This window comes from Neoarius graeffei, chromosome 3 (genome assembly GCF_027579695.1).
Source record: "Neoarius graeffei isolate fNeoGra1 chromosome 3, fNeoGra1.pri, whole genome shotgun sequence".
In the NCBI taxonomy this organism is placed as follows: domain Eukaryota; kingdom Metazoa; phylum Chordata; class Actinopteri; order Siluriformes; family Ariidae; genus Neoarius; species Neoarius graeffei.
Window position 1 is genome coordinate 19,342,233 of NC_083571.1, and position 144,179 is coordinate 19,486,411.

Here is a 144,179-nt window from a genome sequence, read left to right on the forward strand (position 1 = left end):
AAATGCTCGAAAACATGAAAATCCACGCTTAGAAAGTTGTTACATGTCACATATGCTCGACTGCACTCATTTCACTCAAAATCAATGTTCCTTGTCCAACGTTTGCTTTATGCTCTGAAAAGGCGTTAGAAACAGGCTGCAGACGCTCCTGCGCTTGGAACGCTGATTTCATGCACTCGGTGACGCAAAGGGTGTTTTCCCACTCTGCACAAGTGCGTATCACAATACTATGTTGAAAACTCGTTTCAGACGTGCTTTTACAGTTAAAATGACCAATATGATGAAAATGTGTTAAAAGCTCGAAAACATGAAAATCCACGCTTAGAAAGTTGTTACATGTCACATATGCTCGACTGCACTCATTTCACTCAAAATCAAGGCTACTTATAAAACGTTTGCTTTATGCGTGAAAAGGCGATAGAAACAGGCTGAAGGCGCTCCTTCTGAAGGAAAGCTGTTTTCATGCACTCAGTGACACAAAGTGTTGTTTTCCCACTCTGAACAAGTGCATATCACAATACTATGTTGAAAACTCGTTTCAGACGTGCTTTTACAGTTAAAATGACCAATATGATGAAAATGCGTTAAAAGCTCGAAAACATGAAAATCCATGCTTAGAAAGTTGTTTCATGTCACATATGCTCGACTGCACTCATTTCACTCAAAATCAATGTTCCTTGTCAAACGTTTGCTTTATGCGTGAAAAGGCGATAGAAACAGGCTGAAGGCGCTCCTTCTGAAGGAAAGCTGTTTTCATGCACTCAGTGACACAAAGTGTTGTTTTCCCACTCTGCACAAGTGCGTATCACAATACTATGTTGAAAACTCGTTTCAGACGTGCTTTTACAGTTAAAATGACCAATATGATGAAAATGTGTTAAAAGCTCGAAAACATGAAAATCCACGCTTAGAAAGTTGTTACATGTCACATATGCTCGACTGCACTCATTTCACTCAAAATCAAGGCTACTTATAAAACGTTTGCTTTATGCTCTGAAAAGGCGTTAGAAACAGGCTGCAGACGCTCCTGCGCTTGGAACGCTGATTTCATGCACTCGGTGACGCAAAGGGTGTTTTCCCACTCTGCACAAGTGCGTATCACAATACTATGTTGAAAACTCGTTTCAGACGTGCTTTTACAGTTAAAATGACCAATATGATGAAAATGTGTTAAAAGCTCGAAAACATGAAAATCCACGCTTAGAAAGTTGTTACATGTCAAATATGCTCGACTGCACTCATTTCACTCAAAATCAATGTTCCTTGTCAAACGTTTGCATTATGCGTGAAAAGGCCATAGAAACAGGCTGAAGGCGCTCTTTCTGAAGGAAAGCTGTTTTCATGCACTCAGTGACACAAAGTGTTGTTTTCCCACTCTGAACAAGTGCATATCACAATACTATGTTGAAAACTCGTTTCAGACGTGCTTTTACAGTTAAAATGACCAATATGATGAAAATGTGTTAAAAGCTCGAAAACATGAAAATCCACGCTTAGAAAGTTGTTACATGTCACATATGCTCGACTGCACTCATTTCACTCAAAATCAATGTTCCTTGTCCAACGTTTGCTTTATGCTCTGAAAAGGCGTTAGAAACAGGCTGCAGACGCTCCTGCGCTTGGAACGCTGATTTCATGCACTCGGTGACGCAAAGGGTGTTTTCCCACTCTGCACAAGTGCGTATCACAATACTATGTTGAAAACTCGTTTCAGACGTGCTTTTACAGTTAAAATGACCAATATGATGAAAATGTGTTAAAAGCTCGAAAACATGAAAATCCACGCTTAGAAAGTTGTTACATGTCACATATGCTCGACTGCACTCATTTCACTCAAAATCAAGGATACTTATAAAACGTTTGCTTTATGCTCTGAAAAGGCGTTAGAAACAGGCTGCAGACGCTCCTGCGCTTGGAACGCTGATTTCATGCACTCGGTGACTCAAAGGGTGTTTTCCCACTCTGCACAAGTGCGTATCACAATACTATGTTGAAAACTCGTTTCAGACGTGCTTTTACAGTTAAAATGACCAATATGATGAAAATGTGTTAAAAGCTCGAAAACATGAAAATCCACGCTTAGAAAGTTCTTACATGTCACATATGCTCGACTGCACTCATTTCACTCAAAATCAAGGCTACTTATAAAACGTTTGCTTTATGCGTGAAAAGGCGATAGAAACAGGCTGAAGGCGCTCCTTCTGAAGGAAAGCTGTTTTCATGCACTCAGTGACACAAAGTGTTGTTTTCCCACTCTGAACAAGTGCATATCACAATACTATGTTGAAAACTCGTTTCAGACGTGCTTTTACAGTTAAAATGACCAATATGATGAAAATGCGTTAAAAGCTCGAAAACATGAAAATCCATGCTTAGAAAGTTGTTTCATGTCACATATGCTCGACTGCACTCATTTCACTCAAAATCAATGTTCCTTGTCAAACGTTTGCTTTATGCGTGAAAAGGCGATAGAAACAGGCTGAAGGCGCTCCTTCTGAAGGAAAGCTGTTTTCATGCACTCAGTGACACAAAGTGTTGTTTTCCCACTCTGCACAAGTGCGTATCACAATACTATGTTGAAAACTTGTTTCAGACGTGCTTTTACAGTTAAAATGACCAATATGATGAAAATGTGTTAAAAGCTCGAAAACATGAAAATCCACGCTTAGAAAGTTGTTACATGTCACATATGCTCGACTGCACTCGTTTCACTCAAAATCAAGGCTACTTATAAAACGTTTGCTTTATGCTCTGAAAAGGCGTTAGAAACAGGCTGCAGACGCTCCTGCGCTTGGAACGCTGATTTCATGCACTCGGTGACGCAAAGGGTGTTTTCCCACTCTGCACAAGTGCGTATCACAATACTATGTTGAAAACTCGTTTCAGACGTGCTTTTACAGTTAAAATGACCAATATGATGAAAATGCGTTAAAAGCTCGAAAACATGAAAATCCATGCTTAGAAAGTTGTTTCATGTCACATATGCTCGACTGCACTCATTTCACTCAAAATCAATGTTCCTTGTCAAACGTTTGCTTTATGCGTGAAAAGGCGATAGAAACAGGCTGAAGGCGCTCCTTCTGAAGGAAAGCTGTTTTCATGCACTCAGTGACCCAAAGTGTTGTTTTCCCACTCTGCACAAGTGCGTATCACAATACTATGTTGAAAACTCGTTTCAGACGTGCTTTTACAGTTAAAATGACCAATATGATGAAAATGTGTTAAAAGCTCGAAAACATGAAAATCCACGCTTAGAAAGTTGTTACATGTCACATATGCTCGACTGCACTCATTTCACTCAAAATCAAGGCTACTTATAAAACGTTTGCTTTATGCTCTGAAAAGGCGTTAGAAACAGGCTGCAGACGCTCCTGCGCTTGGAACGCTGATTTCATGCACTCGGTGACGCAAAGGGTGTTTTCCCACTCTGCACAAGTGCGTATCACAATACTATGTTGAAAACTCGTTTCAGACGTGCTTTTACAGTTAAAATGACCAATATGATGAAAATGTGTTAAAAGCTCGAAAACATGAAAATCCACGCTTAGAAAGTTGTTACATGTCAAATATGCTCGACTGCACTCATTTCACTCAAAATCAATGTTCCTTGTCAAACGTTTGCATTATGCGTGAAAAGGCCATAGAAACAGGCTGAAGGCGCTCTTTCTGAAGGAAAGCTGTTTTCATGCACTCAGTGACACAAAGTGTTGTTTTCCCACTCTGAACAAGTGCATATCACAATACTATGTTGAAAACTCGTTTCAGACGTGCTTTTACAGTTAAAATGACCAATATGGTGAAAATGTGTTAAAAGCTCGAAAACATGAAAATCCACGCTTAGAAAGTTGTTACATGTCACATATGCTCGACTGCACTCATTTCACTCAAAATCAAGGCTACTTATAAAACGTTTGCTTTATGCGTGAAAAGGCGATAGAAACAGGCTGAAGGCGCTCCTTCTGAAGGAAAGCTGTTTTCATGCACTCAGTGACACAAAGTGTTGTTTTCCCACTCTGAACAAGTGCATATCACAATACTATGTTGAAAACTCGTTTCAGAAGTGCTTTTACAGTTAAAATGACCAATATGATGAAAATGCGTTAAAAGCTCGAAAACATGAAAATCCATGCTTAGAAAGTTGTTTCATGTCACATATGCTCGACTGCACTCATTTCACTCAAAATCAATGTTTATTGTCAAACGTTTGCTTTATGCGTGAAAAGGCGATAGAAACAGGTTGAAGGCGCTCCTTCTGAAGGAAAGCTGTTTTCATGCACTCAGTCACACAAAGTGTTGTTTTCCCACTCTGCACAAGCGCATATCACAATACTATGTTGAAAACTCGTTTCAGACGTGCTTTTACAGTTAAAATGACCAATATGATAAAAATGTGTTAAAAGCTCGAAAACATGAAAATCCACGCTTAGAAAGTTGTTACATGCCACATATGCTCGACTGCACTCATTTCACTCAAAATCAAGGCTACTTATAAAACGTTTGCTTTATGCTCTGAAAAGGCGTTAGAAACAGGCTGCAGACGCTCCTGCGCTTGGAACGCTGATTTCATGCACTCGTTGACGCAAAGGGTGTTTTCCCACTCTGCACAAGTGCGTATCACAATACTATGTTGAAAACTCGTTTCAGACGTGCTTTTACAGTTAAAATGACCAATATGATGAAAATGTGTTAAAAGCTCGAAAACATGAAAATCCACGCTTAGAAAGTTGTTACATGTCACATATGCTCGACTGCACTCATTTCACTCAAAATCAAGGCTACTTATAAAACGTTTGCTTTATGCGTGAAAAGGCGATAGAAACAGGCTGAAGGCGCTCCTTCTGAAGGAAAGCTGTTTTCATGCACTCAGTGACACAAAGTGTTGTTTTCCCACTCTGAACAAGTGCATATCACAATACTATGTTGAAAACTCGTTTCAGACGTGCTTTTACAGTTAAAATGACCAATATGATGAAAATGCGTTAAAAGCTCGAAAACATGAAAATCCATGCTTAGAAAGTTGTTTCATGTCACATATGCTCGACTGCACTCATTTCACTCAAAATCAATGTTTATTGTCAAACGTTTGCTTTATGCGTGAAAAGGCGATAGAAACAGGTTGAAGGCGCTCCTTCTGAAGGAAAGCTGTTTTCATGCACTCAGTCACACAAAGTGTTGTTTTCCCACTCTGCACAAGCGCATATCACAATACTATGTTGAAAACTCGTTTCAGACGTGCTTTAAACAGTTAAAATGACCAATATGATAAAAATGTGTTAAAAGCTCGAAAACATGAAAATCCACGCTTAGAAAGTTGTTACATGCCACATATGCTCGACTGCACTCATTTCACTCAAAATCAAGGCTACTTATAAAACGTTTGCTTTATGCTCTGAAAAGGCGTTAGAAACAGGCTGCAGACGCTCCTGCGCTTGGAACGCTGATTTCATGCACTCGTTGACGCAAAGGGTGTTTTCCCACTCTGCACAAGTGCGTATCACAATACTATGTTGAAAACTCGTTTCAGACGTGCTTTTACAGTTAAAATGACCAATATGATGAAAATGTGTTAAAAGCTCGAAAACATGAAAATCCACGCTTAGAAAGTTGTTACATGTCACATATGCTCGACTGCACTCATTTCACTCAAAATCAAGGCTACTTATAAAACGTTTGCTTTATGCTCTGAAAAGGCGTTAGAAACAGGCTGCAGACGCTCCTGCGCTTGGAACGCTGATTTCATGCACTCGGTGACGCAAAGGGTGTTTTCCCACTCTGCACAAGTGCGTATCACAATACTATGTTGAAAACTCGTTTCAGACGTGCTTTTACAGTTAAAATGACCAATATGATGAAAATGTGTTAAAAGCTCGAAAACATGAAAATCCACGCTTAGAAAGTTGTTACATGTCACATATGCTCGACTGCACTCATTTCACTCAAAATCAAGGCTACTTATAAAACGTTTGCTTTATGCGTGAAAAGGCAATAGAAACAGGCTGAAGGCGCTCCTTCTGAAGGAAAGCTGTTTTCATGCACTCAGTGACACAAAGTGTTGTTTTCCCACTCTGAACAAGTGCATATCACAATACTATGTTGAAAACTCGTTTCAGACGTGCTTTTACAGTTAAAATGACCAATATGATGAAAATGCGTTAAAAGCTCGAAAACATGAAAATCCACGCTTAGAAAGTTGTTACATGTCACATATGCTCGACTGCACTCATTTCACTCAAATTCAATGTTCCTTGTCCAACGTTTGCTTTATGCTCTGAAAAGGCGTTAGAAACAGGCTGCAGACGCTCCTGCGCTTGGAACGCTGATTTCATGCACTCGGTGACGCAAAGGGTGTTTTCCCACTCTGCACAAGTGCGTATCACAATACTATGTTGAAAACTCGTTTCAGACGTGCTTTTACAGTTAAAATGACCAATATGATGAAAATGTGTTAAAAGCTCGAAAACATGAAAATCCACGCTTAGAAAGTTGTTACATGTCACATATGCTCGACTGCACTCATTTCACTCAAAATCAAGGCTACTTATAAAACGTTTGCTTTATGCGTGAAAAGGCGATAGAAACAGGCTGAAGGCGCTCCTTCTGAAGGAAAGCTGTTTTCATGCACTCAGTGACACAAAGTGTTGTTTTCCCACTCTGAACAAGTGCATATCACAATACTATGTTGAAAACTCGTTTCAGACGTGCTTTTACAGTTAAAATGACCAATATGATGAAAATGCGTTAAAAGCTCGAAAACATGAAAATCCACGCTTAGAAAGTTGTTACATGTCACATATGCTCGACTGCACTCATTTCACTCAAATTCAATGTTCCTTGTCCAACGTTTGCTTTATGCTCTGAAAAGGCGTTAGAAACAGGCTGCAGACGCTCCTGCGCTTGGAACGCTGATTTCATGCACTCGGTGACGCAAAGGGTGTTTTCCCACTCTGCACAAGTGCGTATCACAATACTATGTTGAAAACTCGTTTCAGACGTGCTTTTACAGTTAAAATGACCAATATGATGAAAATGTGTTAAAAGCTCGAAAACATGAAAATCCACGCTTAGAAAGTTGTTACATGTCACATATGCTCGACTGCACTCATTTCACTCAAAATCAAGGCTACTTATAAAACGTTTGCTTTATGCGTGAAAAGGCGATAGAAACAGGCTGAAGGCGCTCCTTCTGAAGGAAAGCTGTTTTCATGCACTCAGTGACACAAAGTGTTGTTTTCCCACTCTGAACAAGTGCATATCACAATACTATGTTGAAAACTCGTTTCAGATGTGCTTTTACAGTTAAAATGACCAATATGATGAAAATGCGTTAAAAGCTCGAAAACATGAAAATCCATGCTTAGAAAGTTGTTTCATGTCACATATGCTCGACTGCACTCATTTCACTCAAAATCAATGTTTATTGTCAAACGTTTGCTTTATGCGTGAAAAGGCGATAGAAACAGGTTGAAGGCGCTCCTTCTGAAGGAAAGCTGTTTTCATGCACTCAGTGACACAACGTGTTGTTTTCCAAGTCTGAACAAGTGCATATCACAATACTATGTTGAAAACTCGTTTCAGACGTGCTTTTACAGTTAAAATGACCAATATGATGAAAATGTGTTAAAAGCTCGAAAACATGAAAATCCACGCTTAGAAAGTTGTTACATGTCACATATGCTCGACTGCACTCATTTCACTCAAAATCAATGTTCCTTGTCCAACGTTTGCTTTATGCTCTGAAAAGGCGTTAGAAACAGGCTGCAGACGCTCCTGCGCTTGGAACGCTGATTTCATGCACTCGGTGACGCAAAGGGTGTTTTCCCACTCTGCACAAGTGCGTATCACAATACTATGTTGAAAACTCGTTTCAGACGTGCTTTTACAGTTAAAATGACCAATATGATGAAAATGCGTTAAAAGCTCGAAAACATGAAAATCCATGCTTAGAAAGTTGTTTCATGTCACATATGCTCGACTGCACTCATTTCACTCAAAATCAATGTTCCATGTCAAACGTTTGCTTTATGCGTGAAAAGGCGATAGAAACAGGCTGAAGGCGCTCCTTCTGAAGGAAAGCTGTTTTCATGCACTCAGTGACCCAAAGTGTTGTTTTCCCACTCTGCACAAGTGCGTATCACAATACTATGTTGAAAACTCGTTTCAGACGTGCTTTTACAGTTAAAATGACCAATATGATGAAAATGTGTTAAAAGCTCGAAAACATGAAAATCCACGCTTAGAAAGTTGTTACATGTCACATATGCTCGACTGCACTCATTTCACTCAAAATCAATGTTCCTTGTCCAACGTTTGCTTTATGCTCTGAAAAGGCGTTAGAAACAGGCTGCAGACGCTCCTGCGCTTGGAACGCTGATTTCATGCACTCGGTGACGCAAAGGGTGTTTTCCCACTCTGCACAAGTGCGTATCACAATACTATGTTGAAAACTCGTTTCAGACGTGCTTTTACAGTTAAAATGACCAATATGATGAAAATGTGTTAAAAGCTCGAAAACATGAAAATCCACGCTTAGAAAGTTGTTACATGTCACATATGCTCGACTGCACTCATTTCACTCAAAATCAAGGATACTTATAAAACGTTTGCTTTATGCTCTGAAAAGGCGTTAGAAACAGGCTGCAGACGCTCCTGCGCTTGGAACGCTGATTTCATGCACTCGGTGACTCAAAGGGTGTTTTCCCACTCTGCACAAGTGCGTATCACAATACTATGTTGAAAACTCGTTTCAGACGTGCTTTTACAGTTAAAATGACCAATATGATGAAAATGTGTTAAAAGCTCGAAAACATGAAAATCCACGCTTAGAAAGTTGTTACATGTCACATATGCTCGACTGCACTCATTTCACTCAAAATCAAGGCTACTTATAAAACGTTTGCTTTATGCGTGAAAAGGCGATAGAAACAGGCTGAAGGCGCTCCTTCTGAAGGAAAGCTGTTTTCATGCACTCAGTGACACAAAGTGTTGTTTTCCCACTCTGAACAAGTGCATATCACAATACTATGTTGAAAACTCGTTTCAGACGTGCTTTTACAGTTAAAATGACCAATATGATGAAAATGCGTTAAAAGCTCGAAAACATGAAAATCCATGCTTAGAAAGTTGTTTCATGTCACATATGCTCGACTGCACTCATTTCACTCAAAATCAATGTTCCTTGTCAAACGTTTGCTTTATGCGTGAAAAGGCGATAGAAACAGGCTGAAGGCGCTCCTTCTGAAGGAAAGCTGTTTTCATGCACTCAGTGACACAAAGTGTTGTTTTCCCACTCTGCACAAGTGCGTATCACAATACTATGTTGAAAACTCGTTTCAGACGTGCTTTTACAGTTAAAATGACCAATATGATGAAAATGTGTTAAAAGCTCGAAAACATGAAAATCCACGCTTAGAAAGTTGTTACATGTCACATATGCTCGACTGCACTCATTTCACTCAAAATCAAGGCTACTTATAAAACGTTTGCTTTATGCTCTGAAAAGGCGTTAGAAACAGGCTGCAGACGCTCCTGCGCTTGGAACGCTGATTTCATGCACTCGGTGACGCAAAGGGTGTTTTCCCACTCTGCACAAGTGCGTATCACAATACTATGTTGAAAACTCGTTTCAGACGTGCTTTTACAGTTAAAATGACCAATATGATGAAAATGTGTTAAAAGCTCGAAAACATGAAAATCCACGCTTAGAAAGTTGTTACATGTCAAATATGCTCGACTGCACTCATTTCACTCAAAATCAATGTTCCTTGTCAAACGTTTGCATTATGCGTGAAAAGGCCATAGAAACAGGCTGAAGGCGCTCTTTCTGAAGGAAAGCTGTTTTCATGCACTCAGTGACACAAAGTGTTGTTTTCCCACTCTGAACAAGTGCATATCACAATACTATGTTGAAAACTCGTTTCAGACGTGCTTTTACAGTTAAAATGACCAATATGATGAAAATGTGTTAAAAGCTCGAAAACATGAAAATCCACGCTTAGAAAGTTGTTACATGTCACATATGCTCGACTGCACTCATTTCACTCAAAATCAATGTTCCTTGTCCAACGTTTGCTTTATGCTCTGAAAAGGCGTTAGAAACAGGCTGCAGACGCTCCTGCGCTTGGAACGCTGATTTCATGCACTCGGTGACGCAAAGGGTGTTTTCCCACTCTGCACAAGTGCGTATCACAATACTATGTTGAAAACTCGTTTCAGACGTGCTTTTACAGTTAAAATGACCAATATGATGAAAATGTGTTAAAAGCTCGAAAACATGAAAATCCACGCTTAGAAAGTTGTTACATGTCACATATGCTCGACTGCACTCATTTCACTCAAAATCAAGGATACTTATAAAACGTTTGCTTTATGCTCTGAAAAGGCGTTAGAAACAGGCTGCAGACGCTCCTGCGCTTGGAACGCTGATTTCATGCACTCGGTGACTCAAAGGGTGTTTTCCCACTCTGCACAAGTGCGTATCACAATACTATGTTGAAAACTCGTTTCAGACGTGCTTTTACAGTTAAAATGACCAATATGATGAAAATGTGTTAAAAGCTCGAAAACATGAAAATCCACGCTTAGAAAGTTGTTACATGTCACATATGCTCGACTGCACTCATTTCACTCAAAATCAAGGCTACTTATAAAACGTTTGCTTTATGCGTGAAAAGGCGATAGAAACAGGCTGAAGGCGCTCCTTCTGAAGGAAAGCTGTTTTCATGCACTCAGTGACACAAAGTGTTGTTTTCCCACTCTGAACAAGTGCATATCACAATACTATGTTGAAAACTCGTTTCAGACGTGCTTTTACAGTTAAAATGACCAATATGATGAAAATGCGTTAAAAGCTCGAAAACATGAAAATCCATGCTTAGAAAGTTGTTTCATGTCACATATGCTCGACTGCACTCATTTCACTCAAAATCAATGTTCCTTGTCAAACGTTTGCTTTATGCGTGAAAAGGCGATAGAAACAGGCTGAAGGCGCTCCTTCTGAAGGAAAGCTGTTTTCATGCACTCAGTGACACAAAGTGTTGTTTTCCCACTCTGCACAAGTGCGTATCACAATACTATGTTGAAAACTTGTTTCAGACGTGCTTTTACAGTTAAAATGACCAATATGATGAAAATGTGTTAAAAGCTCGAAAACATGAAAATCCACGCTTAGAAAGTTGTTACATGTCACATATGCTCGACTGCACTCGTTTCACTCAAAATCAAGGCTACTTATAAAACGTTTGCTTTATGCTCTGAAAAGGCGTTAGAAACAGGCTGCAGACGCTCCTGCGCTTGGAACGCTGATTTCATGCACTCGGTGACGCAAAGGGTGTTTTCCCACTCTGCACAAGTGCGTATCACAATACTATGTTGAAAACTCGTTTCAGACGTGCTTTTACAGTTAAAATGACCAATATGATGAAAATGCGTTAAAAGCTCGAAAACATGAAAATCCATGCTTAGAAAGTTGTTTCATGTCACATATGCTCGACTGCACTCATTTCACTCAAAATCAATGTTCCTTGTCAAACGTTTGCTTTATGCGTGAAAAGGCGATAGAAACAGGCTGAAGGCGCTCCTTCTGAAGGAAAGCTGTTTTCATGCACTCAGTGACCCAAAGTGTTGTTTTCCCACTCTGCACAAGTGCGTATCACAATACTATGTTGAAAACTCGTTTCAGACGTGCTTTTACAGTTAAAATGACCAATATGATGAAAATGTGTTAAAAGCTCGAAAACATGAAAATCCACGCTTAGAAAGTTGTTACATGTCACATATGCTCGACTGCACTCATTTCACTCAAAATCAAGGCTACTTATAAAACGTTTGCTTTATGCTCTGAAAAGGCGTTAGAAACAGGCTGCAGACGCTCCTGCGCTTGGAACGCTGATTTCATGCACTCGGTGACGCAAAGGGTGTTTTCCCACTCTGCACAAGTGCGTATCACAATACTATGTTGAAAACTCGTTTCAGACGTGCTTTTACAGTTAAAATGACCAATATGATGAAAATGTGTTAAAAGCTCGAAAACATGAAAATCCACGCTTAGAAAGTTGTTACATGTCAAATATGCTCGACTGCACTCATTTCACTCAAAATCAATGTTCCTTGTCAAACGTTTGCATTATGCGTGAAAAGGCCATAGAAACAGGCTGAAGGCGCTCTTTCTGAAGGAAAGCTGTTTTCATGCACTCAGTGACACAAAGTGTTGTTTTCCCACTCTGAACAAGTGCATATCACAATACTATGTTGAAAACTCGTTTCAGACGTGCTTTTACAGTTAAAATGACCAATGTGATGAAAATGTGTTAAAAGCTCGAAAACATGAAAATCCACGCTTAGAAAGTTGTTACATGTCACATATGCTCGACTGCACTCATTTCACTCAAAATCAAGGCTACTTATAAAACGTTTGCTTTATGCTCTGAAAAGGCGTTAGAAACAGGCTGCAGACGCTCCTGCGCTTGGAACGCTGATTTCATGCACTCGGTGACGCAAAGGGTGTTTTCCCACTCTGCACAAGTGCGTATCACAATACTATGTTGAAAACTCGTTTCAGACGTGCTTTTACAGTTAAAATGACCAATATGATGAAAATGTGTTAAAAGCTCGAAAACATGAAAATCCACGCTTAGAAAGTTGTTACATGTCACATATGCTCGACTGCACTCATTTCACTCAAAATCAAGGCTACTTATAAAACGTTTGCTTTATGCGTGAAAAGGCGATAGAAACAGGCTGAAGGCGCTCCTTCTGAAGGAAAGCTGTTTTCATGCACTCAGTGACACAAAGTGTTGTTTTCCCACTCTGAACAAGTGCATATCACAATACTATGTTGAAAACTCGTTTCAGAAGTGCTTTTACAGTTAAAATGACCAATATGATGAAAATGCGTTAAAAGCTCGAAAACATGAAAATCCATGCTTAGAAAGTTGTTTCATGTCACATATGCTCGACTGCACTCATTTCACTCAAAATCAATGTTTATTGTCAAACGTTTGCTTTATGCGTGAAAAGGCGATAGAAACAGGTTGAAGGCGCTCCTTCTGAAGGAAAGCTGTTTTCATGCACTCAGTCACACAAAGTGTTGTTTTCCCACTCTGCACAAGCGCATATCACAATACTATGTTGAAAACTCGTTTCAGACGTGCTTTTACAGTTAAAATGACCAATATGATAAAAATGTGTTAAAAGCTCGAAAACATGAAAATCCACGCTTAGAAAGTTGTTACATGCCACATATGCTCGACTGCACTCATTTCACTCAAAATCAAGGCTACTTATAAAACGTTTGCTTTATGCTCTGAAAAGGCGTTAGAAACAGGCTGCAGACGCTCCTGCGCTTGGAACGCTGATTTCATGCACTCGTTGACGCAAAGGGTGTTTTCCCACTCTGCACAAGTGCGTATCACAATACTATGTTGAAAACTCGTTTCAGACGTGCTTTTACAGTTAAAATGACCAATATGATGAAAATGTGTTAGGCGATAGAAACAGGCTGAAGGCGCTCCTTCTGAAGGAAAGCTGTTTTCATGCACTCAGTGACACAAAGTGTTGTTTTCCCACTCTGAACAAGTGCATATCACAATACTATGTTGAAAACTCGTTTCAGACGTGCTTTTACAGTTAAAATGACCAATATGATGAAAATGCGTTAAAAGCTCGAAAACATGAAAATCCATGCTTAGAAAGTTGTTTCATGTCACATATGCTCGACTGCACTCATTTCACTCAAAATCAATGTTTATTGTCAAACGTTTGCTTTATGCGTGAAAAGGCGATAGAAACAGGTTGAAGGCGCTCCTTCTGAAGGAAAGCTGTTTTCATGCACTCAGTCACACAAAGTGTTGTTTTCCCACTCTGCACAAGCGCATATCACAATACTATGTTGAAAACTCGTTTCAGACGTGCTTTTACAGTTAAAATGACCAATATGATAAAAATGTGTTAAAAGCTCGAAAACATGAAAATCCACGCTTAGAAAGTTGTTACATGCCACATATGCTCGACTGCACTCATTTCACTCAAAATCAAGGCTACTTATAAAACGTTTGCTTTATGCTCTGAAAAGGCGTTAGAAACAGGCTGCAGACGCTCCTGCGCTTGGAACGCTGATTTCATGCACTCGTTGACGCAAAGGGTGTTTTCCCACTCTGCACAAGTGCGTATCACAATACTATGTTGAAAACTCGTTTCAGACGTGCTTTTACAGTTAAAATGACCAATATGATGAAAATGTGTTAAAAGCTCGAAAACATGAAAATCCACGCTTAGAAAGTTGTTACATGTCACATATGCTCGACTGCACTCATTTCACTCAAAATCAAGGCTACTTATAAAACGTTTGCTTTATGCTCTGAAAAGGCGTTAGAAACAGGCTGCAGACGCTCCTGCGCTTGGAACGCTGATTTCATGCACTCGGTGACGCAAAGGGTGTTTTCCCACTCTGCACAAGTGCGTATCACAATACTATGTTGAAAACTCGTTTCAGACGTGCTTTTACAGTTAAAATGACCAATATGATGAAAATGTGTTAAAAGCTCGAAAACATGAAAATCCACGCTTAGAAAGTTGTTACATGTCACATATGCTCGACTGCACTCATTTCACTCAAAATCAAGGCTACTTATAAAACGTTTGCTTTATGCGTGAAAAGGCAATAGAAACAGGCTGAAGGCGCTCCTTCTGAAGGAAAGCTGTTTTCATGCACTCAGTGACACAAAGTGTTGTTTTCCCACTCTGAACAAGTGCATATCACAATACTATGTTGAAAACTCGTTTCAGACGTGCTTTTACAGTTAAAATGACCAATATGATGAAAATGCGTTAAAAGCTCGAAAACATGAAAATCCACGCTTAGAAAGTTGTTACATGTCACATATGCTCGACTGCACTCATTTCACTCAAATTCAATGTTCCTTGTCCAACGTTTGCTTTATGCTCTGAAAAGGCGTTAGAAACAGGCTGCAGACGCTCCTGCGCTTGGAACGCTGATTTCATGCACTCGGTGACGCAAAGGGTGTTTTCCCACTCTGCACAAGTGCGTATCACAATACTATGTTGAAAACTCGTTTCAGACGTGCTTTTACAGTTAAAATGACCAATATGATGAAAATGTGTTAAAAGCTCGAAAACATGAAAATCCACGCTTAGAAAGTTGTTACATGTCACATATGCTCGACTGCACTCATTTCACTCAAAATCAAGGCTACTTATAAAACGTTTGCTTTATGCGTGAAAAGGCGATAGAAACAGGCTGAAGGCGCTCCTTCTGAAGGAAAGCTGTTTTCATGCACTCAGTGACACAAAGTGTTGTTTTCCCACTCTGAACAAGTGCATATCACAATACTATGTTGAAAACTCGTTTCAGACGTGCTTTTACAGTTAAAATGACCAATATGATGAAAATGCGTTAAAAGCTCGAAAACATGAAAATCCACGCTTAGAAAGTTGTTACATGTCACATATGCTCGACTGCACTCATTTCACTCAAATTCAATGTTCCTTGTCCAACGTTTGCTTTATGCTCTGAAAAGGCGTTAGAAACAGGCTGCAGACGCTCCTGCGCTTGGAACGCTGATTTCATGCACTCGGTGACGCAAAGGGTGTTTTCCCACTCTGCACAAGTGCGTATCACAATACTATGTTGAAAACTCGTTTCAGACGTGCTTTTACAGTTAAAATGACCAATATGATGAAAATGTGTTAAAAGCTCGAAAACATGAAAATCCACGCTTAGAAAGTTGTTACATGTCACATATGCTCGACTGCACTCATTTCACTCAAAATCAAGGCTACTTATAAAACGTTTGCTTTATGCGTGAAAAGGCGATAGAAACAGGCTGAAGGCGCTCCTTCTGAAGGAAAGCTGTTTTCATGCACTCAGTGACCCAAAGTGTTGTTTTCCCACTCTGCACAAGTGCGTATCACAATACTATGTTGAAAACTCGTTTCAGACGTGCTTTTACAGTTAAAATGACCAATATGATGAAAATGTGTTAAAAGCTCGAAAACATGAAAATCCACGCTTAGAAAGTTGTTACATGTCACATATGCTCGACTGCACTCATTTCACTCAAAATCAATGTTCCTTGTCCAACGTTTGCTTTATGCTCTGAAAAGGCGTTAGAAACAGGCTGCAGACGCTCCTGCGCTTGGAACGCTGATTTCATGCACTCGGTGACGCAAAGGGTGTTTTCCCACTCTGCACAAGTGCGTATCACAATACTATGTTGAAAACTCGTTTCAGACGTGCTTTTACAGTTAAAATGACCAATATGATGAAAATGTGTTAAAAGCTCGAAAACATGAAAATCCACGCTTAGAAAGTTGTTACATGTCAAATATGCTCGACTGCACTCATTTCACTCAAAATCAATGTTCCTTGTCAAACGTTTGCATTATGCGTGAAAAGGCCATAGAAACAGGCTGAAGGCGCTCTTTCTGAAGGAAAGCTGTTTTCATGCACTCAGTGACACAAAGTGTTGTTTTCCCACTCTGAACAAGTGCATATCACAATACTATGTTGAAAACTCGTTTCAGACGTGCTTTTACAGTTAAAATGACCAATATGATGAAAATGTGTTAAAAGCTCGAAAACATGAAAATCCACGCTTAGAAAGTTGTTACATGTCACATATGCTCGACTGCACTCATTTCACTCAAAATCAAGGCTACTTATAAAACGTTTGCTTTATGCTCTGAAAAGGCGTTAGAAACAGGCTGCAGACGCTCCTGCGCTTGGAACGCTGATTTCATGCACTCGGTGACGCAAAGGGTGTTTTCCCACTCTGCACAAGTGCGTATCACAATACTATGTTGAAAACTCGTTTCAGACGTGCTTTTACAGTTAAAATGACCAATATGATGAAAATGTGTTAAAAGCTCGAAAACATGAAAATCCACGCTTAGAAAGTTGTTACATGTCACATATGCTCGACTGCACTCATTTCACTCAAAATCAAGGCTACTTATAAAACGTTTGCTTTATGCGTGAAAAGGCGATAGAAACAGGCTGAAGGCGCTCCTTCTGAAGGAAAGCTGTTTTCATGCACTCAGTGACACAAAGTGTTGTTTTCCCACTCTGAACAAGTGCATATCACAATACTATGTTGAAAACTCGTTTCAGAAGTGCTTTTACAGTTAAAATGACCAATATGATGAAAATGCGTTAAAAGCTCGAAAACATGAAAATCCATGCTTAGAAAGTTGTTTCATGTCACATATGCTCGACTGCACTCATTTCACTCAAAATCAATGTTTATTGTCAAACGTTTGCTTTATGCGTGAAAAGGCGATAGAAACAGGTTGAAGGCGCTCCTTCTGAAGGAAAGCTGTTTTCATGCACTCAGTCACACAAAGTGTTGTTTTCCCACTCTGCACAAGCGCATATCACAATACTATGTTGAAAACTTGTTTCAGACGTGCTTTTACAGTTAAAATGACCAATATGATAAAAATGTGTTAAAAGCTCGAAAACATGAAAATCCACGCTTAGAAAGTTGTTACATGCCACATATGCTCGACTGCACTCATTTCACTCAAAATCAAGGCTACTTATAAAACGTTTGCTTTATGCTCTGAAAAGGCGTTAGAAACAGGCTGCAGACGCTCCTGCGCTTGGAACGCTGATTTCATGCACTCGTTGACGCAAAGGGTGTTTTCCCACTCTGCACAAGTGCGTATCACAATACTATGTTGAAAACTCGTTTCAGACGTGCTTTTACAGTTAAAATGACCAATATGATGAAAATGTGTTAAAAGCTCGAAAACATGAAAATCCACGCTTAGAAAGTTGTTACATGTCACATATGCTCGACTGCACTCATTTCACTCAAAATCAAGGCTACTTATAAAACGTTTGCTTTATGCGTGAAAAGGCGATAGAAACAGGCTGAAGGCGCTCCGTCTGAAGGAAAGCTGTTTTCATGCACTCAGTGACACAAAGTGTTGTTTTCCCACTCTGAACAAGTGCATATCACAATACTATGTTGAAAACTCGTTTCAGACGTGCTTTTACAGTTAAAATGACCAATATGATGAAAATGCGTTAAAAGCTCGAAAACATGAAAATCCATGCTTAGAAAGTTGTTTCATGTCACATATGCTCGACTGCACTCATTTCACTCAAAATCAATGTTTATTGTCAAACGTTTGCTTTATGCGTGAAAAGGCGATAGAAACAGGTTGAAGGCGCTCCTTCTGAAGGAAAGCTGTTTTCATGCACTCAGTCACACAAAGTGTTGTTTTCCCACTCTGCACAAGCGCATATCACAATACTATGTTGAAAACTCGTTTCAGACGTGCTTTTACAGTTAAAATGACCAATATGATAAAAATGTGTTAAAAGCTCGAAAACATGAAAATCCACGCTTAGAAAGTTGTTACATGCCACATATGCTCGACTGCACTCATTTCACTCAAAATCAAGGCTACTTATAAAACGTTTGCTTTATGCTCTGAAAAGGCGTTAGAAACAGGCTGCAGACGCTCCTGCGCTTGGAACGCTGATTTCATGCACTCGTTGACGCAAAGGGTGTTTTCCCACTCTGCACAAGTGCGTATCACAATACTATGTTGAAAACTCGTTTCAGACGTGCTTTTACAGTTAAAATGACCAATATGATGAAAATGTGTTAAAAGCTCGAAAACATGAAAATCCATGCTTAGAAAGTTGTTTCATGTCACATATGCTCGACTGCACTCATTTCACTCAAAATCAATGTTCCTTGTCAAACGTTTGCTTTATGCGTGAAAAGGCGATAGAAACAGGCTGAAGGCGCTCCTTCTGAAGGAAAGCTGTTTTCATGCACTCAGTGACCCAAAGTGTTGTTTTCCCACTCTGCACAAGTGCGTATCACAATACTATGTTGAAAACTCGTTTCAGACGTGCTTTTACAGTTAAAATGACCAATATGATGAAAATGTGTTAAAAGCTCGAAAACATGAAAATCCACGCTTAGAAAGTTGTTACATGTCACATATGCTCGACTGCACTCATTTCACTCAAAATCAAGGCTACTTATAAAACGTTTGCTTTATGCGTGAAAAGGCAATAGAAACAGGCTGAAGGCGCTCCTTCTGAAGGAAAGCTGTTTTCATGCACTCAGTGACACAAAGTGTTGTTTTCCCACTCTGAACAAGTGCATATCACAATACTATGTTGAAAACTCGTTTCAGACGTGCTTTTACAGTTAAAATGACCAATATGATGAAAATGCGTTAAAAGCTCGAAAACATGAAAATCCACGCTTAGAAAGTTGTTACATGTCACATATGCTCGACTGCACTCATTTCACTCAAATTCAATGTTCCTTGTCCAACGTTTGCTTTATGCTCTGAAAAGGCGTTAGAAACAGGCTGCAGACGCTCCTGCGCTTGGAACGCTGATTTCATGCACTCGGTGACGCAAAGGGTGTTTTCCCACTCTGCACAAGTGCATATCACAATACTATGTTGAAAACTCGTTTCAGACGTGCTTTTACAGTTAAAATGACCAATATGATGAAAATGTGTTAAAAGCTCGAAAACATGAAAATCCACGCTTAGAAAGTTGTTACATGTCACATATGCTCGACTGCACTCATTTCACTCAAAATCAAGGCTACTTATAAAACGTTTGCTTTATGCGTGAAAAGGCGATAGAAACAGGCTGAAGGCGCTCCTTCTGAAGGAAAGCTGTTTTCATGCACTCAGTGACACAAAGTGTTGTTTTCCCACTCTGAACAAGTGCATATCACAATACTATGTTGAAAACTCGTTTCAGACGTGCTTTTACAGTTAAAATGACCAATATGATGAAAATGCGTTAAAAGCTCGAAAACATGAAAATCCACGCTTAGAAAGTTGTTACATGTCACATATGCTCGACTGCACTCATTTCACTCAAATTCAATGTTCCTTGTCCAACGTTTGCTTTATGCTCTGAAAAGGCGTTAGAAACAGGCTGCAGACGCTCCTGCGCTTGGAACGCTGATTTCATGCACTCGGTGACGCAAAGGGTGTTTTCCCACTCTGCACAAGTGCGTATCACAATACTATGTTGAAAACTCGTTTCAGACGTGCTTTTACAGTTAAAATGACCAATATGATGAAAATGTGTTAAAAGCTCGAAAACATGAAAATCCACGCTTAGAAAGTTGTTACATGTCACATATGCTCGACTGCACTCATTTCACTCAAAATCAAGGCTACTTATAAAACGTTTGCTTTATGCGTGAAAAGGCGATAGAAACAGGCTGAAGGCGCTCCTTCTGAAGGAAAGCTGTTTTCATGCACTCAGTGACCCAAAGTGTTGTTTTCCCACTCTGCACAAGTGCGTATCACAATACTATGTTGAAAACTCGTTTCAGACGTGCTTTTACAGTTAAAATGACCAATATGATGAAAATGTGTTAAAAGCTCGAAAACATGAAAATCCACGCTTAGAAAGTTGTTACATGTCACATATGCTCGACTGCACTCATTTCACTCAAAATCAAGGCTACTTATAAAACGTTTGCTTTATGCTCTGAAAAGGCGTTAGAAACAGGCTGCAGACGCTCCTGCGCTTGGAACGCTGATTTCATGCACTCGGTGACGCAAAGGGTGTTTTCCCACTCTGCACAAGTGCGTATCACAATACTATGTTGAAAACTCGTTTCAGACGTGCTTTTACAGTTAAAATGACCAATATGATGAAAATGTGTTAAAAGCTCGAAAACATGAAAATCCACGCTTAGAAAGTTGTTACATGTCAAATATGCTCGACTGCACTCATTTCACTCAAAATCAATGTTCCTTGTCAAACGTTTGCATTATGCGTGAAAAGGCCATAGAAACAGGCTGAAGGCGCTCTTTCTGAAGGAAAGCTGTTTTCATGCACTCAGTGACACAAAGTGTTGTTTTCCCACTCTGAACAAGTGCATATCACAATACTATGTTGAAAACTCGTTTCAGACGTGCTTTTACAGTTAAAATGACCAATATGATGAAAATGTGTTAAAAGCTCGAAAACATGAAAATCCACGCTTAGAAAGTTGTTACATGTCACATATGCTCGACTGCACTCATTTCACTCAAAATCAAGGCTACTTATAAAACGTTTGCTTTATGCTCTGAAAAGGCGTTAGAAACAGGCTGCAGACGCTCCTGCGCTTGGAACGCTGATTTCATGCACTCGGTGACGCAAAGGGTGTTTTCCCACTCTGCACAAGTGCGTATCACAATACTATGTTGAAAACTCGTTTCAGACGTGCTTTTACAGTTAAAATGACCAATATGATGAAAATGTGTTAAAAGCTCGAAAACATGAAAATCCACGCTTAGAAAGTTGTTACATGTCACATATGCTCGACTGCACTCATTTCACTCAAAATCAAGGCTACTTATAAAACGTTTGCTTTATGCGTGAAAAGGCGATAGAAACAGGCTGAAGGCGCTCCTTCTGAAGGAAAGCTGTTTTCATGCACTCAGTGACACAAAGTGTTGTTTTCCCACTCTGAACAAGTGCATATCACAATACTATGTTGAAAACTCGTTTCAGAAGTGCTTTTACAGTTAAAATGACCAATATGATGAAAATGCGTTAAAAGCTCGAAAACATGAAAATCCATGCTTAGAAAGTTGTTTCATGTCACATATGCTCGACTGCACTCATTTCACTCAAAATCAATGTTTATTGTCAAACGTTTGCTTTATGCGTGAAAAGGCGATAGAAACAGGTTGAAGGCGCTCCTTCTGAAGGAAAGCTGTTTTCATGCACTCAGTCACACAAAGTGTTGTTTTCCCACTCTGCACAAGCGCATATCACAATACTATGTTGAAAACTTGTTTCAGACGTGCTTTTACAGTTAAAATGACCAATATGATAAAAATGTGTTAAAAGCTCGAAAACATGAAAATCCACGCTTAGAAAGTTGTTACATGCCACATATGCTCGACTGCACTCATTTCACTCAAAATCAAGGCTACTTATAAAACGTTTGCTTTATGCTCTGAAAAGGCGTTAGAAACAGGCTGCAGACGCTCCTGCGCTTGGAACGCTGATTTCATGCACTCGTTGACGCAAAGGGTGTTTTCCCACTCTGCACAAGTGCGTATCACAATACTATGTTGAAAACTCGTTTCAGACGTGCTTTTACAGTTAAAATGACCAATATGATGAAAATGTGTTAAAAGCTCGAAAACATGAAAATCCACGCTTAGAAAGTTGTTACATGTCACATATGCTCGACTGCACTCATTTCACTCAAAATCAAGGCTACTTATAAAACGTTTGCTTTATGCGTGAAAAGGCGATAGAAACAGGCTGAAGGCGCTCCTTCTGAAGGAAAGCTGTTTTCATGCACTCAGTGACACAAAGTGTTGTTTTCCCACTCTGAACAAGTGCATATCACAATACTATGTTGAAAACTCGTTTCAGACGTGCTTTTACAGTTAAAATGACCAATATGATGAAAATGCGTTAAAAGCTCGAAAACATGAAAATCCATGCTTAGAAAGTTGTTTCATGTCACATATGCTCGACTGCACTCATTTCACTCAAAATCAATGTTTATTGTCAAACGTTTGCTTTATGCGTGAAAAGGCGATAGAAACAGGTTGAAGGCGCTCCTTCTGAAGGAAAGCTGTTTTCATGCACTCAGTCACACAAAGTGTTGTTTTCCCACTCTGCACAAGCGCATATCACAATACTATGTTGAAAACTCGTTTCAGACGTGCTTTTACAGTTAAAATGACCAATATGATAAAAATGTGTTAAAAGCTCGAAAACATGAAAATCCACGCTTAGAAAGTTGTTACATGCCACATATGCTCGACTGCACTCATTTCACTCAAAATCAAGGCTACTTATAAAACGTTTGCTTTATGCTCTGAAAAGGCGTTAGAAACAGGCTGCAGACGCTCCTGCGCTTGGAACGCTGATTTCATGCACTCGTTGACGCAAAGGGTGTTTTCCCACTCTGCACAAGTGCGTATCACAATACTATGTTGAAAACTCGTTTCAGACGTGCTTTTACAGTTAAAATGACCAATATGATGAAAATGTGTTAAAAGCTCGAAAACATGAAAATCCATGCTTAGAAAGTTGTTTCATGTCACATATGCTCGACTGCACTCATTTCACTCAAAATCAATGTTCCTTGTCAAACGTTTGCTTTATGCGTGAAAAGGCGATAGAAACAGGCTGAAGGCGCTCCTTCTGAAGGAAAGCTGTTTTCATGCACTCAGTGACCCAAAGTGTTGTTTTCCCACTCTGCACAAGTGCGTATCACAATACTATGTTGAAAACTCGTTTCAGACGTGCTTTTACAGTTAAAATGACCAATATGATGAAAATGTGTTAAAAGCTCGAAAACATGAAAATCCACGCTTAGAAAGTTGTTACATGTCACATATGCTCGACTGCACTCATTTCACTCAAAATCAATGTTCCTTGTCCAACGTTTGCTTTATGCTCTGAAAAGGCGTTAGAAACAGGCTGCAGACGCTCCTGCGCTTGGAACGCTGATTTCATGCACTCGGTGACGCAAAGGGTGTTTTCCCACTCTGCACAAGTGCGTATCACAATACTATGTTGAAAACTCGTTTCAGACGTGCTTTTACAGTTAAAATGACCAATATGATGAAAATGTGTTAAAAGCTCGAAAACATGAAAATCCACGCTTAGAAAGTTGTTACATGTCACATATGCTCGACTGCACTCATTTCACTCAAAATCAAGGATACTTATAAAACGTTTGCTTTATGCTCTGAAAAGGCGTTAGAAACAGGCTGCAGACGCTCCTGCGCTTGGAACGCTGATTTCATGCACTCGGTGACTCAAAGGGTGTTTTCCCACTCTGCACAAGTGCGTATCACAATACTATGTTGAAAACTCGTTTCAGACGTGCTTTTACAGTTAAAATGACCAATATGATGAAAATGTGTTAAAAGCTCGAAAACATGAAAATCCACGCTTAGAAAGTTGTTACATGTCACATATGCTCGACTGCACTCATTTCACTCAAAATCAAGGCTACTTATAAAACGTTTGCTTTATGCGTGAAAAGGCGATAGAAACAGGCTGAAGGCGCTCCTTCTGAAGGAAAGCTGTTTTCATGCACTCAGTGACACAAAGTGTTGTTTTCCCACTCTGAACAAGTGCATATCACAATACTATGTTGAAAACTCGTTTCAGACGTGCTTTTACAGTTAAAATGACCAATATGATGAAAATGCGTTAAAAGCTCGAAAACATGAAAATCCATGCTTAGAAAGTTGTTTCATGTCACATATGCTCGACTGCACTCATTTCACTCAAAATCAATGTTCCTTGTCAAACGTTTGCTTTATGCGTGAAAAGGCGATAGAAACAGGCTGAAGGCGCTCCTTCTGAAGGAAAGCTGTTTTCATGCACTCAGTGACCCAAAGTGTTGTTTTCCCACTCTGCACAAGTGCGTATCACAATACTATGTTGAAAACTCGTTTCAGACGTGCTTTTACAGTTAAAATGACCAATATGATGAAAATGTGTTAAAAGCTCGAAAACATGAAAATCCACGCTTAGAAAGTTGTTACATGTCACATATGCTCGACTGCACTCATTTCACTCAAATTCAATGTTCCTTGTCCAACGTTTGCTTTATGCTCTGAAAAGGCGTTAGAAACAGGCTGCAGACGCTCCTGCGCTTGGAACGCTGATTTCATGCACTCGGTGACGCAAAGGGTGTTTTCCCACTCTGCACAAGTGCGTATCACAATACTATGTTGAAAACTCGTTTCAGACGTGCTTTTACAGTTAAAATGACCAATATGATGAAAATGTGTTAAAAGCTCGAAAACATGAAAATCCACGCTTAGAAAGTTGTTACATGTCACATATGCTCGACTGCACTCATTTCACTCAAAATCAAGGCTACTTATAAAACGTTTGCTTTATGCGTGAAAAGGCGATAGAAACAGGCTGAAGGCGCTCCTTCTGAAGGAAAGCTGTTTTCATGCACTCAGTGACACAAAGTGTTGTTTTCCCACTCTGAACAAGTGCATATCACAATACTATGTTGAAAACTCGTTTCAGACGTGCTTTTACAGTTAAAATGACCAATATGATGAAAATGCGTTAAAAGCTCGAAAACATGAAAATCCACGCTTAGAAAGTTGTTACATGTCACATATGCTCGACTGCACTCATTTCACTCAAATTCAATGTTCCTTGTCCAACGTTTGCTTTATGCTCTGAAAAGGCGTTAGAAACAGGCTGCAGACGCTCCTGCGCTTGGAACGCTGATTTCATGCACTCGGTGACGCAAAGGGTGTTTTCCCACTCTGCACAAGTGCGTATCACAATACTATGTTGAAAACTCGTTTCATACGTGCTTTTACAGTTAAAATGACCAATATGATGAAAATGTATTAAAAGCTCGAAAACATGAAAATCCACGCTTAGAAAGTTGTTACATGTCACATATGCTCGACTGCACTCATTTCACTCAAAATCAATGTTCCTTGTCCAACGTTTGCTTTATGCTCTGAAAAGGCGTTAGAAACAGGCTGCAGACGCTCCTGCGCTTGGAACGCTGATTTCATGCACTAGGTGACGCAAAGGGTGTTTTCCCACTCTGCACAAGTGCGTATCACAATACTATGTTGAAGACTCGTTTCAGACGTGCTTTTACAGTTAAAATGACCAATATGATGAAAATGTGTTAAAAGCTCGAAAACATGAAAATCCACGCTTAGAAAGTTGTTACCTGTCACATATGCTCGACTGCACTCATTTCACTCAAAATCAATGTTCCTTGTCCAACGTTTGCTTTATGCTCTGAAAAGGCGTTAGAAACAGGCTGCAGACGCTCCTGCGCTTGGAACGCTGATTTCATGCACTCGGTGACGCAAAGGGTGTTTTCCCACTCTGCACAAGTGCGTATCACAATACTATGTTGAAAACTCGTTTCAGACGTGCTTTTACAGTTAAAATGACCAATATGATGAAAATGCGTTAAAAGCTCGAAAACATGAAAATCCATGCTTAGAAAGTTGTTTCATGTCACATATGCTCGACTGCACTCATTTCACTCAAAATCAAGGCTACTTATAAAACGTTTGCTTTATGCGTGAAAAGGCGATAGAAACAGGCTGAAGGCGCTCCTTCTGAAGGAAAGCTGTTTTCATGCACTCAGTGACACAACGTGTTGTTTTCCAAGTCTGAACAAGTGCATATCACAATACTATGTTGAAAACTCGTTTCAGACGTGCTTTTACAGTTAAAATGACCAATATGATGAAAATGTGTTAAAAGCTCGAAAACATGAAAATCCACGCTTAGAAAGTTGTTACATGTCACATATGCTCGACTGCACTCATTTCACTCAAAATCAATGTTCCTTGTCCAACGTTTGCTTTATGCTCTGAAAAGGCGTTAGAAACAGGCTGCAGACGCTCCTGCGCTTGGAATGCTGATTTCATGCACTCGGTGACGCAAAGGGTGTTTTCCCACTCTGCACAAGTGCGTATCACAATACTATGTTGAAAACTCGTTTCAGACGTGCTTTTACAGTTAAAATGACCAATATGATGAAAATGCGTTAAAAGCTCGAAACATGAAAATCCATGCTTAGAAAGTTGTTTCATGTCACATATGCTCGACTGCACTCATTTCACTCAAAATCAAGGCTACTTATAAAACGTTTGCTTTATGCTCTGAAAAGGCGTTAGAAACAGGCTGCAGACGCTCCTGCGCTTGGAACGCTGATTTCATGCACTCGGTGACGCAAAGGGTGTTTTCCCACTCTGCACAAGTGCGTATCACAATACTATGTTGAAAACTCGTTTCAGACGTGCTTTTACAGTTAAAATGACCAATATGATGAAAATGTGTTAAAAGCTCGAAAACATGAAAATCCACGCTTAGAAAGTTGTTACATGTCAAATATGCTCGACTGCACTCATTTCACTCAAATTCAATGTTCCTTGTCCAACGTTTGCTTTATGCTCTGAAAAGGCGTTAGAAACAGGCTGCAGACGCTCCTGCGCTTGGAACGCTGATTTCATGCACTCGGTGACGCAAAGGGTGTTTTCCCACTCTGCACAAGTGCGTATCACAATACTATGTTGAAAACTCGTTTCATACGTGCTTTTACAGTTAAAATGACCAATATGATGAAAATGTGTTAAAAGCTCGAAAACATGAAAATCCACGCTTAGAAAGTTGTTACATGTCACATATGCTCGACTGCACTCATTTCACTCAAAATCAATGTTCCTTGTCCAACGTTTGCTTTATGCTCTGAAAAGGCGTTAGAAACAGGCTGCAGACGCTCCTGCGCTTGGAACGCTGATTTCATGCACTCGGTGACGCAAAGGGTGTTTTCCCACTCTGCACAAGTGCGTATCACAATACTATGTTGAAAACTCGTTTCAGACGTGCTTTTACAGTTAAAATGACCAATATGATGAAAATGTGTTAAAAGCTCGAAAACATGAAAATCCACGCTTAGAAAGTTGTTACCTGTCACATATGCTCGACTGCACTCATTTCACTCAAAATCAAGGCTACTTATAAAACGTTTGCTTTATGCGTGAAAAGGCGATAGAAACAGGCTGAAGGCACTCCTTCTGAAGGAAAGCTGTTTTCATGCACTCAGTGACACAACGTGTTGTTTTCCAAGTCTGAACAAGTGCATATCACAATACTATGTTGAAAACTCGTTTCAGACGTGCTTTTACAGTTAAAATGACCAATATGATGAAAATGTGTTAAAAGCTCGAAAACATGAAAATCCACGCTTAGAAAGTTGTTACATGTCACATATGCTCGACTGCACTCATTTCACTCAAAATCAATGTTCCTTGTCCAACGTTTGCTTTATGCTCTGAAAAGGCGTTAGAAACAGGCTGCAGACGCTCCTGCGCTTGGAACGCTGATTTCATGCACTCGGTGACGCAAAGGGTGTTTTCCCACTCTGCACAAGTGCGTATCACAATACTATGTTGAAAACTCGTTTCAGACGTGCTTTTACAGTTAAAATGACCAATATGATGAAAATGTGTTAAAAGCTCGAAAACATGAAAATCCACGCTTAGAAAGTTGTTACATGTCACATATGCTCGACTGCACTCATTTCACTCAAAATCAAGGATACTTATAAAACGTTTGCTTTATGCTCTGAAAAGGCGTTAGAAACAGGCTGCAGACGCTCCTGCGCTTGGAACGCTGATTTCATGCACTCGGTGACTCAAAGGGTGTTTTCCCACTCTGCACAAGTGCGTATCACAATACTATGTTGAAAACTCGTTTCAGACGTGCTTTTACAGTTAAAATGACCAATATGATGAAAATGTGTTAAAAGCTCGAAAACATGAAAATCCACGCTTAGAAAGTTGTTACATGTCACATATGCTCGACTGCACTCATTTCACTCAAAATCAAGGCTACTTATAAAACGTTTGCTTTATGCGTGAAAAGGCGATAGAAACAGGCTGAAGGCGCTCCTTCTGAAGGAAAGCTGTTTTCATGCACTCAGTGACACAAAGTGTTGTTTTCCCACTCTGAACAAGTGCATATCACAATACTATGTTGAAAACTCGTTTCAGACGTGCTTTTACAGTTAAAATGACCAATATGATGAAAATGCGTTAAAAGCTCGAAAACATGAAAATCCATGCTTAGAAAGTTGTTTCATGTCACATATGCTCGACTGCACTCATTTCACTCAAAATCAATGTTCCTTGTCAAACGTTTGCTTTATGCGTGAAAAGGCGATAGAAACAGGCTGAAGGCGCTCCTTCTGAAGGAAAGCTGTTTTCATGCACTCAGTGACCCAAAGTGTTGTTTTCCCACTCTGCACAAGTGCGTATCACAATACTATGTTGAAAACTCGTTTCAGACGTGCTTTTACAGTTAAAATGACCAATATGATGAAAATGTGTTAAAAGCTCGAAAACATGAAAATCCACGCTTAGAAAGTTGTTACATGTCACATATGCTCGACTGCACTCATTTCACTCAAAATCAAGGCTACTTATAAAACGTTTGCTTTATGCTCTGAAAAGGCGTTAGAAACAGGCTGCAGACGCTCCTGCGCTTGGAACGCTGATTTCATGCACTCGGTGACGCAAAGGGTGTTTTCCCACTCTGCACAAGTGCGTATCACAATACTATGTTGAAAACTCGTTTCAGACGTGCTTTTACAGTTAAAATGACCAATATGATGAAAATGTGTTAAAAGCTCGAAAACATGAAAATCCACGCTTAGAAAGTTGTTACATGTCAAATATGCTCGACTGCACTCATTTCACTCAAAATCAATGTTCCTTGTCAAACGTTTGCATTATGCGTGAAAAGGCCATAGAAACAGGCTGAAGGCGCTCTTTCTGAAGGAAAGCTGTTTTCATGCACTCAGTGACACAAAGTGTTGTTTTCCCACTCTGAACAAGTGCATATCACAATACTATGTTGAAAACTCGTTTCAGACGTGCTTTTACAGTTAAAATGACCAATATGATGAAAATGTGTTAAAAGCTCGAAAACATGAAAATCCACGCTTAGAAAGTTGTTACATGTCACATATGCTCGACTGCACTCATTTCACTCAAAATCAATGTTCCTTGTCCAACGTTTGCTTTATGCTCTGAAAAGGCGTTAGAAACAGGCTGCAGACGCTCCTGCGCTTGGAACGCTGATTTCATGCACTCGGTGACGCAAAGGGTGTTTTCCCACTCTGCACAAGTGCGTATCACAATACTATGTTGAAAACTCGTTTCAGACGTGCTTTTACAGTTAAAATGACCAATATGATGAAAATGTGTTAAAAGCTCGAAAACATGAAAATCCACGCTTAGAAAGTTGTTACATGTCACATATGCTCGACTGCACTCATTTCACTCAAAATCAAGGATACTTATAAAACGTTTGCTTTATGCTCTGAAAAGGCGTTAGAAACAGGCTGCAGACGCTCCTGCGCTTGGAACGCTGATTTCATGCACTCGGTGACGCAAAGGGTGTTTTCCCACTCGGCACAAGTGCGTATCACAATACTATGTTGAAAACTCGTTTCAGACGTGCTTTTACAGTTAAAATGACCAATATGATGAAAATGCGTTAAAAGCTCGAAAACATGAAAATCCATGCTTAGAAAGTTGTTTCATGTCACATATGCTCGACTGCACTCATTTCACTCAAAATCAATGTTCCTTGTCAAACGTTTGCTTTATGCGTGAAAAGGCGATAGAAACAGGCTGAAGGCGCTCCTTCTGAAGGAAAGCTGTTTTCATGCACTCAGTGACCCAAAGTGTTGTTTTCCCACTCTGCACAAGTGCGTATCACAATACTATGTTGAAGACTCGTTTCAGACGTGCTTTTACAGTTAAAATGACCAATATGATGAAAATGTGTTAAAAGCTCGAAAACATGAAAATCCACGCTTAGAAAGTTGTTACCTGTCACATATGCTCGACTGCACTCATTTCACTCAAAATCAATGTTCCTTGTCCAACGTTTGCTTTATGCTCTGAAAAGGCGTTAGAAACAGGCTGCAGACGCTCCTGCGCTTGGAACGCTGATTTCATGCACTCGGTGACGCAAAGGGTGTTTTCCCACTCTGCACAAGTGCGTATCACAATACTATGTTGAAAACTCGTTTCAGACGTGCTTTTACAGTTAAAATGACCAATATGATGAAAATGCGTTAAAAGCTCAAAAACATGAAAATCCATGCTTAGAAAGTTGTTTCATGTCACATATGCTCGACTGCACTCATTTCACTCAAAATCAAGGCTACTTATAAAACGTTTGCTTTATGCGTGAAAAGGCGATAGAAACAGGCTGAAGGCGCTCCTTCTGAAGGAAAGCTGTTTTCATGCACTCAGTGACACAACGTGTTGTTTTCCAAGTCTGAACAAGTGCATATCACAATACTATGTTGAAAACTCGTTTCAGACGTGCTTTTACAGTTAAAATGACCAATATGATGAAAATGTGTTAAAAGCTCGAAAACATGAAAATCCACGCTTAGAAAGTTGTTACATGTCACATATGCTCGACTGCACTCATTTCACTCAAAATCAATGTTCCTTGTCCAACGTTTGCTTTATGCTCTGAAAAGGCGTTAGAAACAGGCTGCAGACGCTCCTGCGCTTGGAACGCTGATTTCATGCACTCGGTGACGCAAAGGGTGTTTTCCCACTCTGCACAAGTGCGTATCACAATACTATGTTGAAAACTCGTTTCAGACGTGCTTTTACAGTTAAAATGACCAATATGATGAAAATGCGTTAAAAGCTCGAAACATGAAAATCCATGCTTAGAAAGTTGTTTCATGTCACATATGCTCGACTGCACTCATTTCACTCAATATCAAGGCTACTTATAAAACGTTTGCTTTATGCTCTGAAAAGGCGTTAGAAACAGGCTGCAGACGCTCCTGCGCTTGGAACGCTGATTTCATGCACTCGGTGACGCAAAGGGTGTTTTCCCACTCTGCACAAGTGCGTATCACAATACTATGTTGAAAACTCGTTTCAGACGTGCTTTTACAGTTAAAATGACCAATATGATGAAAATGTGTTAAAAGCTCGAAAACATGAAAATCCACGCTTAGAAAGTTGTTACATGTCAAATATGCTCGACTGCACTCATTTCACTCAAATTCAATGTTCCTTGTCCAACGTTTGCTTTATGCTCTGAAAAGGCGTTAGAAACAGGCTGCAGACGCTCCTGCGCTTGGAACGCTGATTTCATGCACTCGGTGACGCAAAGGGTGTTTTCCCACTCTGCACAAGTGCGTATCACAATACTATGTTGAAAACTCGTTTCATACGTGCTTTTACAGTTAAAATGACCAATATGATGAAAATGTGTTAAAAGCTCGAAAACATGAAAATCCACGCTTAGAAAGTTGTTACATGTCACATATGCTCGACTGCACTCATTTCACTCAAAATCAATGTTCCTTGTCCAACGTTTGCTTTATGCTCTGAAAAGGCGTTAGAAACAGGCTGCAGACGCTCCTGCGCTTGGAACGCTGATTTCATGCACTCGGTGACGCAAAGGGTGTTTTCCCACTCTGCACAAGTGCGTATCACAATACTATGTTGAAAACTCGTTTCAGACGTGCTTTTACAGTTAAAATGACCAATATGATGAAAATGTGTTAAAAGCTCGAAAACATGAAAATCCACGCTTAGAAAGTTGTTACCTGTCACATATGCTCGACTGCACTCATTTCACTCAAAATCAAGGCTACTTATAAAACGTTTGCTTTATGCGTGAAAAGGCGATAGAAACAGGCTGAAGGCGCTCCTTCTGAAGGAAAGCTGTTTTCATGCACTCAGTGACACAACGTGTTGTTTTCCAAGTCTGAACAAGTGCATATCACAATACTATGTTGAAAACTCGTTTCAGACGTGCTTTTACAGTTAAAATGACCAATATGATGAAAATGTGTTAAAAGCTCGAAAACATGAAAATCCACGCTTAGAAAGTTGTTACATGTCACATATGCTCGACTGCACTCATTTCACTCAAAATCAATGTTCCTTGTCCAACGTTTGCTTTATGCTCTGAAAAGGCGTTAGAAACAGGCTGCAGACGCTCTTGCGCTTGGAACGCTGATTTCATGCACTCGGTGACGCAAAGGGTGTTTTCCCACTCTGCACAAGTGCGTATCACAATACTATGTTGAAAACTCGTTTCAGACGTGCTTTTACAGTTAAAATGACCAATATGATGAAAATGCGTTAAAAGCTCGAAAACATGAAAATCCATGCTTAGAAAGTTGTTTCATGTCACATATGCTCGACTGCACTCATTTCACTCAAAATCAATGTTCCTTGTCAAACGTTTGCTTTATGCGTGAAAAGGCGATAGAAACAGGCTGAAGGCGCTCCTTCTGAAGGAAAGCTGTTTTCATGCACTCAGTGACCCAAAGTGTTGTTTTCCCACTCTGCACAAGTGCGTATCACAATACTATGTTGAAAACTCGTTTCAGACGTGCTTTTACAGTTAAAATGACCAATATGATGAAAATGTGTTAAAAGCTCGAAAACATGAAAATCCACGCTTAGAAAGTTGTTACATGTCACATATGCTCGACTGCACTCATTTCACTCAAAATCAAGGCTACTTATAAAACGTTTGCTTTATGCTCTGAAAAGGCGTTAGAAACAGGCTGCAGACGCTCCTGCGCTTGGAACGCTGATTTCATGCACTCGGTGACGCAAAGGGTGTTTTCCCACTCTGCACAAGTGCGTATCACAATACTATGTTGAAAACTCGTTTCAGACGTGCTTTTACAGTTAAAATGACCAATATGATGAAAATGTGTTAAAAGCTCGAAAACATGAAAATCCACGCTTAGAAAGTTGTTACATGTCAAATATGCTCGACTGCACTCATTTCACTCAAAATCAATGTTCCTTGTCAAACGTTTGCATTATGCGTGAAAAGGCCATAGAAACAGGCTGAAGGCGCTCTTTCTGAAGGAAAGCTGTTTTCATGCACTCAGTGACACAAAGTGTTGTTTTCCCACTCTGAACAAGTGCATATCACAATACTATGTTGAAAACTCGTTTCAGACGTGCTTTTACAGTTAAAATGACCAATATGATGAAAATGTGTTAAAAGCTCGAAAACATGAAAATCCACGCTTAGAAAGTTGTTACATGTCACATATGCTCGACTGCACTCATTTCACTCAAAATCAAGGCTACTTATAAAACGTTTGCTTTATGCTCTGAAAAGGCGTTAGAAACAGGCTGCAGACGCTCCTGCGCTTGGAACGCTGATTTCATGCACTCGGTGACGCAAAGGGTGTTTTCCCACTCTGCACAAGTGCGTATCACAATACTATGTTGAAAACTCGTTTCAGACGTGCTTTTACAGTTAAAATGACCAATATGATGAAAATGTGTTAAAAGCTCGAAAACATGAAAATCCACGCTTAGAAAGTTGTTACATGTCACATATGCTCGACTGCACTCATTTCACTCAAAATCAAGGCTACTTATAAAACGTTTGCTTTATGCGTGAAAAGGCGATAGAAACAGGCTGAAGGCGCTCCTTCTGAAGGAAAGCTGTTTTCATGCACTCAGTGACACAAAGTGTTGTTTTCCCACTCTGAACAAGTGCATATCACAATACTATGTTGAAAACTCGTTTCAGACGTGCTTTTACAGTTAAAATGACCAATATGATGAAAATGCGTTAAAAGCTCGAAAACATGAAAATCCATGCTTAGAAAGTTGTTTCATGTCACATATGCTCGACTGCACTCATTTCACTCAAAATCAATGTTTATTGTCAAACGTTTGCTTTATGCGTGAAAAGGCGATAGAAACAGGTTGAAGGCGCTCCTTCTGAAGGAAAGCTGTTTTCATGCACTCAGTGACACAACGTGTTGTTTTCCAAGTCTGAACAAGTGCATATCACAATACTATGTTGAAAACTCGTTTCAGACGTGCTTTTACAGTTAAAATGACCAATATGATGAAAATGTGTTAAAAGCTCGAAAACATGAAAATCCACGCTTAGAAAGTTGTTACATGTCACATATGCTCGACTGCACTCATTTCACTCAAAATCAATGTTCCTTGTCCAACGTTTGCTTTATGCTCTGAAAAGGCGTTAGAAACAGGCTGCAGACGCTCCTGCGCTTGGAACGCTGATTTCATGCACTCGGTGACGCAAAGGGTGTTTTCCCACTCTGCACAAGTGCGTATCACAATACTATGTTGAAAACTCGTTTCAGACGTGCTTTTACAGTTAAAATGACCAATATGATGAAAATGCGTTAAAAGCTCGAAAACATGAAAATCCATGCTTAGAAAGTTGTTTCATGTCACATATGCTCGACTGCACTCATTTCACTCAAAATCAATATTCCTTGTCAAACGTTTGCTTTATGCGTGAAAAGGCGATAGAAACAGGCTGAAGGCGCTCCTTCTGAAGGAAAGCTGTTTTCATGCACTCAGTGACCCAAAGTGTTGTTTTCCCACTCTGCACAAGTGCGTATCACAATACTATGTTGAAAACTCGTTTCAGACGTGCTTTTACAGTTAAAATGACCAATATGATGAAAATGTGTTAAAAGCTCGAAAACATGAAAATCCACGCTTAGAAAGTTGTTACATGTCACATATGCTCGACTGCACTCATTTCACTCAAAATCAATGTTCCTTGTCCAACGTTTGCTTTATGCTCTGAAAAGGCGTTAGAAACAGGCTGCAGACGCTCCTGCGCTTGGAACGCTGATTTCATGCACTCGGTGACGCAAAGGGTGTTTTCCCACTCTGCACAAGTGCGTATCACAATACTATGTTGAAAACTCGTTTCAGACGTGCTTTTACAGTTAAAATGACCAATATGATGAAAATGTGTTAAAAGCTCGAAAACATGAAAATCCACGCTTAGAAAGTTGTTACATGTCACATATGCTCGACTGCACTCATTTCACTCAAAATCAAGGATACTTATAAAACGTTTGCTTTATGCTCTGAAAAGGCGTTAGAAACAGGCTGCAGACGCTCCTGCGCTTGGAACGCTGATTTCATGCACTCGGTGACTCAAAGGGTGTTTTCCCACTCTGCACAAGTGCGTATCACAATACTATGTTGAAAACTCGTTTCAGACGTGCTTTTACAGTTAAAATGACCAATATGATGAAAATGTGTTAAAAGCTCGAAAACATGAAAATCCACGCTTAGAAAGTTGTTACATGTCACATATGCTCGACTGCTCTCATTTCACTCAAAATCAAGGCTACTTATAAAACGTTTGCTTTATGCGTGAAAAGGCGATAGAAACAGGCTGAAGGCGCTCCTTCTGAAGGAAAGCTGTTTTCATGCACTCAGTGACACAAAGTGTTGTTTTCCCACTCTGAACAAGTGCATATCACAATACTATGTTGAAAACTCGTTTCAGACGTGCTTTTACAGTTAAAATGACCAATATGATGAAAATGCGTTAAAAGCTCGAAAACATGAAAATCCATGCTTAGAAAGTTGTTTCATGTCACATATGCTCGACTGCACTCATTTCACTCAAAATCAATGTTCCTTGTCAAACGTTTGCTTTATGCGTGAAAAGGCGATAGAAACAGGCTGAAGGCGCTCCTTCTGAAGGGAAGCTGTTTTCATGCACTCAGTGACCCAAAGTGTTGTTTTCCCACTCTGCACAAGTGCGTATCACAATACTATGTTGAAAACTCGTTTCAGACGTGCTTTTACAGTTAAAATGACCAATATGATGAAAATGTGTTAAAAGCTCGAAAACATGAAAATCCACGCTTAGAAAGTTGTTACATGTCACATATGCTCGACTGCACTCATTTCACTCAAAATCAAGGCTACTTATAAAACGTTTGCTTTATGCTCTGAAAAGGCGTTAGAAACAGGCTGCAGACGCTCCTGCGCTTGGAACGCTGATTTCATGCACTCGGTGACGCAAAGGGTGTTTTCCCACTCTGCACAAGTGCGTATCACAATACTATGTTGAAAACTCGTTTCAGACGTGCTTTTACAGTTAAAATGACCAATATGATGAAAATGTGTTAAAAGCTCGAAAACATGAAAATCCACGCTTAGAAAGTTGTTACATGTCAAATATGCTCGACTGCACTCATTTCACTCAAAATCAATGTTCCTTGTCAAACGTTTGCATTATGCGTGAAAAGGCCATAGAAACAGGCTGAAGGCGCTCTTTCTGAAGGAAAGCTGTTTTCATGCACTCAGTGACACAAAGTGTTGTTTTCCCACTCTGAACAAGTGCATATCACAATACTATGTTGAAAACTCGTTTCAGACGTGCTTTTACAGTTAAAATGACCAATATGATGAAAATGTGTTAAAAGCTCGAAAACATGAAAATCCACGCTTAGAAAGTTGTTACATGTCACATATGCTCGACTGCACTCATTTCACTCAAAATCAAGGCTACTTATAAAACGTTTGCTTTATGCGTGAAAAGGCGATAGAAACAGGCTGAAGGCGCTCCTTCTGAAGGAAAGCTGTTTTCATGCACTCAGTGACACAAAGTGTTGTTTTCCCACTCTGAACAAGTGCATATCACAATACTATGTTGAAAACTCGTTTCAGACGTGCTTTTACAGTTAAAATGACCAATATGATGAAAATGCGTTAAAAGCTCGAAAACATGAAAATCCATGCTTAGAAAGTTGTTTCATGTCACATATGCTCGACTGCACTCATTTCACTCAAAATCAATGTTTATTGTCAAACGTTTGCTTTATGCGTGAAAAGGCGATAGAAACAGGTTGAAGGCGCTCCTTCTGAAGGAAAGCTGTTTTCATGCACTCAGTGACACAACGTGTTGTTTTCCAAGTCTGAACAAGTGCATATCACAATACTATGTTGAAAACTCGTTTCAGACGTGCTTTTACAGTTAAAATGACCAATATGATGAAAATGTGTTAAAAGCTCGAAAACATGAAAATCCACGCTTAGAAAGTTGTTACATGTCACATATGCTCGACTGCACTCATTTCACTCAAAATCAATGTTCCTTGTCCAACGTTTGCTTTATGCTCTGAAAAGGCGTTAGAAACAGGCTGCAGACGCTCCTGCGCTTGGAACGCTGATTTCATGCACTCGGTGACGCAAAGGGTGTTTTCCCACTCTGCACAAGTGCGTATCACAATACTATGTTGAAAACTCGTTTCAGACGTGCTTTTACAGTTAAAATGACCAATATGATGAAAATGCGTTAAAAGCTCGAAAACATGAAAATCCATGCTTAGAAAGTTGTTTCATGTCACATATGCTCGACTGCACTCATTTCACTCAAAATCAATATTCCTTGTCAAACGTTTGCTTTATGCGTGAAAAGGCGATAGAAACAGGCTGAAGGCGCTCCTTCTGAAGGAAAGCTGTTTTCATGCACTCAGTGACCCAAAGTGTTGTTTTCCCACTCTGCACAAGTGCGTATCACAATACTATGTTGAAAACTCGTTTCAGACGTGCTTTTACAGTTAAAATGACCAATATGATGAAAATGTGTTAAAAGCTCGAAAACATGAAAATCCACGCTTAGAAAGTTGTTACATGTCACATATGCTCGACTGCACTCATTTCACTCAAAATCAATGTTCCTTGTCCAACGTTTGCTTTATGCTCTGAAAAGGCGTTAGAAACAGGCTGCAGACGCTCCTGCGCTTGGAACGCTGATTTCATGCACTCGGTGACGCAAAGGGTGTTTTCCCACTCTGCACAAGTGCGTATCACAATACTATGTTGAAAACTCGTTTCAGACGTGCTTTTACAGTTAAAATGACCAATATGATGAAAATGTGTTAAAAGCTCGAAAACATGAAAATCCACGCTTAGAAAGTTGTTACATGTCACATATGCTCGACTGCACTCATTTCACTCAAAATCAAGGATACTTATAAAACGTTTGCTTTATGCTCTGAAAAGGCGTTAGAAACAGGCTGCAGACGCTCCTGCGCTTGGAACGCTGATTTCATGCACTCGGTGACTCAAAGGGTGTTTTCCCACTCTGCACAAGTGCGTATCACAATACTATGTTGAAAACTCGTTTCAGACGTGCTTTTACAGTTAAAATGACCAATATGATGAAAATGTGTTAAAAGCTCGAAAACATGAAAATCCACGCTTAGAAAGTTGTTACATGTCACATATGCTCGACTGCTCTCATTTCACTCAAAATCAAGGCTACTTATAAAACGTTTGCTTTATGCGTGAAAAGGCGATAGAAACAGGCTGAAGGCGCTCCTTCTGAAGGAAAGCTGTTTTCATGCACTCAGTGACACAAAGTGTTGTTTTCCCACTCTGAACAAGTGCATATCACAATACTATGTTGAAAACTCGTTTCAGACGTGCTTTTACAGTTAAAATGACCAATATGATGAAAATGCGTTAAAAGCTCGAAAACATGAAAATCCATGCTTAGAAAGTTGTTTCATGTCACATATGCTCGACTGCACTCATTTCACTCAAAATCAATGTTCCTTGTCAAACGTTTGCTTTATGCGTGAAAAGGCGATAGAAACAGGCTGAAGGCGCTCCTTCTGAAGGGAAGCTGTTTTCATGCACTCAGTGACCCAAAGTGTTGTTTTCCCACTCTGCACAAGTGCGTATCACAATACTATGTTGAAAACTCGTTTCAGACGTGCTTTTACAGTTAAAATGACCAATATGATGAAAATGTGTTAAAAGCTCGAAAACATGAAAATCCACGCTTAGAAAGTTGTTACATGTCACATATGCTCGACTGCACTCATTTCACTCAAAATCAAGGCTACTTATAAAACGTTTGCTTTATGCTCTGAAAAGGCGTTAGAAACAGGCTGCAGACGCTCCTGCGCTTGGAACGCTGATTTCATGCACTCGGTGACGCAAAGGGTGTTTTCCCACTCTGCACAAGTGCGTATCACAATACTATGTTGAAAACTCGTTTCAGACGTGCTTTTACAGTTAAAATGACCAATATGATGAAAATGTGTTAAAAGCTCGAAAACATGAAAATCCACGCTTAGAAAGTTGTTACATGTCAAATATGCTCGACTGCACTCATTTCACTCAAAATCAATGTTCCTTGTCAAACGTTTGCATTATGCGTGAAAAGGCCATAGAAACAGGCTGAAGGCGCTCTTTCTGAAGGAAAGCTGTTTTCATGCACTCAGTGACACAAAGTGTTGTTTTCCCACTCTGAACAAGTGCATATCACAATACTATGTTGAAAACTCGTTTCAGACGTGCTTTTACAGTTAAAATGACCAATATGATGAAAATGTGTTAAAAGCTCGAAAACATGAAAATCCACGCTTAGAAAGTTGTTACATGTCACATATGCTCGACTGCACTCATTTCACTCAAAATCAATGTTCCTTGTCCAACGTTTGCTTTATGCTCTGAAAAGGCGTTAGAAACAGGCTGCAGACGCTCCTGCGCTTGGAACGCTGATTTCATGCACTCGGTGACGCAAAGGGTGTTTTCCCACTCTGCACAAGTGCGTATCACAATACTATGTTGAAAACTCGTTTCAGACGTGCTTTTACAGTTAAAATGACCAATATGATGAAAATGTGTTAAAAGCTCGAAAACATGAAAATCCACGCTTAGAAAGTTGTTACATGTCACATATGCTCGACTGCACTCATTTCACTCAAAATCAAGGATACTTATAAAACGTTTGCTTTATGCTCTGAAAAGGCGTTAGAAACAGGCTGCAGACGCTCCTGCGCTTGGAACGCTGATTTCATGCACTCGGTGACTCAAAGGGTGTTTTCCCACTCTGCACAAGTGCGTATCACAATACTATGTTGAAAACTCGTTTCAGACGTGCTTTTACAGTTAAAATGACCAATATGATGAAAATGTGTTAAAAGCTCGAAAACATGAAAATCCACGCTTAGAAAGTTGTTACATGTCACATATGCTCGACTGCACTCATTTCACTCAAAATCAAGGCTACTTATAAAACGTTTGCTTTATGCGTGAAAAGGCGATAGAAACAGGCTGAAGGCGCTCCTTCTGAAGGAAAGCTGTTTTCATGCACTCAGTGACACAAAGTGTTGTTTTCCCACTCTGAACAAGTGAATATCACAATACTATGTTGAAAACTCGTTTCAGACGTGCTTTTACAGTTAAAATGACCAATATGATGAAAATGCGTTAAAAGCTCGAAAACATGAAAATCCATGCTTAGAAAGTTGTTTCATGTCACATATGCTCGACTGCACTCATTTCACTCAAAATCAATGTTCCTTGTCAAACGTTTGCTTTATGCGTGAAAAGGCGATAGAAACAGGCTGAAGGCGCTCCTTCTGAAGGAAAGCTGTTTTCATGCACTCAGTGACAGAAAGTGTTGTTTTCCCACTCTGCACAAGTGCGTATCACAATACTATGTTGAAAACTTGTTTCAGACGTGCTTTTACAGTTAAAATGACCAATATGATGAAAATGTGTTAAAAGCTCGAAAACATGAAAATCCACGCTTAGAAAGTTGTTACATGTCACATATGCTCGACTGCACTCGTTTCACTCAAAATCAAGGCTACTTATAAAACGTTTGCTTTATGCTCTGAAAAGGCGTTAGAAACAGGCTGCAGACGCTCCTGCGCTTGGAACGCTGATTTCATGCACTCGGTGACGCAAAGGGTGTTTTCCCACTCTGCACAAGTGCGTATCACAATACTATGTTGAAAACTCGTTTCAGACGTGCTTTTACAGTTAAAATGACCAATATGATGAAAATGCGTTAAAAGCTCGAAAACATGAAAATCCATGCTTAGAAAGTTGTTTCATGTCACATATGCTCGACTGCACTCATTTCACTCAAAATCAATGTTCCTTGTCAAACGTTTGCTTTATGCGTGAAAAGGCGATAGAAACAGGCTGAAGGCGCTCCTTCTGAAGGAAAGCTGTTTTCATGCACTCAGTGACCCAAAGTGTTGTTTTCCCACTCTGCACAAGTGCGTATCACAATACTATGTTGAAAACTCGTTTCAGACGTGCTTTTACAGTTAAAATGACCAATATGATGAAAATGTGTTAAAAGCTCGAAAACATGAAAATCCACGCTTAGAAAGTTGTTACATGTCACATATGCTCGACTGCACTCATTTCACTCAAAATCAAGGCTACTTATAAAACGTTTGCTTTATGCTCTGAAAAGGCGTTAGAAACAGGCTGCAGACGCTCCTGCGCTTGGAACGCTGATTTCATGCACTCGGTGACGCAAAGGGTGTTTTCCCACTCTGCACAAGTGCGTATCACAATACTATGTTGAAAACTCGTTTCAGACGTGCTTTTACAGTTAAAATGACCAATATGATGAAAATGTGTTAAAAGCTCGAAAACATGAAAATCCACGCTTAGAAAGTTGTTACATGTCAAATATGCTCGACTGCACTCATTTCACTCAAAATCAATGTTCCTTGTCAAACGTTTGCATTATGCGTGAAAAGGCCATAGAAACAGGCTGAAGGCGCTCTTTCTGAAGGAAAGCTGTTTTCATGCACTCAGTGACACAAAGTGTTGTTTTCCCACTCTGAACAAGTGCATATCACAATACTATGTTGAAAACTCGTTTCAGACGTGCTTTTACAGTTAAAATGACCAATATGATGAAAATGTGTTAAAAGCTCGAAAACATGAAAATCCACGCTTAGAAAGTTGTTACATGTCACATATGCTCGACTGCACTCATTTCACTCAAAATCAAGGCTACTTATAAAACGTTTGCTTTATGCTCTGAAAAGGCGTTAGAAACAGGCTGCAGACGCTCCTGCGCTTGGAACGCTGATTTCATGCACTCGGTGACGCAAAGGGTGTTTTCCCACTCTGCACAAGTGCGTATCACAATACTATGTTGAAAACTCGTTTCAGACGTGCTTTTACAGTTAAAATGACCAATATGATGAAAATGTGTTAAAAGCTCGAAAACATGAAAATCCACGCTTAGAAAGTTGTTACATGTCACATATGCTCGACTGCACTCATTTCACTCAAAATCAAGGCTACTTATAAAACGTTTGCTTTATGCGTGAAAAGGCGATAGAAACAGGCTGAAGGCGCTCCTTCTGAAGGAAAGCTGTTTTCATGCACTCAGTGACACAAAGTGTTGTTTTCCCACTCTGAACAAGTGCATATCACAATACTATGTTGAAAACTCGTTTCAGAAGTGCTTTTACAGTTAAAATGACCAATATGATGAAAATGCGTTAAAAGCTCGAAAACATGAAAATCCATGCTTAGAAAGTTGTTTCATGTCACATATGCTCGACTGCACTCATTTCACTCAAAATCAATGTTTATTGTCAAACGTTTGCTTTATGCGTGAAAAGGCGATAGAAACAGGTTGAAGGCGCTCCTTCTGAAGGAAAGCTGTTTTCATGCACTCAGTCACACAAAGTGTTGTTTTCCCACTCTGCACAAGCGCATATCACAATACTATGTTGAAAACTCGTTTCAGACGTGCTTTTACAGTTAAAATGACCAATATGATAAAAATGTGTTAAAAGCTCGAAAACATGAAAATCCACGCTTAGAAAGTTGTTACATGCCACATATGCTCGACTGCACTCATTTCACTCAAAATCAAGGCTACTTATAAAACGTTTGCTTTATGCTCTGAAAAGGCGTTAGAAACAGGCTGCAGACGCTCCTGCGCTTGGAACGCTGATTTCATGCACTCGTTGACGCAAAGGGTGTTTTCCCACTCTGCACAAGTGCGTATCACAATACTATGTTGAAAACTCGTTTCAGACGTGCTTTTACAGTTAAAATGACCAATATGATGAAAATGTGTTAAAAGCTCGAAAACATGAAAATCCACGCTTAGAAAGTTGTTACATGTCACATATGCTCGACTGCACTCATTTCACTCAAAATCAAGGCTACTTATAAAACGTTTGCTTTATGCGTGAAAAGGCGATAGAAACAGGCTGAAGGCGCTCCTTCTGAAGGAAAGCTGTTTTCATGCACTCAGTGACACAAAGTGTTGTTTTCCCACTCTGAACAAGTGCATATCACAATACTATGTTGAAAACTCGTTTCAGACGTGCTTTTACAGTTAAAATGACCAATATGATGAAAATGCGTTAAAAGCTCGAAAACATGAAAATCCATGCTTAGAAAGTTGTTTCATGTCACATATGCTCGACTGCACTCATTTCACTCAAAATCAATGTTTATTGTCAAACGTTTGCTTTATGCGTGAAAAGGCGATAGAAACAGGTTGAAGGCGCTCCTTCTGAAGGAAAGCTGTTTTCATGCACTCAGTCACACAAAGTGTTGTTTTCCCACTCTGCACAAGCGCATATCACAATACTATGTTGAAAACTCGTTTCAGACGTGCTTTTACAGTTAAAATGACCAATATGATAAAAATGTGTTAAAAGCTCGAAAACATGAAAATCCACGCTTAGAAAGTTGTTACATGCCACATATGCTCGACTGCACTCATTTCACTCAAAATCAAGGCTACTTATAAAACGTTTGCTTTATGCTCTGAAAAGGCGTTAGAAACAGGCTGCAGACGCTCCTGCGCTTGGAACGCTGATTTCATGCACTCGTTGACGCAAAGGGTGTTTTCCCACTCTGCACAAGTGCGTATCACAATACTATGTTGAAAACTCGTTTCAGACGTGCTTTTACAGTTAAAATGACCAATATGATGAAAATGTGTTAAAAGCTCGAAAACATGAAAATCCACGCTTAGAAAGTTGTTACATGTCACATATGCTCGACTGCACTCATTTCACTCAAAATCAAGGCTACTTATAAAACGTTTGCTTTATGCTCTGAAAAGGCGTTAGAAACAGGCTGCAGACGCTCCTGCGCTTGGAACGCTGATTTCATGCACTCGGTGACGCAAAGGGTGTTTTCCCACTCTGCACAAGTGCGTATCACAATACTATGTTGAAAACTCGTTTCAGACGTGCTTTTACAGTTAAAATGACCAATATGATGAAAATGTGTTAAAAGCTCGAAAACATGAAAATCCACGCTTAGAAAGTTGTTACATGTCACATATGCTCGACTGCACTCATTTCACTCAAAATCAAGGCTACTTATAAAACGTTTGCTTTATGCGTGAAAAGGCAATAGAAACAGGCTGAAGGCGCTCCTTCTGAAGGAAAGCTGTTTTCATGCACTCAGTGACACAAAGTGTTGTTTTCCCACTCTGAACAAGTGCATATCACAATACTATGTTGAAAACTCGTTTCAGACGTGCTTTTACAGTTAAAATGACCAATATGATGAAAATGCGTTAAAAGCTCGAAAACATGAAAATCCACGCTTAGAAAGTTGTTACATGTCACATATGCTCGACTGCACTCATTTCACTCAAATTCAATGTTCCTTGTCCAACGTTTGCTTTATGCTCTGAAAAGGCGTTAGAAACAGGCTGCAGACGCTCCTGCGCTTGGAACGCTGATTTCATGCACTCGGTGACGCAAAGGGTGTTTTCCCACTCTGCACAAGTGCGTATCACAATACTATGTTGAAAACTCGTTTCAGACGTGCTTTTACAGTTAAAATGACCAATATGATGAAAATGTGTTAAAAGCTCGAAAACATGAAAATCCACGCTTAGAAAGTTGTTACATGTCACATATGCTCGACTGCACTCATTTCACTCAAAATCAAGGCTACTTATAAAACGTTTGCTTTATGCGTGAAAAGGCGATAGAAACAGGCTGAAGGCGCTCCTTCTGAAGGAAAGCTGTTTTCATGCACTCAGTGACACAAAGTGTTGTTTTCCCACTCTGAACAAGTGCATATCACAATACTATGTTGAAAACTCGTTTCAGACGTGCTTTTACAGTTAAAATGACCAATATGATGAAAATGCGTTAAAAGCTCGAAAACATGAAAATCCACGCTTAGAAAGTTGTTACATGTCACATATGCTCGACTGCACTCATTTCACTCAAATTCAATGTTCCTTGTCCAACGTTTGCTTTATGCTCTGAAAAGGCGTTAGAAACAGGCTGCAGACGCTCCTGCGCTTGGAACGCTGATTTCATGCACTCGGTGACGCAAAGGGTGTTTTCCCACTCTGCACAAGTGCGTATCACAATACTATGTTGAAAACTCGTTTCATACGTGCTTTTACAGTTAAAATGACCAATATGATGAAAATGTATTAAAAGCTCGAAAACATGAAAATCCACGCTTAGAAAGTTGTTACATGTCACATATGCTCGACTGCACTCATTTCACTCAAAATCAATGTTCCTTGTCCAACGTTTGCTTTATGCTCTGAAAAGGCGTTAGAAACAGGCTGCAGACGCTCCTGCGCTTGGAACGCTGATTTCATGCACTCGGTGACGCAAAGGGTGTTTTCCCACTCTGCACAAGTGCGTATCACAATACTATGTTGAAAACTCGTTTCAGACGTGCTTTTACAGTTAAAATGACCAATATGATGAAAATGTGTTAAAAGCTCGAAAACATGAAAATCCACGCTTAGAAAGTTGTTACCTGTCACATATGCTCGACTGCACTCATTTCACTCAAAATCAATGTTCCTTGTCCAACGTTTGCTTTATGCTCTGAAAAGGCGTTAGAAACAGGCTGCAGACGCTCCTGCGCTTGGAACGCTGATTTCATGCACTCGGTGACGCAAAGGGTGTTTTCCCACTCTGCACAAGTGCGTATCACAATACTATGTTGAAAACTCGTTTCAGACGTGCTTTTACAGTTAAAATGACCAATATGATGAAAATGCGTTAAAAGCTCGAAAACATGAAAATCCATGCTTAGAAAGTTGTTTCATGTCACATATGCTCGACTGCACTCATTTCACTCAAAATCAAGGCTACTTATAAAACGTTTGCTTTATGCGTGAAAAGGCGATAGAAACAGGCTGAAGGCGCTCCTTCTGAAGGAAAGCTGTTTTCATGCACTCAGTGACACAACGTGTTGTTTTCCAAGTCTGAACAAGTGCATATCACAATACTATGTTGAAAACTCGTTTCAGACGTGCTTTTACAGTTAAAATGACCAATATGATGAAAATGTGTTAAAAGCTCGAAAACATGAAAATCCACGCTTAGAAAGTTGTTACATGTCACATATGCTCGACTGCACTCATTTCACTCAAAATCAATGTTCCTTGTCCAACGTTTGCTTTATGCTCTGAAAAGGCGTTAGAAACAGGCTGCAGACGCTCCTGCGCTTGGAACGCTGATTTCATGCACTCGGTGACGCAAAGGGTGTTTTCCCACTCTGCACAAGTGCGTATCACAATACTATGTTGAAAACTCGTTTCAGACGTGCTTTTACAGTTAAAATGACCAATATGATGAAAATGCGTTAAAAGCTCGAAAACATGAAAATCCATGCTTAGAAAGTTGTTTCATGTCACATATGCTCGACTGCACTCATTTCACTCAAAATCAATGTTCCTTGTCAAACGTTTGCTTTATGCGTGAAAAGGCGATAGAAACAGGCTGAAGGCGCTCCTTCTGAAGGAAAGCTGTTTTCATGCACTCAGTGACCCAAAGTGTTGTTTTCCCACTCTGCACAAGTGCGTATCACAATACTATGTTGAAAACTCGTTTCAGACGTGCTTTTACAGTTAAAATGACCAATATGATGAAAATGTGTTAAAAGCTCGAAAACATGAAAATCCACGCTTAGAAAGTTGTTACATGTCACATATGCTCGACTGCACTCATTTCACTCAAAATCAATGTTCCTTGTCCAACGTTTGCTTTATGCTCTGAAAAGGCGTTAGAAACAGGCTGCAGACGCTCCTGCGCTTGGAACGCTGATTTCATGCACTCGGTGACGCAAAGGGTGTTTTCCCACTCTGCACAAGTGCGTATCACAATACTATGTTGAAAACTCGTTTCAGACGTGCTTTTACAGTTAAAATGACCAATATGATGAAAATGTGTTAAAAGCTCGAAAACATGAAAATCCACGCTTAGAAAGTTGTTACCTGTCACATATGCTCGACTGCACTCATTTCACTCAAAATCAAGGCTACTTATAAAACGTTTGCTTTATGCGTGAAAAGGCGATAGAAACAGGCTGAAGGCGCTCCTTCTGAAGGAAAGCTGTTTTCATGCACTCAGTGACACAACGTGTTGTTTTCCAAGTCTGAACAAGTGCATATCACAATACTATGTTGAAAACTCGTTTCAGACGTGCTTTTACAGTTAAAATGACCAATATGATGAAAATGTGTTAAAAGCTCGAAAACATGAAAATCCACGCTTAGAAAGTTGTTACATGTCACATATGCTCGACTGCACTCATTTCACTCAAAATCAATGTTCCTTGTCCAACGTTTGCTTTATGCTCTGAAAAGGCGTTAGAAACAGGCTGCAGACGCTCCTGCGCTTGGAACGCTGATTTCATGCACTCGGTGACGCAAAGGGTGTTTTCCCACTCTGCACAAGTGCGTATCACAATACTATGTTGAAAACTCGTTTCAGACGTGCTTTTACAGTTAAAATGACCAATATGATGAAAATGCGTTAAAAGCTCGAAAACATGAAAATCCATGCTTAGAAAGTTGTTTCATGTCACATATGCTCGACTGCACTCATTTCACTCAAAATCAATGTTCCTTGTCAAACGTTTGCTTTATGCGTGAAAAGGCGATAGAAACAGGCTGAAGGCGCTCCTTCTGAAGGAAAGCTGTTTTCATGCACTCAGTGACCCAAAGTGTTGTTTTCCCACTCTGCACAAGTGCGTATCACAATACTATGTTGAAAACTCGTTTCAGACGTGCTTTTACAGTTAAAATGACCAATATGATGAAAATGTGTTAAAAGCTCGAAAACATGAAAATCCACGCTTAGAAAGTTGTTACATGTCACATATGCTCGACTGCACTCATTTCACTCAAAATCAAGGCTACTTATAAAACGTTTGCTTTATGCTCTGAAAAGGCGTTAGAAACAGGCTGCAGACGCTCCTGCGCTTGGAACGCTGATTTCATGCACTCGGTGACGCAAAGGGTGTTTTCCCACTCTGCACAAGTGCGTATCACAATACTATGTTGAAAACTCGTTTCAGACGTGCTTTTACAGTTAAAATGACCAATATGATGAAAATGTGTTAAAAGCTCGAAAACATGAAAATCCACGCTTAGAAAGTTGTTACATGTCAAATATGCTCGACTGCACTCATTTCACTCAAAATCAATGTTCCTTGTCAAACGTTTGCATTATGCGTGAAAAGGCCATAGAAACAGGCTGAAGGCGCTCTTTCTGAAGGAAAGCTGTTTTCATGCACTCAGTGACACAAAGTGTTGTTTTCCCACTCTGAACAAGTGCATATCACAATACTATGTTGAAAACTCGTTTCAGACGTGCTTTTACAGTTAAAATGACCAATATGATGAAAATGTGTTAAAAGCTCGAAAACATGAAAATCCACGCTTAGAAAGTTGTTACATGTCACATATGCTCGACTGCACTCATTTCACTCAAAATCAAGGCTACTTATAAAACGTTTGCTTTATGCTCTGAAAAGGCGTTAGAAACAGGCTGCAGACGCTCCTGCGCTTGGAACGCTGATTTCATGCACTCGGTGACGCAAAGGGTGTTTTCCCACTCTGCACAAGTGCGTATCACAATACTATGTTGAAAACTCGTTTCAGACGTGCTTTTACAGTTAAAATGACCAATATGATGAAAATGTGTTAAAAGCTCGAAAACATGAAAATCCACGCTTAGAAAGTTGTTACATGTCACATATGCTCGACTGCACTCATTTCACTCAAAATCAAGGCTACTTATAAAACGTTTGCTTTATGCGTGAAAAGGCGATAGAAACAGGCTGAAGGCGCTCCTTCTGAAGGAAAGCTGTTTTCATGCACTCAGTGACACAAAGTGTTGTTTTCCCACTCTGAACAAGTGCATATCACAATACTATGTTGAAAACTCGTTTCAGACGTGCTTTTACAGTTAAAATGACCAATATGATGAAAATGCGTTAAAAGCTCGAAAACATGAAAATCCATGCTTAGAAAGTTGTTTCATGTCACATATGCTCGACTGCACTCATTTCACTCAAAATCAATGTTTATTGTCAAACGTTTGCTTTATGCGTGAAAAGGCGATAGAAACAGGTTGAAGGCGCTCCTTCTGAAGGAAAGCTGTTTTCATGCACTCAGTGACACAACGTGTTGTTTTCCAAGTCTGAACAAGTGCATATCACAATACTATGTTGAAAACTCGTTTCAGACGTGCTTTTACAGTTAAAATGACCAATATGATGAAAATGTGTTAAAAGCTCGAAAACATGAAAATCCACGCTTAGAAAGTTGTTACATGTCACATATGCTCGACTGCACTCATTTCACTCAAAATCAATGTTCCTTGTCCAACGTTTGCTTTATGCTCTGAAAAGGCGTTAGAAACAGGCTGCAGACGCTCCTGCGCTTGGAACGCTGATTTCATGCACTCGGTGACGCAAAGGGTGTTTTCCCACTCTGCACAAGTGCGTATCACAATACTATGTTGAAAACTCGTTTCAGACGTGCTTTTACAGTTAAAATGACCAATATGATGAAAATGCGTTAAAAGCTCGAAAACATGAAAATCCATGCTTAGAAAGTTGTTTCATGTCACATATGCTCGACTGCACTCATTTCACTCAAAATCAATGTTCCTTGTCAAACGTTTGCTTTATGCGTGAAAAGGCGATAGAAACAGGCTGAAGGCGCTCCTTCTGAAGGAAAGCTGTTTTCATGCACTCAGTGACCCAAAGTGTTGTTTTCCCACTCTGCACAAGTGCGTATCACAATACTATGTTGAAAACTCGTTTCAGACGTGCTTTTACAGTTAAAATGACCAATATGATGAAAATGTGTTAAAAGCTCGAAAACATGAAAATCCACGCTTAGAAAGTTGTTACATGTCACATATGCTCGACTGCACTCATTTCACTCAAAATCAATGTTCCTTGTCCAACGTTTGCTTTATGCTCTGAAAAGGCGTTAGAAACAGGCTGCAGACGCTCCTGCGCTTGGAACGCTGATTTCATGCACTCGGTGACGCAAAGGGTGTTTTCCCACTCTGCACAAGTGCGTATCACAATACTATGTTGAAAACTCGTTTCAGACGTGCTTTTACAGTTAAAATGACCAATATGATGAAAATGTGTTAAAAGCTCGAAAACATGAAAATCCACGCTTAGAAAGTTGTTACATGTCACATATGCTCGACTGCACTCATTTCACTCAAAATCAAGGATACTTATAAAACGTTTGCTTTATGCTCTGAAAAGGCGTTAGAAACAGGCTGCAGACGCTCCTGCGCTTGGAACGCTGATTTCATGCACTCGGTGACGCAAAGGGTGTTTTCCCACTCTGCACAAGTGCGTATCACAATACTATGTTGAAAACTCGTTTCAGACGTGCTTTTACAGTTAAAATGACCAATATGATGAAAATGTGTTAAAAGCTCGAAAACATGAAAATCCACGCTTAGAAAGTTGTTACATGTCACATATGCTCGACTGCACTCATTTCACTCAAAATCAAGGCTACTTATAAAACGTTTGCTTTATGCGTGAAAAGGCGATAGAAACAGGCTGAAGGCGCTCCTTCTGAAGGAAAGCTGTTTTCATGCACTCAGTGACACAAAGTGTTGTTTTCCCACTCTGAACAAGTGCATATCACAATACTATGTTGAAAACTCGTTTCAGACGTGCTTTTACAGTTAAAATGACCAATATGATGAAAATGCGTTAAAAGCTCGAAAACATGAAAATCCATGCTTAGAAAGTTGTTTCATGTCACATATGCTCGACTGCACTCATTTCACTCAAAATCAATGTTCCTTGTCAAACGTTTGCTTTATGCGTGAAAAGGCGATAGAAACAGGCTGAAGGCGCTCCTTCTGAAGGAAAGCTGTTTTCATGCACTCAGTGACCCAAAGTGTTGTTTTCCCACTCTGCACAAGTGCGTATCACAATACTATGTTGAAAACTCGTTTCAGACGTGCTTTTACAGTTAAAATGACCAATATGATGAAAATGTGTTAAAAGCTCGAAAACATGAAAATCCACGCTTAGAAAGTTGTTACATGTCACATATGCTCGACTGCACTCATTTCACTCAAAATCAAGGCTACTTATAAAACGTTTGCTTTATGCTCTGAAAAGGCGTTAGAAACAGGCTGCAGACGCTCCTGCGCTTGGAACGCTGATTTCATGCACTCGGTGACGCAAAGGGTGTTTTCCCACTCTGCACAAGTGCGTATCACAATACTATGTTGAAAACTCGTTTCAGACGTGCTTTTACAGTTAAAATGACCAATATGATGAAAATGCGTTAAAAGCTCGAAAACATGAAAATCCATGCTTAGAAAGTTGTTTCATGTCACATATGCTCGACTGCACTCATTTCACTCAAAATCAATGTTCCTTGTCAAACGTTTGCTTTATGCGTGAAAAGGCGATAGAAACAGGCTGAAGGCGCTCCTTCTGAAGGAAAGCTGTTTTCATGCACTCAGTGACCCAAAGTGTTGTTTTCCCACTCTGCACAAGTGCGTATCACAATACTATGTTGAAAACTCGTTTCAGACGTGCTTTTACAGTTAAAATGACCAATATGATGAAAATGTGTTAAAAGCTCGAAAACATGAAAATCCACGCTTAGAAAGTTGTTACATGTCACATATGCTCGACTGCACTCATTTCACTCAAAATCAATGTTCCTTGTCCAACGTTTGCTTTATGCTCTGAAAAGGCGTTAGAAACAGGCTGCAGACGCTCCTGCGCTTGGAACGCTGATTTCATGCACTCGGTGACGCAAAGGGTGTTTTCCCACTCTGCACAAGTGCGTATCACAATACTATGTTGAAAACTCGTTTCAGACGTGCTTTTACAGTTAAAATGACCAATATGATGAAAATGTGTTAAAAGCTCGAAAACATGAAAATCCACGCTTAGAAAGTTGTTACCTGTCACATATGCTCGACTGCACTCATTTCACTCAAAATCAAGGCTACTTATAAAACGTTTGCTTTATGCGTGAAAAGGCGATAGAAACAGGCTGAAGGCGCTCCTTCTGAAGGAAAGCTGTTTTCATGCACTCAGTGACACAACGTGTTGTTTTCCAAGTCTGAACAAGTGCATATCACAATACTATGTTGAAAACTCGTTTCAGACGTGCTTTTACAGTTAAAATGACCAATATGATGAAAATGTGTTAAAAGCTCGAAAACATGAAAATCCACGCTTAGAAAGTTGTTACATGTCACATATGCTCGACTGCACTCATTTCACTCAAAATCAATGTTCCTTGTCCAACGTTTGCTTTATGCTCTGAAAAGGCGTTAGAAACAGGCTGCAGACGCTCCTGCGCTTGGAACGCTGATTTCATGCACTCGGTGACGCAAAGGGTGTTTTCCCACTCTGCACAAGTGCGTATCACAATACTATGTTGAAAACTCGTTTCAGACGTGCTTTTACAGTTAAAATGACCAATATGATGAAAATGCGTTAAAAGCTCGAAAACATGAAAATCCATGCTTAGAAAGTTGTTTCATGTCACATATGCTCGACTGCACTCATTTCACTCAAAATCAATGTTCCTTGTCAAACGTTTGCTTTATGCGTGAAAAGGCGATAGAAACAGGCTGAAGGCGCTCCTTCTGAAGGAAAGCTGTTTTCATGCACTCAGTGACCCAAAGTGTTGTTTTCCCACTCTGCACAAGTGCGTATCACAATACTATGTTGAAAACTCGTTTCAGACGTGCTTTTACAGTTAAAATGACCAATATGATGAAAATGTGTTAAAAGCTCGAAAACATGAAAATCCACGCTTAGAAAGTTGTTACATGTCACATATGCTCGACTGCACTCATTTCACTCAAAATCAAGGCTACTTATAAAACGTTTGCTTTATGCTCTGAAAAGGCGTTAGAAACAGGCTGCAGACGCTCCTGCGCTTGGAACGCTGATTTCATGCACTCGGTGACGCAAAGGGTGTTTTCCCACTCTGCACAAGTGCGTATCACAATACTATGTTGAAAACTCGTTTCAGACGTGCTTTTACAGTTAAAATGACCAATATGATGAAAATGTGTTAAAAGCTCGAAAACATGAAAATCCACGCTTAGAAAGTTGTTACATGTCAAATATGCTCGACTGCACTCATTTCACTCAAAATCAATGTTCCTTGTCAAACGTTTGCATTATGCGTGAAAAGGCCATAGAAACAGGCTGAAGGCGCTCTTTCTGAAGGAAAGCTGTTTTCATGCACTCAGTGACACAAAGTGTTGTTTTCCCACTCTGAACAAAGGCATATCACAATACTATGTTGAAAACTCGTTTCAGACGTGCTTTTACAGTTAAAATGACCAATATGATGAAAATGTGTTAAAAGCTCGAAAACATGAAAATCCACGCTTAGAAAGTTGTTACATGTCACATATGCTCGACTGCACTCATTTCACTCAAAATCAAGGCTACTTATAAAACGTTTGCTTTATGCTCTGAAAAGGCGTTAGAAACAGGCTGCAGACGCTCCTGCGCTTGGAACGCTGATTTCATGCACTCGGTGACGCAAAGGGTGTTTTCCCACTCTGCACAAGTGCGTATCACAATACTATGTTGAAAACTCGTTTCAGACGTGCTTTTACAGTTAAAATGACCAATATGATGAAAATGTGTTAAAAGCTCGAAAACATGAAAATCCACGCTTAGAAAGTTGTTACATGTCACATATGCTCGACTGCACTCATTTCACTCAAAATCAAGGCTACTTATAAAACGTTTGCTTTATGCGTGAAAAGGCGATAGAAACAGGCTGAAGGCGCTCCTTCTGAAGGAAAGCTGTTTTCATGCACTCAGTGACCCAAAGTGTTGTTTTCCCACTCTGCACAAGTGCGTATCACAATACTATGTTGAAAACTCGTTTCAGACGTGCTTTTACAGTTAAAATGACCAATATGATGAAAATGTGTTAAAAGCTCGAAAACATGAAAATCCACGCTTAGAAAGTTGTTACATGTCACATATGCTCGACTGCACTCATTTCACTCAAAATCAATGTTCCTTGTCCAACGTTTGCTTTATGCTCTGAAAAGGCGTTAGAAACAGGCTGCAGACGCTCCTGCGCTTGGAACGCTGATTTCATGCACTCGGTGACGCAAAGGGTGTTTTCCCACTCTGCACAAGTGCGTATCACAATACTATGTTGAAAACTCGTTTCAGACGTGCTTTTACAGTTAAAATGACCAATATGATGAAAATGTGTTAAAAGCTCGAAAACATGAAAATCCACGCTTAGAAAGTTGTTACATGTCACATATGCTCGACTGCACTCATTTCACTCAAAATCAAGGATACTTATAAAACGTTTGCTTTATGCTCTGAAAAGGCGTTAGAAACAGGCTGCAGACGCTCCTGCGCTTGGAACGCTGATTTCATGCACTCGGTGACTCAAAGGGTGTTTTCCCACTCTGCACAAGTGCGTATCACAATACTATGTTGAAAACTCGTTTCAGACGTGCTTTTACAGTTAAAATGACCAATATGATGAAAATGTGTTAAAAGCTCGAAAACATGAAAATCCACGCTTAGAAAGTTGTTACATGTCACATATGCTCGACTGCACTCATTTCACTCAAAATCAAGGCTACTTATAAAACGTTTGCTTTATGCGTGAAAAGGCGATAGAAACAGGCTGAAGGCGCTCCTTCTGAAGGAAAGCTGTTTTCATGCACTCAGTGACACAAAGTGTTGTTTTCCCACTCTGAACAAGTGCATATCACAATACTATGTTGAAAACTCGTTTCAGACGTGCTTTTACAGTTAAAATGACCAATATGATGAAAATGCGTTAAAAGCTCGAAAACATGAAAATCCATGCTTAGAAAGTTGTTTCATGTCACATATGCTCGACTGCACTCATTTCACTCAAAATCAATGTTCCTTGTCAAACGTTTGCTTTATGCGTGAAAAGGCGATAGAAACAGGCTGAAGGCGCTCCTTCTGAAGGAAAGCTGTTTTCATGCACTCAGTGACCCAAAGTGTTGTTTTCCCACTCTGCACAAGTGCGTATCACAAGACTATGTTGAAAACTCGTTTCAGACGTGCTTTTACAGTTAAAATGACCAATATGATGAAAATGTGTTAAAAGCTCGAAAACATGAAAATCCACGCTTAGAAAGTTGTTACATGTCACATATGCTCGACTGCACTCATTTCACTCAAAATCAAGGCTACTTATAAAACGTTTGCTTTATGCTCTGAAAAGGCGTTAGAAACAGGCTGCAGACGCTCCTGCGCTTGGAACGCTGATTTCATGCACTCGGTGACGCAAAGGGTGTTTTCCCACTCTGCACAAGTGCGTATCACAATACTATGTTGAAAACTCGTTTCAGACGTGCTTTTACAGTTAAAATGACCAATATGATGAAAATGTGTTAAAAGCTCGAAAACATGAAAATCCACGCTTAGAAAGTTGTTACATGTCAAATATGCTCGACTGCACTCATTTCACTCAAAATCAATGTTCCTTGTCAAACGTTTGCATTATGCGTGAAAAGGCCATAGAAACAGGCTGAAGGCGCTCTTTCTGAAGGAAAGCTGTTTTCATGCACTCAGTGACACAAAGTGTTGTTTTCCCACTCTGAACAAGTGCATATCACAATACTATGTTGAAAACTCGTTTCAGACGTGCTTTTACAGTTAAAATGACCAATATGATGAAAATGTGTTAAAAGCTCGAAAACATGAAAATCCACGCTTAGAAAGTTGTTACATGTCACATATGCTCGACTGCACTCATTTCACTCAAAATCAATGTTCCTTGTCCAACGTTTGCTTTATGCTCTGAAAAGGCGTTAGAAACAGGCTGCAGACGCTCCTGCGCTTGGAACGCTGATTTCATGCACTCGGTGACGCAAAGGGTGTTTTCCCACTCTGCACAAGTGCGTATCACAATACTATGTTGAAAACTCGTTTCAGACGTGCTTTTACAGTTAAAATGACCAATATGATGAAAATGTGTTAAAAGCTCGAAAACATGAAAATCCACGCTTAGAAAGTTGTTACATGTCACATATGCTCGACTGCACTCATTTCACTCAAAATCAAGGATACTTATAAAACGTTTGCTTTATGCTCTGAAAAGGCGTTAGAAACAGGCTGCAGACGCTCCTGCGCTTGGAACGCTGATTTCATGCACTCGGTGACTCAAAGGGTGTTTTCCCACTCTGCACAAGTGCGTATCACAATACTATGTTGAAAACTCGTTTCAGACGTGCTTTTACAGTTAAAATGACCAATATGATGAAAATGTGTTAAAAGCTCGAAAACATGAAAATCCACGCTTAGAAAGTTGTTACATGTCACATATGCTCGACTGCACTCATTTCACTCAAAATCAAGGCTACTTATAAAACGTTTGCTTTATGCGTGAAAAGGCGATAGAAACAGGCTGAAGGCGCTCCTTCTGAAGGAAAGCTGTTTTCATGCACTCAGTGACACAAAGTGTTGTTTTCCCACTCTGAACAAGTGCATATCACAATACTATGTTGAAAACTCGTTTCAGACGTGCTTTTACAGTTAAAATGACCAATATGATGAAAATGCGTTAAAAGCTCGAAAACATGAAAATCCATGCTTAGAAAGTTGTTTCATGTCACATATGCTCGACTGCACTCATTTCACTCAAAATCAATGTTCCTTGTCAAACGTTTGCTTTATGCGTGAAAAGGCGATAGAAACAGGCTGAAGGCGCTCCTTCTGAAGGAAAGCTGTTTTCATGCACTCAGTGACACAAAGTGTTGTTTTCCCACTCTGCACAAGTGCGTATCACAATACTATGTTGAAAACTTGTTTCAGACGTGCTTTTACAGTTAAAATGACCAATATGATGAAAATGTGTTAAAAGCTCGAAAACATGAAAATCCACGCTTAGAAAGTTGTTACATGTCACATATGCTCGACTGCACTCGTTTCACTCAAAATCAAGGCTACTTATAAAACGTTTGCTTTATGCTCTGAAAAGGCGTTAGAAACAGGCTGCAGACGCTCCTGCGCTTGGAACGCTGATTTCATGCACTCGGTGACGCAAAGGGTGTTTTCCCACTCTGCACAAGTGCGTATCACAATACTATGTTGAAAACTCGTTTCAGACGTGCTTTTACAGTTAAAATGACCAATATGATGAAAATGCGTTAAAAGCTCGAAAACATGAAAATCCATGCTTAGAAAGTTGTTTCATGTCACATATGCTCGACTGCACTCATTTCACTCAAAATCAATGTTCCTTGTCAAACGTTTGCTTTATGCGTGAAAAGGCGATAGAAACAGGCTGAAGGCGCTCCTTCTGAAGGAAAGCTGTTTTCATGCACTCAGTGACCCAAAGTGTTGTTTTCCCACTCTGCACAAGTGCGTATCACAATACTATGTTGAAAACTCGTTTCAGACGTGCTTTTACAGTTAAAATGACCAATATGATGAAAATGTGTTAAAAGCTCGAAAACATGAAAATCCACGCTTAGAAAGTTGTTACATGTCACATATGCTCGACTGCACTCATTTCACTCAAAATCAAGGCTACTTATAAAACGTTTGCTTTATGCTCTGAAAAGGCGTTAGAAACAGGCTGCAGACGCTCCTGCGCTTGGAACGCTGATTTCATGCACTCGGTGACGCAAAGGGTGTTTTCCCACTCTGCACAAGTGCGTATCACAATACTATGTTGAAAACTCGTTTCAGACGTGCTTTTACAGTTAAAATGACCAATATGATGAAAATGTGTTAAAAGCTCGAAAACATGAAAATCCACGCTTAGAAAGTTGTTACATGTCAAATATGCTCGACTGCACTCATTTCACTCAAAATCAATGTTCCTTGTCAAACGTTTGCATTATGCGTGAAAAGGCCATAGAAACAGGCTGAAGGCGCTCTTTCTGAAGGAAATCTGTTTTCATGCACTCAGTGACACAAAGTGTTGTTTTCCCACTCTGAACAAGTGCATATCACAATACTATGTTGAAAACTCGTTTCAGACGTGCTTTTACAGTTAAAATGACCAATATGATGAAAATGTGTTAAAAGCTCGAAAACATGAAAATCCACGCTTAGAAAGTTGTTACATGTCACATATGCTCGACTGCACTCATTTCACTCAAAATCAAGGCTACTTATAAAACGTTTGCTTTATGCTCTGAAAAGCCGTTAGAAACAGGCTGCAGACGCTCCTGCGCTTGGAACGCTGATTTCATGCACTCGGTGACGCAAAGGGTGTTTTCCCACTCTGCACAAGTGCGTATCACAATACTATGTTGAAAACTCGTTTCAGACGTGCTTTTACAGTTAAAATGACCAATATGATGAAAATGTGTTAAAAGCTCGAAAACATGAAAATCCACGCTTAGAAAGTTGTTACATGTCACATATGCTCGACTGCACTCATTTCACTCAAAATCAAGGCTACTTATAAAACGTTTGCTTTATGCGTGAAAAGGCGATAGAAACAGGCTGAAGGCGCTCCTTCTGAAGGAAAGCTGTTTTCATGCACTCAGTGACACAAAGTGTTGTTTTCCCACTCTGAACAAGTGCATATCACAATACTATGTTGAAAACTCGTTTCAGAAGTGCTTTTACAGTTAAAATGACCAATATGATGAAAATGCGTTAAAAGCTCGAAAACATGAAAATCCATGCTTAGAAAGTTGTTTCATGTCACATATGCTCGACTGCACTCATTTCACTCAAAATCAATGTTTATTGTCAAACGTTTGCTTTATGCGTGAAAAGGCGATAGAAACAGGTTGAAGGCGCTCCTTCTGAAGGAAAGCTGTTTTCATGCACTCAGTCACACAAAGTGTTGTTTTCCCACTCTGCACAAGCGCATATCACAATACTATGTTGAAAACTCGTTTCAGACGTGCTTTTACAGTTAAAATGACCAATATGATAAAAATGTGTTAAAAGCTCGAAAACATGAAAATCCACGCTTAGAAAGTTGTTACATGCCACATATGCTCGACTGCACTCATTTCACTCAAAATCAAGGCTACTTATAAAACGTTTGCTTTATGCTCTGAAAAGGCGTTAGAAACAGGCTGCAGACGCTCCTGCGCTTGGAACGCTGATTTCATGCACTCGTTGACGCAAAGGGTGTTTTCCCACTCTGCACAAGTGCGTATCACAATACTATGTTGAAAACTCGTTTCAGACGTGCTTTTACAGTTAAAATGACCAATATGATGAAAATGTGTTAAAAGCTCGAAAACATGAAAATCCACGCTTAGAAAGTTGTTACATGTCACATATGCTCGACTGCACTCATTTCACTCAAAATCAAGGCTACTTATAAAACGTTTGCTTTATGCGTGAAAAGGCGATAGAAACAGGCTGAAGGCGCTCCTTCTGAAGGAAAGCTGTTTTCATGCACTCAGTGACACAAAGTGTTGTTTTCCCACTCTGAACAAGTGCATATCACAATACTATGTTGAAAACTCGTTTCAGACGTGCTTTTACAGTTAAAATGACCAATATGATGAAAATGTGTTAAAAGCTCGAAAACATGAAAATCCATGCTTAGAAAGTTGTTTCATGTCACATATGCTCGACTGCACTCATTTCACTCAAAATCAATGTTTATTGTCAAACGTTTGCTTTATGCGTGAAAAGGCGATAGAAACAGGTTGAAGGCGCTCCTTCTGAAGGAAAGCTGTTTTCATGCACTCAGTCACACAAAGTGTTGTTTTCCCACTCTGCACAAGCGCATATCACAATACTATGTTGAAAACTCGTTTCAGACGTGCTTTTACAGTTAAAATGACCAATATGATAAAAATGTGTTAAAAGCTCGAAAACATGAAAATCCACGCTTAGAAAGTTGTTACATGCCACATATGCTCGACTGCACTCATTTCACTCAAAATCAAGGCTACTTATAAAACGTTTGCTTTATGCTCTGAAAAGGCGTTAGAAACAGGCTGCAGACGCTCCTGCGCTTGGAACGCTGATTTCATGCACTCGTTGACGCAAAGGGTGTTTTCCCACTCTGCACAAGTGCGTATCACAATACTATGTTGAAAACTCGTTTCAGACGTGCTTTTACAGTTAAAATGACCAATATGATGAAAATGTGTTAAAAGCTCGAAAACATGAAAATCCACGCTTAGAAAGTTGTTACATGTCACATATGCTCGACTGCACTCATTTCACTCAAAATCAAGGCTACTTATAAAACGTTTGCTTTATGCTCTGAAAAGGCGTTAGAAACAGGCTGCAGACGCTCCTGCGCTTGGAACGCTGATTTCATGCACTCGGTGACGCAAAGGGTGTTTTCCCACTCTGCACAAGTGCGTATCACAATACTATGTTGAAAACTCGTTTCAGACGTGCTTTTACAGTTAAAATGACCAATATGATGAAAATGTGTTAAAAGCTCGAAAACATGAAAATCCACGCTTAGAAAGTTGTTACATGTCACATATGCTCGACTGCACTCATTTCACTCAAAATCAAGGCTACTTATAAAACGTTTGCTTTATGCGTGAAAAGGCAATAGAAACAGGCTGAAGGCGCTCCTTCTGAAGGAAAGCTGTTTTCATGCACTCAGTGACACAAAGTGTTGTTTTCCCACTCTGAACAAGTGCATATCACAATACTATGTTGAAAACTCGTTTCAGACGTGCTTTTACAGTTAAAATGACCAATATGATGAAAATGCGTTAAAAGCTCGAAAACATGAAAATCCACGCTTAGAAAGTTGTTACATGTCACATATGCTCGACTGCACTCATTTCACTCAAATTCAATGTTCCTTGTCCAACGTTTGCTTTATGCTCTGAAAAGGCGTTAGAAACAGGCTGCAGACGCTCCTGCGCTTGGAACGCTGATTTCATGCACTCGGTGACGCAAAGGGTGTTTTCCCACTCTGCACAAGTGCGTATCACAATACTATGTTGAAAACTCGTTTCAGACGTGCTTTTACAGTTAAAATGACCAATATGATGAAAATGTATTAAAAGCTCGAAAACATGAAAATCCACGCTTAGAAAGTTGTTACATGTCACATATGCTCGACTGCACTCATTTCACTCAAAATCAATGTTCCTTGTCCAACGTTTGCTTTATGCTCTGAAAAGGCGTTAGAAACAGGCTGCAGACGCTCCTGCGCTTGGAACGCTGATTTCATGCACTCGGTGACGCAAAGGGTGTTTTCCCACTCTGCACAAGTGCGTATCACAATACTATGTTGAAAACTCGTTTCAGACGTGCTTTTACAGTTAAAATGACCAATATGATGAAAATGTGTTAAAAGCTCGAAAACATGAAAATCCACGCTTAGAAAGTTGTTACCTGTCACATATGCTCGACTGCACTCATTTCACTCAAAATCAATGTTCCTTGTCCAACGTTTGCTTTATGCTCTGAAAAGGCGTTAGAAACAGGCTGCAGACGCTCCTGCGCTTGGAACGCTGATTTCATGCACTCGGTGACGCAAAGGGTGTTTTCCCACTCTGCACAAGTGCGTATCACAATACTATGTTGAAAACTCGTTTCAGACGTGCTTTTACAGTTAAAATGACCAATATGATGAAAATGCGTTAAAAGCTCGAAAACATGAAAATCCATGCTTAGAAAGTTGTTTCATGTCACATATGCTCGACTGCACTCATTTCACTCAAAATCAAGGCTACTTATAAAACGTTTGCTTTATGCGTGAAAAGGCGATAGAAACAGGCTGAAGGCGCTCCTTCTGAAGGAAAGCTGTTTTCATGCACTCAGTGACACAACGTGTTGTTTTCCAAGTCTGAACAAGTGCATATCACAATACTATGTTGAAAACTCGTTTCAGACGTGCTTTTACAGTTAAAATGACCAATATGATGAAAATGTGTTAAAAGCTGGCGGCACGGTGGTGTAGTGGTTAGCGCTGTCGCCTCACAGCAAGAAGGTCCTGGGTTCGAGCCCCGGGGCCGGCGAGGGCCTTTCTGTGCGGAGTTTGCATGTTCTCCCCGTGTCCGCGTGGGTTTCCTCCGGGTGCTCCGGTTTCCCCCACAGTCCAAAGACATGCAGGTTAGGTTAACTGGTGACTCTAAATTGACCGTAGGTGTGAATGTGAGTGTGAATGGTTGTCTGTGTCTATGTGTCAGCCCTGTGATGACCTGGCGACTTGTCCAGGGTGTACCCCGCCTTTCGCCCGTAGTCAGCTGGGATAGGCTCCAGCTTGCCTGCGACCCTGTAGAAGGATAAAGCGGCTAGAGATAATGTGATGTGTGTGTGTGATGTGTTAAAAGCTCGAAAACATGAAAATCCACGCTTAGAAAGTTGTTACATGTCACATATGCTCGACTGCACTCATTTCACTCAAAATCAATGTTCCTTGTCCAACGTTTGCTTTATGCTCTGAAAAGGCGTTAGAAACAGGCTGCAGACGCTCCTGCGCTTGGAACGCTGATTTCATGCACTCGGTGACGCAAAGGGTGTTTTCCCACTCTGCACAAGTGCGTATCACAATACTATGTTGAAAACTCGTTTCAGACGTGCTTTTACAGTTAAAATGACCAATATGATGAAAATGCGTTAAAAGCTCGAAAACATGAAAATCCATGCTTAGAAAGTTGTTTCATGTCACATATGCTCGACTGCACTCATTTCACTCAAAATCAATGTTCCTTGTCAAACGTTTGCTTTATGCGTGAAAAGGCGATAGAAACAGGCTGAAGGCGCTCCTTCTGAAGGAAAGCTGTTTTCATGCACTCAGTGACCCAAAGTGTTGTTTTCCCACTCTGCACAAGTGCGTATCACAATACTATGTTGAAAACTCGTTTCAGACGTGCTTTTACAGTTAAAATGACCAATATGATGAAAATGTGTTAAAAGCTCGAAAACATGAAAATCCACGCTTAGAAAGTTGTTACATGTCACATATGCTCGACTGCACTCATTTCACTCAAAATCAATGTTCCTTGTCCAACGTTTGCTTTATGCTCTGAAAAGGCGTTAGAAACAGGCTGCAGACGCTCCTGCGCTTGGAACGCTGATTTCATGCACTCGGTGACGCAAAGGGTGTTTTCCCACTCTGCACAAGTGCGTATCACAATACTATGTTGAAAACTCGTTTCAGACGTGCTTTTACAGTTAAAATGACCAATATGATGAAAATGTGTTAAAAGCTCGAAAACATGAAAATCCACGCTTAGAAAGTTGTTACCTGTCACATATGCTCGACTGCACTCATTTCACTCAAAATCAAGGCTACTTATAAAACGTTTGCTTTATGCGTGAAAAGGCGATAGAAACAGGTTGAAGGCGCTCCTTCTGAAGGAAAGCTGTTTTCATGCACTCAGTGACACAACGTGTTGTTTTCCAAGTCTGAACAAGTGCATATCACAATACTATGTTGAAAACTCGTTTCAGACGTGCTTTTACAGTTAAAATGACCAATATGATGAAAATGTGTTAAAAGCTCGAAAACATGAAAATCCACGCTTAGAAAGTTGTTACATGTCACATATGCTCGACTGCACTCATTTCACTCAAAATCAATGTTCCTTGTCCAACGTTTGCTTTATGCTCTGAAAAGGCGTTAGAAACAGGCTGCAGACGCTCCTGCGCTTGGAACGCTGATTTCATGCACTCGGTGACGCAAAGGGTGTTTTCCCACTCTGCACAAGTGCGTATCACAATACTATGCTGAAAACTCGTTTCAGACGTGCTTTTACAGTTAAAATGACCAATATGATGAAAATGCGTTAAAAGCTCGAAAACATGAAAATCCATGCTTAGAAAGTTGTTTCATGTCACATATGCTCGACTGCACTCATTTCACTCAAAATCAATGTTCCTTGTCAAACGTTTGCTTTATGCGTGAAAAGGCGATAGAAACAGGCTGAAGGCGCTCCTTCTGAAGGAAAGCTGTTTTCATGCACTCAGTGACCCAAAGTGTTGTTTTCCCACTCTGCACAAGTGCGTATCACAATACTATGTTGAAAACTCGTTTCAGACGTGCTTTTACAGTTAAAATGACCAATATGATGAAAATGTGTTAAAAGCTCGAAAACATGAAAATCCACGCTTAGAAAGTTGTTACATGTCACATATGCTCGACTGCACTCATTTCACTCAAAATCAAGGATACTTATAAAACGTTTGCTTTATGCTCTGAAAAGGCGTTAGAAACAGGCTGCAGACGCTCCTGCGCTTGGAACGCTGATTTCATGCACTCGGTGACTCAAAGGGTGTTTTCCCACTCTGCACAAGTGCGTATCACAATACTATGTTGAAAACTCGTTTCAGACGTGCTTTTACAGTTAAAATGACCAATATGATGAAAATGTGTTAAAAGCTCGAAAACATGAAAATCCACGCTTAGAAAGTTGTTACATGTCACATATGCTCGACTGCACTCATTTCACTCAAAATCAAGGCTACTTATAAAACGTTTGCTTTATGCGTGAAAAGGCGATAGAAACAGGCTGAAGGCGCTCCTTCTGAAGGAAAGCTGTTTTCATGCACTCAGTGACACAAAGTGTTGTTTTCCCACTCTGAACAAGTGCATATCACAATACTATGTTGAAAACTCGTTTCAGACGTGCTTTTACAGTTAAAATGACCAATATGATGAAAATGCGTTAAAAGCTCGAAAACATGAAAATCCATGCTTAGAAAGTTGTTTCATGTCACATATGCTCGACTGCACTCATTTCACTCAAAATCAATGTTCCTTGTCAAACGTTTGCTTTATGCGTGAAAAGGCGATAGAAACAGGCTGAAGGCGCTCCTTCTGAAGGAAAGCTGTTTTCATGCACTCAGTGACCCAAAGTGTTGTTTTCCCACTCTGCACAAGTGCGTATCACAATACTATGTTGAAAACTCGTTTCAGACGTGCTTTTACAGTTAAAATGACCAATATGATGAAAATGTGTTAAAAGCTCGAAAACATGAAAATCCACGCTTAGAAAGTTGTTACATGTCACATATGCTCGACTGCACTCATTTCACTCAAAATCAAGGCTACTTATAAAACGTTTGCTTTATGCTCTGAAAAGGCGTTAGAAACAGGCTGCAGACGCTCCTGCGCTTGGAACGCTGATTTCATGCACTCGGTGACGCAAAGGGTGTTTTCCCACTCTGCACAAGTGCGTATCACAATACTATGTTGAAAACTCGTTTCAGACGTGCTTTTACAGTTAAAATGACCAATATGATGAAAATGTGTTAAAAGCTCGAAAACATGAAAATCCACGCTTAGAAAGTTGTTACATGTCAAATATGCTCGACTGCACTCATTTCACTCAAAATCAATGTTCCTTGTCAAACGTTTGCATTATGCGTGAAAAGGCCATAGAAACAGGCTGAAGGCGCTCTTTCTGAAGGAAAGCTGTTTTCATGCACTCAGTGACACAAAGTGTTGTTTTCCCACTCTGAACAAGTGCATATCACAATACTATGTTGAAAACTCGTTTCAGACGTGCTTTTACAGTTAAAATGACCAATATGATGAAAATGTGTTAAAAGCTCGAAAACATGAAAATCCACGCTTAGAAAGTTGTTACATGTCACATATGCTCGACTGCACTCATTTCACTCAAAATCAATGTTCCTTGTCCAACGTTTGCTTTATGCTCTGAAAAGGCGTTAGAAACAGGCTGCAGACGCTCCTGCGCTTGGAACGCTGATTTCATGCACTCGGTGACGCAAAGGGTGTTTTCCCACTCTGCACAAGTGCGTATCACAATACTATGTTGAAAACTCGTTTCAGACGTGCTTTTACAGTTAAAATGACCAATATGATGAAAATGTGTTAAAAGCTCGAAAACATGAAAATCCACGCTTAGAAAGTTGTTACATGTCACATATGCTCGACTGCACTCATTTCACTCAAAATCAAGGATACTTATAAAACGTTTGCTTTATGCTCTGAAAAGGCGTTAGAAACAGGCTGCAGACGCTCCTGCGCTTGGAACGCTGATTTCATGCACTCGGTGACTCAAAGGGTGTTTTCCCACTCTGCACAAGTGCGTATCACAATACTATGTTGAAAACTCGTTTCAGACGTGCTTTTACAGTTAAAATGACCAATATGATGAAAATGTGTTAAAAGCTCGAAAACATGAAAATCCACGCTTAGAAAGTTGTTACATGTCACATATGCTCGACTGCACTCATTTCACTCAAAATCAAGGCTACTTATAAAACGTTTGCTTTATGCGTGAAAAGGCGATAGAAACAGGCTGAAGGCGCTCCTTCTGAAGGAAAGCTGTTTTCATGCACTCAGTGACACAAAGTGTTGTTTTCCCACTCTGAACAAGTGCATATCACAATACTATGTTGAAAACTCGTTTCAGACGTGCTTTTACAGTTAAAATGACCAATATGATGAAAATGCGTTAAAAGCTCGAAAACATGAAAATCCATGCTTAGAAAGTTGTTTCATGTCACATATGCTCGACTGCACTCATTTCACTCAAAATCAATGTTCCTTGTCAAACGTTTGCTTTATGCGTGAAAAGGCGATAGAAACAGGCTGAAGGCGCTCCTTCTGAAGGAAAGCTGTTTTCATGCACTCAGTGACAATAAGTGTTGTTTTCCCACTCTGCACAAGTGCGTATCACAATACTATGTTGAAAACTTGTTTCAGACGTGCTTTTACAGTTAAAATGACCAATATGATGAAAATGTGTTAAAAGCTCGAAAACATGAAAATCCACGCTTAGAAAGTTGTTACATGTCACATATGCTCGACTGCACTCGTTTCACTCAAAATCAAGGCTACTTATAAAACGTTTGCTTTATGCTCTGAAAAGGCGTTAGAAACAGGCTGCAGACGCTCCTGCGCTTGGAACGCTGATTTCATGCACTCGGTGACGCAAAGGGTGTTTTCCCACTCTGCACAAGTGCGTATCACAATACTATGTTGAAAACTCGTTTCAGACGTGCTTTTACAGTTAAAATGACCAATATGATGAAAATGCGTTAAAAGCTCGAAAACATGAAAATCCATGCTTAGAAAGTTGTTTCATGTCACATATGCTCGACTGCACTCATTTCACTCAAAATCAATGTTCCTTGTCAAACGTTTGCTTTATGCGTGAAAAGGCGATAGAAACAGGCTGAAGGCGCTCCTTCTGAAGGAAAGCTGTTTTCATGCACTCAGTGACCCAAAGTGTTGTTTTCCCACTCTGCACAAGTGCGTATCACAATACTATGTTGAAAACTCGTTTCAGACGTGCTTTTACAGTTAAAATGACCAATATGATGAAAATGTGTTAAAAGCTCGAAAACATGAAAATCCACGCTTAGAAAGTTGTTACATGTCACATATGCTCGACTGCACTCATTTCACTCAAAATCAAGGCTACTTATAAAACGTTTGCTTTATGCTCTGAAAAGGCGTTAGAAACAGGCTGCAGACGCTCCTGCGCTTGGAACGCTGATTTCATGCACTCGGTGACGCAAAGGGTGTTTTCCCACTCTGCACAAGTGCGTATCACAATACTATGTTGAAAACTCGTTTCAGACGTGCTTTTACAGTTAAAATGACCAATATGATGAAAATGTGTTAAAAGCTCGAAAACATGAAAATCCACGCTTAGAAAGTTGTTACATGTCAAATATGCTCGACTGCACTCATTTCACTCAAAATCAATGTTCCTTGTCAAACGTTTGCATTATGCGTGAAAAGGCCATAGAAACAGGCTGAAGGCGCTCTTTCTGAAGGAAATCTGTTTTCATGCACTCAGTGACACAAAGTGTTGTTTTCCCACTCTGAACAAGTGCATATCACAATACTATGTTGAAAACTCGTTTCAGACGTGCTTTTACAGTTAAAATGACCAATATGATGAAAATGTGTTAAAAGCTCGAAAACATGAAAATCCACGCTTAGAAAGTTGTTACATGTCACATATGCTCGACTGCACTCATTTCACTCAAAATCAAGGCTACTTATAAAACGTTTGCTTTATGCTCTGAAAAGGCGTTAGAAACAGGCTGCAGACGCTCCTGCGCTTGGAACGCTGATTTCATGCACTCGGTGACGCAAAGGGTGTTTTCCCACTCTGCACAAGTGCGTATCACAATACTATGTTGAAAACTCGTTTCAGACGTGCTTTTACAGTTAAAATGACCAATATGATGAAAATGTGTTAAAAGCTCGAAAACATGAAAATCCACGCTTAGAAAGTTGTTACATGTCACATATGCTCGACTGCACTCATTTCACTCAAAATCAAGGCTACTTATAAAACGTTTGCTTTATGCGTGAAAAGGCGATAGAAACAGGCTGAAGGCGCTCCTTCTGAAGGAAAGCTGTTTTCATGCACTCAGTGACACAAAGTGTTGTTTTCCCACTCTGAACAAGTGCATATCACAATACTATGTTGAAAACTCGTTTCAGAAGTGCTTTTACAGTTAAAATGACCAATATGATGAAAATGCGTTAAAAGCTCGAAAACATGAAAATCCATGCTTAGAAAGTTGTTTCATGTCACATATGCTCGACTGCACTCATTTCACTCAAAATCAATGTTTATTGTCAAACGTTTGCTTTATGCGTGAAAAGGCGATAGAAACAGGTTGAAGGCGCTCCTTCTGAAGGAAAGCTGTTTTCATGCACTCAGTCACACAAAGTGTTGTTTTCCCACTCTGCACAAGCGCATATCACAATACTATGTTGAAAACTCGTTTCAGACGTGCTTTTACAGTTAAAATGACCAATATGATAAAAATGTGTTAAAAGCTCGAAAACATGAAAATCCACGCTTAGAAAGTTGTTACATGCCACATATGCTCGACTGCACTCATTTCACTCAAAATCAAGGCTACTTATAAAACGTTTGCTTTATGCTCTGAAAAGGCGTTAGAAACAGGCTGCAGACGCTCCTGCGCTTGGAACGCTGATTTCATGCACTCGTTGACGCAAAGGGTGTTTTCCCACTCTGCACAAGTGCGTATCACAATACTATGTTGAAAACTCGTTTCAGACGTGCTTTTACAGTTAAAATGACCAATATGATGAAAATGTGTTAAAAGCTCGAAAACATGAAAATCCACGCTTAGAAAGTTGTTACATGTCACATATGCTCGACTGCACTCATTTCACTCAAAATCAAGGCTACTTATAAAACGTTTGCTTTATGCGTGAAAAGGCGATAGAAACAGGCTGAAGGCGCTCCTTCTGAAGGAAAGCTGTTTTCATGCACTCAGTGACACAAAGTGTTGTTTTCCCACTCTGAACAAGTGCATATCACAATACTATGTTGAAAACTCGTTTCAGACGTGCTTTTACAGTTAAAATGACCAATATGATGAAAATGCGTTAAAAGCTCGAAAACATGAAAATCCATGCTTAGAAAGTTGTTTCATGTCACATATGCTCGACTGCACTCATTTCACTCAAAATCAATGTTTATTGTCAAACGTTTGCTTTATGCGTGAAAAGGCGATAGAAACAGGTTGAAGGCGCTCCTTCTGAAGGAAAGCTGTCTTCATGCACTCAGTCACACAAAGTGTTGTTTTCCCACTCTGCACAAGCGCATATCACAATACTATGTTGAAAACTCGTTTCAGACGTGCTTTTACAGTTAAAATGACCAATATGATAAAAATGTGTTAAAAACTCGAAAACATGAAAATCCACGCTTAGAAAGTTGTTACATGCCACATATGCTCGACTGCACTCATTTCACTCAAAATCAAGGCTACTTATAAAACGTTTGCTTTATGCTCTGAAAAGGCGTTAGAAACAGGCTGCAGACGCTCCTGCGCTTGGAACGCTGATTTCATGCACTCGTTGACGCAAAGGGTGTTTTCCCACTCTGCACAAGTGCGTATCACAATACTATGTTGAAAACTCGTTTCAGACGTGCTTTTACAGTTAAAATGACCAATATGATGAAAATGTGTTAAAAGCTCGAAAACATGAAAATCCACGCTTAGAAAGTTGTTACATGTCACATATGCTCGACTGCACTCATTTCACTCAAAATCAAGGCTACTTATAAAACGTTTGCTTTATGCGTGAAAAGGCAATAGAAACAGGCTGAAGGCGCTCCTTCTGAAGGAAAGCTGTTTTCATGCACTCAGTGACACAAAGTGTTGTTTTCCCACTCTGAACAAGTGCATATCACAATACTATGTTGAAAACTCGTTTCAGACGTGCTTTTACAGTTAAAATGACCAATATGATGAAAATGCGTTAAAAGCTCGAAAACATGAAAATCCACGCTTAGAAAGTTGTTACATGTCACATATGCTCGACTGCACTCATTTCACTCAAATTCAATGTTCCTTGTCCAACGTTTGCTTTATGCTCTGAAAAGGCGTTAGAAACAGGCTGCAGACGCTCCTGCGCTTGGAACGCTGATTTCATGCACTCGGTGACGCAAAGGGTGTTTTCCCACTCTGCACAAGTGCGTATCACAATACTATGTTGAAAACTCGTTTCATACGTGCTTTTACAGTTAAAATGACCAATATGATGAAAATGTATTAAAAGCTCGAAAACATGAAAATCCACGCTTAGAAAGTTGTTACATGTCACATATGCTCGACTGCACTCATTTCACTCAAAATCAATGTTCCTTGTCCAACGTTTGCTTTATGCTCTGAAAAGGCGTTAGAAACAGGCTGCAGACGCTCCTGCGCTTGGAACGCTGATTTCATGCACTCGGTGACGCAAAGGGTGTTTTCCCACTCTGCACAAGTGCGTATCACAATACTATGTTGAAAACTCGTTTCAGACGTGCTTTTACAGTTAAAATGACCAATATGATGAAAATGTGTTAAAAGCTCGAAAACATGAAAATCCACGCTTAGAAAGTTGTTACCTGTCACATATGCTCGACTGCACTCATTTCACTCAAAATCAATGTTCCTTGTCCAACGTTTGCTTTATGCTCTGAAAAGGCGTTAGAAACAGGCTGCAGACGCTCCTGCGCTTGGAACGCTGATTTCATGCACTCGGTGACGCAAAGGGTGTTTTCCCACTCTGCACAAGTGCGTATCACAATACTATGTTGAAAACTCGTTTCAGACGTGCTTTTACAGTTAAAATGACCAATATGATGAAAATGCGTTAAAAGCTCGAAAACATGAAAATCCATGCTTAGAAAGTTGTTTCATGTCACATATGCTCGACTGCACTCATTTCACTCAAAATCAAGGCTACTTATAAAACGTTTGCTTTATGCGTGAAAAGGCGATAGAAACAGGCTGAAGGCGCTCCTTCTGAAGGAAAGCTGTTTTCATGCACTCAGTGACACAACGTGTTGTTTTCCAAGTCTGAACAAGTGCATATCACAATACTATGTTGAAAACTCGTTTCAGACGTGCTTTTACAGTTAAAATGACCAATATGATGAAAATGTGTTAAAAGCTCGAAAACATGAAAATCCACGCTTAGAAAGTTGTTACATGTCACATATGCTCGACTGCACTCATTTCACTCAAAATCAATGTTCCTTGTCCAACGTTTGCTTTATGCTCTGAAAAGGCGTTAGAAACAGGCTGCAGACGCTCCTGCGCTTGGAACGCTGATTTCATGCACTCGGTGACGCAAAGGGTGTTTTCCCACTCTGCACAAGTGCGTATCACAATACTATGTTGAAAACTCGTTTCAGACGTGCTTTTACAGTTAAAATGACCAATATGATGAAAATGTGTTAAAAGCTCGAAAACATGAAAATCCACGCTTAGAAAGTTGTTACCTGTCACATATGCTCGACTGCACTCATTTCACTCAAAATCAAGGCTACTTATAAAACGTTTGCTTTATGCGTGAAAAGGCGATAGAAACAGGCTGAAGGCGCTCCTTCTGAAGGAAAGCTGTTTTCATGCACTCAGTGACACAACGTGTTGTTTTCCAAGTCTGAACAAGTGCATATCACAATACTATGTTGAAAACTCGTTTCAGACGTGCTTTTACAGTTAAAATGACCAATATGATGAAAATGCGTTAAAAGCTCGAAAACATGAAAATCCATGCTTAGAAAGTTGTTTCATGTCACATATGCTCGACTGCACTCATTTCACTCAAAATCAATGTTCCTTGTCAAACGTTTGCTTTATGCGTGAAAAGGCGATAGAAACAGGCTGAAGGCGCTCCTTCTGAAGGAAAGCTGTTTTCATGCACTCAGTGACCCAAAGTGTTGTTTTCCCACTCTGCACAAGTGCGTATCACAATACTATGTTGAAAACTCGTTTCAGACGTGCTTTTACAGTTAAAATGACCAATATGATGAAAATGTGTTAAAAGCTCGAAAACATGAAAATCCACGCTTAGAAAGTTGTTACATGTCACATATGCTCGACTGCACTCATTTCACTCAAAATCAAGGCTACTTATAAAACGTTTGCTTTATGCTCTGAAAAGGCGTTAGAAACAGGCTGCAGACGCTCCTGCGCTTGGAACGCTGATTTCATGCACTCGGTGACGCAAAGGGTGTTTTCCCACTCTGCACAAGTGCGTATCACAATACTATGTTGAAAACTCGTTTCAGACGTGCTTTTACAGTTAAAATGACCAATATGATGAAAATGTGTTAAAAGCTCGAAAACATGAAAATCCACGCTTAGAAAGTTGTTACATGTCAAATATGCTCGACTGCACTCATTTCACTCAAAATCAATGTTCCTTGTCAAACGTTTGCATTATGCGTGAAAAGGCCATAGAAACAGGCTGAAGGCGCTCTTTCTGAAGGAAAGCTGTTTTCATGCACTCAGTGACACAAAGTGTTGTTTTCCCACTCTGAACAAGTGCATATCACAATACTATGTTGAAAACTCGTTTCAGACGTGCTTTTACAGTTAAAATGACCAATATGATGAAAATGTGTTAAAAGCTCGAAAACATGAAAATCCACGCTTAGAAAGTTGTTACATGTCACATATGCTCGACTGCACTCATTTCACTCAAAATCAATGTTCCTTGTCCAACGTTTGCTTTATGCTCTGAAAAGGCGTTAGAAACAGGCTGCAGACGCTCCTGCGCTTGGAACGCTGATTTCATGCACTCGGTGACGCAAAGGGTGTTTTCCCACTCTGCACAAGTGCGTATCACAATACTATGTTGAAAACTCGTTTCAGACGTGCTTTTACAGTTAAAATGACCAATATGATGAAAATGTGTTAAAAGCTCGAAAACATGAAAATCCACGCTTAGAAAGTTGTTACATGTCACATATGCTCGACTGCACTCATTTCACTCAAAATCAAGGATACTTATAAAACGTTTGCTTTATGCTCTGAAAAGGCGTTAGAAACAGGCTGCAGACGCTCCTGCGCTTGGAACGCTGATTTCATGCACTCGGTGACTCAAAGGGTGTTTTCCCACTCTGCACAAGTGCGTATCACAATACTATGTTGAAAACTCGTTTCAGACGTGCTTTTACAGTTAAAATGACCAATATGATGAAAATGTGTTAAAAGCTCGAAAACATGAAAATCCACGCTTAGAAAGTTGTTACATGTCACATATGCTCGACTGCACTCATTTCACTCAAAATCAAGGCTACTTATAAAACGTTTGCTTTATGCGTGAAAAGGCGATAGAAACAGGCTGAAGGCGCTCCTTCTGAAGGAAAGCTGTTTTCATGCACTCAGTGACACAAAGTGTTGTTTTCCCACTCTGAACAAGTGCATATCACAATACTATGTTGAAAACTCGTTTCAGACGTGCTTTTACAGTTAAAATGACCAATATGATGAAAATGCGTTAAAAGCTCGAAAACATGAAAATCCATGCTTAGAAAGTTGTTTCATGTCACATATGCTCGACTGCACTCATTTCACTCAAAATCAATGTTCCTTGTCAAACGTTTGCTTTATGCGTGAAAAGGCGATAGAAACAGGCTGAAGGCGCTCCTTCTGAAGGAAAGCTGTTTTCATGCACTCAGTGACAATAAGTGTTGTTTTCCCACTCTGCACAAGTGCGTATCACAATACTATGTTGAAAACTTGTTTCAGACGTGCTTTTACAGTTAAAATGACCAATATGATGAAAATGTGTTAAAAGCTCGAAAACATGAAAATCCACGCTTAGAAAGTTGTTACATGTCACATATGCTCGACTGCACTCGTTTCACTCAAAATCAAGGCTACTTATAAAACGTTTGCTTTATGCTCTGAAAAGGCGTTAGAAACAGGCTGCAGACGCTCCTGCGCTTGGAACGCTGATTTCATGCACTCGGTGACGCAAAGGGTGTTTTCCCACTCTGCACAAGTGCGTATCACAATACTATGTTGAAAACTCGTTTCAGACGTGCTTTTACAGTTAAAATGACCAATATGATGAAAATGCGTTAAAAGCTCGAAAACATGAAAATCCATGCTTAGAAAGTTGTTTCATGTCACATATGCTCGACTGCACTCATTTCACTCAAAATCAATGTTCCTTGTCAAACGTTTGCTTTATGCGTGAAAAGGCGATAGAAACAGGCTGAAGGCGCTCCTTCTGAAGGAAAGCTGTTTTCATGCACTCAGTGACCCAAAGTGTTGTTTTCCCACTCTGCACAAGTGCGTATCACAATACTATGTTGAAAACTCGTTTCAGACGTGCTTTTACAGTTAAAATGACCAATATGATGAAAATGTGTTAAAAGCTCGAAAACATGAAAATCCACGCTTAGAAAGTTGTTACATGTCACATATGCTCGACTGCACTCATTTCACTCAAAATCAAGGCTACTTATAAAACGTTTGCTTTATGCTCTGAAAAGGCGTTAGAAACAGGCTGCAGACGCTCCTGCGCTTGGAACGCTGATTTCATGCACTCGGTGACGCAAAGGGTGTTTTCCCACTCTGCACAAGTGCGTATCACAATACTATGTTGAAAACTCGTTTCAGACGTGCTTTTACAGTTAAAATGACCAATATGATGAAAATGTGTTAAAAGCTCGAAAACATGAAAATCCACGCTTAGAAAGTTGTTACATGTCAAATATGCTCGACTGCACTCATTTCACTCAAAATCAATGTTCCTTGTCAAACGTTTGCATTATGCGTGAAAAGGCCATAGAAACAGGCTGAAGGCGCTCTTTCTGAAGGAAATCTGTTTTCATGCACTCAGTGACACAAAGTGTTGTTTTCCCACTCTGAACAAGTGCATATCACAATACTATGTTGAAAACTCGTTTCAGACGTGCTTTTACAGTTAAAATGACCAATATGATGAAAATGTGTTAAAAGCTCGAAAACATGAAAATCCACGCTTAGAAAGTTGTTACATGTCACATATGCTCGACTGCACTCATTTCACTCAAAATCAAGGCTACTTATAAAACGTTTGCTTTATGCTCTGAAAAGGCGTTAGAAACAGGCTGCAGACGCTCCTGCGCTTGGAACGCTGATTTCATGCACTCGGTGACGCAAAGGGTGTTTTCCCACTCTGCACAAGTGCGTATCACAATACTATGTTGAAAACTCGTTTCAGACGTGCTTTTACAGTTAAAATGACCAATATGATGAAAATGTGTTAAAAGCTCGAAAACATGAAAATCCACGCTTAGAAAGTTGTTACATGTCACATATGCTCGACTGCACTCATTTCACTCAAAATCAAGGCTACTTATAAAACGTTTGCTTTATGCGTGAAAAGGCGATAGAAACAGGCTGAAGGCGCTCCTTCTGAAGGAAAGCTGTTTTCATGCACTCAGTGACACAAAGTGTTGTTTTCCCACTCTGAACAAGTGCATATCACAATACTATGTTGAAAACTCGTTTCAGAAGTGCTTTTACAGTTAAAATGACCAATATGATGAAAATGCGTTAAAAGCTCGAAAACATGAAAATCCATGCTTAGAAAGTTGTTTCATGTCACATATGCTCGACTGCACTCATTTCACTCAAAATCAATGTTTATTGTCAAACGTTTGCTTTATGCGTGAAAAGGCGATAGAAACAGGTTGAAGGCGCTCCTTCTGAAGGAAAGCTGTTTTCATGCACTCAGTCACACAAAGTGTTGTTTTCCCACTCTGCACAAGCGCATATCACAATACTATGTTGAAAACTCGTTTCAGACGTGCTTTTACAGTTAAAATGACCAATATGATAAAAATGTGTTAAAAGCTCGAAAACATGAAAATCCACGCTTAGAAAGTTGTTACATGCCACATATGCTCGACTGCACTCATTTCACTCAAAATCAAGGCTACTTATAAAACGTTTGCTTTATGCTCTGAAAAGGCGTTAGAAACAGGCTGCAGACGCTCCTGCGCTTGGAACGCTGATTTCATGCACTCGTTGACGCAAAGGGTGTTTTCCCACTCTGCACAAGTGCGTATCACAATACTATGTTGAAAACTCGTTTCAGACGTGCTTTTACAGTTAAAATGACCAATATGATGAAAATGTGTTAAAAGCTCGAAAACATGAAAATCCACGCTTAGAAAGTTGTTACATGTCACATATGCTCGACTGCACTCATTTCACTCAAAATCAAGGCTACTTATAAAACGTTTGCTTTATGCGTGAAAAGGCGATAGAAACAGGCTGAAGGCGCTCCTTCTGAAGGAAAGCTGTTTTCATGCACTCAGTGACACAAAGTGTTGTTTTCCCACTCTGAACAAGTGCATATCACAATACTATGTTGAAAACTCGTTTCAGACGTGCTTTTACAGTTAAAATGACCAATATGATGAAAATGCGTTAAAAGCTCGAAAACATGAAAATCCATGCTTAGAAAGTTGTTTCATGTCACATATGCTCGACTGCACTCATTTCACTCAAAATCAATGTTTATTGTCAAACGTTTGCTTTATGCGTGAAAAGGCGATAGAAACAGGTTGAAGGCGCTCCTTCTGAAGGAAAGCTGTCTTCATGCACTCAGTCACACAAAGTGTTGTTTTCCCACTCTGCACAAGCGCATATCACAATACTATGTTGAAAACTCGTTTCAGACGTGCTTTTACAGTTAAAATGACCAATATGATAAAAATGTGTTAAAAACTCGAAAACATGAAAATCCACGCTTAGAAAGTTGTTACATGCCACATATGCTCGACTGCACTCATTTCACTCAAAATCAAGGCTACTTATAAAACGTTTGCTTTATGCTCTGAAAAGGCGTTAGAAACAGGCTGCAGACGCTCCTGCGCTTGGAACGCTGATTTCATGCACTCGTTGACGCAAAGGGTGTTTTCCCACTCTGCACAAGTGCGTATCACAATACTATGTTGAAAACTCGTTTCAGACGTGCTTTTACAGTTAAAATGACCAATATGATGAAAATGTGTTAAAAGCTCGAAAACATGAAAATCCACGCTTAGAAAGTTGTTACATGTCACATATGCTCGACTGCACTCATTTCACTCAAAATCAAGGCTACTTATAAAACGTTTGCTTTATGCGTGAAAAGGCAATAGAAACAGGCTGAAGGCGCTCCTTCTGAAGGAAAGCTGTTTTCATGCACTCAGTGACACAAAGTGTTGTTTTCCCACTCTGAACAAGTGCATATCACAATACTATGTTGAAAACTCGTTTCAGACGTGCTTTTACAGTTAAAATGACCAATATGATGAAAATGCGTTAAAAGCTCGAAAACATGAAAATCCACGCTTAGAAAGTTGTTACATGTCACATATGCTCGACTGCACTCATTTCACTCAAATTCAATGTTCCTTGTCCAACGTTTGCTTTATGCTCTGAAAAGGCGTTAGAAACAGGCTGCAGACGCTCCTGCGCTTGGAACGCTGATTTCATGCACTCGGTGACGCAAAGGGTGTTTTCCCACTCTGCACAAGTGCGTATCACAATACTATGTTGAAAACTCGTTTCATACGTGCTTTTACAGTTAAAATGACCAATATGATGAAAATGTATTAAAAGCTCGAAAACATGAAAATCCACGCTTAGAAAGTTGTTACATGTCACATATGCTCGACTGCACTCATTTCACTCAAAATCAATGTTCCTTGTCCAACGTTTGCTTTATGCTCTGAAAAGGCGTTAGAAACAGGCTGCAGACGCTCCTGCGCTTGGAACGCTGATTTCATGCACTCGGTGACGCAAAGGGTGTTTTCCCACTCTGCACAAGTGCGTATCACAATACTATGTTGAAAACTCGTTTCAGACGTGCTTTTACAGTTAAAATGACCAATATGATGAAAATGTGTTAAAAGCTCGAAAACATGAAAATCCACGCTTAGAAAGTTGTTACCTGTCACATATGCTCGACTGCACTCATTTCACTCAAAATCAATGTTCCTTGTCCAACGTTTGCTTTATGCTCTGAAAAGGCGTTAGAAACAGGCTGCAGACGCTCCTGCGCTTGGAACGCTGATTTCATGCACTCGGTGACGCAAAGGGTGTTTTCCCACTCTGCACAAGTGCGTATCACAATACTATGTTGAAAACTCGTTTCAGACGTGCTTTTACAGTTAAAATGACCAATATGATGAAAATGCGTTAAAAGCTCGAAAACATGAAAATCCATGCTTAGAAAGTTGTTTCATGTCACATATGCTCGACTGCACTCATTTCACTCAAAATCAAGGCTACTTATAAAACGTTTGCTTTATGCGTGAAAAGGCGATAGAAACAGGCTGAAGGCGCTCCTTCTGAAGGAAAGCTGTTTTCATGCACTCAGTGACACAACGTGTTGTTTTCCAAGTCTGAACAAGTGCATATCACAATACTATGTTGAAAACTCGTTTCAGACGTGCTTTTACAGTTAAAATGACCAATATGATGAAAATGTGTTAAAAGCTCGAAAACATGAAAATCCACGCTTAGAAAGTTGTTACATGTCACATATGCTCGACTGCACTCATTTCACTCAAAATCAATGTTCCTTGTCCAACGTTTGCTTTATGCTCTGAAAAGGCGTTAGAAACAGGCTGCAGACGCTCCTGCGCTTGGAACGCTGATTTCATGCACTCGGTGACGCAAAGGGTGTTTTCCCACTCTGCACAAGTGCGTATCACAATACTATGTTGAAAACTCGTTTCAGACGTGCTTTTACAGTTAAAATGACCAATATGATGAAAATGTGTTAAAAGCTCGAAAACATGAAAATCCACGCTTAGAAAGTTGTTACCTGTCACATATGCTCGACTGCACTCATTTCACTCAAAATCAAGGCTACTTATAAAACGTTTGCTTTATGCGTGAAAAGGCGATAGAAACAGGCTGAAGGCGCTCCTTCTGAAGGAAAGCTGTTTTCATGCACTCAGTGACACAACGTGTTGTTTTCCAAGTCTGAACAAGTGCATATCACAATACTATGTTGAAAACTCGTTTCAGACGTGCTTTTACAGTTAAAATGACCAATATGATGAAAATGTGTTAAAAGCTCGAAAACATGAAAATCCACGCTTAGAAAGTTGTTACATGTCACATATGCTCGACTGCACTCATTTCACTCAAAATCAATGTTCCTTGTCCAACGTTTGCTTTATGCTCTGAAAAGGCGTTAGAAACAGGCTGCAGACGCTCCTGCGCTTGGAACGCTGATTTCATGCACTCGGTGACGCAAAGGGTGTTTTCCCACTCTGCACAAGTGCGTATCACAATACTATGTTGAAAACTCGTTTCAGACGTGCTTTTACAGTTAAAATGACCAATATGATGAAAATGTGTTAAAAGCTCGAAAACATGAAAATCCACGCTTAGAAAGTTGTTACATGTCACATATGCTCGACTGCACTCATTTCACTCAAAATCAAGGCTACTTATAAAACGTTTGCTTTATGCGTGAAAAGGCGATAGAAACAGGCTGAAGGCGCTCCTTCTGAAGGAAAGCTGTTTTCATGCACTCAGTGACACAAAGTGTTGTTTTCCCACTCTGAACAAGTGCATATCACAATACTATGTTGAAAACTCGTTTCAGAAGTGCTTTTACAGTTAAAATGACCAATATGATGAAAATGCGTTAAAAGCTCGAAAACATGAAAATCCATGCTTAGAAAGTTGTTTCATGTCACATATGCTCGACTGCACTCATTTCACTCAAAATCAATGTTTATTGTCAAACGTTTGCTTTATGCGTGAAAAGGCGATAGAAACAGGTTGAAGGCGCTCCTTCTGAAGGAAAGCTGTTTTCATGCACTCAGTCACACAAAGTGTTGTTTTCCCACTCTGCACAAGCGCATATCACAATACTATGTTGAAAACTCGTTTCAGACGTGCTTTTACAGTTAAAATGACCAATATGATAAAAATGTGTTAAAAGCTCGAAAACATGAAAATCCACGCTTAGAAAGTTGTTACATGCCACATATGCTCGACTGCACTCATTTCACTCAAAATCAAGGCTACTTATAAAACGTTTGCTTTATGCTCTGAAAAGGCGTTAGAAACAGGCTGCAGACGCTCCTGCGCTTGGAACGCTGATTTCATGCACTCGTTGACGCAAAGGGTGTTTTCCCACTCTGCACAAGTGCGTATCACAATACTATGTTGAAAACTCGTTTCAGACGTGCTTTTACAGTTAAAATGACCAATATGATGAAAATGTGTTAAAAGCTCGAAAACATGAAAATCCACGCTTAGAAAGTTGTTACATGTCACATATGCTCGACTGCACTCATTTCACTCAAAATCAAGGCTACTTATAAAACGTTTGCTTTATGCGTGAAAAGGCGATAGAAACAGGCTGAAGGCGCTCCTTCTGAAGGAAAGCTGTTTTCATGCACTCAGTGACACAAAGTGTTGTTTTCCCACTCTGAACAAGTGCATATCACAATACTATGTTGAAAACTCGTTTCAGACGTGCTTTTACAGTTAAAATGACCAATATGATGAAAATGCGTTAAAAGCTCGAAAACATGAAAATCCATGCTTAGAAAGTTGTTTCATGTCACATATGCTCGACTGCACTCATTTCACTCAAAATCAATGTTTATTGTCAAACGTTTGCTTTATGCGTGAAAAGGCGATAGAAACAGGTTGAAGGCGCTCCTTCTGAAGGAAAGCTGTCTTCATGCACTCAGTCACACAAAGTGTTGTTTTCCCACTCTGCACAAGCGCATATCACAATACTATGTTGAAAACTCGTTTCAGACGTGCTTTTACAGTTAAAATGACCAATATGATAAAAATGTGTTAAAAACTCGAAAACATGAAAATCCACGCTTAGAAAGTTGTTACATGCCACATATGCTCGACTGCACTCATTTCACTCAAAATCAAGGCTACTTATAAAACGTTTGCTTTATGCTCTGAAAAGGCGTTAGAAACAGGCTGCAGACGCTCCTGCGCTTGGAACGCTGATTTCATGCACTCGTTGACGCAAAGGGTGTTTTCCCACTCTGCACAAGTGCGTATCACAATACTATGTTGAAAACTCGTTTCAGACGTGCTTTTACAGTTAAAATGACCAATATGATGAAAATGTGTTAAAAGCTCGAAAACATGAAAATCCACGCTTAGAAAGTTGTTACATGTCACATATGCTCGACTGCACTCATTTCACTCAAAATCAAGGCTACTTATAAAACGTTTGCTTTATGCGTGAAAAGGCAATAGAAACAGGCTGAAGGCGCTCCTTCTGAAGGAAAGCTGTTTTCATGCACTCAGTGACACAAAGTGTTGTTTTCCCACTCTGAACAAGTGCATATCACAATACTATGTTGAAAACTCGTTTCAGACGTGCTTTTACAGTTAAAATGACCAATATGATGAAAATGCGTTAAAAGCTCGAAAACATGAAAATCCACGCTTAGAAAGTTGTTACATGTCACATATGCTCGACTGCACTCATTTCACTCAAATTCAATGTTCCTTGTCCAACGTTTGCTTTATGCTCTGAAAAGGCGTTAGAAACAGGCTGCAGACGCTCCTGCGCTTGGAACGCTGATTTCATGCACTCGGTGACGCAAAGGGTGTTTTCCCACTCTGCACAAGTGCGTATCACAATACTATGTTGAAAACTCGTTTCATACGTGCTTTTACAGTTAAAATGACCAATATGATGAAAATGTATTAAAAGCTCGAAAACATGAAAATCCACGCTTAGAAAGTTGTTACATGTCACATATGCTCGACTGCACTCATTTCACTCAAAATCAATGTTCCTTGTCCAACGTTTGCTTTATGCTCTGAAAAGGCGTTAGAAACAGGCTGCAGACGCTCCTGCGCTTGGAACGCTGATTTCATGCACTCGGTGACGCAAAGGGTGTTTTCCCACTCTGCACAAGTGCGTATCACAATACTATGTTGAAAACTCGTTTCAGACGTGCTTTTACAGTTAAAATGACCAATATGATGAAAATGTGTTAAAAGCTCGAAAACATGAAAATCCACGCTTAGAAAGTTGTTACCTGTCACATATGCTCGACTGCACTCATTTCACTCAAAATCAATGTTCCTTGTCCAACGTTTGCTTTATGCTCTGAAAAGGCGTTAGAAACAGGCTGCAGACGCTCCTGCGCTTGGAACGCTGATTTCATGCACTCGGTGACGCAAAGGGTGTTTTCCCACTCTGCACAAGTGCGTATCACAATACTATGTTGAAAACTCGTTTCAGACGTGCTTTTACAGTTAAAATGACCAATATGATGAAAATGCGTTAAAAGCTCGAAAACATGAAAATCCATGCTTAGAAAGTTGTTTCATGTCACATATGCTCGACTGCACTCATTTCACTCAAAATCAAGGCTACTTATAAAACGTTTGCTTTATGCGTGAAAAGGCGATAGAAACAGGCTGAAGGCGCTCCTTCTGAAGGAAAGCTGTTTTCATGCACTCAGTGACACAACGTGTTGTTTTCCAAGTCTGAACAAGTGCATATCACAATACTATGTTGAAAACTCGTTTCAGACGTGCTTTTACAGTTAAAATGACCAATATGATGAAAATGTGTTAAAAGCTCGAAAACATGAAAATCCACGCTTAGAAAGTTGTTACATGTCACATATGCTCGACTGCACTCATTTCACTCAAAATCAATGTTCCTTGTCCAACGTTTGCTTTATGCTCTGAAAAGGCGTTAGAAACAGGCTGCAGACGCTCCTGCGCTTGGAACGCTGATTTCATGCACTCGGTGACGCAAAGGGTGTTTTCCCACTCTGCACAAGTGCGTATCACAATACTATGTTGAAAACTCGTTTCAGACGTGCTTTTACAGTTAAAATGACCAATATGATGAAAATGTGTTAAAAGCTCGAAAACATGAAAATCCACGCTTAGAAAGTTGTTACCTGTCACATATGCTCGACTGCACTCATTTCACTCAAAATCAAGGCTACTTATAAAACGTTTGCTTTATGCGTGAAAAGGCGATAGAAACAGGCTGAAGGCGCTCCTTCTGAAGGAAAGCTGTTTTCATGCACTCAGTGACACAACGTGTTGTTTTCCAAGTCTGAACAAGTGCATATCACAATACTATGTTGAAAACTCGTTTCAGACGTGCTTTTACAGTTAAAATGACCAATATGATGAAAATGTGTTAAAAGCTCGAAAACATGAAAATCCACGCTTAGAAAGTTGTTACATGTCACATATGCTCGACTGCACTCATTTCACTCAAAATCAATGTTCCTTGTCCAACGTTTGCTTTATGCTCTGAAAAGGCGTTAGAAACAGGCTGCAGACGCTCCTGCGCTTGGAACGCTGATTTCATGCACTCGGTGACGCAAAGGGTGTTTTCCCACTCTGCACAAGTGCGTATCACAATACTATGTTGAAAACTCGTTTCAGACGTGCTTTTACAGTTAAAATGACCAATATGATGAAAATGCGTTAAAAGCTCGAAAACATGAAAATCCATGCTTAGAAAGTTGTTTCATGTCACATATGCTCGACTGCACTCATTTCACTCAAAATCAATGTTCCTTGTCAAACGTTTGCTTTATGCGTGAAAAGGCGATAGAAACAGGCTGAAGGCGCTCCTTCTGAAGGAAAGCTGTTTTCATGCACTCAGTGACCCAAAGTGTTGTTTTCCCACTCTGCACAAGTGCGTATCACAATACTATGTTGAAAACTCGTTTCAGACGTGCTTTTACAGTTAAAATGACCAATATGATGAAAATGTGTTAAAAGCTCGAAAACATGAAAATCCACGCTTAGAAAGTTGTTACATGTCACATATGCTCGACTGCACTCATTTCACTCAAAATCAAGGCTACTTATAAAACGTTTGCTTTATGCTCTGAAAAGGCGTTAGAAACAGGCTGCAGACGCTCCTGCGCTTGGAACGCTGATTTCATGCACTCGGTGACGCAAAGGGTGTTTTCCCACTCTGCACAAGTGCGTATCACAATACTATGTTGAAAACTCGTTTCAGACGTGCTTTTACAGTTAAAATGACCAATATGATGAAAATGTGTTAAAAGCTCGAAAACATGAAAATCCACGCTTAGAAAGTTGTTACATGTCAAATATGCTCGACTGCACTCATTTCACTCAAAATCAATGTTCCTTGTCAAACGTTTGCATTATGCGTGAAAAGGCCATAGAAACAGGCTGAAGGCGCTCTTTCTGAAGGAAATCTGTTTTCATGCACTCAGTGACACAAAGTGTTGTTTTCCCACTCTGAACAAGTGCATATCACAATACTATGTTGAAAACTCGTTTCAGACGTGCTTTTACAGTTAAAATGACCAATATGATGAAAATGTGTTAAAAGCTCGAAAACATGAAAATCCACGCTTAGAAAGTTGTTACATGTCACATATGCTCGACTGCACTCATTTCACTCAAAATCAAGGCTACTTATAAAACGTTTGCTTTATGCTCTGAAAAGGCGTTAGAAACAGGCTGCAGACGCTCCTGCGCTTGGAACGCTGATTTCATGCACTCGGTGACGCAAAGGGTGTTTTCCCACTCTGCACAAGTGCGTATCACAATACTATGTTGAAAACTCGTTTCAGACGTGCTTTTACAGTTAAAATGACCAATATGATGAAAATGTGTTAAAAGCTCGAAAACATGAAAATCCACGCTTAGAAAGTTGTTACATGTCACATATGCTCGACTGCACTCATTTCACTCAAAATCAAGGCTACTTATAAAACGTTTGCTTTATGCGTGAAAAGGCGATAGAAACAGGCTGAAGGCGCTCCTTCTGAAGGAAAGCTGTTTTCATGCACTCAGTGACACAAAGTGTTGTTTTCCCACTCTGAACAAGTGCATATCACAATACTATGTTGAAAACTCGTTTCAGAAGTGCTTTTACAGTTAAAATGACCAATATGATGAAAATGCGTTAAAAGCTCGAAAACATGAAAATCCATGCTTAGAAAGTTGTTTCATGTCACATATGCTCGACTGCACTCATTTCACTCAAAATCAATGTTTATTGTCAAACGTTTGCTTTATGCGTGAAAAGGCGATAGAAACAGGTTGAAGGCGCTCCTTCTGAAGGAAAGCTGTTTTCATGCACTCAGTCACACAAAGTGTTGTTTTCCCACTCTGCACAAGCGCATATCACAATACTATGTTGAAAACTCGTTTCAGACGTGCTTTTACAGTTAAAATGACCAATATGATAAAAATGTGTTAAAAGCTCGAAAACATGAAAATCCACGCTTAGAAAGTTGTTACATGCCACATATGCTCGACTGCACTCATTTCACTCAAAATCAAGGCTACTTATAAAACGTTTGCTTTATGCTCTGAAAAGGCGTTAGAAACAGGCTGCAGACGCTCCTGCGCTTGGAACGCTGATTTCATGCACTCGTTGACGCAAAGGGTGTTTTCCCACTCTGCACAAGTGCGTATCACAATACTATGTTGAAAACTCGTTTCAGACGTGCTTTTACAGTTAAAATGACCAATATGATGAAAATGTGTTAAAAGCTCGAAAACATGAAAATCCACGCTTAGAAAGTTGTTACATGTCACATATGCTCGACTGCACTCATTTCACTCAAAATCAAGGCTACTTATAAAACGTTTGCTTTATGCTCTGAAAAGGCGTTAGAAACAGGCTGCAGACGCTCCTGCGCTTGGAACGCTGATTTCATGCACTCGGTGACGCAAAGGGTGTTTTCCCACTCTGCACAAGTGCGTATCACAATACTATGTTGAAAACTCGTTTCAGACGTGCTTTTACAGTTAAAATGACCAATATGATGAAAATGTGTTAAAAGCTCGAAAACATGAAAATCCACGCTTAGAAAGTTGTTACATGTCACATATGCTCGACTGCACTCATTTCACTCAAAATCAAGGCTACTTATAAAACGTTTGCTTTATGCGTGAAAAGGCAATAGAAACAGGCTGAAGGCGCTCCTTCTGAAGGAAAGCTGTTTTCATGCACTCAGTGACACAAAGTGTTGTTTTCCCACTCTGAACAAGTGCATATCACAATACTATGTTGAAAACTCGTTTCAGACGTGCTTTTACAGTTAAAATGACCAATATGATGAAAATGCGTTAAAAGCTCGAAAACATGAAAATCCACGCTTAGAAAGTTGTTACATGTCACATATGCTCGACTGCACTCATTTCACTCAAATTCAATGTTCCTTGTCCAACGTTTGCTTTATGCTCTGAAAAGGCGTTAGAAACAGGCTGCAGACGCTCCTGCGCTTGGAACGCTGATTTCATGCACTCGGTGACGCAAAGGGTGTTTTCCCACTCTGCACAAGTGCGTATCACAATACTATGTTGAAAACTCGTTTCATACGTGCTTTTACAGTTAAAATGACCAATATGATGAAAATGTATTAAAAGCTCGAAAACATGAAAATCCACGCTTAGAAAGTTGTTACATGTCACATATGCTCGACTGCACTCATTTCACTCAAAATCAATGTTCCTTGTCCAACGTTTGCTTTATGCTCTGAAAAGGCGTTAGAAACAGGCTGCAGACGCTCCTGCGCTTGGAACGCTGATTTCATGCACTCGGTGACGCAAAGGGTGTTTTCCCACTCTGCACAAGTGCGTATCACAATACTATGTTGAAAACTCGTTTCAGACGTGCTTTTACAGTTAAAATGACCAATATGATGAAAATGTGTTAAAAGCTCGAAAACATGAAAATCCACGCTTAGAAAGTTGTTACCTGTCACATATGCTCGACTGCACTCATTTCACTCAAAATCAATGTTCCTTGTCCAACGTTTGCTTTATGCTCTGAAAAGGCGTTAGAAACAGGCTGCAGACGCTCCTGCGCTTGGAACGCTGATTTCATGCACTCGGTGACGCAAAGGGTGTTTTCCCACTCTGCACAAGTGCGTATCACAATACTATGTTGAAAACTCGTTTCAGACGTGCTTTTACAGTTAAAATGACCAATATGATGAAAATGCGTTAAAAGCTCGAAAACATGAAAATCCATGCTTAGAAAGTTGTTTCATGTCACATATGCTCGACTGCACTCATTTCACTCAAAATCAAGGCTACTTATAAAACGTTTGCTTTATGCGTGAAAAGGCGATAGAAACAGGCTGAAGGCGCTCCTTCTGAAGGAAAGCTGTTTTCATGCACTCAGTGACACAACGTGTTGTTTTCCAAGTCTGAACAAGTGCATATCACAATACTATGTTGAAAACTCGTTTCAGACGTGCTTTTACAGTTAAAATGACCAATATGATGAAAATGTGTTAAAAGCTCGAAAACATGAAAATCCACGCTTAGAAAGTTGTTACATGTCACATATGCTCGACTGCACTCATTTCACTCAAAATCAATGTTCCTTGTCCAACGTTTGCTTTATGCTCTGAAAAGGCGTTAGAAACAGGCTGCAGACGCTCCTGCGCTTGGAACGCTGATTTCATGCACTCGGTGACGCAAAGGGTGTTTTCCCACTCTGCACAAGTGCGTATCACAATACTATGTTGAAAACTCGTTTCAGACGTGCTTTTACAGTTAAAATGACCAATATAATGAAAATGCGTTAAAAGCTCGAAAACATGAAAATCCATGCTTAGAAAGTTGTTTCATGTCACATATGCTCGACTGCACTCATTTCACTCAAAATCAATGTTCCTTGTCAAACGTTTGCTTTATGCGTGAAAAGGCGATAGAAACAGGCTGAAGGCGCTCCTTCTGAAGGAAAGCTGTTTTCATGCACTCAGTGACCCAAAGTGTTGTTTTCCCACTCTGCACAAGTGCGTATCACAATACTATGTTGAAAACTCGTTTCAGACGTGCTTTTACAGTTAAAATGACCAATATGATGAAAATGTGTTAAAAGCTCGAAAACATGAAAATCCACGCTTAGAAAGTTGTTACATGTCACATATGCTCGACTGCACTCATTTCACTCAAAATCAATGTTCCTTGTCCAACGTTTGCTTTATGCTCTGAAAAGGCGTTAGAAACAGGCTGCAGACGCTCCTGCGCTTGGAACGCTGATTTCATGCACTCGGTGACGCAAAGGGTGTTTTCCCACTCTGCACAAGTGCGTATCACAATACTATGTTGAAAACTCGTTTCAGACGTGCTTTTACAGTTAAAATGACCAATATGATGAAAATGTGTTAAAAGCTCGAAAACATGAAAATCCACGCTTAGAAAGTTGTTACCTGTCACATATGCTCGACTGCACTCATTTCACTCAAAATCAAGGCTACTTATAAAACGTTTGCTTTATGCGTGAAAAGGCGATAGAAACAGGCTGAAGGCGCTCCTTCTGAAGGAAAGCTGTTTTCATGCACTCAGTGACACAACGTGTTGTTTTCCAAGTCTGAACAAGTGCATATCACAATACTATGTTGAAAACTCGTTTCAGACGTGCTTTTACAGTTAAAATGACCAATATGATGAAAATGTGTTAAAAGCTCGAAAACATGAAAATCCACGCTTAGAAAGTTGTTACATGTCACATATGCTCGACTGCACTCATTTCACTCAAAATCAATGTTCCTTGTCCAACGTTTGCTTTATGCTCTGAAAAGGCGTTAGAAACAGGCTGCAGACGCTCCTGCGCTTGGAACGCTGATTTCATGCACTCGGTGACGCAAAGGGTGTTTTCCCACTCTGCACAAGTGCGTATCACAATACTATGTTGAAAACTCGTTTCAGACGTGCTTTTACAGTTAAAATGACCACTATGATGAAAATGCGTTAAAAGCTCGAAAACATGAAAATCCATGCTTAGAAAGTTGTTTCATGTCACATATGCTCGACTGCACTCATTTCACTCAAAATCAATGTTCCTTGTCAAACGTTTGCTTTATGCGTGAAAAGGCGATAGAAACAGGCTGAAGGCGCTCCTTCTGAAGGAAAGCTGTTTTCATGCACTCAGTGACCCAAAGTGTTGTTTTCCCACTCTGCACAAGTGCGTATCACAATACTATGTTGAAAACTCGTTTCAGACGTGCTTTTACAGTTAAAATGACCAATATGATGAAAATGTGTTAAAAGCTCGAAAACATGAAAATCCACGCTTAGAAAGTTGTTACATGTCACATATGCTCGACTGCACTCATTTCACTCAAAATCAAGGCTACTTATAAAACGTTTGCTTTATGCTCTGAAAAGGCGTTAGAAACAGGCTGCAGACGCTCCTGCGCTTGGAACGCTGATTTCATGCACTCGGTGACGCAAAGGGTGTTTTCCCACTCTGCACAAGTGCGTATCACAATACTATGTTGAAAACTCGTTTCAGACGTGCTTTTACAGTTAAAATGACCAATATGATGAAAATGTGTTAAAAGCTCGAAAACATGAAAATCCACGCTTAGAAAGTTGTTACATGTCAAATATGCTCGACTGCACTCATTTCACTCAAAATCAATGTTCCTTGTCAAACGTTTGCATTATGCGTGAAAAGGCCATAGAAACAGGCTGAAGGCGCTCTTTCTGAAGGAAAGCTGTTTTCATGCACTCAGTGACACAAAGTGTTGTTTTCCCACTCTGAACAAGTGCATATCACAATACTATGTTGAAAACTCGTTTCAGACGTGCTTTTACAGTTAAAATGACCAATATGATGAAAATGTGTTAAAAGCTCGAAAACATGAAAATCCACGCTTAGAAAGTTGTTACATGTCACATATGCTCGACTGCACTCATTTCACTCAAAATCAAGGCTACTTATAAAACGTTTGCTTTATGCTCTGAAAAGGCGTTAGAAACAGGCTGCAGACGCTCCTGCGCTTGGAACGCTGATTTCATGCACTCGGTGACGCAAAGGGTGTTTTCCCACTCTGCACAAGTGCGTATCACAATACTATGTTGAAAACTCGTTTCAGACGTGCTTTTACAGTTAAAATGACCAATATGATGAAAATGTGTTAAAAGCTCGAAAACATGAAAATCCACGCTTAGAAAGTTGTTACATGTCACATATGCTCGACTGCACTCATTTCACTCAAAATCAAGGCTACTTATAAAACGTTTGCTTTATGCGTGAAAAGGCGATAGAAACAGGCTGAAGGCGCTCCTTCTGAAGGAAAGCTGTTTTCATGCACTCAGTGACACAAAGTGTTGTTTTCCCACTCTGAACAAGTGCATATCACAATACTATGTTGAAAACTCGTTTCAGACGTGCTTTTACAGTTAAAATGACCAATATGATGAAAATGCGTTAAAAGCTCGAAAACATGAAAATCCATGCTTAGAAAGTTGTTTCATGTCACATATGCTCGACTGCACTCATTTCACTCAAAATCAATGTTTATTGTCAAACGTTTGCTTTATGCGTGAAAAGGCGATAGAAACAGGTTGAAGGCGCTCCTTCTGAAGGAAAGCTGTTTTCATGCACTCAGTGACACAACGTGTTGTTTTCCAAGTCTGAACAAGTGCATATCACAATACTATGTTGAAAACTCGTTTCAGACGTGCTTTTACAGTTAAAATGACCAATATGATGAAAATGTGTTAAAAGCTCGAAAACATGAAAATCCACGCTTAGAAAGTTGTTACATGTCACATATGCTCGACTGCACTCATTTCACTCAAAATCAATGTTCCTTGTCCAACGTTTGCTTTATGCTCTGAAAAGGCGTTAGAAACAGGCTGCAGACGCTCCTGCGCTTGGAACGCTGATTTCATGCACTCGGTGACGCAAAGGGTGTTTTCCCACTCTGCACAAGTGCGTATCACAATACTATGTTGAAAACTCGTTTCAGACGTGCTTTTACAGTTAAAATGACCAATATAATGAAAATGCGTTAAAAGCTCGAAAACATGAAAATCCATGCTTAGAAAGTTGTTTCATGTCACATATGCTCGACTGCACTCATTTCACTCAAAATCAATGTTCCTTGTCAAACGTTTGCTTTATGCGTGAAAAGGCGATAGAAACAGGCTGAAGGCGCTCCTTCTGAAGGAAAGCTGTTTTCATGCACTCAGTGACCCAAAGTGTTGTTTTCCCACTCTGCACAAGTGCGTATCACAATACTATGTTGAAAACTCGTTTCAGACGTGCTTTTACAGTTAAAATGACCAATATGATGAAAATGTGTTAAAAGCTCGAAAACATGAAAATCCACGCTTAGAAAGTTGTTACATGTCACATATGCTCGACTGCACTCATTTCACTCAAAATCAATGTTCCTTGTCCAACGTTTGCTTTATGCTCTGAAAAGGCGTTAGAAACAGGCTGCAGACGCTCCTGCGCTTGGAACGCTGATTTCATGCACTCGGTGACGCAAAGGGTGTTTTCCCACTCTGCACAAGTGCGTATCACAATACTATGTTGAAAACTCGTTTCAGACGTGCTTTTACAGTTAAAATGACCAATATGATGAAAATGTGTTAAAAGCTCGAAAACATGAAAATCCACGCTTAGAAAGTTGTTACCTGTCACATATGCTCGACTGCACTCATTTCACTCAAAATCAAGGCTACTTATAAAACGTTTGCTTTATGCGTGAAAAGGCGATAGAAACAGGCTGAAGGCGCTCCTTCTGAAGGAAAGCTGTTTTCATGCACTCAGTGACACAACGTGTTGTTTTCCAAGTCTGAACAAGTGCATATCACAATACTATGTTGAAAACTCGTTTCAGACGTGCTTTTACAGTTAAAATGACCAATATGATGAAAATGTGTTAAAAGCTCGAAAACATGAAAATCCACGCTTAGAAAGTTGTTACATGTCACATATGCTCGACTGCACTCATTTCACTCAAAATCAATGTTCCTTGTCCAACGTTTGCTTTATGCTCTGAAAAGGCGTTAGAAACAGGCTGCAGACGCTCCTGCGCTTGGAACGCTGATTTCATGCACTCGGTGACGCAAAGGGTGTTTTCCCACTCTGCACAAGTGCGTATCACAATACTATGTTGAAAACTCGTTTCAGACGTGCTTTTACAGTTAAAATGACCACTATGATGAAAATGCGTTAAAAGCTCGAAAACATGAAAATCCATGCTTAGAAAGTTGTTTCATGTCACATATGCTCGACTGCACTCATTTCACTCAAAATCAATGTTCCTTGTCAAACGTTTGCTTTATGCGTGAAAAGGCGATAGAAACAGGCTGAAGGCGCTCCTTCTGAAGGAAAGCTGTTTTCATGCACTCAGTGACCCAAAGTGTTGTTTTCCCACTCTGCACAAGTGCGTATCACAATACTATGTTGAAAACTCGTTTCAGACGTGCTTTTACAGTTAAAATGACCAATATGATGAAAATGTGTTAAAAGCTCGAAAACATGAAAATCCACGCTTAGAAAGTTGTTACATGTCACATATGCTCGACTGCACTCATTTCACTCAAAATCAAGGCTACTTATAAAACGTTTGCTTTATGCTCTGAAAAGGCGTTAGAAACAGGCTGCAGACGCTCCTGCGCTTGGAACGCTGATTTCATGCACTCGGTGACGCAAAGGGTGTTTTCCCACTCTGCACAAGTGCGTATCACAATACTATGTTGAAAACTCGTTTCAGACGTGCTTTTACAGTTAAAATGACCAATATGATGAAAATGTGTTAAAAGCTCGAAAACATGAAAATCCACGCTTAGAAAGTTGTTACATGTCAAATATGCTCGACTGCACTCATTTCACTCAAAATCAATGTTCCTTGTCAAACGTTTGCATTATGCGTGAAAAGGCCATAGAAACAGGCTGAAGGCGCTCTTTCTGAAGGAAAGCTGTTTTCATGCACTCAGTGACACAAAGTGTTGTTTTCCCACTCTGAACAAGTGCATATCACAATACTATGTTGAAAACTCGTTTCAGACGTGCTTTTACAGTTAAAATGACCAATATGATGAAAATGTGTTAAAAGCTCGAAAACATGAAAATCCACGCTTAGAAAGTTGTTACATGTCACATATGCTCGACTGCACTCATTTCACTCAAAATCAAGGCTACTTATAAAACGTTTGCTTTATGCTCTGAAAAGGCGTTAGAAACAGGCTGCAGACGCTCCTGCGCTTGGAACGCTGATTTCATGCACTCGGTGACGCAAAGGGTGTTTTCCCACTCTGCACAAGTGCGTATCACAATACTATGTTGAAAACTCGTTTCAGACGTGCTTTTACAGTTAAAATGACCAATATGATGAAAATGTGTTAAAAGCTCGAAAACATGAAAATCCACGCTTAGAAAGTTGTTACATGTCACATATGCTCGACTGCACTCATTTCACTCAAAATCAAGGCTACTTATAAAACGTTTGCTTTATGCGTGAAAAGGCGATAGAAACAGGCTGAAGGCGCTCCTTCTGAAGGAAAGCTGTTTTCATGCACTCAGTGACACAAAGTGTTGTTTTCCCACTCTGAACAAGTGCATATCACAATACTATGTTGAAAACTCGTTTCAGACGTGCTTTTACAGTTAAAATGACCAATATGATGAAAATGCGTTAAAAGCTCGAAAACATGAAAATCCATGCTTAGAAAGTTGTTTCATGTCACATATGCTCGACTGCACTCATTTCACTCAAAATCAATGTTTATTGTCAAACGTTTGCTTTATGCGTGAAAAGGCGATAGAAACAGGTTGAAGGCGCTCCTTCTGAAGGAAAGCTGTTTTCATGCACTCAGTGACACAACGTGTTGTTTTCCAAGTCTGAACAAGTGCATATCACAATACTATGTTGAAAACTCGTTTCAGACGTGCTTTTACAGTTAAAATGACCAATATGATGAAAATGTGTTAAAAGCTCGAAAACATGAAAATCCACGCTTAGAAAGTTGTTACATGTCACATATGCTCGACTGCACTCATTTCACTCAAAATCAATGTTCCTTGTCCAACGTTTGCTTTATGCTCTGAAAAGGCGTTAGAAACAGGCTGCAGACGCTCCTGCGCTTGGAACGCTGATTTCATGCACTCGGTGACGCAAAGGGTGTTTTCCCACTCTGCACAAGTGCGTATCACAATACTATGTTGAAAACTCGTTTCAGACGTGCTTTTACAGTTAAAATGACCAATATGATGAAAATGCGTTAAAAGCTCGAAAACATGAAAATCCATGCTTAGAAAGTTGTTTCATGTCACATATGCTCGACTGCACTCATTTCACTCAAAATCAATGTTCCTTGTCAAACGTTTGCTTTATGCGTGAAAAGGCGATAGAAACAGGCTGAAGGCGCTCCTTCTGAAGGAAAGCTGTTTTCATGCACTCAGTGACCCAAAGTGTTGTTTTCCCACTCTGCACAAGTGCGTATCACAATACTATGTTGAAAACTCGTTTCAGACGTGCTTTTACAGTTAAAATGACCAATATGATGAAAATGTGTTAAAAGCTCGAAAACATGAAAATCCACGCTTAGAAAGTTGTTACATGTCACATATGCTCGACTGCACTCATTTCACTCAAAATCAAGGCTACTTATAAAACGTTTGCTTTATGCTCTGAAAAGGCGTTAGAAACAGGCTGCAGACGCTCCTGCGCTTGGAACGCTGATTTCATGCACTCGGTGACGCAAAGGGTGTTTTCCCACTCTGCACAAGTGCGTATCACAATACTATGTTGAAAACTCGTTTCAGACGTGCTTTTACAGTTAAAATGACCAATATGATGAAAATGTGTTAAAAGCTCGAAAACATGAAAATCCACGTTAGAAAGTTGTTACATGTCAAATATGCTCGACTGCACTCATTTCACTCAAAATCAATGTTCCTTGTCAAACGTTTGCATTATGCGTGAAAAGGCCATAGAAACAGGCTGAAGGCGCTCTTTCTGAAGGAAAGCTGTTTTCATGCACTCAGTGACACAAAGTGTTGTTTTCCCACTCTGAACAAGTGCATATCACAATACTATGTTGAAAACTCGTTTCAGACGTGCTTTTACAGTTAAAATGACCAATATGATGAAAATGTGTTAAAAGCTCGAAAACATGAAAATCCACGCTTAGAAAGTTGTTACATGTCACATATGCTCGACTGCACTCATTTCACTCAAAATCAAGGCTACTTATAAAACGTTTGCTTTATGCTCTGAAAAGGCGTTAGAAACAGGCTGCAGACGCTCCTGCGCTTGGAACGCTGATTTCATGCACTCGGTGACGCAAAGGGTGTTTTCCCACTCTGCACAAGTGCGTATCACAATACTATGTTGAAAACTCGTTTCAGACGTGCTTTTACAGTTAAAATGACCAATATGATGAAAATGTGTTAAAAGCTCGAAAACATGAAAATCCACGCTTAGAAAGTTGTTACATGTCACATATGCTCGACTGCACTCATTTCACTCAAAATCAAGGCTACTTATAAAACGTTTGCTTTATGCGTGAAAAGGCGATAGAAACAGGCTGAAGGCGCTCCTTCTGAAGGAAAGCTGTTTTCATGCACTCAGTGACACAAAGTGTTGTTTTCCCACTCTGCACAAGTGCATATCACAATACTATGTTGAAAACTCGTTTCAGACGTGCTTTTACAGTTAAAATGACCAATATGATGAAAATGCGTTAAAAGCTCGAAAACATGAAAATCCATGCTTAGAAAGTTGTTTCATGTCACATATGCTCGACTGCACTCATTTCACTCAAAATCAATGTTTATTGTCAAACGTTTGCTTTATGCGTGAAAAGGCGATAGAAACAGGTTGAAGGCGCTCCTTCTGAAGGAAAGCTGTTTTCATGCACTCAGTGACACAACGTGTTGTTTTCCAAGTCTGAACAAGTGCATATCACAATACTATGTTGAAAACTCGTTTCAGACGTGCTTTTACAGTTAAAATGACCAATATGATGAAAATGTGTTAAAAGCTCGAAAACATGAAAATCCACGCTTAGAAAGTTGTTACATGTCACATATGCTCGACTGCACTCATTTCACTCAAAATCAATGTTCCTTGTCCAACGTTTGCTTTATGCTCTGAAAAGGCGTTAGAAACAGGCTGCAGACGCTCCTGCGCTTGGAACGCTGATTTCATGCACTCGGTGACGCAAAGGGTGTTTTCCCACTCTGCACAAGTGCGTATCACAATACTATGTTGAAAACTCGTTTCAGACGTGCTTTTACAGTTAAAATGACCAATATGATGAAAATGCGTTAAAAGCTCGAAAACATGAAAATCCATGCTTAGAAAGTTGTTTCATGTCACATATGCTCGACTGCACTCATTTCACTCAAAATCAATGTTCCTTGTCAAACGTTTGCTTTATGCGTGAAAAGGCGATAGAAACAGGCTGAAGGCGCTCCTTCTGAAGGAAAGCTGTTTTCATGCACTCAGTGACCCAAAGTGTTGTTTTCCCACTCTGCACAAGTGCGTATCACAATACTATGTTGAAAACTCGTTTCAGACGTGCTTTTACAGTTAAAATGACCAATATGATGAAAATGTGTTAAAAGCTCGAAAACATGAAAATCCACGCTTAGAAAGTTGTTACATGTCACATATGCTCGACTGCACTCATTTCACTCAAAATCAATGTTCCTTGTCCAACGTTTGCTTTATGCTCTGAAAAGGCGTTAGAAACAGGCTGCAGACGCTCCTGCGCTTGGAACGCTGATTTCATGCACTCGGTGACGCAAAGGGTGTTTTCCCACTCTGCACAAGTGCGTATCACAATACTATGTTGAAAACTCGTTTCAGACGTGCTTTTACAGTTAAAATGACCAATATGATGAAAATGTGTTAAAAGCTCGAAAACATGAAAATCCACGCTTAGAAAGTTGTTACATGTCACATATGCTCGACTGCACTCATTTCACTCAAAATCAAGGATACTTATAAAACGTTTGCTTTATGCTCTGAAAAGGCGTTAGAAACAGGCTGCAGACGCTCCTGCGCTTGGAACGCTGATTTCATGCACTCGGTGACGCAAAGGGTGTTTTCCCACTCTGCACAAGTGCGTATCACAATACTATGTTGAAAACTCGTTTCAGACGTGCTTTTACAGTTAAAATGACCAATATGATGAAAATGTGTTAAAAGCTCGAAAACATGAAAATCCACGCTTAGAAAGTTGTTACCTGTCACATATGCTCGACTGCACTCATTTCACTCAAAATCAAGGCTACTTATAAAACGTTTGCTTTATGCGTGAAAAGGCGATAGAAACAGGCTGAAGGCGCTCCTTCTGAAGGAAAGCTGTTTTCATGCACTCAGTGACACAACGTGTTGTTTTCCAAGTCTGAACAAGTGCATATCACAATACTATGTTGAAAACTCGTTTCAGACGTGCTTTTACAGTTAAAATGACCAATATGATGAAAATGTGTTAAAAGCTCGAAAACATGAAAATCCACGCTTAGAAAGTTGTTACATGTCACATATGCTCGACTGCACTCATTTCACTCAAAATCAATGTTCCTTGTCCAACGTTTGCTTTATGCTCTGAAAAGGCGTTAGAAACAGGCTGCAGACGCTCCTGCGCTTGGAACGCTGATTTCATGCACTCGGTGACGCAAAGGGTGTTTTCCCACTCTGCACAAGTGCGTATCACAATACTATGTTGAAAACTCGTTTCAGACGTGCTTTTACAGTTAAAATGACCACTATGATGAAAATGCGTTAAAAGCTCGAAAACATGAAAATCCATGCTTAGAAAGTTGTTTCATGTCACATATGCTCGACTGCACTCATTTCACTCAAAATCAATGTTCCTTGTCAAACGTTTGCTTTATGCGTGAAAAGGCGATAGAAACAGGCTGAAGGCGCTCCTTCTGAAGGAAAGCTGTTTTCATGCACTCAGTGACCCAAAGTGTTGTTTTCCCACTCTGCACAAGTGCGTATCACAATACTATGTTGAAAACTCGTTTCAGACGTGCTTTTACAGTTAAAATGACCAATATGATGAAAATGTGTTAAAAGCTCGAAAACATGAAAATCCACGCTTAGAAAGTTGTTACATGTCACATATGCTCGACTGCACTCATTTCACTCAAAATCAAGGCTACTTATAAAACGTTTGCTTTATGCTCTGAAAAGGCGTTAGAAACAGGCTGCAGACGCTCCTGCGCTTGGAACGCTGATTTCATGCACTCGGTGACGCAAAGGGTGTTTTCCCACTCTGCACAAGTGCGTATCACAATACTATGTTGAAAACTCGTTTCAGACGTGCTTTTACAGTTAAAATGACCAATATGATGAAAATGTGTTAAAAGCTCGAAAACATGAAAATCCACGCTTAGAAAGTTGTTACATGTCACATATGCTCGACTGCACTCATTTCACTCAAAATCAAGGCTACTTATAAAACGTTTGCTTTATGCGTGAAAAGGCGATAGAAACAGGCTGAAGGCGCTCCTTCTGAAGGAAAGCTGTTTTCATGCACTCAGTGACACAAAGTGTTGTTTTCCCACTCTGAACAAGTGCATATCACAATACTATGTTGAAAACTCGTTTCAGACGTGCTTTTACAGTTAAAATGACCAATATGATGAAAATGCGTTAAAAGCTCGAAAACATGAAAATCCATGCTTAGAAAGTTGTTTCATGTCACATATGCTCGACTGCACTCATTTCACTCAAAATCAATGTTTATTGTCAAACGTTTGCTTTATGCGTGAAAAGGCGATAGAAACAGGTTGAAGGCGCTCCTTCTGAAGGAAAGCTGTTTTCATGCACTCAGTGACACAACGTGTTGTTTTCCAAGTCTGAACAAGTGCATATCACAATACTATGTTGAAAACTCGTTTCAGACGTGCTTTTACAGTTAAAATGACCAATATGATGAAAATGTGTTAAAAGCTCGAAAACATGAAAATCCACGCTTAGAAAGTTGTTACATGTCACATATGCTCGACTGCACTCATTTCACTCAAAATCAATGTTCCTTGTCCAACGTTTGCTTTATGCTCTGAAAAGGCGTTAGAAACAGGCTGCAGACGCTCCTGCGCTTGGAACGCTGATTTCATGCACTCGGTGACGCAAAGGGTGTTTTCCCACTCTGCACAAGTGCGTATCACAATACTATGTTGAAAACTCGTTTCAGACGTGCTTTTACAGTTAAAATGACCAATATAATGAAAATGCGTTAAAAGCTCGAAAACATGAAAATCCATGCTTAGAAAGTTGTTTCATGTCACATATGCTCGACTGCACTCATTTCACTCAAAATCAATGTTCCTTGTCAAACGTTTGCTTTATGCGTGAAAAGGCGATAGAAACAGGCTGAAGGCGCTCCTTCTGAAGGAAAGCTGTTTTCATGCACTCAGTGACCCAAAGTGTTGTTTTCCCACTCTGCACAAGTGCGTATCACAATACTATGTTGAAAACTCGTTTCAGACGTGCTTTTACAGTTAAAATGACCAATATGATGAAAATGTGTTAAAAGCTCGAAAACATGAAAATCCACGCTTAGAAAGTTGTTACATGTCACATATGCTCGACTGCACTCATTTCACTCAAAATCAATGTTCCTTGTCCAACGTTTGCTTTATGCTCTGAAAAGGCGTTAGAAACAGGCTGCAGACGCTCCTGCGCTTGGAACGCTGATTTCATGCACTCGGTGACGCAAAGGGTGTTTTCCCACTCTGCACAAGTGCGTATCACAATACTATGTTGAAAACTCGTTTCAGACGTGCTTTTACAGTTAAAATGACCAATATGATGAAAATGTGTTAAAAGCTCGAAAACATGAAAATCCACGCTTAGAAAGTTGTTACCTGTCACATATGCTCGACTGCACTCATTTCACTCAAAATCAAGGCTACTTATAAAACGTTTGCTTTATGCGTGAAAAGGCGATAGAAACAGGCTGAAGGCGCTCCTTCTGAAGGAAAGCTGTTTTCATGCACTCAGTGACACAACGTGTTGTTTTCCAAGTCTGAACAAGTGCATATCACAATACTATGTTGAAAACTCGTTTCAGACGTGCTTTTACAGTTAAAATGACCAATATGATGAAAATGTGTTAAAAGCTCGAAAACATGAAAATCCACGCTTAGAAAGTTGTTACATGTCACATATGCTCGACTGCACTCATTTCACTCAAAATCAATGTTCCTTGTCCAACGTTTGCTTTATGCTCTGAAAAGGCGTTAGAAACAGGCTGCAGACGCTCCTGCGCTTGGAACGCTGATTTCATGCACTCGGTGACGCAAAGGGTGTTTTCCCACTCTGCACAAGTGCGTATCACAATACTATGTTGAAAACTCGTTTCAGACGTGCTTTTACAGTTAAAATGACCACTATGATGAAAATGCGTTAAAAGCTCGAAAACATGAAAATCCATGCTTAGAAAGTTGTTTCATGTCACATATGCTCGACTGCACTCATTTCACTCAAAATCAATGTTCCTTGTCAAACGTTTGCTTTATGCGTGAAAAGGCGATAGAAACAGGCTGAAGGCGCTCCTTCTGAAGGAAAGCTGTTTTCATGCACTCAGTGACCCAAAGTGTTGTTTTCCCACTCTGCACAAGTGCGTATCACAATACTATGTTGAAAACTCGTTTCAGACGTGCTTTTACAGTTAAAATGACCAATATGATGAAAATGTGTTAAAAGCTCGAAAACATGAAAATCCACGCTTAGAAAGTTGTTACATGTCACATATGCTCGACTGCACTCATTTCACTCAAAATCAAGGCTACTTATAAAACGTTTGCTTTATGCTCTGAAAAGGCGTTAGAAACAGGCTGCAGACGCTCCTGCGCTTGGAACGCTGATTTCATGCACTCGGTGACGCAAAGGGTGTTTTCCCACTCTGCACAAGTGCGTATCACAATACTATGTTGAAAACTCGTTTCAGACGTGCTTTTACAGTTAAAATGACCAATATGATGAAAATGTGTTAAAAGCTCGAAAACATGAAAATCCACGCTTAGAAAGTTGTTACATGTCAAATATGCTCGACTGCACTCATTTCACTCAAAATCAATGTTCCTTGTCAAACGTTTGCATTATGCGTGAAAAGGCCATAGAAACAGGCTGAAGGCGCTCTTTCTGAAGGAAAGCTGTTTTCATGCACTCAGTGACACAAAGTGTTGTTTTCCCACTCTGAACAAGTGCATATCACAATACTATGTTGAAAACTCGTTTCAGACGTGCTTTTACAGTTAAAATGACCAATATGATGAAAATGTGTTAAAAGCTCGAAAACATGAAAATCCACGCTTAGAAAGTTGTTACATGTCACATATGCTCGACTGCACTCATTTCACTCAAAATCAATGTTTATTGTCAAACGTTTGCTTTATGCGTGAAAAGGCGATAGAAACAGGCTGCAGACGCTCCTGCGCTTGGAACGCTGATTTCATGCACTCGGTGACGCAAAGGGTGTTTTCCCACTCTGAACAAGTGCATATCACAATACTATGTTGAAAACTCGTTTCAGACGTGCTTTTACAGTTAAAATGACCAATATGATGAAAATGCGTTAAAAGCTCGAAAACATGAAAATCCATGCTTAGAAAGTTGTTTCATGTCACATATGCTCGACTGCACTCATTTCACTCAAAATCAATGTTTATTGTCAAACGTTTGCTTTATGCGTGAAAAGGCGATAGAAACAGGTTGAAGGCGCTCCTTCTGAAGGAAAGATGTTTTCATGCACTCAGTGACACAACGTGTTGTTTTCCAAGTCTGAACAAGTGCATATCACAATACTATGTTGAAAACTCGTTTCAGACGTGCTTTTACAGTTAAAATGACCAATATGATGAAAATGTGTTAAAAGCTCGAAAACATGAAAATCCACGCTTAGAAAGTTGTTACATGTCACATATGCTCGACTGCACTCATTTCACTCAAAATCAATGTTCCTTGTCCAACGTTTGCTTTATGCTCTGAAAAGGCGTTAGAAACAGGCTGCAGACGCTCCTGCGCTTGGAACGCTGATTTCATGCACTCGGTGACGCAAAGGGTGTTTTCCCACTCTGCACAAGTGCGTATCACAATACTATGTTGAAAACTCGTTTCAGACGTGCTTTTACAGTTAAAATGACCAATATGATGAAAATGCGTTAAAAGCTCGAAAACATGAAAATCCATGCTTAGAAAGTTGTTTCATGTCACATATGCTCGACTGCACTCATTTCACTCAAAATCAATGTTCCTTGTCAAACGTTTGCTTTATGCGTGAAAAGGCGATAGAAACAGGCTGAAGGCGCTCCTTCTGAAGGAAAGCTGTTTTCATGCACTCAGTGACCCAAAGTGTTGTTTTCCCACTCTGCACAAGTGCGTATCACAATACTATGTTGAAAACTCGTTTCAGACGTGCTTTTACAGTTAAAATGACCAATATGATGAAAATGTGTTAAAAGCTCGAAAACATGAAAATCCACGCTTAGAAAGTTGTTACATGTCACATATGCTCGACTGCACTCATTTCACTCAAAATCAAGGCTACTTATAAAACGTTTGCTTTATGCTCTGAAAAGGCGTTAGAAACAGGCTGCAGACGCTCCTGCGCTTGGAACGCTGATTTCATGCACTCGGTGACGCAAAGGGTGTTTTCCCACTCTGCACAAGTGCGTATCACAATACTATGTTGAAAACTCGTTTCAGACGTGCTTTTACAGTTAAAATGACCAATATGATGAAAATGTGTTAAAAGCTCGAAAACATGAAAATCCACGCTTAGAAAGTTGTTACATGTCAAATATGCTCGACTGCACTCATTTCACTCAAAATCAATGTTCCTTGTCAAACGTTTGCATTATGCGTGAAAAGGCCATAGAAACAGGCTGAAGGCGCTCTTTCTGAAGGAAAGCTGTTTTCATGCACTCAGTGACACAAAGTGTTGTTTTCCCACTCTGAACAAGTGCATATCACAATACTATGTTGAAAACTCGTTTCAGACGTGCTTTTACAGTTAAAATGACCAATATGATGAAAATGTGTTAAAAGCTCGAAAACATGAAAATCCACGCTTAGAAAGTTGTTACATGTCACATATGCTCGACTGCACTCATTTCACTCAAAATCAAGGCTACTTATAAAACGTTTGCTTTATGCTCTGAAAAGGCGTTAGAAACAGGCTGCAGACGCTCCTGCGCTTGGAACGCTGATTTCATGCACTCGGTGACGCAAAGGGTGTTTTCCCACTCTGCACAAGTGCGTATCACAATACTATGTTGAAAACTCGTTTCAGACGTGCTTTTACAGTTAAAATGACCAATATGATGAAAATGTGTTAAAAGCTCGAAAACATGAAAATCCACGCTTAGAAAGTTGTTACATGTCACATATGCTCGACTGCACTCATTTCACTCAAAATCAAGGCTACTTATAAAACGTTTGCTTTATGCGTGAAAAGGCGATAGAAACAGGCTGAAGGCGCTCCTTCTGAAGGAAAGCTGTTTTCATGCACTCAGTGACACAAAGTGTTGTTTTCCCACTCTGAACAAGTGCATATCACAATACTATGTTGAAAACTCGTTTCAGACGTGCTTTTACAGTTAAAATGACCAATATGATGAAAATGCGTTAAAAGCTCGAAAACATGAAAATCCATGCTTAGAAAGTTGTTTCATGTCACATATGCTCGACTGCACTCATTTCACTCAAAATCAATGTTTATTGTCAAACGTTTGCTTTATGCGTGAAAAGGCGATAGAAACAGGTTGAAGGCGCTCCTTCTGAAGGAAAGCTGTTTTCATGCACTCAGTGACACAACGTGTTGTTTTCCAAGTCTGAACAAGTGCATATCACAATACTATGTTGAAAACTCGTTTCAGACGTGCTTTTACAGTTAAAATGACCAATATGATGAAAATGTGTTAAAAGCTCGAAAACATGAAAATCCACGCTTAGAAAGTTGTTACATGTCACATATGCTCGACTGCACTCATTTCACTCAAAATCAATGTTCCTTGTCCAACGTTTGCTTTATGCTCTGAAAAGGCGTTAGAAACAGGCTGCAGACGCTCCTGCGCTTGGAACGCTGATTTCATGCACTCGGTGACGCAAAGGGTGTTTTCCCACTCTGCACAAGTGCGTATCACAATACTATGTTGAAAACTCGTTTCAGACGTGCTTTTACAGTTAAAATGACCAATATGATGAAAATGCGTTAAAAGCTCGAAAACATGAAAATCCATGCTTAGAAAGTTGTTTCATGTCACATATGCTCGACTGCACTCATTTCACTCAAAATCAATGTTCCTTGTCAAACGTTTGCTTTATGCGTGAAAAGGCGATAGAAACAGGCTGAAGGCGCTCCTTCTGAAGGAAAGCTGTTTTCATGCACTCAGTGACCCAAAGTGTTGTTTTCCCACTCTGCACAAGTGCGTATCACAATACTATGTTGAAAACTCGTTTCAGACGTGCTTTTACAGTTAAAATGACCAATATGATGAAAATGTGTTAAAAGCTCGAAAACATGAAAATCCACGCTTAGAAAGTTGTTACATGTCACATATGCTCGACTGCACTCATTTCACTCAAAATCAATGTTCCTTGTCCAACGTTTGCTTTATGCTCTGAAAAGGCGTTAGAAACAGGCTGCAGACGCTCCTGCGCTTGGAACGCTGATTTCATGCACTCGGTGACGCAAAGGGTGTTTTCCCACTCTGCACAAGTGCGTATCACAATACTATGTTGAAAACTCGTTTCAGACGTGCTTTTACAGTTAAAATGACCAATATGATGAAAATGTGTTAAAAGCTCGAAAACATGAAAATCCACGCTTAGAAAGTTGTTACATGTCACATATGCTCGACTGCACTCATTTCACTCAAAATCAAGGATACTTATAAAACGTTTGCTTTATGCTCTGAAAAGGCGTTAGAAACAGGCTGCAGACGCTCCTGCGCTTGGAACGCTGATTTCATGCACTCGGTGACTCAAAGGGTGTTTTCCCACTCTGCACAAGTGCGTATCACAATACTATGTTGAAAACTCGTTTCAGACGTGCTTTTACAGTTAAAATGACCAATATGATGAAAATGTGTTAAAAGCTCGAAAACATGAAAATCCACGCTTAGAAAGTTGTTACATGTCACATATGCTCGACTGCACTCATTTCACTCAAAATCAAGGCTACTTATAAAACGTTTGCTTTATGCGTGAAAAGGCGATAGAAACAGGCTGAAGGCGCTCCTTCTGAAGGAAAGCTGTTTTCATGCACTCAGTGACACAAAGTGTTGTTTTCCCACTCTGAACAAGTGCATATCACAATACTATGTTGAAAACTCGTTTCAGACGTGCTTTTACAGTTAAAATGACCAATATGATGAAAATGCGTTAAAAGCTCGAAAACATGAAAATCCATGCTTAGAAAGTTGTTTCATGTCACATATGCTCGACTGCACTCATTTCACTCAAAATCAATGTTCCTTGTCAAACGTTTGCTTTATGCGTGAAAAGGCGATAGAAACAGGCTGAAGGCGCTCCTTCTGAAGGAAAGCTGTTTTCATGCACTCAGTGACCCAAAGTGTTGTTTTCCCACTCTGCACAAGTGCGTATCACAATACTATGTTGAAAACTCGTTTCAGACGTGCTTTTACAGTTAAAATGACCAATATGATGAAAATGTGTTAAAAGCTCGAAAACATGAAAATCCACGCTTAGAAAGTTGTTACATGTCACATATGCTCGACTGCACTCATTTCACTCAAAATCAAGGCTACTTATAAAACGTTTGCTTTATGCTCTGAAAAGGCGTTAGAAACAGGCTGCAGACGCTCCTGCGCTTGGAACGCTGATTTCATGCACTCGGTGACGCAAAGGGTGTTTTCCCACTCTGCACAAGTGCGTATCACAATACTATGTTGAAAACTCGTTTCAGACGTGCTTTTACAGTTAAAATGACCAATATGATGAAAATGTGTTAAAAGCTCGAAAACATGAAAATCCACGCTTAGAAAGTTGTTACATGTCAAATATGCTCGACTGCACTCATTTCACTCAAAATCAATGTTCCTTGTCAAACGTTTGCATTATGCGTGAAAAGGCCATAGAAACAGGCTGAAGGCGCTCTTTCTGAAGGAAAGCTGTTTTCATGCACTCAGTGACACAAAGTGTTGTTTTCCCACTCTGAACAAGTGCATATCACAATACTATGTTGAAAACTCGTTTCAGACGTGCTTTTACAGTTAAAATGACCAATATGATGAAAATGTGTTAAAAGCTCGAAAACATGAAAATCCACGCTTAGAAAGTTGTTACATGTCACATATGCTCGACTGCACTCATTTCACTCAAAATCAATGTTCCTTGTCCAACGTTTGCTTTATGCTCTGAAAAGGCGTTAGAAACAGGCTGCAGACGCTCCTGCGCTTGGAACGCTGATTTCATGCACTCGGTGACGCAAAGGGTGTTTTCCCACTCTGCACAAGTGCGTATCACAATACTATGTTGAAAACTCGTTTCAGACGTGCTTTTACAGTTAAAATGACCAATATGATGAAAATGTGTTAAAAGCTCGAAAACATGAAAATCCACGCTTAGAAAGTTGTTACATGTCACATATGCTCGACTGCACTCATTTCACTCAAAATCAAGGATACTTATAAAACGTTTGCTTTATGCTCTGAAAAGGCGTTAGAAACAGGCTGCAGACGCTCCTGCGCTTGGAACGCTGATTTCATGCACTCGGTGACTCAAAGGGTGTTTTCCCACTCTGCACAAGTGCGTATCACAATACTATGTTGAAAACTCGTTTCAGACGTGCTTTTACAGTTAAAATGACCAATATGATGAAAATGTGTTAAAAGCTCGAAAACATGAAAATCCACGCTTAGAAAGTTGTTACATGTCACATATGCTCGACTGCACTCATTTCACTCAAAATCAAGGCTACTTATAAAACGTTTGCTTTATGCGTGAAAAGGCGATAGAAACAGGCTGAAGGCGCTCCTTCTGAAGGAAAGCTGTTTTCATGCACTCAGTGACACAAAGTGTTGTTTTCCCACTCTGAACAAGTGCATATCACAATACTATGTTGAAAACTCGTTTCAGACGTGCTTTTACAGTTAAAATGACCAATATGATGAAAATGCGTTAAAAGCTCGAAAACATGAAAATCCATGCTTAGAAAGTTGTTTCATGTCACATATGCTCGACTGCACTCATTTCACTCAAAATCAATGTTCCTTGTCAAACGTTTGCTTTATGCGTGAAAAGGCGATAGAAACAGGCTGAAGGCGCTCCTTCTGAAGGAAAGCTGTTTTCATGCACTCAGTGACACAAAGTGTTGTTTTCCCACTCTGCACAAGTGCGTATCACAATACTATGTTGAAAACTTGTTTCAGACGTGCTTTTACAGTTAAAATGACCAATATGATGAAAATGTGTTAAAAGCTCGAAAACATGAAAATCCACGCTTAGAAAGTTGTTACATGTCACATATGCTCGACTGCACTCGTTTCACTCAAAATCAAGGCTACTTATAAAACGTTTGCTTTATGCTCTGAAAAGGCGTTAGAAACAGGCTGCAGACGCTCCTGCGCTTGGAACGCTGATTTCATGCACTCGGTGACGCAAAGGGTGTTTTCCCACTCTGCACAAGTGCGTATCACAATACTATGTTGAAAACTCGTTTCAGACGTGCTTTTACAGTTAAAATGACCAATATGATGAAAATGCGTTAAAAGCTCGAAAACATGAAAATCCATGCTTAGAAAGTTGTTTCATGTCACATATGCTCGACTGCACTCATTTCACTCAAAATCAATGTTCCTTGTCAAACGTTTGCTTTATGCGTGAAAAGGCGATAGAAACAGGCTGAAGGCGCTCCTTCTGAAGGAAAGCTGTTTTCATGCACTCAGTGACCCAAAGTGTTGTTTTCCCACTCTGCACAAGTGCGTATCACAATACTATGTTGAAAACTCGTTTCAGACGTGCTTTTACAGTTAAAATGACCAATATGATGAAAATGTGTTAAAAGCTCGAAAACATGAAAATCCACGCTTAGAAAGTTGTTACATGTCACATATGCTCGACTGCACTCATTTCACTCAAAATCAAGGCTACTTATAAAACGTTTGCTTTATGCTCTGAAAAGGCGTTAGAAACAGGCTGCAGACGCTCCTGCGCTTGGAACGCTGATTTCATGCACTCGGTGACGCAAAGGGTGTTTTCCCACTCTGCACAAGTGCGTATCACAATACTATGTTGAAAACTCGTTTCAGACGTGCTTTTACAGTTAAAATGACCAATATGATGAAAATGTGTTAAAAGCTCGAAAACATGAAAATCCACGCTTAGAAAGTTGTTACATGTCAAATATGCTCGACTGCACTCATTTCACTCAAAATCAATGTTCCTTGTCAAACGTTTGCATTATGCGTGAAAAGGCCATAGAAACAGGCTGAAGGCGCTCTTTCTGAAGGAAAGCTGTTTTCATGCACTCAGTGACACAAAGTGTTGTTTTCCCACTCTGAACAAGTGCATATCACAATACTATGTTGAAAACTCGTTTCAGACGTGCTTTTACAGTTAAAATGACCAATATGATGAAAATGTGTTAAAAGCTCGAAAACATGAAAATCCACGCTTAGAAAGTTGTTACATGTCACATATGCTCGACTGCACTCATTTCACTCAAAATCAAGGCTACTTATAAAACGTTTGCTTTATGCTCTGAAAAGGCGTTAGAAACAGGCTGCAGACGCTCCTGCGCTTGGAACGCTGATTTCATGCACTCGGTGACGCAAAGGGTGTTTTCCCACTCTGCACAAGTGCGTATCACAATACTATGTTGAAAACTCGTTTCAGACGTGCTTTTACAGTTAAAATGACCAATATGATGAAAATGTGTTAAAAGCTCGAAAACATGAAAATCCACGCTTAGAAAGTTGTTACATGTCACATATGCTCGACTGCACTCATTTCACTCAAAATCAAGGCTACTTATAAAACGTTTGCTTTATGCGTGAAAAGGCGATAGAAACAGGCTGAAGGCGCTCCTTCTGAAGGAAAGCTGTTTTCATGCACTCAGTGACACAAAGTGTTGTTTTCCCACTCTGAACAAGTGCATATCACAATACTATGTTGAAAACTCGTTTCAGAAGTGCTTTTACAGTTAAAATGACCAATATGATGAAAATGCGTTAAAAGCTCGAAAACATGAAAATCCATGCTTAGAAAGTTGTTTCATGTCACATATGCTCGACTGCACTCATTTCACTCAAAATCAATGTTTATTGTCAAACGTTTGCTTTATGCGTGAAAAGGCGATAGAAACAGGTTGAAGGCGCTCCTTCTGAAGGAAAGCTGTTTTCATGCACTCAGTCACACAAAGTGTTGTTTTCCCACTCTGCACAAGCGCATATCACAATACTATGTTGAAAACTCGTTTCAGACGTGCTTTTACAGTTAAAATGACCAATATGATAAAAATGTGTTAAAAGCTCGAAAACATGAAAATCCACGCTTAGAAAGTTGTTACATGCCACATATGCTCGACTGCACTCATTTCACTCAAAATCAAGGCTACTTATAAAACGTTTGCTTTATGCTCTGAAAAGGCGTTAGAAACAGGCTGCAGACGCTCCTGCGCTTGGAACGCTGATTTCATGCACTCGTTGACGCAAAGGGTGTTTTCCCACTCTGCACAAGTGCGTATCACAATACTATGTTGAAAACTCGTTTCAGACGTGCTTTTACAGTTAAAATGACCAATATGATGAAAATGTGTTAAAAGCTCGAAAACATGAAAATCCACGCTTAGAAAGTTGTTACATGTCACATATGCTCGACTGCACTCATTTCACTCAAAATCAAGGCTACTTATAAAACGTTTGCTTTATGCGTGAAAAGGCGATAGAAACAGGCTGAAGGCGCTCCTTCTGAAGGAAAGCTGTTTTCATGCACTCAGTGACACAAAGTGTTGTTTTCCCACTCTGAACAAGTGCATATCACAATACTATGTTGAAAACTCGTTTCAGACGTGCTTTTACAGTTAAAATGACCAATATGATGAAAATGCGTTAAAAGCTCGAAAACATGAAAATCCATGCTTAGAAAGTTGTTTCATGTCACATATGCTCGACTGCACTCATTTCACTCAAAATCAATGTTTATTGTCAAACGTTTGCTTTATGCGTGAAAAGGCGATAGAAACAGGTTGAAGGCGCTCCTTCTGAAGGAAAGCTGTTTTCATGCACTCAGTCACACAAAGTGTTGTTTTCCCACTCTGCACAAGCGCATATCACAATACTATGTTGAAAACTCGTTTCAGACGTGCTTTTACAGTTAAAATGACCAATATGATAAAAATGTGTTAAAAGCTCGAAAACATGAAAATCCACGCTTAGAAAGTTGTTACATGCCACATATGCTCGACTGCACTCATTTCACTCAAAATCAAGGCTACTTATAAAACGTTTGCTTTATGCTCTGAAAAGGCGTTAGAAACAGGCTGCAGACGCTCCTGCGCTTGGAACGCTGATTTCATGCACTCGTTGACGCAAAGGGTGTTTTCCCACTCTGCACAAGTGCGTATCACAATACTATGTTGAAAACTCGTTTCAGACGTGCTTTTACAGTTAAAATGACCAATATGATGAAAATGTGTTAAAAGCTCGAAAACATGAAAATCCACGCTTAGAAAGTTGTTACATGTCACATATGCTCGACTGCACTCATTTCACTCAAAATCAAGGCTACTTATAAAACGTTTGCTTTATGCTCTGAAAAGGCGTTAGAAACAGGCTGCAGACGCTCCTGCGCTTGGAACGCTGATTTCATGCACTCGGTGACGCAAAGGGTGTTTTCCCACTCTGCACAAGTGCGTATCACAATACTATGTTGAAAACTCGTTTCAGACGTGCTTTTACAGTTAAAATGACCAATATGATGAAAATGTGTTAAAAGCTCGAAAACATGAAAATCCACGCTTAGAAAGTTGTTACATGTCACATATGCTCGACTGCACTCATTTCACTCAAAATCAAGGCTACTTATAAAACGTTTGCTTTATGCGTGAAAAGGCAATAGAAACAGGCTGAAGGCGCTCCTTCTGAAGGAAAGCTGTTTTCATGCACTCAGTGACACAAAGTGTTGTTTTCCCACTCTGCACAAGTGCGTATCACAATACTATGTTGAAAACTTGTTTCAGACGTGCTTTTACAGTTAAAATGACCAATATGATGAAAATGTGTTAAAAGCTCGAAAACATGAAAATCCACGCTTAGAAAGTTGTTACATGTCACATATGCTCGACTGCACTCGTTTCACTCAAAATCAAGGCTACTTATAAAACGTTTGCTTTATGCTCTGAAAAGGCGTTAGAAACAGGCTGCAGACGCTCCTGCGCTTGGAACGCTGATTTCATGCACTCGGTGACGCAAAGGGTGTTTTCCCACTCTGCACAAGTGCGTATCACAATACTATGTTGAAAACTCGTTTCAGACGTGCTTTTACAGTTAAAATGACCAATATGATGAAAATGCGTTAAAAGCTCGAAAACATGAAAATCCATGCTTAGAAAGTTGTTTCATGTCACATATGCTCGACTGCACTCATTTCACTCAAAATCAATGTTCCTTGTCAAACGTTTGCTTTATGCGTGAAAAGGCGATAGAAACAGGCTGAAGGCGCTCCTTCTGAAGGAAAGCTGTTTTCATGCACTCAGTGACCCAAAGTGTTGTTTTCCCACTCTGCACAAGTGCGTATCACAATACTATGTTGAAAACTCGTTTCAGACGTGCTTTTACAGTTAAAATGACCAATATGATGAAAATGTGTTAAAAGCTCGAAAACATGAAAATCCACGCTTAGAAAGTTGTTACATGTCACATATGCTCGACTGCACTCATTTCACTCAAAATCAAGGCTACTTATAAAACGTTTGCTTTATGCTCTGAAAAGGCGTTAGAAACAGGCTGCAGACGCTCCTGCGCTTGGAACGCTGATTTCATGCACTCGGTGACGCAAAGGGTGTTTTCCCACTCTGCACAAGTGCGTATCACAATACTATGTTGAAAACTCGTTTCAGACGTGCTTTTACAGTTAAAATGACCAATATGATGAAAATGTGTTAAAAGCTCGAAAACATGAAAATCCACGCTTAGAAAGTTGTTACATGTCAAATATGCTCGACTGCACTCATTTCACTCAAAATCAATGTTCCTTGTCAAACGTTTGCATTATGCGTGAAAAGGCCATAGAAACAGGCTGAAGGCGCTCTTTCTGAAGGAAAGCTGTTTTCATGCACTCAGTGACACAAAGTGTTGTTTTCCCACTCTGAACAAGTGCATATCACAATACTATGTTGAAAACTCGTTTCAGACGTGCTTTTACAGTTAAAATGACCAATATGATGAAAATGTGTTAAAAGCTCGAAAACATGAAAATCCACGCTTAGAAAGTTGTTACATGTCACATATGCTCGACTGCACTCATTTCACTCAAAATCAAGGCTACTTATAAAACGTTTGCTTTATGCTCTGAAAAGGCGTTAGAAACAGGCTGCAGACGCTCCTGCGCTTGGAACGCTGATTTCATGCACTCGGTGACGCAAAGGGTGTTTTCCCACTCTGCACAAGTGCGTATCACAATACTATGTTGAAAACTCGTTTCAGACGTGCTTTTACAGTTAAAATGACCAATATGATGAAAATGTGTTAAAAGCTCGAAAACATGAAAATCCACGCTTAGAAAGTTGTTACATGTCACATATGCTCGACTGCACTCATTTCACTCAAAATCAAGGCTACTTATAAAACGTTTGCTTTATGCGGTGGAAAAGGCGATAGAAACAGCTGAAGGCGCTCCTTCTGAAGGAAAGCTGTTTTCATGCACTCAGTGACACAAAGTGTTGTTTTCCCACTCTGAACAAGTGCATATCACCAATACTATGTTGAAAACTCGTTTCAGAAGTGCTTTTACAGTTAAAATGACCAATATGATGAAAATGCGTTAAAAGCTCGAAAACATGAAAATCCATGCTTAGAAAGTTGTTTCATGTCACATTATGCTCGACTGCACTCATTTCACTCAAAATCAATGTTTATTGTCAAACGTTTGCTTTATGCGGTGAAAAGGCGATAGAAATCAGGTTGAAGGCGCTCCTTCTGAAGGAAAGCTGTTTTCATGCACTCAGTCACACAAAGTGTTGTTTTCCCACTCTGCACAAGCGCATATCACAATACTATGTTGAAAACTCGTTTCAGACGTGCTTTTACAGTTAAAATGACCAATATGATAAAAATGTGTTAAAAAGCTCGAAAACATCCACGCTTAGAAAGTTGTTACATGCCACATATGCTCGACTGCACTCATTTCACTCAAAATCAAGGCTACTTATAAAACGTTTGCTTTATGCTCTGAAAAGGCGTTAGAAACAGGCTGCAGACGCTCCTGCGCTTGGAACGCTGATTTCATGCACTCGTTGACGCAAAGGGTGTTTTCCCACTCTGCACAAGTGCGTATCACAATACTATGTTGAAAACTCGTTTCAGACGTGCTTTTACAGTTAAAATGACCAATATGATGAAAATGTGTTAAAAGCTCGAAAACATGAAAATCCACGCTTAGAAAGTTGTTACATGTCACATATGCTCGACTGCACTCATTTCACTCAAAATCAAGGCTACTTATAAAACGTTTGCTTTATGCGTGAAAAGGCGATAGAAACAGGCTGAAGGCGCTCCTTCTGAAGGAAAGCTGTTTTCATGCACTCAGTGACACAAAGTGTTGTTTTCCCACTCTGAACAAGTGCATATCACAATACTATGTTGAAAACTCGTTTCAGACGTGCTTTTACAGTTAAAATGACCAATATGATGAAAATGCGTTAAAAGCTCGAAAACATGAAAATCCATGCTTAGAAAGTTGTTTCATGTCACATATGCTCGACTGCACTCATTTCACTCAAAATCAATGTTTATTGTCAAACGTTTGCTTTATGCGTGAAAAGGCGATAGAAACAGGTTGAAGGCGCTCCTTCTGAAGGAAAGCTGTTTTCATGCACTCAGTCACACAAAGTGTTGTTTTCCCACTCTGCACAAGCGCATATCACAATACTATGTTGAAAACTCGTTTCAGACGTGCTTTTACAGTTAAAATGACCAATATGATAAAAATGTGTTAAAAGCTCGAAAACATGAAAATCCACGCTTAGAAAGTTGTTACATGCCACATATGCTCGACTGCACTCATTTCACTCAAAATCAAGGCTACTTATAAAACGTTTGCTTTATGCTCTGAAAAGGCGTTAGAAACAGGCTGCAGACGCTCCTGCGCTTGGAACGCTGATTTCATGCACTCGTTGACGCAAAGGGTGTTTTCCCACTCTGCACAAGTGCGTATCACAATACTATGTTGAAAACTCGTTTCAGACGTGCTTTTACAGTTAAAATGACCAATATGATGAAAATGTGTTAAAAGCTCGAAAACATGAAAATCCACGCTTAGAAAGTTGTTACATGTCACATATGCTCGACTGCACTCATTTCACTCAAAATCAAGGCTACTTATAAAACGTTTGCTTTATGCTCTGAAAAGGCGTTAGAAACAGGCTGCAGACGCTCCTGCGCTTGGAACGCTGATTTCATGCACTCGGTGACGCAAAGGGTGTTTTCCCACTCTGCACAAGTGCGTATCACAATACTATGTTGAAAACTCGTTTCAGACGTGCTTTTACAGTTAAAATGACCAATATGATGAAAATGTGTTAAAAGCTCGAAAACATGAAAATCCACGCTTAGAAAGTTGTTACATGTCACATATGCTCGACTGCACTCATTTCACTCAAAATCAAGGCTACTTATAAAACGTTTGCTTTATGCGTGAAAAGGCAATAGAAACAGGCTGAAGGCGCTCCTTCTGAAGGAAAGCTGTTTTCATGCACTCAGTGACACAAAGTGTTGTTTTCCCACTCTGAACAAGTGCATATCACAATACTATGTTGAAAACTCGTTTCAGACGTGCTTTTACAGTTAAAATGACCAATATGATGAAAATGCGTTAAAAGCTCGAAAACATGAAAATCCACGCTTAGAAAGTTGTTACATGTCACATATGCTCGACTGCACTCATTTCACTCAAATTCAATGTTCCTTGTCCAACGTTTGCTTTATGCTCTGAAAAGGCGTTAGAAACAGGCTGCAGACGCTCCTGCGCTTGGAACGCTGATTTCATGCACTCGGTGACGCAAAGGGTGTTTTCCCACTCTGCACAAGTGCGTATCACAATACTATGTTGAAAACTCGTTTCAGACGTGCTTTTACAGTTAAAATGACCAATATGATGAAAATGTGTTAAAAGCTCGAAAACATGAAAATCCACGCTTAGAAAGTTGTTACATGTCACATATGCTCGACTGCACTCATTTCACTCAAAATCAAGGCTACTTATAAAACGTTTGCTTTATGCGTGAAAAGGCGATAGAAACAGGCTGAAGGCGCTCCTTCTGAAGGAAAGCTGTTTTCATGCACTCAGTGACACAAAGTGTTGTTTTCCCACTCTGAACAAGTGCATATCACAATACTATGTTGAAAACTCGTTTCAGACGTGCTTTTACAGTTAAAATGACCAATATGATGAAAATGCGTTAAAAGCTCGAAAACATGAAAATCCACGCTTAGAAAGTTGTTACATGTCACATATGCTCGACTGCACTCATTTCACTCAAATTCAATGTTCCTTGTCCAACGTTTGCTTTATGCTCTGAAAAGGCGTTAGAAACAGGCTGCAGACGCTCCTGCGCTTGGAACGCTGATTTCATGCACTCGGTGACGCAAAGGGTGTTTTCCCACTCTGCACAAGTGCGTATCACAATACTATGTTGAAAACTCGTTTCATACGTGCTTTTACAGTTAAAATGACCAATATGATGAAAATGTATTAAAAGCTCGAAAACATGAAAATCCACGCTTAGAAAGTTGTTACATGTCACATATGCTCGACTGCACTCATTTCACTCAAAATCAATGTTCCTTGTCCAACGTTTGCTTTATGCTCTGAAAAGGCGTTAGAAACAGGCTGCAGACGCTCCTGCGCTTGGAACGCTGATTTCATGCACTCGGTGACGCAAAGGGTGTTTTCCCACTCTGCACAAGTGCGTATCACAATACTATGTTGAAAACTCGTTTCAGACGTGCTTTTACAGTTAAAATGACCAATATGATGAAAATGTGTTAAAAGCTCGAAAACATGAAAATCCACGCTTAGAAAGTTGTTACCTGTCACATATGCTCGACTGCACTCATTTCACTCAAAATCAATGTTCCTTGTCCAACGTTTGCTTTATGCTCTGAAAAGGCGTTAGAAACAGGCTGCAGACGCTCCTGCGCTTGGAACGCTGATTTCATGCACTCGGTGACGCAAAGGGTGTTTTCCCACTCTGCACAAGTGCGTATCACAATACTATGTTGAAAACTCGTTTCAGACGTGCTTTTACAGTTAAAATGACCAATATGATGAAAATGCGTTAAAAGCTCGAAAACATGAAAATCCATGCTTAGAAAGTTGTTTCATGTCACATATGCTCGACTGCACTCATTTCACTCAAAATCAAGGCTACTTATAAAACGTTTGCTTTATGCGTGAAAAGGCGATAGAAACAGGCTGAAGGCGCTCCTTCTGAAGGAAAGCTGTTTTCATGCACTCAGTGACACAACGTGTTGTTTTCCAAGTCTGAACAAGTGCATATCACAATACTATGTTGAAAACTCGTTTCAGACGTGCTTTTACAGTTAAAATGACCAATATGATGAAAATGTGTTAAAAGCTCGAAAACATGAAAATCCACGCTTAGAAAGTTGTTACATGTCACATATGCTCGACTGCACTCATTTCACTCAAAATCAATGTTCCTTGTCCAACGTTTGCTTTATGCTCTGAAAAGGCGTTAGAAACAGGCTGCAGACGCTCCTGCGCTTGGAACGCTGATTTCATGCACTCGGTGACGCAAAGGGTGTTTTCCCACTCTGCACAAGTGCGTATCACAATACTATGTTGAAAACTCGTTTCAGACGTGCTTTTACAGTTAAAATGACCAATATGATGAAAATGCGTTAAAAGCTCGAAAACATGAAAATCCATGCTTAGAAAGTTGTTTCATGTCACATATGCTCGACTGCACTCATTTCACTCAAAATCAATGTTCCTTGTCAAACGTTTGCTTTATGCGTGAAAAGGCGATAGAAACAGGCTGAAGGCGCTCCTTCTGAAGGAAAGCTGTTTTCATGCACTCAGTGACCCAAAGTGTTGTTTTCCCACTCTGCACAAGTGCGTATCACAATACTATGTTGAAAACTCGTTTCAGACGTGCTTTTACAGTTAAAATGACCAATATGATGAAAATGTGTTAAAAGCTCGAAAACATGAAAATCCACGCTTAGAAAGTTGTTACATGTCACATATGCTCGACTGCACTCATTTCACTCAAAATCAAGGCTACTTATAAAACGTTTGCTTTATGCTCTGAAAAGGCGTTAGAAACAGGCTGCAGACGCTCCTGCGCTTGGAACGCTGATTTCATGCACTCGGTGACGCAAAGGGTGTTTTCCCACTCTGCACAAGTGCGTATCACAATACTATGTTGAAAACTCGTTTCAGACGTGCTTTTACAGTTAAAATGACCAATATGATGAAAATGTGTTAAAAGCTCGAAAACATGAAAATCCACGCTTAGAAAGTTGTTACATGTCAAATATGCTCGACTGCACTCATTTCACTCAAAATCAATGTTCCTTGTCAAACGTTTGCATTATGCGTGAAAAGGCCATAGAAACAGGCTGAAGGCGCTCTTTCTGAAGGAAAGCTGTTTTCATGCACTCAGTGACACAAAGTGTTGTTTTCCCACTCTGAACAAGTGCATATCACAATACTATGTTGAAAACTCGTTTCAGACGTGCTTTTACAGTTAAAATGACCAATATGATGAAAATGTGTTAAAAGCTCGAAAACATGAAAATCCACGCTTAGAAAGTTGTTACATGTCACATATGCTCGACTGCACTCATTTCACTCAAAATCAACTCTACTTATAAAACGTTTGCTTTATGCTCTGAAAAGGCGTTAGAAACAGGCTGCAGACGCTCCTGCGCTTGGAACGCTGATTTCATGCACTCGGTGACGCAAAGGGTGTTTTCCCACTCTGCACAAGTGCGTATCACAATACTATGTTGAAAACTCGTTTCAGACGTGCTTTTACAGTTAAAATGACCAATATGATGAAAATGTGTTAAAAGCTCGAAAACATGAAAATCCACGCTTAGAAAGTTGTTACATGTCACATATGCTCGACTGCACTCATTTCACTCAAAATCAAGGCTACTTATAAAACGTTTGCTTTATGCGTGAAAAGGCGATAGAAACAGGCTGAAGGCGCTCCTTCTGAAGGAAAGCTGTTTTCATGCACTCAGTGACACAAAGTGTTGTTTTCCCACTCTGAACAAGTGCATATCACAATACTATGTTGAAAACTCGTTTCAGACGTGCTTTTACAGTTAAAATGACCAATATGATGAAAATGCGTTAAAAGCTCGAAAACATGAAAATCCATGCTTAGAAAGTTGTTTCATGTCACATATGCTCGACTGCACTCATTTCACTCAAAATCAATGTTTATTGTCAAACGTTTGCTTTATGCGTGAAAAGGCGATAGAAACAGGTTGAAGGCGCTCCTTCTGAAGGAAAGCTGTTTTCATGCACTCAGTCACACAAAGTGTTGTTTTCCCACTCTGCACAAGCGCATATCACAATACTATGTTGAAAACTCGTTTCAGACGTGCTTTTACAGTTAAAATGACCAATATGATAAAAATGTGTTAAAAGCTCGAAAACATGAAAATCCACGCTTAGAAAGTTGTTACATGCCACATATGCTCGACTGCACTCATTTCACTCAAAATCAAGGCTACTTATAAAACGTTTGCTTTATGCTCTGAAAAGGCGTTAGAAACAGGCTGCAGACGCTCCTGCGCTTGGAACGCTGATTTCATGCACTCGTTGACGCAAAGGGTGTTTTCCCACTCTGCACGAGTGCGTATCACAATACTATGTTGAAAACTCGTTTCAGACGTGCTTTTACAGTTAAAATGACCAATATGATGAAAATGTGTTAAAAGCTCGAAAACATGAAAATCCACGCTTAGAAAGTTGTTACATGTCACATATGCTCGACTGCACTCATTTCACTCAAAATCAAGGCTACTTATAAAACGTTTGCTTTATGCGTGAAAAGGCGATAGAAACAGGCTGAAGGCGCTCCTTCTGAAGGAAAGCTGTTTTCATGCACTCAGTGACACAAAGTGTTGTTTTCCCACTCTGAACAAGTGCATATCACAATACTATGTTGAAAACTCGTTTCAGACGTGCTTTTACAGTTAAAATGACCAATATGATGAAAATGCGTTAAAAGCTCGAAAACATGAAAATCCATGCTTAGAAAGTTGTTTCATGTCACATATGCTCGACTGCACTCATTTCACTCAAAATCAATGTTTATTGTCAAACGTTTGCTTTATGCGTGAAAAGGCGATAGAAACAGGTTGAAGGCGCTCCTTCTGAAGGAAAGCTGTTTTCATGCACTCAGTCACACAAAGTGTTGTTTTCCCACTCTGCACAAGCGCATATCACAATACTATGTTGAAAACTCGTTTCAGACGTGCTTTTACAGTTAAAATGACCAATATGATAAAAATGTGTTAAAAGCTCGAAAACATGAAAATCCACGCTTAGAAAGTTGTTACATGCCACATATGCTCGACTGCACTCATTTCACTCAAAATCAAGGCTACTTATAAAACGTTTGCTTTATGCTCTGAAAAGGCGTTAGAAACAGGCTGCAGACGCTCCTGCGCTTGGAACGCTGATTTCATGCACTCGTTGACGCAAAGGGTGTTTTCCCACTCTGCACAAGTGCGTATCACAATACTATGTTGAAAACTCGTTTCAGACGTGCTTTTACAGTTAAAATGACCAATATGATGAAAATGTGTTAAAAGCTCGAAAACATGAAAATCCACGCTTAGAAAGTTGTTACATGTCACATATGCTCGACTGCACTCATTTCACTCAAAATCAAGGCTACTTATAAAACGTTTGCTTTATGCGTGAAAAGGCGATAGAAACAGGCTGAAGGCGCTCCTTCTGAAGGAAAGCTGTTTTCATGCACTCAGTGACACAAAGTGTTGTTTTCCCACTCTGAACAAGTGCATATCACAATACTATGTTGAAAACTCGTTTCAGACGTGCTTTTACAGTTAAAATGACCAATATGATGAAAATGCGTTAAAAGCTCGAAAACATGAAAATCCATGCTTAGAAAGTTGTTTCATGTCACATATGCTCGACTGCACTCATTTCACTCAAAATCAATGTTTATTGTCAAACGTTTGCTTTATGCGTGAAAAGGCGATAGAAACAGGTTGAAGGCGCTCCTTCTGAAGGAAAGCTGTTTTCATGCACTCAGTCACACAAAGTGTTGTTTTCCCACTCTGCACAAGCGCATATCACAATACTATGTTGAAAACTCGTTTCAGACGTGCTTTTACAGTTAAAATGACCAATATGATAAAAATGTGTTAAAAGCTCGAAAACATGAAAATCCACGCTTAGAAAGTTGTTACATGCCACATATGCTCGACTGTACTCATTTCACTCAAAATCAAGGCTACTTATAAAACGTTTGCTTTATGCTCTGAAAAGGCGTTAGAAACAGGCTGCAGACGCTCCTGCGCTTGGAACGCTGATTTCATGCACTCGTTGACGCAAAGGGTGTTTTCCCACTCTGCACAAGTGCGTATCACAATACTATGTTGAAAACTCGTTTCAGACGTGCTTTTACAGTTAAAATGACCAATATGATGAAAATGTGTTAAAAGCTCGAAAACATGAAAATCCACGCTTAGAAAGTTGTTACATGTCACATATGCTCGACTGCACTCATTTCACTCAAAATCAAGGCTACTTATAAAACGTTCGCTTTATGCTCTGAAAAGGCGTTAGAAACAGGCTGCAGACGCTCCTGCGCTTGGAACGCTGATTTCATGCACTCGGTGACGCAAAGGGTGTTTTCCCACTCTGCACAAGTGCGTATCACAATACTATGTTGAAAACTCGTTTCATACGTGCTTTTACAGTTAAAATGACCAATATGATGAAAATGTGTTAAAAGCTCGAAAACATGAAAATCCACGCTTAGAAAGTTGTTACATGTCACATATGCTCGACTGCACTCATTATCAAGGCTACTTATAAAACGTTTGCTTTATGCGTGAAAAGGCGATAGAAACAGGCTGAAGGCGCTCCTTCTGAAGGAAAGCTGTTTTCATGCACTCAGTGACACAAAGTGTTGTTTTCCCACTCTGAACAAGTGCATATCACAATACTATGTTGAAAACTCGTTTCAGACGTGCTTTTACAGTTAAAATGACCAATATGATGAAAATGCGTTAAAAGCTCGAAAACATGAAAATCCACGCTTAGAAAGTTGTTACATGTCACATATGCTCGACTGCACTCATTTCACTCAAATTCAATGTTCCTTGTCCAACGTTTGCTTTATGCTCTGAAAAGGCGTTAGAAACAGGCTGCAGACGCACCTGCGCTTGGAACGCTGATTTCATGCACTCGGTGACGCAAAGGGTGTTTTCCCACTCTGCACAAGTGCGTATCACAATACTATGTTGAAAACTCGTTTCAGACGTGCTTTTACAGTTAAAATGACCAATATGATGAAAATGTGTTAAAAGCTCGAAAACATGAAAATCCACGCTTAGAAAGTTGTTACATGTCACATATGCTCGACTGCACTCATTTCACTCAAAATCAAGGCTACTTATAAAACGTTTGCTTTATGCTCTGAAAAGGCGTTAGAAACAGGCTGCAGACGCTCCTGCGCTTGGAACGCTGATTTCATGCACTCGGTGACGCAAAGGGTGTTTTCCCACTCTGCACAAGTGCGTATCACAATACTATGTTGAAAACTCGTTTCAGACGTGCTTTTACAGTTAAAATGACCAATATGATGAAAATGTGTTAAAAGCTCGAAAACATGAAAATCCACGCTTAGAAAGTTGTTACATGTCACATATGCTCGACTGCACTCATTTCACTCAAAATCAAGGCTACTTATAAAACGTTTGCTTTATGCGTGAAAAGGCAATAGAAACAGGCTGAAGGCGCTCCTTCTGAAGGAAAGCTGTTTTCATGCACTCAGTGACACAAAGTGTTGTTTTCCCACTCTGAAAAAGTGCATATCACAATACTATGTTGAAAACTCGTTTCAGACGTGCTTTTACAGTTAAAATGACCAATATGATGAAAATGCGTTAAAAGCTCGAAAACATGAAAATCCACGCTTAGAAAGTTGTTACATGTCACATATGCTCGACTGCACTCATTTCACTCAAATTCAATGTTCCTTGTCCAACGTTTGCTTTATGCTCTGAAAAGGCGTTAGAAACAGGCTGCAGACGCTCCTGCGCTTGGAACGCTGATTTCATGCACTCGGTGACGCAAAGGGTGTTTTCCCACTCTGCACAAGTGCGTATCACAATACTATGTTGAAAACTCGTTTCAGACGTGCTTTTACAGTTAAAATGACCAATATGATGAAAATGCGTTAAAAGCTCGAAAACATGAAAATCCATGCTTAGAAAGTTGTTTCATGTCACATATGCTCGACTGCACTCATTTCACTCAAAATCAATGTTCCTTGTCAAACGTTTGCTTTATGCGTGAAAAGGCGATAGAAACAGGCTGAAGGCGCTCCTTCTGAAGGAAAGCTGTTTTCATGCACTCAGTGACACAAAGTGTTGTTTTCCCACTCTGAACAAGTGCATATCACAATACTATGTTGAAAACTCGTTTCAGACGTGCTTTTACAGTTAAAATGACCAATATGATGAAAATGCGTTAAAAGCTCGAAAACATGAAAATCCATGCTTAGAAAGTTGTTTCATGTCACATATGCTCGACTGCACTCATTTCACTCAAAATCATTGTTTATTGTCAAACGTTTGCTTTATGCGTGAAAAGGCGATAGAAACAGGTTGAAGGCGCTCCTTCTGAAGGAAAGCTGTTTTCATGCACTCAGTCACACAAAGTGTTGTTTTCCCACTCTGCACAAGCGCATATCACAATACTATGTTGAAAACTCGTTTCAGACGTGCTTTTACAGTTAAAATGACCAATATGATAAAAATGTGTTAAAAGCTCAAAAACATGAAAATCCACGCTTAGAAAGTTGTTACATGCCACATATGCTCGACTGCACTCATTTCACTCAAAATCAAGGCTACTTATAAAACGTTTGCTTTATGCTCTGAAAAGGCGTTAGAAACAGGCTGCAGACGCTCCTGCGCTTGGAACGCTGATTTCATGCACTCGTTGACGCAAAGGGTGTTTTCCCACTCTGCACAAGTGCGTATCACAATACTATGTTGAAAACTCGTTTCAGACGTGCTTTTACAGTTAAAATGACCAATATGATGAAAATGTGTTAAAAGCTCGAAAACATGAAAATCCACGCTTAGAAAGTTGTTACATGTCACATATGCTCGACTGCACTCATTTCACTCAAAATCATTGTTTATTGTCAAACGTTTGCTTTATGCGTGAAAAGGCGATAGAAACAGGTTGAAGGCGCTCCTTCTGAAGGAAAGCTGTTTTCATGCACTCAGTCACACAAAGTGTTGTTTTCCCACTCTGCACAAGTGCATATCACAATACTATGTTGAAAACTCGTTTCAGACGTGCTTTTACAGTTAAAATGACCAATATGATAAAAATGTGTTAAAAGCTCAAAAACATGAAAATCCACGCTTAGAAAGTTGTTACATGCCACATATGCTCGACTGCACTCATTTCACTCAAAATCAAGGCTACTTATAAAACGTTTGCTTTATGCTCTGAAAAGGCGTTAGAAACAGGCTGCAGACGCTCCTGCGCTTGGAACGCTGATTTCATGCACTCGTTGACGCAAAGGGTGTTTTCCCACTCTGCACAAGTGCGTATCACAATACTATGTTGAAAACTCGTTTCAGACGTGCTTTTACAGTTAAAATGACCAATATGATGAAAATGTGTTAAAAGCTCGAAAACATGAAAATCCACGCTTAGAAAGTTGTTACATGTCACATATGCTCGACTGCACTCATTTCACTCAAAATCAAGGCTACTTATAAAACGTTTGCTTTATGCTCTGAAAAGGCGTTAGAAACAGGCTGCAGACGCTCCTGCGCTTGGAACGCTGATTTCATGCACTCGGTGACGCAAAGGGTGTTTTCCCACTCTGCACAAGTGCGTATCACAATACTATGTTGAAAACTCGTTTCAGACGTGCTTTTACAGTTAAAATGACCAACATGATGAAAATGTGTTAAAAGCTCAAAAACATGAAAATCCACGCTTAGAAAGTTGTTACATGTCACATATGCTCGACTGCACTCATTTCACTCAAAATCAAGGCTACTTATAAAACGTTTGCTTTATGCGTGAAAAGGCGATAGAAACAGGCTGAAGGCGCTCCTTCTGAAGGAAAGCTGTTTTCATGCACTCAGTGACACAAAGTGTTGTTTTCCCACTCTGAACAAGTGCATATCACAATACTATGTTGAAAACTCGTTTCAGACGTGCTTTTACAGTTAAAATGACCAATATGATGAAAATGTGTTAAAAGCTCGAAAACATGAAAATCCACGCTTAGAAAGTTGTTACATGTCACATATGCTCGACTGCACTCATTTCACTCAAAATCAATGTTCCTTGTCCAACGTTTGCTTTATGCTCTGAAAAGGCGTTAGAAACAGGCTGCAGACGCTCCTGCGCTTGGAACGCTGATTTCATGCACTCGGTGACGCAAAGGGTGTTTTCCCACTCTGCACAAGTGCGTATCACAATACTATGTTGAAAACTCGTTTCAGACGTGCTTTTACAGTTAAAATGACCAATATGATGAAAATGTGTTAAAAGCTCGAAAACATGAAAATCCACGCTTAGAAAGTTGTTACCTGTCACATATGCTCGACTGCACTCATTTCACTCAAAATCAATGTTCCTTGTCCAACGTTTGCTTTATGCTCTGAAAAGGCGTTAGAAACAGGCTGCAGACGCTCCTGCGCTTGGAACGCTGATTTCATGCACTCGGTGACGCAAAGGGTGTTTTCCCACTCTGCACAAGTGCGTATCACAATACTATGTTGAAAACTCGTTTCAGACGTGCTTTTACAGTTAAAATGACCAATATGATGAAAATGCGTTAAAAGCTCGAAAACATGAAAATCCATGCTTAGAAAGTTGTTTCATGTCACATATGCTCGACTGCACTCATTTCACTCAAAATCAATGTTCCTTGTCAAACGTTTGCTTTATGCGTGAAAAGGCGATAGAAACAGGCTGAAGGCGCTCCTTCTGAAGGAAAGCTGTTTTCATGCACTCAGTGACACAAAGTGTTGTTTTCCCACTCTGAACAAGTGCATATCACAATACTATGTTGAAAACTCGTTTCAGACGTGCTTTTACAGTTAAAATGACCAATATGATGAAAATGCGTTAAAAGCTCGAAAACATGAAAATCCATGCTTAGAAAGTTGTTTCATGTCACATATGCTCGACTGCACTCATTTCACTCAAAATCATTGTTTATTGTCAAACGTTTGCTTTATGCGTGAAAAGGCGATAGAAACAGGTTGAAGGCGCTCCTTCTGAAGGAAAGCTGTTTTCATGCACTCAGTCACACAAAGTGTTGTTTTCCCACTCTGCACAAGCGCATATCACAATACTATGTTGAAAACTCGTTTCAGACGTGCTTTTACAGTTAAAATGACCAATATGATAAAAATGTGTTAAAAGCTCAAAAACATGAAAATCCACGCTTAGAAAGTTGTTACATGCCACATATGCTCGACTGCACTCATTTCACTCAAAATCAAGGCTACTTATAAAACGTTTGCTTTATGCTCTGAAAAGGCGTTAGAAACAGGCTGCAGACGCTCCTGCGCTTGGAACGCTGATTTCATGCACTCGTTGACGCAAAGGGTGTTTTCCCACTCTGCACAAGTGCGTATCACAATACTATGTTGAAAACTCGTTTCAGACGTGCTTTTACAGTTAAAATGACCAATATGATGAAAATGTGTTAAAAGCTCGAAAACATGAAAATCCACGCTTAGAAAGTTGTTACATGTCACATATGCTCGACTGCACTCATTTCACTCAAAATCAAGGCTACTTATAAAACGTTTGCTTTATGCTCTGAAAAGGCGTTAGAAACAGGCTGCAGACGCTCCTGCGCTTGGAACGCTGATTTCATGCACTCGGTGACGCAAAGGGTGTTTTCCCACTCTGCACAAGTGCGTATCACAATACTATGTTGAAAACTCGTTTCAGACGTGCTTTTACAGTTAAAATGACCAATATGATGAAAATGTGTTAAAAGCTCGAAAACATGAAAATCCACGCTTAGAAAGTTGTTACATGTCACATATGCTCGACTGCACTCATTTCACTCAAAATCAAGGCTACTTATAAAACGTTTGCTTTATGCGTGAAAAGGCGATAGAAACAGGCTGAAGGCGCTCCTTCTGAAGGAAAGCTGTTTTCATGCACACAGTGACACAAAGTGTTGTTTTCCCACTCTGAACAAGTGCATATCACAATACTATGTTGAAAACTCGTTTCAGACGTGCTTTTACAGTTAAAATGACCAATATGATGAAAATGTGTTAAAAGCTCGAAAACATGAAAATCCACGCTTAGAAAGTTGTTACATGTCACATATGCTCGACTGCACTCATTTCACTCAAAATCAATGTTCCTTGTCCAACGTTTGCTTTATGCTCTGAAAAGGCGTTAGAAACAGGCTGCAGACGCTCCTGCGCTTGGAACGCTGATTTCATGCACTCGGTGACGCAAAGGGTGTTTTCCCACTCTGCACAAGTGCGTATCACAATACTATGTTGAAAACTCGTTTCAGACGTGCTTTTACAGTTAAAATGACCAATATGATGAAAATGTGTTAAAAGCTCGAAAACATGAAAATCCACGCTTAGAAAGTTGTTACCTGTCACATATGCTCGACTGCACTCATTTCACTCAAAATCAATGTTCCTTGTCCAACGTTTGCTTTATGCTCTGAAAAGGCGTTAGAAACAGGCTGCAGACGCTCCTGCGCTTGGAACGCTGATTTCATGCACTCGGTGACGCAAAGGGTGTTTTCCCACTCTGCACAAGTGCGTATCACAATACTATGTTGAAAACTCGTTTCAGACGTGCTTTTACAGTTAAAATGACCAATATGATGAAAATGCGTTAAAAGCTCGAAAACATGAAAATCCATGCTTAGAAAGTTGTTTCATGTCACATATGCTCGACTGCACTCATTTCACTCAAAATCAATGTTCCTTGTCAAACGTTTGCTTTATGCGTGAAAAGGCGATAGAAACAGGCTGAAGGCGCTCCTTCTGAAGGAAAGCTGTTTTCATGCACTCAGTGACACAAAGTGTTGTTTTCCCACTCTGAACAAGTGCATATCACAATACTATGTTGAAAACTCGTTTCAGACGTGCTTTTACAGTTAAAATGACCAATATGATGAAAATGCGTTAAAAGCTCGAAAACATGAAAATCCATGCTTAGAAAGTTGTTTCATGTCACATATGCTCGACTGCACTCATTTCACTCAAAATCATTGTTTATTGTCAAACGTTTGCTTTATGCGTGAAAAGGCGATAGAAACAGGTTGAAGGCGCTCCTTCTGAAGGAAAGCTGTTTTCATGCACTCAGTCACACAAAGTGTTGTTTTCCCACTCTGCACAAGCGCATATCACAATACTATGTTGAAAACTCGTTTCAGACGTGCTTTTACAGTTAAAATGACCAATATGATAAAAATGTGTTAAAAGCTCAAAAACATGAAAATCCACGCTTAGAAAGTTGTTACATGCCACATATGCTCGACTGCACTCATTTCACTCAAAATCAAGGCTACTTATAAAACGTTTGCTTTATGCTCTGAAAAGGCGTTAGAAACAGGCTGCAGACGCTCCTGCGCTTGGAACGCTGATTTCATGCACTCGGTGACGCAAAGGGTGTTTTCCCACTCTGCACAAGTGCGTATCACAATACTATGTTGAAAACTCGTTTCAGACGTGCTTTTACAGTTAAAATGACCAATATGATGAAAATGTGTTAAAAGCTCGAAAACATGAAAATCCACGCTTAGAAAGTTGTTACATGTCACATATGCTCGACTGCACTCATTTCACTCAAAATCAAGGCTACTTATAAAACGTTTGCTTTATGCGTGAAAAGGCGATAGAAACAGGCTGAAGGCGCTCCTTCTGAAGGAAAGCTGTTTTCATGCACTCAGTGACACAAAGTGTTGTTTTCCCACTCTGAACAAGTGCATATCACAATACTATGTTGAAAACTCGTTTCAGACGTGCTTTTACAGTTAAAATGACCAATATGATGAAAATGCGTTAAAAGCTCGAAAACATGAAAATCCATGCTTAGAAAGTTGTTTCATGTCACATATGCTCGACTGCACTCATTTCACTCAAAATCAATGTTTATTGTCAAACGTTTGCTTTATGCGTGAAAAGGCGATAGAAACAGGTTGAAGGCGCTCCTTCTGAAGGAAAGCTGTTTTCATGCACTCAGTCACACAAAGTGTTGTTTTCCCACTCTGCACAAGCGCATATCACAATACTATGTTGAAAACTCGTTTCAGACGTGCTTTTACAGTTAAAATGACCAATATGATAAAAATGTGTTAAAAGCTCGAAAACATGAAAATCCACGCTTAGAAAGTTGTTACATGCCACATATGCTCGACTGTACTCATTTCACTCAAAATCAAGGCTACTTATAAAACGTTTGCTTTATGCTCTGAAAAGGCGTTAGAAACAGGCTGCAGACGCTCCTGCGCTTGGAACGCTGATTTCATGCACTCGTTGACGCAAAGGGTGTTTTCCCACTCTGCACAAGTGCGTATCACAATACTATGTTGAAAACTCGTTTCAGACGTGCTTTTACAGTTAAAATGACCAATATGATGAAAATGTGTTAAAAGCTCGAAAACATGAAAATCCACGCTTAGAAAGTTGTTACATGTCACATATGCTCGACTGCACTCATTTCACTCAAAATCAAGGCTACTTATAAAACGTTTGCTTTATGCTCTGAAAAGGCGTTAGAAACAGGCTGCAGACGCTCCTGCGCTTGGAACGCTGATTTCATGCACTCGGTGACGCAAAGGGTGTTTTCCCACTCTGCACAAGTGCGTATCACAATACTATGTTGAAAACTCGTTTCAGACGTGCTTTTACAGTTAAAATGACCAATATGATGAAAATGTGTTAAAAGCTCGAAAACATGAAAATCCACGCTTAGAAAGTTGTTACATGTCACATATGCTCGACTGCACTCATTTCACTCAAAATCAAGGCTACTTATAAAACGTTTGCTTTATGCGTGAAAAGGCGATAGAAACAGGCTGAAGGCGCTCCTTCTGAAGGAAAGCTGTTTTCATGCACTCAGTGACACAAAGTGGTGTTTTCCCACTCTGAACAAGTGCATATCACAATACTATGTTGAAAACTCGTTTCAGACGTGCTTTTACAGTTAAAATGACCAATATGATGAAAATGCGTTAAAAGCTCGAAAACATGAAAATCCACGCTTAGAAAGTTGTTACATGTCACATATGCTCGACTGCACTCATTTCACTCAAATTCAATGTTCCTTGTCCAACGTTTGCTTTATGCTCTGAAAAGGCGTTAGAAACAGGCTGCAGACGCACCTGCGCTTGGAACGCTGATTTCATGCACTCGGTGACGCAAAGGGTGTTTTCCCACTCTGCACAAGTGCGTATCACAATACTATGTTGAAAACTCGTTTCAGACGTGCTTTTACAGTTAAAATGACCAATATGATGAAAATGTGTTAAAAGCTCGAAAACATGAAAATCCACGCTTAGAAAGTTGTTACATGTCACATATGCTCGACTGCACTCATTTCACTCAAAATCAAGGCTACTTATAAAACGTTTGCTTTATGCGTGAAAAGGCGATAGAAACAGGCTGAAGGCGCTCCTTCTGAAGGAAAGCTGTTTTCATGCACTCAGTGACACAAAGTGTTGTTTTCCCACTCTGAACAAGTGCATATCACAATACTATGTTGAAAACTCGTTTCAGACGTGCTTTTACAGTTAAAATGACCAATATGATGAAAATGCGTTAAAAGATCGAAAACATGAAAATCCACGCTTAGAAAGTTGTTACATGTCACATATGCTCGACTGCACTCATTTCACTCAAATTCAATGTTCCTTGTCCAACGTTTGCTTTATGCTCTGAAAAGGCGTTAGAAACAGGCTGCAGACGCTCCTGCGCTTGGAACGCTGATTTCATGCACTCGGTGACGCAAAGGGTGTTTTCCCACTCTGCACAAGTGCGTATCACAATACTATGTTGAAAACTCGTTTCATACGTGCTTTTACAGTTAAAATGACCAATATGATGAAAATGTGTTAAAAGCTCGAAAACATGAAAATCCACGCTTAGAAAGTTGTTACATGTCACATATGCTCGACTGCACTCATTTCACTCAAAATCAATGTTCCTTGTCCAACGTTTGCTTTATGCTCTGAAAAGGCGTTAGAAACAGGCTGCAGACGCTCCTGCGCTTGGAACGCTGATTTCATGCACTCGGTGACGCAAAGGGTGTTTTCCCACTCTGCACAAGTGCGTATCACAATACTATGTTGAAAACTCGTTTCAGACGTGCTTTTACAGTTAAAATGACCAATATGATGAAAATGTGTTAAAAGCTCGAAAACATGAAAATCCACGCTTAGAAAGTTGTTACCTGTCACATATGCTCGACTGCACTCATTTCACTCAAAATCAATGTTCCTTGTCCAACGTTTGCTTTATGCTCTGAAAAGGCGTTAGAAACAGGCTGCAGACGCTCCTGCGCTTGGAACGCTGATTTCATGCACTCGGTGACGCAAAGGGTGTTTTCCCACTCTGCACAAGTGCGTATCACAATACTATGTTGAAAACTCGTTTCAGACGTGCTTTTACAGTTAAAATGACCAATATGATGAAAATGCGTTAAAAGCTCGAAAACATGACAATCCATGCTTAGAAAGTTGTTTCATGTCACATATGCTCGACTGCACTCATTTCACTCAAAATCAAGGCTACTTATAAAACGTTTGCTTTATGCGTGAAAAGGCGATAGAAACAGGCTGAAGGCGCTCCTTCTGAAGGAAAGCTGTTTTCATGCACTCAGTGACACAACGTGTTGTTTTCCAAGTCTGAACAAGTGCATATCACAATACTATCTTGAAAACTCGTTTCAGACGTGCTTTTACAGTTAAAATGACCAATATGATGAAAATGTGTTAAAAGCTCGAAAACATGAAAATCCACGCTTAGAAAGTTGTTACATGTCACATATGCTCGACTGCACTCATTTCACTCAAAATCAATGTTCCTTGTCCAACGTTTGCTTTATGCTCTGAAAAGGCGTTAGAAACAGGCTGCAGACGCTCCTGCGCTTGGAACGCTGATTTCATGCACTCGGTGACGCAAAGGGTGTTTTCCCACTCTGCACAAGTGCGTATCACAATACTATGTTGAAAACTCGTTTCAGACGTGCTTTTACAGTTAAAATGACCAATATGATGAAAATGCGTTAAAAGCTCGAAAACATGAAAATCCATGCTTAGAAAGTTGTTTCATGTCACATATGCTCGACTGCACTCATTTCACTCAAAATCAATGTTCCTTGTCAAACGTTTGCTTTATGCGTGAAAAGGCGATAGAAACAGGCTGAAGGCGCTCCTTCTGAAGGAAAGCTGTTTTCATGCACTCAGTGACCCAAAGTGTTGTTTTCCCACTCTGCACAAGTGCGTATCACAATACTATGTTGAAAACTCGTTTCAGACGTGCTTTTACAGTTAAAATGACCAATATGATGAAAATGTGTTAAAAGCTCGAAAACATGAAAATCCACGCTTAGAAAGTTGTTACATGTCACATATGCTCGACTGCACTCATTTCACTCAAAATCAAGGCTACTTATAAAACGTTTGCTTTATGCTCTGAAAAGGCGTTAGAAACAGGCTGCAGACGCTCCTGCGCTTGGAACGCTGATTTCATGCACTCGGTGACGCAAAGGGTGTTTTCCCACTCTGCACAAGTGCGTATCACAATACTATGTTGAAAACTCGTTTCAGACGTGCTTTTACAGTTAAAATGACCAATATGATGAAAATGTGTTAAAAGCTCGAAAACATGAAAATCCACGCTTAGAAAGTTGTTACATGTCAAATATGCTCGACTGCACTCATTTCACTCAAAATCAATGTTCCTTGTCAAACGTTTGCATTATGCGTGAAAAGGCCATAGAAACAGGCTGAAGGCGCTCTTTCTGAAGGAAAGCTGTTTTCATGCACTCAGTGACACAAAGTGTTGTTTTCCCACTCTGAACAAGTGCATATCACAATACTATGTTGAAAACTCGTTTCAGACGTGCTTTTACAGTTAAAATGACCAATATGATGAAAATGTGTTAAAAGCTCGAAAACATGAAAATCCACGCTTAGAAAGTTGTTACATGTCACATATGCTCGACTGCACTCATTTCACTCAAAATCAAGGCTACTTATAAAACGTTTGCTTTATGCGTGAAAAGGCGATAGAAACAGGCTGAAGGCGCTCCTTCTGAAGGAAAGCTGTTTTCATGCACTCAGTGACACAAAGTGTTGTTTTCCCACTCTGAACAAGTGCATATCACAATACTATGTTGAAAACTCGTTTCAGACGTGCTTTTACAGTTAAAATGACCAATATGATGAAAATGCGTTAAAAGCTCGAAAACATGAAAATCCATGCTTAGAAAGTTGTTTCATGTCACATATGCTCGACTGCACTCATTTCACTCAAAATCAATGTTTATTGTCAAACGTTTGCTTTATGCGTGAAAAGGCGATAGAAACAGGTTGAAGGCGCTCCTTCTGAAGGAAAGCTGTTTTCATGCACTCAGTGACACAAAGTGTTGTTTTCCCACTCTGCACAAGTGCGTATCACAATACTATGTTGAAAACTCGTTTCAGACGTGCTTTTACAGTTAAAATGACCAATATGATGAAAATGTGTTAAAAGCTCGAAAACATGAAAATCCACGCTTAGAAAGTTGTTACATGTCACATATGCTCGACTGCACTCATTTCACTCAAAATCAAGGCTACTTATAAAACGTTTGCTTTATGCGTGAAAAGGCGATAGAAACAGGCTGAAGGCGCTCCTTCTGAAGGAAAGCTGTTTTCATGCACTCAGTGACACAAAGTGTTGTTTTCCCACTCTGAACAAGTGCATATCACAATACTATGTTGAAAACTCGTTTCAGACGTGCTTTTACAGTTAAAATGACCAATATGATGAAAATGCGTTAAAAGCTCGAAAACATGAAAATCCACGCTTAGAAAGTTGTTACATGTCACATATGCTCGACTGCACTCATTTCACTCAAATTCAATGTTCCTTGTCCAACGTTTGCTTTATGCTCTGAAAAGGCGTTAGAAACAGGCTGCAGACGCACCTGCGCTTGGAACGCTGATTTCATGCACTCGGTGACGCAAAGGGTGTTTTCCCACTCTGCACAAGTGCGTATCACAATACTATGTTGAAAACTCGTTTCAGACGTGCTTTTACAGTTAAAATGACCAATATGATGAAAATGTGTTAAAAGCTCGAAAACATGAAAATCCACGCTTAGAAAGTTGTTACATGTCACATATGCTCGACTGCACTCATTTCACTCAAAATCAAGGCTACTTATAAAACGTTTGCTTTATGCGTGAAAAGGCGATAGAAACAGGCTGAAGGCGCTCCTTCTGAAGGAAAGCTGTTTTCATGCACTCAGTGACACAAAGTGTTGTTTTCCCACTCTGAACAAGTGCATATCACAATACTATGTTGAAAACTCGTTTCAGACGTGCTTTTACAGTTAAAATGACCAATATGATGAAAATGCGTTAAAAGCTCGAAAACATGAAAATCCACGCTTAGAAAGTTGTTACATGTCACATATGCTCGACTGCACTCATTTCACTCAAATTCAATGTTCCTTGTCCAACGTTTGCTTTATGCTCTGAAAAGGCGTTAGAAACAGGCTGCAGACGCTCCTGCGCTTGGAACGCTGATTTCATGCACTCGGTGACGCAAAGGGTGTTTTCCCACTCTGCACAAGTGCGTATCACAATACTATGTTGAAAACTCGTTTCATACGTGCTTTTACAGTTAAAATGACCAATATGATGAAAATGTGTTAAAAGCTCGAAAACATGAAAATCCACGCTTAGAAAGTTGTTACATGTCACATATGCTCGACTGCACTCATTTCACTCAAAATCAATGTTCCTTGTCCAACGTTTGCTTTATGCTCTGAAAAGGCGTTAGAAACAGGCTGCAGACGCTCCTGCGCTTGGAACGCTGATTTCATGCACTCGGTGACGCAAAGGGTGTTTTCCCACTCTGCACAAGTGCGTATCACAATACTATGTTGAAAACTCGTTTCAGACGTGCTTTTACAGTTAAAATGACCAATATGATGAAAATGTGTTAAAAGCTCGAAAACATGAAAATCCACGCTTAGAAAGTTGTTACCTGTCACATATGCTCGACTGCACTCATTTCACTCAAAATCAATGTTCCTTGTCCAACGTTTGCTTTATGCTCTGAAAAGGCGTTAGAAACAGGCTGCAGACGCTCCTGCGCTTGGAACGCTGATTTCATGCACTCGGTGACGCAAAGGGTGTTTTCCCACTCTGCACAAGTGCGTATCACAATACTATGTTGAAAACTCGTTTCAGACGTGCTTTTACAGTTAAAATGACCAATATGATGAAAATGCGTTAAAAGCTCGAAAACATGAAAATCCATGCTTAGAAAGTTGTTTCATGTCACATATGCTCGACTGCACTCATTTCACTCAAAATCAATGTTCCTTGTCAAACGTTTGCTTTATGCGTGAAAAGGCGATAGAAACAGGCTGAAGGCGCTCCTTCTGAAGGAAAGCTGTTTTCATGCACTCAGTGACACAAAGTGTTGTTTTCCCACTCTGAACAAGTGCATATCACAATACTATGTTGAAAACTCGTTTCAGACGTGCTTTTACAGTTAAAATGACCAATATGATGAAAATGCGTTAAAAGCTCGAAAACATGAAAATCCATGCTTAGAAAGTTGTTTCATGTCACATATGCTCGACTGCACTCATTTCACTCAAAATCATTGTTTATTGTCAAACGTTTGCTTTATGCGTGAAAAGGCGATAGAAACAGGTTGAAGGCGCTCCTTCTGAAGGAAAGCTGTTTTCATGCACTCAGTCACACAAAGTGTTGTTTTCCCACTCTGCACAAGCGCATATCACAATACTATGTTGAAAACTCGTTTCAGACGTGCTTTTACAGTTAAAATGACCAATATGATAAAAATGTGTTAAAAGCTCAAAAACATGAAAATCCACGCTTAGAAAGTTGTTACATGCCACATATGCTCGACTGCACTCATTTCACTCAAAATCAAGGCTACTTATAAAACGTTTGCTTTATGCTCTGAAAAGGCGTTAGAAACAGGCTGCAGACGCTCCTGCGCTTGGAACGCTGATTTCATGCACTCGTTGACGCAAAGGGTGTTTTCCCACTCTGCACAAGTGCGTATCACAATACTATGTTGAAAACTCGTTTCAGACGTGCTTTTACAGTTAAAATGACCAATATGATGAAAATGTGTTAAAAGCTCGAAAACATGAAAATCCACGCTTAGAAAGTTGTTACATGTCACATATGCTCGACTGCACTCATTTCACTCAAAATCAAGGCTACTTATAAAACGTTTGCTTTATGCGTGAAAAGGCGATAGAAACAGGCTGAAGGCGCTCCTTCTGAAGGAAAGCTGTTTTCATGCACTCAGTGACACAAAGTGTTGTTTTCCCACTCTGAACAAGTGCATATCACAATACTATGTTGAAAACTCGTTTCAGACGTGCTTTTACAGTTAAAATGACCAATATGATGAAAATGCGTTAAAAGCTCGAAAACATGAAAATCCATGCTTAGAAAGTTGTTTCATGTCACATATGCTCGACTGCACTCATTTCACTCAAAATCAATGTTTATTGTCAAACGTTTGCTTTATGCGTGAAAAGGCGATAGAAACAGGTTGAAGGCGCTCCTTCTGAAGGAAAGCTGTTTTCATGCACTCAGTCACACAAAGTGTTGTTTTCCCACTCTGCACAAGCGCATATCACAATACTATGTTGAAAACTCGTTTCAGACGTGCTTTTACAGTTAAAATGACCAATATGATAAAAATGTGTTAAAAGCTTAAAACATGAAAATCCACGCTTAGAAAGTTGTTACATGCCACATATGCTCGACTGTACTCATTTCACTCAAAATCAAGGCTACTTATAAAACGTTTGCTTTATGCTCTGAAAAGGCGTTAGAAACAGGCTGCAGACGCTCCTGCGCTTGGAACGCTGATTTCATGCACTCGTTGACGCAAAGGGTGTTTTCCCACTCTGCACAAGTGCGTATCACAATACTATGTTGAAAACTCGTTTCAGACGTGCTTTTACAGTTAAAATGACCAATATGATGAAAATGTGTTAAAAGCTCGAAAACATGAAAATCCACGCTTAGAAAGTTGTTACATGTCACATATGCTCGACTGCACTCATTTCACTCAAAATCAAGGCTACTTATAAAACGTTTGCTTTATGCGTGAAAAGGCGATAGAAACAGGCTGAAGGCGCTCCTTCTGAAGGAAAGCTGTTTTCATGCACTCAGTGACACAAAGTGTTGTTTTCCCACTCTGAACAAGTGCATATCACAATACTATGTTGAAAACTCGTTTCAGACGTGCTTTTACAGTTAAAATGACCAATATGATGAAAATGCGTTAAAAGCTCGAAAACATGAAAATCCATGCTTAGAAAGTTGTTTCATGTCACATATGCTCGACTGCACTCATTTCACTCAAAATCAATGTTTATTGTCAAACGTTTGCTTTATGCGTGAAAAGGCGATAGAAACAGGTTGAAGGCGCTCCTTCTGAAGGAAAGCTGTTTTCATGCACTCAGTGACACAAAGTGTTGTTTTCCCACTCTGCACAAGTGCGTATCACAATACTATGTTGAAAACTCGTTTCAGACGTGCTTTTACAGTTAAAATGACCAATATGATGAAAATGTGTTAAAAGCTCGAAAACATGAAAATCCACGCTTAGAAAGTTGTTACATGTCACATATGCTCGACTGCACTCATTTCACTCAAAATCAAGGCTACTTATAAAACGTTTGCTTTATGCTCTGAAAAGGCGTTAGAAACAGGCTGCAGACGCTCCTGCGCTTGGAACGCTGATTTCATGCACTCGGTGACTCAAAGGGTGTTTTCCCACTCTGCACAAGTGCGTATCACAATACTATGTTGAAAACTCGTTTCAGACGTGCTTTTACAGTTAAAATGACCAATATGATGAAAATGTGTTAAAAGCTCGAAAACATGAAAATCCACGCTTAGAAAGTTGTTACATGTCACATATGCTCGACTGCACTCATTTCACTCAAAATCAAGGCTACTTATAAAACGTTTGCTTTATGCGTGAAAAGGCGATAGAAACAGGCTGAAGGCGCTCCTTCTGAAGGAAAGCTGTTTTCATGCACTCAGTGACACAAAGTGTTGTTTTCCCACTCTGAACAAGTGCATATCACAATACTATGTTGAAAACTCGTTTCAGACGTGCTTTTACAGTTAAAATGACCAATATGATGAAAATGCGTTAAAAGCTCGAAAACATGAAAATCCACGCTTAGAAAGTTGTTACATGTCACATATGCTCGACTGCACTCATTTCACTCAAATTCAATGTTCCTTGTCCAACGTTTGCTTTATGCTCTGAAAAGGCGTTAGAAACAGGCTGCAGACGCACCTGCGCTTGGAACGCTGATTTCATGCACTCGGTGACGCAAAGGGTGTTTTCCCACTCTGCACAAGTGCGTATCACAATACTATGTTGAAAACTCGTTTCAGACGTGCTTTTACAGTTAAAATGACCAATATGATGAAAATGCGTTAAAAGCTCGAAAACATGAAAATCCATGCTTAGAAAGTTGTTTCATGTCACATATGCTCGACTGCACTCATTTCACTCAAAATCAAGGCTACTTATAAAACGTTTGCTTTATGCGTGAAAAGGCGATAGAAACAGGCTGAAGGCGCTCCTTCTGAAGGAAAGCTGTTTTCATGCACTCAGTGACCCAAAGTGTTGTTTTCCCACTCTGCACAAGTGCGTATCACAATACTATGTTGAAAACTCGTTTCAGACGTGCTTTTACAGTTAAAATGACCAATATGATGAAAATGTGTTAAAAGCTCGAAAACATGAAAATCCACGCTTAGAAAGTTGTTACATGTCACATATGCTCGACTGCACTCATTTCACTCAAAATCAAGGCTACTTATAAAACGTTTGCTTTATGCTCTGAAAAGGCGTTAGAAACAGGCTGCAGACGCTCCTGCGCTTGGAACGCTGATTTCATGCACTCGGTGACGCAAAGGGTGTTTTCCCACTCTGCACAAGTGCGTATCACAATACTATGTTGAAAACTCGTTTCAGACGTGCTTTTACAGTTAAAATGACCAATATGATGAAAATGTGTTAAAAGCTCGAAAACATGAAAATCCACGCTTAGAAAGTTGTTACATGTCAAATATGCTCGACTGCACTCATTTCACTCAAAATCAATGTTCCTTGTCAAACGTTTGCATTATGCGTGAAAAGGCCATAGAAACAGGCTGAAGGCGCTCTTTCTGAAGGAAAGCTGTTTTCATGCACTCAGTGACACAAAGTGTTGTTTTCCCACTCTGAACAAGTGCATATCACAATACTATGTTGAAAACTCGTTTCAGACGTGCTTTTACAGTTAAAATGACCAATATGATGAAAATGTGTTAAAAGCTCGAAAACATGAAAATCCACGCTTAGAAAGTTGTTACATGTCACATATGCTCGACTGCACTCATTTCACTCAAAATCAAGGCTACTTATAAAACGTTTGCTTTATGCTCTGAAAAGGCGTTAGAAACAGGCTGCAGACGCTCCTGCGCTTGGAACGCTGATTTCATGCACTCGGTGACGCAAAGGGTGTTTTCCCACTCTGCACAAGTGCGTATCACAATACTATGTTGAAAACTCGTTTCAGACGTGCTTTTACAGTTAAAATGACCAATATGATGAAAATGTGTTAAAAGCTCGAAAACATGAAAATCCACGCTTAGAAAGTTGTTACATGTCACATATGCTCGACTGCACTCATTTCACTCAAAATCAAGGCTACTTATAAAACGTTTGCTTTATGCGTGAAAAGGCGATAGAAACAGGCTGAAGGCGCTCCTTCTGAAGGAAAGCTGTTTTCATGCACTCAGTGACACAAAGTGTTGTTTTCCCACTCTGAACAAGTGCATATCACAATACTATGTTGAAAACTCGTTTCAGACGTGCTTTTACAGTTAAAATGACCAATATGATGAAAATGCGTTAAAAGCTCGAAAACATGAAAATCCATGCTTAGAAAGTTGTTTCATGTCACATATGCTCGACTGCACTCATTTCACTCAAAATCAATGTTTATTGTCAAACGTTTGCTTTATGCGTGAAAAGGCGATAGAAACAGGTTGAAGGCGCTCCTTCTGAAGGAAAGCTGTTTTCATGCACTCAGTGACACAAAGTGTTGTTTTCCCACTCTGCACAAGTGCGTATCACAATACTATGTTGAAAACTCGTTTCAGACGTGCTTTTACAGTTAAAATGACCAATATGATGAAAATGTGTTAAAAGCTCGAAAACATGAAAATCCACGCTTAGAAAGTTGTTACATGTCACATATGCTCGACTGCACTCATTTCACTCAAAATCAAGGCTACTTATAAAACGTTTGCTTTATGCTCTGAAAAGGCGTTAGAAACAGGCTGCAGACGCTCCTGCGCTTGGAACGCTGATTTCATGCACTCGGTGACTCAAAGGGTGTTTTCCCACTCTGCACAAGTGCGTATCACAATACTATGTTGAAAACTCGTTTCAGACGTGCTTTTACAGTTAAAATGACCAATATGATGAAAATGTGTTAAAAGCTCGAAAACATGAAAATCCACGCTTAGAAAGTTGTTACATGTCACATATGCTCGACTGCACTCATTTCACTCAAAATCAAGGCTACTTATAAAACGTTTGCTTTATGCGTGAAAAGGCGATAGAAACAGGCTGAAGGCGCTCCTTCTGAAGGAAAGCTGTTTTCATGCACTCAGTGACACAAAGTGTTGTTTTCCCACTCTGAACAAGTGCATATCACAATACTATGTTGAAAACTCGTTTCAGACGTGCTTTTACAGTTAAAATGACCAATATGATGAAAATGCGTTAAAAGCTCGAAAACATGAAAATCCATGCTTAGAAAGTTGTTTCATGTGACATATGCTCGACTGCACTCATTTCACTCAAAATCAATGTTCCTTGTCAAACGTTTGCTTTATGCGTGAAAAGGCGATAGAAACAGGCTGAAGGCGCTCCTTCTGAAGGAAAGCTGTTTTCATGCACTCAGTGACACAAAGTGTTGTTTTCCCACTCTGCACAAGTGCGTATCACAATACTATGTTGAAAACTTGTTTCAGACGTGCTTTTACAGTTAAAATGACCAATATGATGAAAATGTGTTAAAAGCTCGAAAACATGAAAATCCACGCTTAGAAAGTTGTTACATGTCACATATGCTCGACTGCACTCGTTTCACTCAAAATCAAGGCTACTTATAAAACGTTTGCTTTATGCTCTGAAAAGGCGTTAGAAACAGGCTGCAGACGCTCCTGCGCTTGGAACGCTGATTTCATGCACTCGGTGACGCAAAGGGTGTTTTCCCACTCTGCACAAGTGCGTATCACAATACTATGTTGAAAACTCGTTTCAGACGTGCTTTTACAGTTAAAATGACCAATATGATGAAAATGTGTTAAAAGCTCGAAAACATGAAAATCCACGCTTAGAAAGTTGTTACATGTCAAATATGCTCGACTGCACTCATTTCACTCAAAATCAATGTTCCTTGTCAAACGTTTGCATTATGCGTGAAAAGGCCATAGAAACAGGCTGAAGGCGCTCTTTCTGAAGGAAAGCTGTTTTCATGCACTCAGTGACACAAAGTGTTGTTTTCCCACTCTGAACAAGTGCATATCACAATACTATGTTGAAAACTCGTTTCAGACGTGCTTTTACAGTTAAAATGACCAATATGATGAAAATGTGTTAAAAGCTCGAAAACATGAAAATCCACGCTTAGAAAGTTGTTACATGTCACATATGCTCGACTGCACTCATTTCACTCAAAATCAAGGCTACTTATAAAACGTTTGCTTTATGCTCTGAAAAGGCGTTAGAAACAGGCTGCAGACGCTCCTGCGCTTGGAACGCTGATTTCATGCACTCGGTGACGCAAAGGGTGTTTTCCCACTCTGCACAAGCGCATATCACAATACTATGTTGAAAACTCGTTTCAGACGTGCTTTTACAGTTAAAATGACCAATATGATAAAAATGTGTTAAAAGCTCAAAAACATGAAAATCCACGCTTAGAAAGTTGTTACATGCCACATATGCTCGACTGCACTCATTTCACTCAAAATCAAGGCTACTTATAAAACGTTTGCTTTATGCTCTGAAAAGGCGTTAGAAACAGGCTGCAGACGCTCCTGCGCTTGGAACGCTGATTTCATGCACTCGTTGACGCAAAGGGTGTTTTCCCACTCTGCACAAGTGCGTATCACAATACTATGTTGAAAACTCGTTTCAGACGTGCTTTTACAGTTAAAATGACCAATATGATGAAAATGTGTTAAAAGCTCGAAAACATGAAAATCCACGCTTAGAAAGTTGTTACATGTCACATATGCTCGACTGCACTCATTTCACTCAAAATCAAGGCTACTTATAAAACGTTTGCTTTATGCGTGAAAAGGCGATAGAAACAGGCTGAAGGCGCTCCTTCTGAAGGAAAGCTGTTTTCATGCACTCAGTGACACAAAGTGTTGTTTTCCCACTCTGAACAAGTGCATATCACAATACTATGTTGAAAACTCGTTTCAGACGTGCTTTTACAGTTAAAATGACCAATATGATGAAAATGCGTTAAAAGCTCGAAAACATGAAAATCCATGCTTAGAAAGTTGTTTCATGTCACATATGCTCGACTGCACTCATTTCACTCAAAATCAATGTTTATTGTCAAACGTTTGCTTTATGCGTGAAAAGGCGATAGAAACAGGTTGAAGGCGCTCCTTCTGAAGGAAAGCTGTTTTCATGCACTCAGTCACACAAAGTGTTGTTTTCCCACTCTGCACAAGCGCATATCACAATACTATGTTGAAAACTCGTTTCAGACGTGCTTTTACAGTTAAAATGACCAATATGATAAAAATGTGTTAAAAGCTTAAAACATGAAAATCCACGCTTAGAAAGTTGTTACATGCCACATATGCTCGACTGTACTCATTTCACTCAAAATCAAGGCTACTTATAAAACGTTTGCTTTATGCTCTGAAAAGGCGTTAGAAACAGGCTGCAGACGCTCCTGCGCTTGGAACGCTGATTTCATGCACTCGTTGACGCAAAGGGTGTTTTCCCACTCTGCACAAGTGCGTATCACAATACTATGTTGAAAACTCGTTTCAGACGTGCTTTTACAGTTAAAATGACCAATATGATGAAAATGTGTTAAAAGCTCGAAAACATGAAAATCCACGCTTAGAAAGTTGTTACATGTCACATATGCTCGACTGCACTCATTTCACTCAAAATCAAGGCTACTTATAAAACGTTTGCTTTATGCTCTGAAAAGGCGTTAGAAACAGGCTGCAGACGCTCCTGCGCTTGGAACGCTGATTTCATGCACTCGGTGACGCAAAGGGTGTTTTCCCACTCTGCACAAGTGCGTATCACAATACTATGTTGAAAACTCGTTTCAGACGTGCTTTTACAGTTAAAATGACCAATATGATGAAAATGTGTTAAAAGCTCGAAAACATGAAAATCCACGCTTAGAAAGTTGTTACATGTCACATATGCTCGACTGCACTCATTTCACTCAAAATCAAGGCTACTTATAAAACGTTTGCTTTATGCGTGAAAAGGCGATAGAAACAGGCTGAAGGCGCTCCTTCTGAAGGAAAGCTGTTTTCATGCACTCAGTGACACAAAGTGTTGTTTTCCCACTCTGAACAAGTGCATATCACAATACTATGTTGAAAACTCGTTTCAGACGTGCTTTTACAGTTAAAATGACCAATATGATGAAAATGCGTTAAAAGCTCGAAAACATGAAAATCCACGCTTAGAAAGTTGTTACATGTCACATATGCTCGACTGCACTCATTTCACTCAAATTCAATGTTCCTTGTCCAACGTTTGCTTTATGCTCTGAAAAGGCGTTAGAAACAGGCTGCAGACGCACCTGCGCTTGGAACGCTGATTTCATGCACTCGGTGACGCAAAGGGTGTTTTCCCACTCTGCACAAGTGCGTATCACAATACTATGTTGAAAACTCGTTTCAGACGTGCTTTTACAGTTAAAATGACCAATATGATGAAAATGTGTTAAAAGCTCGAAAACATGAAAATCCACGCTTAGAAAGTTGTTACATGTCACATATGC